Raw genomic sequence first — 134,700 nt, 5'->3', positions numbered from 1 at the left:
GCCCAAGTTTTATATGAAGAGGAGACACCATTGTTGGGTTAACGAGTGGTTTATGTGTCACACTTTTCTGCCTCCCTCAGAACTGCCAGTTCTTTTTAATGTAATGAGATTCTTTAGCATGGCTGGCCTATTTGCAGTACTCGGTATATCTCCCAGCTACAGACCGCCATAGATGTTAAAGTTATAGTTGCTGTACTGGCCACTTTATAAGGTACACCTTTCTATTTCCAGTTTGGACCACCTTTGCCTTCAGAACTGCCATAATTCTTCATGGCACAGATTCATCAAGGTGCTGGAAAGATTCCTCAGGGTTTTTGGTCCATATTGACATGATGACATCACGCAGTCATTGCAGATTTGCCGACTGCACATCCATGATGCAAATCTCCCATTCCACCACATCCCAAAGTTGCTCTATTGGATTGAGATCTGGTGACTGTGGAGGCCATTTGAGTACCATGAACTCATTGTCACGTTCAAGAAACCAGTTTGAGATGAGTGACATGGCACATTATCCTGCTAGAAGAGCCATCAGATGATGGGTACACTGTGGTCATAAAGGGATGGACATGGTCAGCAACAATACTCAGGTGGGCTATGACATTTAAATGATGCTACCATTTAAATGATGGTACTAAGGGGCATCCAGTGTGGTCTCCTGCTGCTGTAGCCCATCTGCTTCAAGGTTTGGAGTTGTGTGTTCAGAGATGCTCTTCTCCATACCTCAGTTGTAATGAGTGTTTTTTTCAGTTACTGTTGCCTTTCTATCAGCTCAGACCAGTCTGGCATTGTCCTCTGATCAACAAGGCATTTTCTCCTGGATATTTTCCCTTTATCAAACCCCATCCATCCATTTTCCAACCCGCTGAATCCAAACACAGGGTCACGGGGGTCTGCTGCAGCCAATCCCAGCCAACACAGGGCACAAGGCAGGAACCAAACCTGGGCCAGGTGCCAACACACCTCAGGACACACACGGGCCAATTTAGAATAACCGGCATGTCTTTGGACTGTGGGAGGAAACCGGAGCGCCGGGAGGAAACTCACGCACACACGGGAGAACATGCAAACTCCACGCAGGGAGGACCCGGGAAGCGAACCTGGGTCTCCTAACTGCGAGGCAGCAGTGCTACCACTGCGCCACCGTGCCGCCCCTTTTTCAAACCATTCCTTGTAAATTCTAGAGATAGTTTTATTCAAAATCCCAGTAGATCAGCAGTTCCTGAAATACTCAGACCTGCCCGTCTGCCACCAACAACCATACCATGCTCAAAGTCACTTCAATCACCTTTCTTCCCCATTCTGATGCTCGGTTTGAACTTCAGCAGGTCGTCCTCACAATGTCTACAGGCAATGTCTACATGCACTGAGTCACTGCCATGTGATTGGCTGATTAGATATTTGCATTAACAAGCAGTTGAACAGGTGTACCTAATAAAGTGGCCAGTGAGGGTATATTGATAATATGAGATGAAATCACAAAAATAGGCGACTGCAATAAAATCGCAAGAGAGAGGAAACTTTTTTTTTCTCATCAGCAGGTCCATATTCATTAAGTGTTCAGGATGCAAAATGTTCATTGTCCAATGTTATTAAACCAAACAGATGCAGGTACAGGGTCAGAGGGTGTTCAAGCCAGTCGCTGCAGGCTTGGATGCCAGACAGAATAAAGAGAAGACACCCAGTCAATCAAACATCCAAGACTTTGAGGTGCAAGAGGAAAATCTGAGTGCCTGCTTTAAAATTCACACAGAAAGAGGGAGAATGTGCAGACTTCACGCCGACAGCAATCAGGTGCAAATTCAAACCCTGTCTCCCGGAGCTGGGTGACCGCATGCTACACGGCTTTGTCAACTTAACATTCTCGGTCCAATTGAGGGACACATGCAGCCACAGCCTATGCTGGCAGCACTGGGCACAAGGCAGGAACCAACCATAGATGGGGCAGCAGTCCATCATATACTTCAAACAAACAGGGATCTAAAGACAATGGCTAAGCATTTACAGATGCATAACATAATTCCTAGAGAGTAGCAATTAACCAAGGAAACTTTCATTAAAACGTTCAGATAATTTGACTAAAGCTGACTTTTGTGGCTTTTTCTTTGGGCTGAAAATCTGATTATACAGTATATTCACTTTAAATTAGAGGTATGTAGCTCAAGACAAAATGGACACTCACTGTAATTTCTTACCATTCATTCACCAAGGCTAATGCAGAGTTATTGGATACTGGACAGGGAAGATGTCAAAGTGACCTACCAAAGTCATACATTTTACATATCTTTTTATTTTGTGCCCACCCTGTTGTATAGTTTCACTCCCTTCATCACCTCAGATTGATTTATTATTGTAACTTATGTGTTTTTCATTCCCTGAATCAAAGTGCAACATCTAATACTTACTGGGTGTTAAGTGTCAGGCAAGTGTAAGCAAGTGACACCTGAAACCAAGCTGAAGTCGTGTGGCACATCACACATCGGGCGTCACAAGTGTCTGGGAGCTGCGGATGGAGAGCCTTTCCTGACAGAAACACCACGACGGTGCTATCCAGAGTGCTGAAACAGAGCTGGCCATATTGAAGTTCACTTGATCCTCTCCTACGTTATACAAGCACACATAGAGTCTCGGGAAGTTTTGAAGCCGGCTGGAGTAAGTGACTAATTTTCCTTCGTATTTTTCTTTTCACTTCCTTAACAAATCGTGTTTGCCTGTAACAGAAAAATGGTGGGGAGTCAGCACTTCTAATGGCGCTGTGTGCTGTGCTGTTGCTGAATACCATGTTCGATGGATAGATTGATTGATTGATTCTCTCACACACACACACACACACACACATACCCTTCTGTCGCTTACTTGTTTAGCGAGTATGTGAATGAGAGTGGAACTCATTGATTTTTAGGCTCCAAAACTCCCAATCAATTCAGACACCTCTTGATGTAAAAATGTGCAAATAATGAGTGGCAGATTATGCAAGCTTTGTGATGTAGACATTAAGGAAAATGAATTAAGGTCCATTTGTTTTAGTTTTTCTATGTTTCACAATGTGAGGCATTATTTGAGGTACACAGGGAGTTTCTGGTTGGATTTTAGCTGTTATTATGAACTCTGAGCCATTCAATTTATTTTAGCTGCTGCCTGTGTCAACAAGACACTTGTTTTAAGAAATTATTTTGTCATTTCCAGTATAAAGGCACAAAATCTTAAATACGCTGGCAATGATGTTCTGAGGTTAGAAAAACGTTAGCAGAAAAAGGAAAAAAAAAGCAAAATGGCACAGAGGTGTCCAGGAATAGCACTTTCTGATGACCAAATCAATCACTGCTGGAATCGGAGTTTCGATTACTTCTCCTCGGCGAGGGTGGGAGTTTCATCAATTTGCTGACAGGGCCTCAGTTCCTGCTTGGGGGGTTGTTAGCTGCAGTGGTCAGTGTGCTGGTCATCAAGGGCAGAAGGCAGGCTTGGATATTGATTTTAACACAAAGGCTATTATTCAGGGAGGAATTGCATTTTATTAGCAAAACTGACACACTTAGCAAGCATTCCAGTTGTTTTAAAGATGCAGCTTTAAAATGCTACAAAATCTGTCACATAAACTTTTATTTCCTATCAGGCCTAATCTCATCATCTTTGATACAACCTGTAGGGAGGGATGAAAGTTTTTAGTTATTTAAAAGGTCTCTTGGTCCTTCCTTTGCTTAGATTCTGAATCTGCTTATTCCATCAGAGTTACGAGGGGGGCAGCAGCAGCTATCGAGCAGGAATCCTCAGTGGAGGGAATGCCAGTTTGTCACAGGGCACTCTCATGCACATACTCTTGCCGAGTCAGTTAATATTTGCCAGTCTGTACATCTTTAAGATTGGAGTGCCCAGAGAAAGCTGCACATAGCTGATGAGGAAGTCTACACCAGCCATGATGCAGGCAGTGTGGCATAGTGGTTAAGGCTTTGGACCTCAAACCCTGAGGTTGTGGGTTCAAATCCCACCACTGACACCAGTGTGTGACCCTAAGCAAGTCAAGTCACTTGACCTGCCTGTGGAAAACCAAAAGAAATGGACCCAGCTGTATTATAAATGTTGTAAATCACCTTGGATAAAAGTCTCAGCCTGTCTGTGAAAAGAAAACACACTTGACGCTCTCTGTGCTATCTTCACATTTAACAACTCCTTACGGAAAAATACTTGGCGTTATAGATCTAAGTGGTAGATCAAGGACTTCTTTACTCAGTTGATATTCACCAATGATCCCATCCCACTATGAAGGATGTCACTACAGACACTGTGGCTGACTAATTGGTTATTTAAGGGAAAAATTAATATATTCGAATAGTTATCAATGCCCACACACTGCTCCAGGGGTTTAAGGGTCTGAAAACTCTACACAGTCCGATCACTTCCTTTGTGGAGTTTGCATGGCCTGCCAGTGTCACATTAGTTTTGTGCAAATCCTCTGATCCCTTGTCACATCCCAACGTTAGGCTAATCGGTGACCATCTCTTACTGATTGTGTGTGCCCTGCAGTATCCTGCCATCCTGTCCAGGGCTGATTCACTTCAAGTTCCAGCTTCTTGTATTCTTGTAATAAAATAGGCTGATGCATAAAATAAAAAGGATTCTTCTTGAACCTAACATTCTGCAGCCAGCCCTGCAAGTGGGTCCTTAAACTTGCAGGGAAAACATGGGGGTTAATGGCAGGATTGGCACTCCAGCCACCATAAAAAAGAACTCACACCATTCCAGTGTGGCGCTGAGGTGTCAGTCGCTGCACTTGAGTCCCAATCCAGGTGGTTCATCACGTGGTGGGTGCAGCAACATACTATCAGCGCATGCTCCTGAATTATTAGGACCAGGGAAAGATGAGCAAAAATTATCAAGGCAATCAAACGGTGTGCCTTTCTTTCACTATTCTGTATTTGGTCCATTTGAATTGTTCATACCATTTTGCAGAGAAACATTGAGACTTTCCCTTTATCGTAGTAGTCAAAAATGATTGCAAATTAGGTTGAGTGGTTGGTTTGTTAAGGCAAAAAAAGCACATTTCTGAATTTTGTTTATGTGTAAATTTATTAGCACATATTTCTGAATGCAAAATAGCGAGAATAAAAAAGACAATTAGATCATTTAGAAATGGGGTCACCAACTCCTGTCCTGGAGGGCCGCAGTGGCTGCAGGTTTTCATTCTAACCCTTTTCTTATTTAGTGACCTGTTTTTGTTGCCAATAAACTTCCTTAGAATTAATTTTAATTAACTTGCTCTCCGAAACAAAAATGAGATACAAAATGAGCCAAAACATGACCAGCAGAGTCCATCATACAATATCTTAAAATATAGAAAGATGATGGTGTCAGGAATGCTGATCTGCTCAGGTCCTCAAAACATTTTAATGGAGCCCTTAGAAAAGAGAAAATCAACACTTCCAGAAATGTCTGCTATTGCACAATGAGAGCAGCAAGAAGCCATGGAACTAAAGAACGGATTTAATTAACAACAAGAATCGGCGTCTAATGAAGCAACTGGCTGGAGTTTGAGGCCCTGACTTAGTTGGTCTTTTGTTGGCTTCACATTTCATTTCTGTTTGGGTGTCATTTAAGGAAAGAAATGAAGAAATTCAGTGGAACAAAATTAAAATAAATTCAAAAGAAGTTAATTAGCAGCAAAAAAACAGGTCACTAATAAAGAAAAGGGTTAGAATGAAAACCTGCAGCCACTGCGGCCTTCCCGGACCAGAGTTGAAGACCCCTTATTTAGAAATAAGACTGAATCATTTACTGTATTTGTGGCACTGCTTGGAGTGAAGATGTGCAGTCACAGTGGAAGCCCTGGACTGAATTTGGGACCCCCACCCAAACCCCCAGATCGTCCAATTCAAGTTAACATACAATTTCAGCACAAGGCCAACACACTCACGCGCGCTGAGGACTGAACACTAATGGAGGAGTGAAGGCCGCTGTGCTGCTCCTCTGCTGCGCTCATTCTCCTGTGTAAAGTTGACTATGTGGCGTGTCGTCCCATTATATAGTCAGCATTTCGGTAAATGAACAAAGTCAATCAAATAATACCGGCGAACAACATCTTTTGACTAACATAGTTTGGCAGGTCAGGCGAGGATCGACTCAGGACACAACATGATCGCCATGTTAGTAGCTATTTAAGTGTGATCGATTTCTGTACGTATTTATCAAAGATTCCCATGAGATAATCAGAGCATCGTATGTACATCATTGGGAACCCGAAAATAATCAATATTTATGATGGAACCGAACAAGAGAGTCGCACGCAATCATTGCCGATACAAACCGCAATAACGGCAACAATGGACTCGGCACGGCTGAGCAATAAAACGAGCGCTCGCTCGGCTCTTAAGGGCGCAACTCAGAAAATGTACTCGAGAAAACATCAGAAAAAAAAACTGCTTTAAATCGCTCTTAACACTGTGAGTAAAGTTCAAAAGGTTTTTGTGTCAGTGTATCAGAAATGCATTCATTTTATAATTATGTCCCATTATTCGTAAAAAGGTTCATGAGTCAGTTATCAGAATATAAACTAATATGCTCAAAAGAGTATAAATATATCCTGTGCGGATGGTTATTTCTAACATAATAATACTGAATTTCAAAATTAATTCTAGACATATCTTCATAATAACAACGTTGTGGCAGACACACTCAGTTTATCAAGAAAACACTTTTTCTTTACGCTTTGCTTAATAGGGTAGTGTAGTACATTCAATTTTATTATTATTATAATTATAGGCTTCACAGTTTTCTTACACCCAATACAAACACAACGAAGAGACAGTTTAAACAGAACAGTATATAAGGTATTAACTATCCATCCATCCTCTAACCCGCTGACTCCGAATAGGGTCACGGGGGTCTGCTGGAGCCAATCCCAGGAACCAATCCTGGGCAGGGTGCCAACCCACCGCAGGACACACACAAACACACCCACACACCAAGCACACACTAGGGCCAATCGCCAATCCACCTAACCTAGGTCTTTGGATTGTGGGAGGAAACCCACGCAGACACGGGGAGAACATGCAAACTCCACGCAGGGAGGACCCGGGAAGCGAACCCGGGTCTCCTAACTGCGAGGCAGCAGCGCTACCACTGCGCCACCGTGCCGCCCCTAGGTATTAACTAAGTTAATAAAACATTAAAATACAACAGTAGTTTGAATAAGCTTTGCCAACTTTTTCTCATGATGTATTATTATTAATTATACCATTCTGGTAAAAGTCAAATACTATTTTCCATCGTTCATTAGCTGCTGCAAATGTAAATCCTTCCATGTCCCTCCTAATCTGCTTAATTAACAAATATTTTTTACGTGTTGAACTATTCCTCTTTCAGTTTTTACACATTCAAGCTTTATACAATCAACACAAACTGCTGTATCCAAATTAAGCACCGGTTAGTGAAGGTAGGCTTGAAACTTCAATAAAAACACTCCCACAAGCTATAAACCAACATTAAACACGACTGTTTGAACCCCAACATGAAAGAAATCTTAATTCACAGTCTACTTTTAGGAGCAGCGCCGCAGAGCCTCCTGGGACGTCAGTGCCCTCCGTCGCTACGCTACTTTACATTTACGAATGCGGTTAACGCCTTTATCCAAAGTGACTTACAACCAGGGCCGGCCCCACCATTATGGCGAATTAGGCATTCGCTTATGGCGCAGATCATAACGCGGGGACCCCGCCGCACGGGTATACCGGACAGTCGGATGGCGCACTAATAAGCTTGGCCTGGGGCTCAGTATCTCAGCACCGGCACTGCTCACAACATTTATGATACAATTGGCTACATTTCTTTCAGTTTCCCAATTGGAGCACAAGTGACTTGCTCAGTGTCTCTGATTTGAACTCACAACCTCAGGGGTTGAGATCCAAAGTCGTAACCACTGCGCCAGACAATATTACTGCTACTGTTATAATAATAACACCCGTCCGTTCGATAAAATGGCAGGGTAACAATCAGGACAAAAACGACCCACTAAATTCAAGGAAGAGCCACGAGGGCCGTCGCCATGCCAGGCTATCACAAGACCCATACTCAGATCATTTTAATGTTTCAGTTTTTCACACTGCATTCGATTTAACCCAATATTAATTTGTATACAGTAATAAAATATGGTGCATTGCGTTAGACAAACCAAAGCGCGGTAACGCGTTTTAAAAGCTATATAAATAAATACATGCAAGCATTATTCAAAGTGAAAAAATGGCACGCAATAAAAAAACGTAAATGCCAACAATAGCCTTAAAACAGTTCGTTTATTTAATAAAAACAAAGCAAGCGATTCCTAACGTTTGTCACGTTGAAAAAGCAAACGCTTAAAAATAACGGTTCTTTAGTGTCACTTTACTGGGTTATGTAGTTCCTTGTACAACCATTTCTTGACAAAGACCCATTTGATTCTGGAAAGAGTTCTCTGCATATGAAGTTGGTTATTTGTGGTTTAGAAGGGTTTCTAATATGTGGGCAAAACAGAAATCTTTAATGTACAGTAGGCTACCTAGTCGGATACAAGAGATAAGAAATCCTAAACTTAGCCTACGTGTTATCGTATGCAGCATTAGTCCTTTTAAAATCGCGAAGCCTCCATATCAGCTATTTGTGTCTGTTAATGGAATGTTACGGATCTTACTAAATAAAAGTCCTTTCTGGAACCTTCATGTGGGTAAATGGCATCACTCTGAAGAACGTGAACGCAATAAGGCAAAAATACTATTTTAGACGTAGGACCTACACCCGCCCAGCCCATCTTACCGCCTTAAAACTGATACATGGGCAAACGTTCAAGTAGATATTATTATATTACTATTATTATTATTATTATTTATTTATACTGTTGCTGTGGAGCCGTAAGGTCGCTTCGCCGGCCCCGCTCCGCGGTCTTTCTCTGTTAATCGCCGACTGAAGGTCGTTCGTCCTCCCCGTGCTGTGTATTGCACCGGCTCGAATGAGTGTGACTGTGCCCACCGATGACCCCACTGTCAGTCCAGTGTCGGCCCCACCGTTGGACGAATGCATTCAAGATGAATCATTCATTTGGTGAATGGATGCACTTTTACTTTTTCGCATTATTTTTCGCATGAAGCTCCTTGCATTGTGAAGTATTTACGCTCGGAGGCAAGTCGTTCCCGTAAATGAGTCAGGATCAGGAATTTAGATCCTTGAGTCGAGTAATTAAATTAAAGTGACCTTCTTCTGTCTTTATCTCACTGTCATGCTACTGGCATTTGGTTTTCCCGTCATTAAAGATTCACGCCCGTAAAGGAAGGATAGTACTGTTTTACTGGATCCATGAATCACCTGGAAGCGGGGGGGTTGGGGTTCTGCTTTGAGCTCCTGGGTCTTCTTTGTGTGCCCACCAGGAGAGTTCATATATCAAAAAGGCTGGGTGGGCTCAATGGCTTTTTGGTATAGCACGTCCTTGGGAAGACATGAAAAGCTCTGTCGCTAAGTCTGTTCGGGGCCAGCATGCAAATACTTAGCATTTCAGAAACCTTAGTAAGCGAAGGTCCACGGCCCATGACCGTCTCCTGGTGCCCCAGACTGACTAGCGCACTATGGATGGCAGAAACTGCAGCCCAATAGCGCCCATAATTTGGAACAAACCTCCCTAAATGAATTCAGTCAGTTGACTCAATCAACTTTAAACGCATTTGCTCAGGAAGGCACGTAACTCCCCTTGAAATTCTGAGCCATTCTCTCGATTTTTCCTCTCTGTCCTGGCGCTCAGGATGATTTGCATTTGTATCACAAATTGTATTACCTGTTCAGACTTTTCTTGCAATATACGTATTTTTTTGGTTTTAATCTTTTTAATTGTCTCTTATGGGCAGCATGGTGGCGCAGTGGGTAGCACTGCGGACTCACAGTTAGGAGACCCGGGTCCTCCCTGCGTGGAGTTTGCATGTTCTCCCCATGTCTGCGTGGGTTTCCTCCCACACTCTAAAGACATGCAGGTTAGGTGGATTGGTGATTCTAAATTGGCCCTGGTGTGTGTGTCCTGCCTTGCACCCTGTGTTGGCTGGGATGGGCTCCAGCAGACCCCTGTGACCTTGTGTTCGGATTCAGCAGGTTGGAAAATGGATGGATGGATGGATGGATTGTCTGTTATTCTAATTGATTCATTGTATTTACCTTTAGTTTGTGTTTTTGCAGATAGTTGTAGTTTCCAATTGAATTGGATTTCTGTGAAGTATTTGATGCATATATAGGTATTATTAATTATTAATTTTTCATGTTTTTGTTTGTGTCATTAAAATAATACAATACATCATGCAAAACAATACATAGTGTATTAAATAGAATAATGAAAAAGTCTGTATTTACTTCCATTCCAAATTAAATACTGAACTGAAGAATACATTGAATTGTTCAATATTTCTAATTTTCCTTGGTTATAGTATGACCCTGCCAAACCAGCCCACTCCTTATGACCCTCTTTTTTTTACTTATTTTGTTATACTGTAGGTGATGTACAGTAATGTCTGTTCTGCACAGTGAGGTTAACTCATATCTAAGCACTTTAACCTGCATCTCTCACAGAGGATTTCTGGAAACAGCCATCATTCTTTGAATGCTTGAGTCTTGTCTGCACGTGTGCTGCATTGTTTAGGAATCCTCGTGTCAAAGGTCAGGTGAAGGTCATTTCCTTTTTATTCAGGGAAGGGAAAGCCAGTTGCGTCCCCATGGAAACCAGGATTAGTCTAAAGCGGCTGTGCCGGAGTGAAGAGCTCTGATGGTTTCCCTCAGCTTGGCTCTCAGGGTTGCTTTAGCAAGACAAGTCATTCTGGACTGCAAATGGAGATTCACGTATTGCGCACGGGTCCTCTGTGGGAGTGAAGCAGAAGCTGCCGGAAGCAAACAACGCCATGTATATGTAGCATTCATTCTGAATGTGCGTGAAATTAGCTAATGCCAGTTTTTGATTTTTACCAGATGTCAAAAAATTAGTCCTAGATGGGAAATGCATCTAACATATTATTTTAACATTGGACTGACACCTCTATGGCAACATTCAAGATCAGGAAATACTGTATTAGTAGAGTAATGTATGTCCAAGCAACATGCAATTCGTCACCACACTCCAGCTGGACTCAAATTACAGAACTTCATTTTATTTAATTGAAACCTGGTGGAAAAAAAATGGAGAACAATTCCATTTAAAATACAATTAGGTCCATAAGTATTTGGACAGTGACACAATTTTGGCTCCGTACACCACCATCGCAATGGATTTGAAACAAAGCAATCAAGATGTGACTGAAGTATAGTCTTTCAGCTTTAATTCAAGGGGTTTAACAAAAACATTGTATGAGCTGTTTAGGAATGACGGACATTTTTATACACAGACCCCCTATTTTCAGGGGCTCAAAAGTATTTGGACTAATGATCATAATCACAAATATATAATGATCATTTTCAATATTTGGTTGAAAATCCTTTACAGTCAATGACTGCCTGAAGTCTGAACCCATAGCCTTCTCCAAGTGCTGGGTTTCCACTCTAGTGATGCTTTGCCAGGCCGTCACTGCAGCTGTCTTCAGTTGCTGCTTGTTTCTTGGACTTTCTGCCATTGGTTTTGTCTTCAGTAAGTGACATGCATGTCCAGGTAGGCTGAGGTCACTTGATTAACTTGGTCATTGAAGAATATTCCACTATTTTACTTTGAGAAGCACTTGGTTTACTTTTGCAGTATGTTTTGGCTCATTGTCCATCTCTCCTGTGAAGTGTCGTCCTATCAATTTTTGTAGCAGTTGTCTGAATGTGAGCAGACAGTACAGCCCTGTACACTTCAGAATTCATCCTGCACCCTGCCAGCACTCATATCTTCAATAAACACCAGTGACTGTCTTCAATTAGCAGCCATGCATGATCGTGCCATAACACTGCCTCCGCCATGTTTCACAGATGATGCTGTATGTATTGGCTCATGAGACATTCCCTTTCTTTTCCATACTCTTCTCTTTCCAACATTCTGGTACATACTGATCTTAGTTTCCTTTTTTCCAAAGTAAATTGTACCAGTCCTGGACAGGCTGTTAAAAAATGCTTTCTAACAAAGTCTCATCTCTCCTTCCTGTGCTTGAGGTGGTTTCCACCTTGTAGTAAACCCTCTGTCTTTACTTTCATGGACTCTTCTCTTGATTGTAGACTTTGGCAATGATAGGCGTACCTCCCAGAGAATGTACTTGGTTTGGCTAAATGTTGTGAATTGGTTCTTCTTCACCAAGGTGTGGTGATATGGGTCCACAGCTCGTTGAGAGAAGGCCATTCATTTTTAATAAATAATCGATGTGCTCGCGGCTTAGCGAGGGGACGTTGGGCCATAGTGGGCCACGGGACGATCCGTAGGGTGTGGGCGTTTCTCACCTAGTGCACAGGTGAGGAACTGCCCACATTCATGATTGTCCCGTGGCTAATGCTGCAGCTGCGGTGGCCCTCGTCATTTTAAAAAGAAGCGCAAGTCGGTTTTAAGGGGAAAAAAGTGGAGAGAGAAAGGAAAGGAGAGGACGGAGGTTACCGGGAGCAGGAGAAGAAGCGGGCGGTGCGTGAGTGTGGTGAGCGCGCGATCGAGCGCTCGTGGACAGCTGCATGGAAGCTGGGTGTTAGGCCGACACCCACGTGTTTGTGTTGATGTCGCTCCCGCTGAGCAAACAGGTAGCGGGAGTGACCATGGAAGGCGACTGGCCGCATGAAGGCCAAGGAAAGGCAGCGGAAGTTGGGAGACTTGGTGCTGGAATCCCCAACGTGGGCGACCTGGCCGTTGGTTGGAAACCAAGTTCTCCGGAACTGGGATGAGTGCCATACCGGAGCCAGGGTTCGGGAGGTCTCCAGTCTCATGCGTGTGTTTCAGGAGGGCAGCTGCAGAGAGCGTCTTGCCTGCTGTTTGGCCCAAACGGGATTAGCAGGTGAGACGCTAACAAATGATGCACCGGATTTGTTTGTCGTTGTTTTAAAGACTGCTTCCACAAGAAGATTTTAACCTCTGGTTTTAAAGGATTGTTTTTTCTATTTATTGGTTTTACTCCTCGTTTTCATTTAATGGATTATTTATTTATTTATTGAAGAACTGCACTATTTATTGGAACACTGTTTTTGATTTGTTGACTGCTTTTAATAAAAGCACTATTGCACTTTTTGCACCACCCCTTGCTCAATTGTTTATTTGCCTTCACTGACTAGCTCACTCGGTAACATTATCGACGGTGTTGGGTTCATGTGCTTCCAACAGCAAAGGGAGTGTGGAGCCAGAACCCTCATCGTCACACAAGGAAAGACTTCTTCAATCATCCAGCACAGTGGTTCTCCTTGGTTGACCAGGACTATTGGTGATGCTGAGTTCACCAGTGTATTCCTTCTTTTTAAGAATGCACCAAATGGTTGATTTGACCACTCCTGGTATTTCTGCTATTTCTCTAAAGGGTTTGTTTTGTTTTCTCAGCCTAATGATGGCCTGTTTTTACTTGCATGGAGAGCTGTTTGGACCTCATATTAAGAATTAACAGTGACAGCTTCCAAATACAAATTCCACACTTGGAATCCACCCCAGACCTTCTATCTGCTTAATAGTTAAATAAATAATCAGGGAACTGCACTCACCTGCCTGTGCAACAGCTGGTTAGTCAAATGTACAAATACTTTTAAGCCCCTGAAAAATGGCTGTCTTTCCTAAACAGCTTGTATAATATTTTTGGTAAACCCCTCAAATTAAACCTGAAAGTCTATATTTCAATCACATAATGATTGCTTCATTTCAAATCCATCGTGGTGGATACAGAGCCAAAATTGTGAAAATTGTGTCACTGTCCAAAAAACCTGCACACAAAAGCACAAAAGTAATCATGAGTTCAAGGCTGTACATCACACCTGTCTAGTGATACGTTTTTCAGTTGACGCACATGCAGCTTACATGACATGCTGAGGGTCAGACAATGGGCTCAGGCATTATTCAGGGCCTATAAAGCCTAAGACCTCTTCCACACTTTATACATTTTAATTCAAAACTGTTGTCTTTAAATGAAACCATCATTCTAGCATTTTCAACTTGTTTACAAAATTATCTCTGTCCGACTATCATGACTGAAAATCCATATGACATAGACATCACCTACACTGGACATGCATGCATTGGTAGAAAAATCCTTGAAGGGATGGTAACGCCACCAGCCACTGGATTTGCAGTAATCTGAAAACTATAGCAAACCCTAGAGTGCAGCGGTTTTCAACCTTTAAGTATTTGCGACCCGAGTTTTCATAACAGTTTTAATCGAGCCCCCCCTAACATTTGTTTGAAATGTAGATGCATATTTTATTATACCTATTTAACTTTAACTCTATATTGATTGTTCTAGTATCAGAATGTAGTTTGAGTTAATTTTTTTTGGTTTCAACAAATATTTTTTTTTTATATTTGTGATTCATGTTTTCTTTTTTTCACATCTTTGCACCCCCCTTTTTGTTACTTCGTGCCCCCCTAGGGGGGCCCACCCCCACAGGCTGAGAACCACTGCTATAGCGTTCAAACTGTAAAAAAAACTCAATTTAGATGCATACAGGTAAGTAACACAACAAACACCATGAAAGCAGCTTCTTTATGTCCACTATGTTGAAAGGATTATGAACAGTGACCAATCAGGGAATGAGACAGTGTAATAAGCAGGATCCAATCAGGGAAGGGCTGTGTAATAAGTACAAACCAATCAGAGGGGGATTTGCGTCTGCGTTTTTAAAAGTCTACATTTTTACTCATCCAAATCACAATGCCAAGCTGGAGTTTTCAGAATTATACAGCTCTGGTGAGTATTTTCAAAAAAAAAAATCTTTGTTTTCAGGGATTCAAAGTACCAGGGTAGTGGGGACAAAGGCAAAACTGGAGTCGAATGTGTGAAATTTTCAATGAAACCATAGTATCAGCCAACACGCTATGATTAAAATAAGTAAGGACATTAAAGCCAACAACTAGCGTAAAGAAGAATATAGTAATCCACAACAGTGTTAATCAATACAAAAAATGTTATTAGTAAACATAATAAAGAACATTGAAATGACAGTTCCTGGCCCCATGTACTTTACGAATATATTTCTAACCACTATTGGCGAAGTAATTTCAGCCTTTCATAAGAACATCACTAATTAAAGTGAAAGGAAGCCATTCCCCCAGTAAAAGCTCGCCCAGTATTGTGCAGGTTACTTCCCAATCAACAAGAACAGAGATTAGGGTGGGAAACCCTGCATTAGCTTGAATGCCAGGGAGGACTATGCAACTGCCAAGCTAATGACATTGACAATAGCGATGGCAAACAAACAACGGCAGGGCCACTAATCACGAATGCCATCTGCAGTTTCCTCCTCATCAGGCTAATCAGTCTGGCATTTTTTTTCCAGCAAGCATTACTGGATGACTGATTTCTTGAAAAATCATGTTGTGACCTTACAGAGCTGAAGACATGACGCAATTCTGATAAGGGAATCGACGTTTTCTAACTTACTTGTTACAAATGGAATTACAGTGGCAAGAAAAAAAGTATAAATTGTGTTTACGTATAAATTGTCTTAAAATATGGTGTGAACCTTATCTAAGTTACAGAAAGGATTAAACATAGCCTGGTTTTAGTAATAACTTACAAATTGTATTGTTTTTGTATGTATTGAATATATCATTCAAACATCCACAGTGTAGGTTGGAGAAAGGTATATGGACCCTGACTTCAGCAAAAGCTGACTGGAGTCAAGAGTTTGCAATCCCAGAATCCACATAATGAAATGAGACTGGAGGTGTGGCTTGGAGATACTTTGGCCTATAAAAAAGGGTCAAAAATTCTAATTTTGCTATTCACAATGAAGCATCTAATGATGAGAAGCATGCCTCGCAAAAAAGAGATCTCAGAAGATCTACAATCAAGAAGTGTTGATTTGGATAAAACTGTAACGGGTTACAAAGTCACTTCAAGGAGCTTAGATATTCATCAGCATGCAGTTAGACAAACGGTGTATAGATGGAGACCATTTACTGCTGTGGCTACTCTCCAAGACTCGAAAGGCACAATATAGAAAGCTCAATAAGGTAAAAACGAACCCTCAAGTAACAGCTAAAGACTTGAAGGAACCACTGGAATAGGTTAACATCTTTGTTCATGAGTCTACCATACATAAAACATTGAACTGACACCAAGAAGGAAGCCAAAGCTTTCCCAAAAAAATAACTTCACGTCTGAAGTTTACCAAAGACCACCTTGACATTCCACAACACTATTGGGAAAATGATTGTGGGTCAAACTAAAGTTTGGGAAGAACATGCAGCAGTATGAATCGCATAAAAAGGGCACCACATACCAACATGAGAACATCAACCCAGTGGTGGAGGGAGCATTATAATTGGGGACTGTTTTGCTGCCTCAGGGTCTGTTCAGCTTGCCATCATTGAGGGGCAAATTAATTCCTAAATTTCTCAAGGTATCCTACAGGATTATGTCAGGGTGGCGGTCCACCAGCTAAGGCACAGTAGAAGCTGAGTGATGTAGCAGGAGAATAACCTTAAACATCAAAGGATATCTACTACACAATGGCCCTTCTTTGAGGGCTGAATACTTTTTCCAAAAAACATAGTTTCTGAAAAGCGATGGTTTCATACAGAAATCAACATAAAACGTTTGTTGCTGCATGCTGAGGCTGCCAGTTTGCCAAGAATATGCAGCAGGCTTGCTGCCAGGCTGTCTTTGCGTGGCTGGGACAAAGTCACAGTGCATTGCAATCTGGTTTCTACCTCTTATCATTGTTAAGTGGCAGTCCTCCCTGGTGAACATTGTCAGTACAACGATTAGCTGGGGACCAATCAGCTGAAGCTGGAACATTACATTCGGTTTCGATCACTTGTATCAAAATCTGAGTCCAACAAGTCATACTCCAGTTCAGAGATATTAGGGAAAACATCGTCCACGGAGTGTTTTGCTTTATGCATTCGCTTTGATCTCTCACCAGAGGTCAGTGCCATTTTTGTTGGTGTTTGCCCCTTACTACTCACACGAGCGCAGGAAATCTCGGTCAAACCAATGAATCTAACTTTCCTTCTAGCAACGAGAGTCCAACTAAAACATAAACGGTTGGTTTTGTCACAGTTTACAGTCGATTACCATTGTCAACTCCTCCTTTTGACAAAAGTCAACACCAGCCTTTTGGAGTGGCCCAGTTAAAGCCCCGGCCATAAATCAATGGAGATGCTGTGGAAGAACCTCAAGAGAGCCATTCATATCCAGAAATCTTAAGAATATGGCTGAGCTGAAGCTAAATGAGGATAAGACTGAAGTGTTGGTGGCTGAGCAGGAAAATTCTTTATTTACAATTGTGCAGAGGCAGGTTTTCTTATGTTCACTCTGTGATTTGTAATTTAGGCGTTACTTTTGACCAGTCCTTGGATTTTCTGATCCACATGTTAGATTGTTAAATAAGTCATTAAAGAAATGTTACCAAACTAAGGATTCTCATGTCTAGAGCTGAGATGGAGATGCTTAATTACGTTTTTATTTCCTCTTGTTTGGACTTTTCTAGTGGACTTTTTATTTATTTTAATAATTCACTGTTGGCCTGTCCTCAATCAGTCCAAAATGTTGCTGCAAAGTTTTTAACAAGAGCAAACAGAACATCTCATATTACTTCTGTTTTAATAACATTTCATTGTCTTCTGATTCATTTTAGAATTCATTTTAAAATTCTTGTTCTTGCATATTGTGCCATTACATGGCCTAGCTCCCAGATATGTGGTGGAACTTCTCCAGCCTTACTCTCCGGGTCGATCTCTTAGGTCTTCTAGTCAATTGAGGTCTACTAACCATCTCCAGGACTCGATTAAAGACTCACGGTGCTCGAGCCTTCAAGGTGGTAGCCCCATGACTCTGGAACTTACTTCTCTGGCCCTGCACTCTTAGATCACAGTCATTCAAAGCTTAATACGTATCTTTTTAAACAGATATTTGGTTTATCATAGGTTTTATTTATTTTAGATATTCTAGATATGTGATGTTTGTCATTTTTGTGAGATTTTTTGATTATTGCCTTTATATATGTGCCTATGTACCTTGTTTATGCCTTTATTTATTGTGTATGTGAAGCACTTTGTGACTTTAGATCTATGATAGGTGCTATTTAAATAAGGCTTATTTACTTACTTACTTACTTACTTACTTACTTACTTACTTACTTATAAAAGTCTGAAATTCCTCCTGAATGTTGAGCTGGTCTCTTCCATAGTTACCAGAAATGCTTGCTAGGGGTTATTTCTGACAAAGGAGGTCCGACCAGTTATTAAATCCAAAGGTTCACTTACCTTTTCCACAGCACATTGTGAATGTTTAACAGGTGTTGTGAGCTGGCCAAGTACGGGTTCAAACAGAACCGGGACCAACAAAGAATGTTTGGAACACCAACTGAGTCGTCCCGTTTAATTCCCTGCTTTACTTTTTCAAACTGAAACAAGGCAACAACTAACATAACCCCATAAGGCAAAACACAAGAGAAAATAAGGGCTCGGGTTTAGCCATCACAACAAAAAAGAGGTCTCTCGTAGAGCTCTGTCTTGTCAGGAGTCGGTCCCAAAAAAGACAGCTCAGTGCAGGCAGTCGAGATTTTTATAACAGAAGGACTGGAAGGGGTGAGCTAATTTCCCTAGTTTCTCTGAGCTGTGAGGAGAAAATGAGATGACACAGTTAGCAACAGCGCCCCCTCTCGCCCTGCGGGTTATTACCTACCTTGAATGAGCCAGCAAGGAGATCCTCAGACATGCATGTGTGACAGTGTGTTCAATGAAAACATGAAAGATTATAATTGTTTGTATGTTATTAGATTAAAGATACTGTGTTTGTCTGTACTTGTGACTTAGAAGAAGATCTGCGTCCGTATTTGTCGAGCATCTCAAACTAGGAAAACAATGCTGACTGGCTCAAAAATCTCACACTGATCTCAAGTTGGTCCTACTCTTAGGAGTAGCAATACAAGCAGTTAATCAGTTTTCCTAATTTAGGAATCCTTCACCAGGGTTTGGGAGAGCTTGTGAGCTGTCCTAATTCACAAGATGGCATTCAGGCAGAACTCTGCATGTACAACCCAGGATTTGAATGTTTCAGACTACATTGAACTCATTAAAAGATATTGATATGACTGAGATGGAAAAATATTCATAATGAATCATATATGCTGCGTGATCATTCCATCTATGTGGAGAAGCCATGCACTGTTTGCCGAAATGAAAATGCTAGTAATGTTACATGCAGCTTTAAAATAGCAATAATCTGGGTTTGTCACAACCATTTCTTGAATTTTTCACCCAACTATGAATGCCCTTACAATGTGTGAGGTAAATGTAAATTAATACATTTCTTCACCATGCCACGTTAGGTTTGCATTCGTGCAAATCGGCGCACACATGAAGATCATTTCCCCAAGTGTGGGTGAGCACAAATATGTGAATTGGAAGTGATATCTTAGTATCAGTACACGGATAGTCATGGATGTTAGCTGTATCATAGTAACCAGTATACTACCCTGAAGATAAGCAAAGCTGGATGGGTGACTGACAGAGAAACAATCTGTGCACCCCTTGAACATTCCAGTTACACTTTACAAGCCAGGGAAGGTTCAAGAAGGGTGGTGCAGACTCCCAGGACATTGGATAAATAGTAGAAAATAAGGGGTGATCATGGAAAGGGGCACGGCGTAACATAGTATGCTGGTAGAGTGATCCATCCATCCATTGTCTAACCCACTGAATCCGAACACAGGGTCACGGGGGTCTGCTGGAGCCAATCCCAGCCAACACAGGGCACAAGGCAGGAACCAATCCTGGGCAGGGTGCCAACCCACCGCAGGCTGGTAGAGTGAATATAACTTATAACTTTATCCAGTTTCAGTATTACTGTAACTTTACAAAACATTTTCCTTGGCCATAACAGCAGGAAGGTAATTCTTCTCAAAGTATGGCTATGGATCAATCATTGTTAAATGAACGTGCCTGTTGTCAGGCTTTATTCTTATTCTGTGTGTGTGTGTCTCTGTCTTACCATGTCAGTTCTCATTGTAGTATTACTTATAATGTTGTTGCGAAGTTTCAACAATTATGTGAAGCTTAGCGCAATATCCTGCCATATTATGTTTTCCTTCTTTTCATTTTGTTATTAGGTAACACTTTAGTTTAGGTACTGCAAAAATACATCTGTTACTCATTTACTCTTATGTACGAAGTTCTTAACAGAAGCTTCTTTGGGTCTTCATAACACTTTCAAAGCATCAGTAAAGTGTTTATTCATCTCTGCAATGTGACCTGCTAACACTTCAGCGTGGTCTGAGCTAGCTTAACTGGGACACATTTCTCTTAATATTACATATTTAAGATAAGACCTATGAATCCTTCATATTAACAAATCATTTTCAATATGCCACACTCCACATGAGATGAATAACTGATCTACTGATGTTTTAAAAGTGTTAAATGAAGACCAAAAGAAGCCTCTGTTAAGGTTTTCTTACATAAGAGTAAGAGATGAAATTTTGCAGGACCTAATGTGTTATTATCATTATTATTATTATTAATAATAGTAACAGAAAAATACAAAGTGTTATCATGATTTTCAAGCAAACTACAAAACGTCACTGTGTGTCCCACTTTGTTGGATCAAGCTGCTGTAAAATTGTAACGTCATTTATCCTAGCTCGGACTACTTGGGAGACCCTTCCTACATACTTGTCATGTGCTGCTCTCATGTAGGACGCATTCTTTACCTAGTCTGACACTTAGTGCAACTCCTAGGAGTAATAAACACGGGCCCAGATCACATTTTATGACCAATTCATGCTGAAAACCGTGTAATTCTAAAGGATTCCCATAGTTTTTCACACCTCTAAAATTGTGAATGTACAGCTGCTCTGATATTCACAGTGTGATGCCACAAAAGTGGGAACAGATTCAGCTTTTTAAATGACATTGAACTTTCATTTCAAAAGCTGGAACAGCACATTATTATTATTATCATTATTGCATACTAAACAATTTAAACTTGACAGTAATGGTGGAGCCAATGCATTTTAACCTATTTACTTCAATGCAGCAGAGCGTCTCTTTTAAAATATTTACTGGGTGGTACACTAGAGGCCAGTCATCAAATCTTAAACAGTCATTTCTAAATTACACCTTTCTCTGTGAACCTGATGCTTCGAGCTTTTTCATTAATAAACACTGTGCTCTCCTTTACCTTCTGTTTACAAAACGTGACTCATTATGCTTTGAGTCAGTTTTGAAAAATAAGAAGGAAATATCCTAGTGCAAAACAATGCAACATGAGCCTTATGAATCATCCGTGCTAGAATATGAGAAGGGCTCACAATTACACCTCTCTGTGTCTCTTTTTATCAAATTCTCAACAGGAGAATGCCATACAGAAGGTATCATTGTATACGATTGAATCTATTAAACATATTGTATCCAACAAGAACAATTGCCTGGTAAAATACCTCAGATGTACGTATGCTAAATAACGTTACCAGTAACATGTTCCACGTATAAAGCATGGTGGTGTGCAAGTTAGCACTTCCACCATACAGCTCCAGATGACTGAGTTTGAATCCTGACCCTGCTGCTATGCCGGTGTGGGTTTGTCACAGCTTTACTTCCATACAACCAAAACTCAGGTTCATTGGTAGTTCTAACATTTTCCAATTTGAGTGAAGGTGTCTTGTGAAAGACTGGCATACTGGCCAGGTTAGTTCCTCTCTTGGCTCTAATATGATAGATGTTTGGAAAAACCTCTCTGTTTTGAAATTTGTCAAGTACCCTTAAAGTTAAAGAGAGCCAAGGAAAAAGCCAGTGTTCATCCATCCATCCATTATCCAACCCGCTATATCCTAACTACAGGGTCACGGGGGTGTTCAGCCCTGGCTAAATGAGGCCACTCGTGTACCCAGACAGGAATGCAGGCAGGCTGAAAGGTGGTGGAAAAAGTCAGGTCTCTTATGAAAATCTTAAAACTCGCTGGAAGTCCTATCAAGAGGCTGTGAGATCAGCAAAATCACATTTTTTATTGTGTTTAATTGCGAATGCTGCCTCGAGACCTAGGGTGCTGTTTAGCACCATGCACTGAAAAAAGTATAACATTGATGTTGTTCATTCAACGTAAATTTTCTCTTTCAAGCAACTTAAGATTAGTCATTTAGTGTTGTAGCTTGAAATATTTGGTTTCAGATCTCCATCAAAGTAAAAAAAAATTGTTTGTACCAAAGTAAGTTATGATGGAGGGTGGAATAAACGTAAAAATCCTATTTCAGTTAACCTAATATTTTAGGTTGTTCGTGTGCTGTGTTTGAGGGGCCGTTTGTATATTCTTCCAGTCGAGCTTTCCAGCGTGCTGGCTTTCCAACTGCCAAAAAAGAAGAACAACTTCAAAAATAGATTAACTTCAGTATAAAACAAGTGAATTGTACCCAATCATTCTAAATGATTTGCCTCAACTTAAAAATTGTGGGATCAATAAGCTAAAAAGGATTATATTGGTTCATATTGAAAATATTAAGTGTGAATCTTTACCAAACTTTTTTCAGTGCCTAAACACTCTCTTAAACCCACCTGTCAGCGGCTTCCCTGAGACCTGTGAGCTTTTTCTTAATTATTTTATAAATAAAATTCAAGCCATTTGTTCCAGCATTACTCTTCCAAGTGTTGATTACTGTGGGAAGACACCAGTCAGTCTAAGGCCAGTGCACAGCCAGTTTATTTCCTTTCAACCTATTTCTTCTTCTCATCTAGCTGATATAATCCTGCATATGAAACCTTCCAATTATCCACTAAATATCTTACCTGCACGCCTATTTAAAGATACTTTTAGAGCATTTAGTCCAATTGTGTTGGCTATTATTAACAACTGTCTAAAATCCGGTATAATGGCAGACAACTTTAAATATGCAATTGTTCAGCCACTTGATCCTACAGCTCTTTCAAACTATAGACCTATTTCTAAGCTCCTATTTCTGTCCGAAATTACGGAGAAAGTAGTTTCTTTGCAGTTAACTTCATATCTGGAGGATAACAATGTATGTGATGTGTTTCAGTCAGGTTTTAAAAAACGTATTATTCATAGTACTGAATCTGCACTGCTGAAGATAACAAATGATATTCTATTAACTTTGGACTCTGGCTCTTCTGCAATCTTGATTGTGCTGGATCTCAGTACGGCATTTGACACAGTAGACCATGGAGTTCTGTTAAAACGGCTTGAGGATTGTGTCCTACCTGAAAGGCAGATCTATGTCTGTTAACAAAGATGGGAATTTCTCTCAGCCAGCTCCTCTCACACAAGGCGTCCCTCAAGGTTCTATTTTCCCTTTATTTGCTCCCCTTGAGGGCCATCTTTAACAAACATGATGTCGTGTATCACTGTTATGCTGATGATACGCAGCTGTTCCTCAAAGTTAGTTCTGACATCACTTCATCTGTAAAAAAAAGTTGTTGAAATGCTTTGAGGATATTAAATATTGGATGGCACAAAATTTCTTGCAATTAAACAAAACTAAAACAGAAGTCATTATTTTTGGTCCTACCACATCTGCAGTTGAAATCGGCATGCAGTTAGGACCTTTGGCAGCAATGATTCACGATGATGTCAGAACCCTAGGTATAATCTTTGAGTCATCACTAAGTTTTGAAAAACAAATCTCCATGGTAGTAAAGTCCAGTTTTTACCAACTGAGGCAAAAAAATCCTTTCTTATCACAGAAGGACTTGGAAACAGTCATTCATGCCTTTATTACATCTCGCCCTGATTACTGTAATTCCTTATATGTGGGTCTGCCAAAATCTGCTCTGTCGCTCCTTCAGCTGGCTCAGAACGCGACAGCTAGATTTTTGATTGGGTCGAGAAAACAGGATCACATCTCCCCCATTTTAGCCTCTCTCCAATGGCTACCGGCGAGGTGTCGCATTGATTTTAAGATCTTGTTATTTGTTTTTTAAAGCCTTGCATGGTCTCGCTCCAAAATATATCTGTGACCCCCTTCACCCCTATGAACCACCAAGAGCACTGAGGTCATCTGGACGACTGCTCCTTGTAGTGCCCAGCTCTCATTTGAAGTCAAGGGGAGACTGAGCTTTTTCAGTTGTTGCTCCTAGGCTTTGGAATGACTTACCTCAGGTCTTCATCCTCGATCGAGGTTTTTAAAAGTCGGCTTAAGATCTGCTTGTTTTCTTCTGTCATTCATTGTGTATGATGGGATTGTGGTGGATGTTACAATTGTTTATTTTATTAATCTGCTTTTGCAAGATTGTTTGTATTGTGTTTATTTTAATGCTTTTTTGTACAGCACTTTGGCACAACCTCTGTTGTTTTAAATGTGATTTTATAAATAAATAAATAATCTAATCAAAAAAAAAATTTAAGTACAAATAGTACAATTTGCCTGCAAATGCTATAATTTAGATTTAAATGCTCCCCCAATAAAGTCAGCTGCATTGATTTATCACTAAAATGAAATTAAAGCTGTTAGGAGAGCAGTACTTACAGTTTAAATTAAACTGAATGCAAACTTTTAAGTTATTATTATTATTAGTAGTAGTAGTAGTAGTAGTAGTATAACATAGCATTCGCAATTCGTCTTAATCCAATACAAAGTAATGGGGAGCTGGAACCCACACTGGGAGACTTGGGCCCAAAACAGGAACCATCCCTTGGCTGTGTCAGGCCATCACAAGGCACACTTATGTATACAAAGCCACCATGTAACATAACATGTGTGTCTTTGGGGAGCCTAGGAGGAAAAACAGAAACAAGCATGACAAGAACATGAAATCTCCATATGGATGAGTCTGGGCATGGAATTTGAATTCAAAACACTGAAACCAACAGAGAGAAACACTGCACCACCATCCATAACATTCTCAAAACCACTTAATCCAATTCAGGGTCACAGGACCTTCAGTCCATCTCCGCAACACTGGGAAACCAACCAGGGAAAGAATGTCAGGCTCTCAAAGGGTCCAAACACCTACCCTCACCAACATTTAGTGTGACCAGCTTATTATGGAAGACATGATTCGATATTCAGGAACATATTTGAGCTCGCCTAGCTAAAAATAAGACATAAACACTGAATTTCAGGAGAAAATGACTTAATATTAATGAAATTACCTTTCCATGCAGCAAGACAATTTTGCTTGCCAAGACATCTTACAATAAGTTAGTTCCAGTCTAGAAAAAAGAAAGCTCTGATAGCAGTTCAAAGGTTTGAAAAAAAGTAGAAAATGTTGTTTTTAGAAAAAAATTACTTGAGATTAGACTTTCTACCATAGAAACACACTGAATATTAGAAAATAATTTTTAATTCAGTTATGTTGCATTCTTAATTTTAGCAAACTGAAAAAGGAAGGCCAAGGAACAAGGGAATAAATCACTAATATAAACAGAAACCTCTTAATACCAGTGGAGAATGATTGTCCTGTTACTTGAAACATGTTAGCTCATCTGGAAATAGGTAGTCCAATATTTAATCTCAGACCATACTGTACATCTTAAAACAGGAAACCTATTTTACAAAAATCACAGGACTGAGGATCTCAAGATGAAGAATAATAATGATTACTGTCACCATTTGTATATCCCTTCCTAGAGCATTGCTACATCAAAGTGAAGCAGATTCCTTGACAGACATCCTGCCTCACATCCCAGACTACCATTTACCGAGGTGTTGATGAAAAGGGTTTTTAGATAAGGCACGAGGATTGGAGAGTGTGTGGTCACCTGTATCATTGCACCTTTGCTGTCCCCTGCTGACACCGGAGATTTCTTTCTAAGGACAGTGTCATTTATCTCATCGGGTGTGTTTTACATTTAACATTATGCAACATCAACCTCACTTGGTCATTTCCTCTGATAAAAGCAAATTAAAACTGTCTACTCACTAGTCATCTTTTTTCATCAAATAGTTTCAAATCATTCTGAAAGCCTACCATTTATTGCCTTAATGAGAAGGTTAACCCAATCCGTAGCTCACTTCATTTTTAAACATGTATGACATTAAATTGAATCTAAAAACTATAACCTACTTGCAAAGTGACACTAAAATGTTATATAAATTATGACAGCAGATCTGAGTTTACTTATTTAATTGTTCCTTTATGCTCTTCACCCCTCCAGAACTACTCAGTGATGACCATTAACCAGCGTGCTGCTGCCTCCATTTAGCCCAAAACCAAGCCCAACTCTCTAACATTTGCGATGAAGTCTCTGCCCCAAGTCTTTCTCACTTACGCTTCAATTTCATTTTCCAGGTTAGGGCCTGTCTTGCAGTGTTGGTGCCTGGCTTTCTTGGGACATGACCATCACACCTCCTCCTCCTCCTCAGGATCTCCTTTTTGCCACTTTACAGTGGCCTTTGTTGTTCTCTGTGTCTCTGCACCATATAATAGTGCAGATTTCATTTTGTGTTGAATAAATGAAACCTGCCAACTTGGCCAAACTCCTTGGAGTTCCAGGTGTTCCTCAGTTGTTTTAATGTGCTGCCCTCACCTTGCACTTGTTCTGCCTTATTTGTCCACCATGCTGCCCTGGTAAGTGAAGGAGTTCACTTTTTCTAGTGGTTTTCCCTCGGTCCAGACAGGCTCTTTTCAGTCAACATTGATATTCAGAAACTTGGTTTTACCCTTGTGGACAGTGAGCTCCACCTTGACTGAGACAGTAGATAGTTCTGAGGCTTTTTGTTACATCTGTTGATTGTTATGAGAGCAAGTCCAGGGGCTTCATGTATACCGCCGTGCGTAGAACACACACTATAACATGATGTAAGCACAAAAGGGGAAATGTTCATACGCACAAAAAAATCCAGATGCATAAATCAGTGCAAACGCCAACTTCCACGTTCTTCCGCTACATAAATCCCAGTCAGCGTGAAAATTAACGCACGTGCACGCGCCTGCAGTCCCGCCCCAACTCCTCCCAGAATTACGCCTCTTTGAATATGCAAATCAATATAAATAGCCCTTAAGCTGTGTAAAAAGACAATGGCAAAAGCACGAGGGAAAATAGAAGAATTTCAGCGAATACCAAGTGGAGGCAAGGAAAAACATACTATTTGTTGGTTTAAACAGTGGTATAAACAACAAAAGGAAGTTGATCGAGTGACAGAGAAACTCGAATGCTCAAGTTCACAAAGTCTCACAGTGCCCGAAATAAAAAGAAGTTGTCAGATATCAAAGTCGCCGTGAAAAGGCAAGTCGTAGACCACCATCTGAGTGTCATATGAAAGCTTATTAGGGTGCAGAGAGAGAAAAAGGCACACAGTGGGGAAAAAATCTCAAAATTTCCAATTTAATAACGTAGTTTATTTTGTCATTAAAGTAGAACATCATAAACTTCATCTTAAAATTGTTTAATTTACTAGTTTTGCAAATCCCATCGTAAGTAAAGTAGCACGTTAAATGCTTTGTTTTGTATTTGATCTTCTATGTGCTCTCTGTGTGTGAATCACTACGTGCTTCTGGGTTTTCTCTTCCTCAGACAGGACACAGAATCCATTACATTCATAATATTACAGCTTTCTGAATAATTAAAATACTGAGATGTATACGTGATGTCATTTTCATGATGATAGGAGTTAAAGCATGTTATTAAACATGGGAATACGGTGGTGCAGTGATTGTTCATGTTTCATACAAGATGCTTGCTGTGCCATGCACGACCTTCGATGAAATACTTTATTACAGAAGTACTGTCCCTTTCAAACGTACTAACCCACAATTCCTGTGCTTACCTTTCTTTCTTCAAATACCCAATTGCCACACAATTAGCTCTGTAATAGATGTTAAGCCATCAGTAAGCTTAGAACTCCAGTTCTTCAAAACTTTTAAGGAACACTGAAATATCTTCATAGTACATGTTTAATTATTCTATCCATCTATCCTTTCAGTGTCACACCAGCAACAACAAGAATACAGCACGAGACAGGAACAATCCATGAACAGAGCACTAGCTCCTCGCTAGCGCTGCAGCACAGTGTCCTCACATGTTAAATTATTAATAATATAGATTATTTAAATGAAGTTAAAGTTTTATCTTCATTAGCCATTAATATAGTAAACATATTGTTCTACATTTCATCTTAAAAATGATATCATCATCATATGTAAATACGCGCTTTATAAAGTGGCTCAGGTTGTGCAATATTATAACTGTAGTGCAAGTTTACAGTGAGTAATCGAACTTATAAGTACAAACAGTTCTACGAGGAGCTCTTGATGGACTGATTGAGTGCGTTTGTAGTTCTTGGGATGAAACTGTTTCTGAACCGCGAGGTCCGTACAGGAAAGGCTTTGAAGCGATTGCCATGTGAGAACAGTTCAATAGGCAGCATGGCTGAGGCAGCGTGTGCTTGATGCTGTATACTGATAATTCTCTTTCCAATCAGCTGCTGAGCTGTGATTCCCCACTCAGATACAGTGATATAAATACTCCGAGTGGTGCAGTGAGAGTGATATGGAAAAAGATGATCCTGTGTGGCAACCCCTAACAGGAGCAGCTGAAAGAAGAAGAAGATGCAGTGAGAGTAACAACACTAAAGCAGCTATGGTATTTATAATACTTTGGTTATTCCGTGGACCATTATATTGTTACAGGTTATTTACAATCAGATGCCTTAAACTAATAAACAATATGCAGTTAGTTTTAGTATATATGATAAAGCCGCGTCAGGGATGTGGATCTAAAAAAGAAAGGGTAACCACACAGGAACAGTAGCACTGGTTTGACGCTGGGTGCCAGTGTTGGAGCTACCGTGAAAATGTGCCTGGCTTTACGCCAAGTTTAGGTTTTATACATTGCGATTTGAGTGTGGAAACATTTGTACGCAACATTTTTGTGTGTATGCACCGTTTATACATGAGGCCCCAGGTCATCAAGCTGACTCCAAAGCATCCACTGGATACCATTACTTCTTTTTTAGAGAATCACCATCTCTATGATCCAATCAGAGGCAAACAAAAAAGCATTGATAGAAGGCAACTCTGTCTGACTCCAGTCATAACCTTGAAACTCTGTCAGGCGTCCACCATGTATGACTCAGTGTGTCACTCCATTCTGATCAAGACGATGATTTTCTACAGGATCCCATAATGAAGAAGCAGCTTCTACAATGTCTGTCAGTCTAGACTGTCAAAGAAGTCTTCTCATAGTCCACGACACATACATATAGTGATGAGTTCCACTTGACTGTTTGAAAATGACCTGCAAAGTGTCAGTTTGGTCTGGACATGACTGTTCTCTCCTGAACCCTGCCTGCTCATCCCTCGGCTTTTGGACGACTGGTCCTTTGAGCTTCTCTAGAATAATCCTGTTGAAGATCTTTCCAGGAATGCACATGAGTGTAACGCCCATATAATTTGTACATAAACTGAGATTTAATCTACCTACTGCATTTCTTATTTCATTACACTGAGTAGCTTTAGCTTATCCCAGCACCACTGAGTCCAATGTAATGCCAGTAGTGGGATGACAGACAACTACATAACACATACCAAGCCAGTGAACCTAATATGTATGTTTGTGGGTTGTGAGAGGGAACTGAACATTCTGAGAGAAGTCATGTGAGTATGGGAACAGCACGTGAACTACATATAAACAGTGAGAAGTCTAAAATGTAGGCACACTCCATTGGAAGTGTGAAGGAGTATCTGAGGAGGAATCTGTGTACCATCAAGCCATCCTTTTTACATCTTTCTGTTTGTTCAAACTGCTGAAAGCTGCAAAAGTACATGATGCATTTACGTCAGATCTTGATTAACTATCCAGATAGAACAATATATTTTAATGAAGATTGACTGATTAAATGATTTTTCATTTCATAATCAGATTGTACCACGAGCATAGCGTCACGTTTTCCTAATACAGTTCGTGATTCAAGGATAGGGTTTTGGAAATGTATAAGTCCAAATGTCCCTTGGTGATTTCCTTACATATTTATTTATTTACAATTGTCTATTATTGTGTATTTTTTAAACAACTGATCTGGTCATTGTGATTAATTAGACGTCAATACTGAGCCTTTAATTAAAGATGATACTTATTAAGGTGTATTGACAATCAGTATTGAACCGTGATACCATTGTCACTGTCTTACAGTGAGCCTTTTACTGCAGCCATTTTCCATATTACGTTTTTTAAGTAGTTCTCATGAGGATGGCAAGCTGCACTCAGCAGTAGGGGCTCAAGTCAGGAACCCTGTAGCCAGTACTCTGGAAGGCACATTCGTTAATAGAGTCATTAATCAAAGTCAGGTCCATAGATTCAAGTCACCCTGTTTATATTAACAGTGTCCGAGAACTCCATTACACAATTCATAATGGGGACGAAGCAGCAGCAATTACTTAATAAGCCAGTTAAAAGTAATAATCTGAACCATCACCATGCTACAGAAAGTCATAGCAGCTGTTTGAAGATGTGCAGGTGAGAGTGAACAGGTGCATCGAGGGACTTAGAGGTAGGCGTACGATAAAGGACTGTGGCTTCAATCTTGAGAGCAGCCCAACGCCTTGGGATTCTCCCAGAAGAACTGGAAGAAGTGGCGGGGGGAGAGGGAAGTCTGGGCCTCTCTGCTTAAGCTGCTGCCCCCGCGACCCGACCTTGGATAAGCAGAAGAGGATGGATGGATGGATAGATTGGGCTTCTTTCTATCATTTGCTTGAACACTCCAGTTGCGACTTCTCTTATCGCGCTAAGAATCAAGTTTGCTAATCTGAGACAAAAGGCTGCAGGCCGAGGGGAGGGGGAAGCATGACATCAGGAATGGGGAGCCAGGCAGGGCCCTCCTCATTGTCCTTTTTTAACTTATACTCAGGCAGAGCCATGGGGCACAGCTAGTTATTATATATATATAATAGTAGAAACCATATGTTTGTATGGTTATTTTTATATTTTTAAGCCCTTATAAACTCTCCCACACTGTTAACATTATTAGAGCCCTCTAGACATGAAATAACACCCTTTAGTCAAAAGTTTAAACTGTGCTCCATGACAAGACAGAGATGACAGTTCTTTCTCACAATTAAAAGAATGCAAACATATCTTCTCTTCAAAGGAGCGCCATCAGGAGTAGAGAATGTCAGAGAGAGAGCGAGATAAAAGCAAACAATCAAAAAATCAATACGTGCTTTTAAGTATGCCGAAGCACCCCGATAAAGCGGCATTTTGTAGAGGAGCGTCCGTATCCTCTAGGCAAACAGCCTCTGTGCAAACAGCCCCTCTGCTCACACCCCCTCCGTCAGGCGCAGAGAATGTCAGAGAGGGTGAGAGAGAGAGAAAAGCAAACAATCAAGCACCGTGTGGGAAGCACATTGTATATCATTGAGGAGTTTTAGTTAATATGTAATACATGCTCTGATTGGGTAGCTTCTAAGCCATCTGCCAATAGCGTCCCTTGTATGAAATCAACTGGGCAAACAAACCAAGGAAGCATGTACCATAAATTAAAAGACCCAGTGTCCGCAGAAATCCACGAACCAGCGAAAAATCTGTGATATATATTTAGATATGCTTACATTTAAAATCCGCGATGGAGTGAAGCTGCGAAAGTTGAAGCGCGATATAGCGAGGGTTTACTGTATATAGGTGCTGACATGTTGTAGGCAAGCATCAAGGATTTGAACTTAATACAGTGATCCCTCGCTATATTGTCTTGTCATAGATCATAGTTTAAACTTTTAACTAAAGGGTGTTATTTCATGTCTAAAGGGTTCTAATAATGTTAACAGTGTGGGAGAGTTTATAAGGGCTTAAAATATATAAAAATAACCATACAAACATATGGTTTCTACTTCGTGGATTTTCATCTATCACGGGGGGTTCTGGAACGCAACCCTCGCGATCAAGGAGGGATTACTGTACATACCATTACAGGGAGCCAATATAGTGATCTGAAAAGTGGAGTGACATGGGCTTGCCTCAGACGTGTCGCTGCATTTTGAATCATCTGCAAAGACTTGTTGACATTTGCTGGTTCTTCTGTCAGGAGAGAGTTTCAGTTGTCCAGATGTGACAAGACCAAAGCCTAGACATGGAGTTGTGCTGCATATGGTTTGATCTTGTGGATGTAGAGAGTGAATCTGTAAGACCAAGAGACAATTGCAACATGGTCAGTGAAGGACAGCTGGTCATCAATCACCACCCCAAGGTTGCCTACACACTCGACAGGTTTTAGCAATAATGAGCTAGCTGAGCTGAAATGGGGTGCTGAATAGATGGACAAGCTGTGACAACAGGAAGGTCTGTCATTGCCAGGTCATGCTGAAGATGCTGTTCCTTCATCCAGGTTGAAGTATCAATGAGACCTGCATTGATTCTAGCTGATGGTGTGTGGTCTGCTGGATGGAACAACAGGTAGAGCTATATTTTATTAGCATAGCATTGATAAGAGAAACCATGAGTCAGGATGGTAGGGTCTAGTGAGGAGGTATATAGAGAGAAGAGGAGAGGGCCCAGCACTGGCCCTCGGGGCACCCTCGGTGCTTGCCTAGTGCACCCTTGACATCTCTCCATGCTGGCACACATGGTAGGTTCTGATTAAGATTTAAGACTCAGAACACCTGAGGTGAGTCCCAATGATGCCGAGGTCATACAGGGTGGCAAGAAGGATCTAGTGGTTGACCTTGTCAAAGGCAGAGGAGAGATCAAGCTGTTAAGTAACAAATCACATACTTGGTACAAATTAAGGAGTAGTGCAGTTAATACCAACATTTGGAAGCCATTGTTTACACAAAGAGTCATGGGAATCTGAAAATATTACCAAGTTATGATACCCAAGGTGAAATCATCACAACTTTGAAAAGCTATCTGATTCAGATATTGGGGCAATTTAACTGTTAGCTAAGTGAACAAACTTAATGGACTAAATGGTTGCCTCTCATCTGTGAAACTCCTTATGCAAATATCAGGAAAACCTTTCTGCTTTCTAACTCCAGTCTTTATTACCAGTTAATGGAACATAATGTAATAGTCTTTGCTTCAGTATTGCACATGAAAATCCTTCATTATTATTTCTTATAATAATGTTTGTCTGTTTGTTTGCATATCATGTAAAAATGGCTAAAACAATTTTCTTGAAATTGTGCACATCCATTGCCAATGATCTGACTTTAAATAGAGGCTACATGGTGCATTGGTAAAAAGGGTTGTAATGGAGGAGGGCAACGCAAAAACCAGCACCAACATGGTGTGGAGCCGACCCGGACACAGACAGGCGGACATGTTGTTTTTCACCACCACACGTATTTATTATAAACAATATTTACAATAATGGTCACTCAGACCCAGTCCAAAATCAGTGCACAAACCCCAAACATAGTCCTGGCCAAAAATGCCTTCTTCTCGGGCCGCCTCCACTCTCCTTTCTTGCCTTATCCTTCTTCCACCCGACTCTAGCCTCGAATGAAGGGAGACGGCCCCTTTTAGACATGACCCAGATGAGCTCCAGGTGCTTCCGAGACTCCCCCGTTGGCCACGCCCCAGTGTGGCAGAAGTGCTGGCTGTTCTCCCAGCAGCTCTCCGGGTATCCTCCTTAATCTTCCCCCCAGCACTTCCTGGTGTGGCGGAAGTGCTGAGGTAACAGGTCCCCAAGGCATTGGGGCGCCTCCTTGCAATGACCACGGGCCCCTACAGGGTGGGGCTTCCATGCCCTCAACCCGTGGCCCCCAGAGCAACCAGGAAGGCGGCCCCCATGTTATCCAGGGTGGGCGCAGACCCACATCCAGTCCCTCACGGCGTCCCGGCCGGGTCATGGCCCCTGGCATCCCTGACAATGGGAACTACAATTCCCATCAGACTGCAGGAATGTGCTAGGCCTGATGGGAGGACACATTTATCAGCATGCAAAAAGTTTTGTACCGGCCAAAGCCAGATCTCATTCTAAACCATGCAGGAGGCATTTTCTTCTCAACTGATGTGAAAAACAATTTCACTGCATTGCTGGATTTCAGATTTTGTTTAAGACTATGCCATTTTGTTTAGCCATATTGAATTTCCAAAAGTCACCATTTCTTTTTATCTGGACCCTTTTCTGTGAAATATGAAGACCTAAAAGGGGTGTATGATGTTGCTAAACCCTGAAGAGGCAAACTTCCCTTCTTTCAACCCCCTCACAAACCTTTAAAACTCCAAGATACACTTTTTAGTCAGTTTAATGTTTGAGAAGTCACATGCAAAACAGATTTTACCATCAAAAAGAAACTCAGCAGTTTCACTCACCAAAAATATGAATTATCTTGTGATGTTAGACTGTACAGTACATAACCAATCAAGTGAGAGTCAGACCACTGAACAAAGAAAGTGGTGGTCTCCTCTGTGTTGGTCAATGCATGCAGATATGAATTTCATTGCATTCTGCACACATGACAATAACTCTGAAACAAACTGGTGGTGCAAAGTTTTTTTTTATCTGCACTTAAGAGCTACATGTGGGCAAAATGAATGTTAGTTATAAATGCAAGATGGGAGACACTGCCCTGCAGGAAACAACCTCTGAAAAGAATTTAGGGCTTTATGTTGACATAATGTTCTTGTCATCGAAGCAATGTGCAGAAGGCAAATAAAATGTTAGGTTATGTCATAAAAAACTATTGAATATAAATCAAGGGATATTATGCGTAGATTATATTATCCACTAGTGAGACCACATCTGGGGCCTCATGTATAACGCCATGCGTAGAATTCGCACTATAACATGACGTAAGCACAAAAGCCGAAATGTGCTTACACACAGAAAAATCCAGATGCAGGAATCTGTGCGTCTCCAACTTCCACGTTCTTCCGCTACATAAATCCCGATCAGCGTGAAAACTAACGCTCGTGCACGCGCTTTATGTAACGCCCCAACTCCTCCCAGAATTCCGCCTCTTTGAATATGCAAATGAATATAAATCGCCCTTAAGCTCAGCCTTCTGTGAAAAGACAATGGGAAAAATACGGGGGAAAATATAAGAATTTCAGCGAATACCAAGAGAAGGCAAGGAAAAACAAACTATTTGTTCAAATAAACCGTGGTATAATCAACAAAAGGAAGTTGATTGAGTGACAGTGTTTCGGAGAAACTCGAAAGTTCAAGTTCACAAAGTTGCACAGTGCCCGAAATAAAAAAGAAGTTGTCAGATATTAAATTCGCCGTGAAAAGGCGAGTTGTAGCCCACCGTCTGAGTGTCATATGAAAGCTTATTAGGGTACAGAGAAAAAAAGGCACACAGTGGGGAAAAAGCACAAAATGTAAACTTCAATCTCGAAATTTTTACTTTAATCACGTAGTTTATTTTGTCATTAAAGTAGAACATCATAAACTTCATCTTAAAATCATTTAATTAACCAGTTTCTTGAATCACATCGTAATTAAAGTAGCATGTTAAATGCTTTGTTTTGTATTTGATCTTCTATGTGCGCTATGTGTGTGAATCACTACTTGCTTCTTAAACCGGCTCTCTTCCTCCGACTGGACACAGAATCCATTACATTCGTGATATTACAGCTCTCTGAATAACTAAAATATTGAGATGTGATATCATTTTCATGATGATAAGAGTTAAAGCACATTATTAAACATGGGTTTCATGGCGCAGTGATTGTGTTCGACCATCGATGAAATTATTTATTGCAGCAGTACTCGGGGTGGCTCTAGGCTTGTGGCGGCCCTGAGCAGAGAAAGAATCCGTGGCTCCTTTGCCCGTCAATATCAATATGGTATCTTATGCACGGTGGATGGCCACGTCCGTTGCGGACACTGCGTAGCCGCCTCGTGCTCATGACACAAGTGTTTAACTTTTGTCGTAATTTGCCGCTGCATTGTTAGCTGTGTCGTTATTTTCTCTTTCTGTTTTATATTCAATATATATTGGCGTGGCCGCCCCTGCAGTCCTTGCTTTTCTTTCTCCAAGTAACCGATCGCCACACAATCAGCTCTGTAATAGACGTTAAGCCATCTGTAAGCTTAGAGCGCCGATTCTTCAAAACGTTTAAGGAACATTGAGATATCTTCGTAGTACATGTTTAATTATTCTATCCTTCATGCCAGTGAAGTTAAAGTTTTATCTGTATAATATAATAAACATATTTTGCTGCATTTCATCTTAAAAATGATATCGTTATCATATGTAAATACGCACCTTATAAAGTGGCTCAGGTTGTGTAATATTATAACTGTAGTGCAAGTTTACATTGAGGTAATTCTACTTATAAGTACAAACAGTTCTACAAGGAGCAATTGATTGAGTGCATTTATAGTTCTTGGGATGAAACTGTTTCTGAACCACGAAGTCTGTACAGAAAAAGGCTTTGAAACGTTTTGCAGTGGCTGAGGTAGTATACACTTGATGCTGTATACCGATAATTCTCTTTCCGATCAGCTGCTGCTGTGATTCACACTCAGATACAGTGATATAAATACTCCGAATGGTGCAGTGATTGTAATATGGAAAAAGATGATCCGCTGTGGCAACTCCTAACGGGAGCTGCTAAAAGAAGAAGAAGAAGAAGAAGGTGCAATGAGAGTAACAACGCTAAAGCAGTTATGGTATTTGGAATACTATGGCTATTCCCTGGACCATTATATTGTTACAAGTTAATTACAATCGGATACATTACACTAATCAACAATATGCGGTTAGTTTCAGAGTATTTATAAAGCCGCGTCAGGAAAATAAAGAGTAACCACACAGGAACAGTAGCACTGATTTGACACTGGGTGCCGCCAGTCTGCAAAACTGAGCGGAGAACTTGCATACGACAAGATATGAGGTACCGTGGAAAAGTGCATGGCTTTACGCCAAGTGTAGGTTTTATACATCGCGATCTGAATGTGGAAAAGTTCTTACTCAACATTTCTGTGCGTATACACCGTTCATACATGAGGCCCCTGGTGTTTTGTATTCAGTTCTGGTCACCACAGTACAAGAAAGACATAGCAGCACCTGAAGCTGTACAAAGCAGAACAACCAAGTGCATCCCAGGACTTAAGGACATGTCATACTGTGACAGGCTCGAGGAATTTAACCTGTTTCGTCACGAGCAGAGAAGACTGTCTTCACCATCCTCAAAGGCATCGATAAAGAAGATCCAGCAGAATTCTATCAGTTTAACAGTGAATCACATACTCAAAGACATCAGTGGAAATTAAGGGGAAGGGCTTTAGGATAGAAGGCAGAAGCACGTCTTTACTCAAAGAGTTATGGGAACCAGGAGCAAACTACCGAAACCTTGACACCCTTTTAAGAAGTATCTGAATGAGACATTTGGACAACTTAGCTATTAGCTAAACAAACAAGCCTTCTCGTTTGTTAGATTTCATATCTTCTTATGTTGTGTTCAAGCCCAGGTGGGGTGTCTTCCATTGCACATTCAGACACACACAAGTTTAAAGAAGAGGCACATACATGGTAAAAATTGACGGCATTTCATTGAATTTTCACAATAAAATACTGTAATGAAAAACCTATTGTGTAATCACAGTGGGCTAAGCCATCTTCTGTCATGAGCAAATTACTATGAAATTGTAATTGGGCTGGTCCATGGTGCATTATGGGACATTTGCAGTTTTTTACAGTTTCATAAAGTTTCACTTATTTCTGGTAAAATGACAGTTAAAAGTCAGATCCTGGGGCACTGAGGGAAACTTGTCTGATATTGTGTAGAAAGTTAGAAAGTTTTCATTTGCATAGAGAACCAGAGATGGAGGGAATAAGTGACCAAGTATGTATAGTGTGGTTGACAGGAGGAGAAATTTAGGGACCTTCAAAACTCAATATGATGTACATTTTGGGGAAATTAGCTGAATACATTGTACAAACATCTGACAAAAATGCATTACATAAACTGAACATTTTAACAGTGAAATAACTGTAATACAATAAACGGTTCAAATAGTATTTAAATTGATACATTCAAGTAATCTTACACTTAAGCAGTGTTTTAGTTGTAAATATTAGTTAATTGTTCCAGTGTGTAAAACTACGTGAATAATATTCCTGTAAAGTCTCATCGGCACAGAAGTCTTAATTTAAATAGATTTGGATAAAGTTAACATATTTGCATAAGGAACGCCCCCTTTGCCACAGCGCCGCAGGTTGCCCTGATGGCTCTCTCACCTTTGCACTGTGAGAGACAGTAATTTAAAACGGCAAGCAAACTAACTTTTATTTTGTGCGCTGAAGGGTTTTCGGTGGTTATGGAAACTGATTATAGTGTGTTTTTCTTTTTTCAACAAAATGGTGCACTTGTACCACGTAACAAAAGCAACCTTTATACAGCAAATCTGTTAAACATTGATTGCAGTCATAAATATACAATAAATGACTATCTGAAAAAACAGTATCTGTTAAGACAGTTTGGTAGATCCTGGGTCGTATTCGACGGCTAGATAATATAATTAGTAGCAGAACCTCAAGACAATCGTTAGATTACAGTCAAGTTTATTTTATTTGATTTTATTTTTTGTGTAGCGGGAGCATGAACTAACTTATTAGGCTGAATAACATTTTCATCGAGACTGTTTTAGAAAATGTATAGCCAATTACTGGCTACTGAGTTGTAGTACTATTACAGTCGAAACTTCAGGAAGTTAATGTAAATTGTATATTATTAAAAAATGTAATTTAATGTAATGTTGTGGCCCAGTTTACTGCGAGGTCGCTATATTGTTTTTAACGGTAACATCCAGTAATATGATGCAGTAAAAATACTGTACTGTGAAAGTAATGCAACTACAGTAGTAGAAGTAATTTACTGTAAAGTTATTTTTTACAGTGAACATTTATTTATGCATGTTTCTATCTAGAATATAGAAAAACGGAGCATGGGAAAGACGCAATATAAATAAAATGTATTAATATTATTATTATTTAAAAACTACATGTTAAAAATTGTATCAATGTTAGTAATAAAATTGCATTTTAGCCTCAATTATATAAATAAAGAAATACATAACGTAAGGCACAGGAAAACTGGACTAACCGGTAAAAAGCCGGAACTCATAGACAGTGCCGAGGTCATGATTCGAGTTTTGGAACTATGAAATTTCAAAAGTCCGCTTGGTTATTTATTATTGTATTTGTTTAAATTGCTATTATATACTTTTTGAATGACTGATCGGCTCGTTGTGAGTAGTTAAAGCTTTTATTTAAAGGTGACTCGTATTAAACTGTACTGACCATTAGCCTTAAGCCTTAAAATCAATCCATCCATTTTCAAGCAGGGGTCGTGTGGACTAGGGGCAGCTTGCGGAAGTAGTGGCTGAAGTCAGGAGCCCTCCTGGGCACCTAAAGCCAGTAGATCGCTGTTGGACTTCACGACGCAAGCTCTCAAGCGAGTGTGGGCTTGAGTCCGTGTGTCCGTATCACCCGTTATGTCTCAAATGTTTTTGTTTTTTTTTTAAATGGCAAACACATGAGACGAAATGGTCACGTCACATGACAAGAACGGGCCAACTGTATAAGGAACATAGTTTAATGATGGCAGGTAAGGCGTCGTTGTTTTTTTTTTTTTTTTTTTGTTTTTTTCTTCTTAAAAATCTGTAGCAGACCGCATAGACAGAAAATCGGGATTAGAAGATTGTCGAATCGTTCGTCCATTCTCAAATTTCATTTACCGCAGAGACAAAAGCAGGCGATCAAGGCTTCTACAAAGTGAGAAAGACCAGGGGAGCAATGAGAGGAGTGCGAGTCGAGCAGTAGGCGTCGAGCACGCCTTGTTTTGGACAATGGTGTAAATTGAGCCTGCAGTCGCGCTCTCGTCAAACCGCAAGCTCGAAGCTCAGGGCTCAGTGGCTCGCTGGAAGCAGCTGGGAGACAGAAGTGGCACCAGAAAAGACCCTTTCCCCAGGGAAACTCAGGTGGCAGTTTCTCCACCTCCGGGCCTGCGGTGGTTACGGCTGAAATCACGGTTCTAAAAGCCCTGCTATACCCGAATCTCGGTGCGGGATTGGACTTTGTTATACAATTTGGCATTTTAATCACTTTTTTCTATCTTTAACCCTTCTGTGTTACCAAGGTCATCGTTCACAAGGTGAGGTATAAAGAAATTAAACTACAAACATTTATCTCTGGTCCAATCCCAAAAAGCCCACCTCTCTTTGATGTGGACCCTTACTTGTCACAGTTCTCTGAACAATGTCCCCTCTGTCACAGTCATAGCAGATGCTGTAAATTACCAAGGGGTGTTTGGCCAACACCTTATTAAAAAGACAGAGACACCTGCTGCAAATCTGAAACCAAATGGGGAGGGGTTGGGGGACTTTGTGGGTGGAAGTGGAGGGGGTTATAGGCTAGTTGAAGTGCTAAGCAAATATATTTGACTTGTCTTTATTAGTAACGCAAAACAAATCGATTTAAGGTGCGAATTATGAGATCTCACTCTCACACAGAGGACAGGGGTGATAGTTAATGTAAATGTTGTCACTTTGAAAGTCAACGGAAAAAAAAAAGTTTATTTTGAATCATTGCGAATTAAATAGTCAATTTCCAATATTGTAAAAACCAAGAAATTTTCACAAATTGTTGTTTTAGGGAAGTGCCCTCGTGTGTCGCACCAATGTTTATACAAGGGGCACGTACTCGTAGTAAGCAAATCCGTAATAATGAAGATGTTGTGGTCTCTGTGCTTATTCATCTTCTTCTCCTCCCCCTCTTTTGAATTCGTAAACTGAGCAGTATGAAATTAAAAAAAATGGATGGGTTAATTCAATTAAATGTGTTTATCGTTCATCGAGATCGTGATGCGATATGCTGACTTGTGCGACACTCTTAAAAACAACGGTTCTTTAATGACACTTTACTGGGTTCAGTAGTTCCACCACTGTCTGTCAAAGAGCCCTTTCATTCTGGTGATGGTTCTTTGTATTTGAAATTGGTCCTTTGGGCTTTGCAAAGGCTCCTAATATTTGGGCAAAACGTAAATCTTTAATGTGTGCATAGGTGATCAGGAGATTACAGCTAAAGAAAGCTCGAACTTAACCCGGTGTTCTGTATGCAGTAAGAATCTTTTTAAAATCAGGACCCCATTCTGTTATCATCTCTTTATAGCTATTTATACAGCCTGCTACAGATCTAAATAAGTAAAGGTTCTTCGTGTGGATAGTTCTTTTGGAAAGCAACAATAGTTCACTATTGCAGTGCTCTAAAGAACCGCTTTGGCACCGTTATTTTAAGAGTGTACATCCGGGAAACAGGAACAAGAAATTAGCTATACCTTATAGTTACCACTCCCTTAACAAAAATAAATAAATAAATCTAAGCCCCGTTCACTGTCTGTCTTTGTGGATCTTCTTCTGTAGTAGGTTATTTGTACACAATACTTTGGGATTGTTTATACCTTGCGCTCGATGTGGCCGACATTGTACTCTGAATTCAATTAAGAAGGTTAGAAAATGGATGGTCGGGTGAAACACAATCGAGACTTCGTTCTCCTGTGATCAATAGGATGTGCAGCAGTGATCGCCACTGATTTTCTCTTAACAGTAAAAGTTCTTTGACACGAAAAAAAGAAAGATATGACAAGAATGGAATTATTCGAAAATGACACTTTACTACGTTGCTTGTGTGATTGTATGGATTAAGAGCCCTTTAACATCAATAAAAAAAATAAAAGTGTATTTGTTTCTGGAACCTTCACGTGGATGGTTCTTTTTGGAATCCCGGTGGCATTGCTCTGAAGAACCACTCTGGTGCCTTTATTTTTATAAGTGCATTTGTATTTACAGTCCTATAAACTTTAAACTTGCTTGCACTGTCTCATTCAACCTCAGTTGCTTAGTAAAGCGCTAGATCAGGGGGTCCCCAATTCCATTCCTGGAACCAGTGGCTGCAGGTTTTCATTCTAACCTTTTTCTTAATTAGTGACCTGTTTTTGCTGCTAATTGACTTCCTTTGAATTAATTTTAATTGACTTGCCCTTGAAGACTCAGACCCCTTAACAGTTTCTTTTTCCTTAACAATAATGAGATACAAAATGAACCAAAACATGACCAGCAAACTGTGTCCATCATACAATATCTGTAAAGAAAGAAAGATGAAGGTCTCACGAATGCTCATCTGCTAAGGTTCCCAAAACATTTTAATAGTGCTCTTAGAAAAGAGGAAATCAACAATTTCTGAAATGTATTCCATTGTACAGTGAGAGAAACAACAAGCCATGGAATTAAAGAACAGGTTTAATTAACAAGAAGAATCAGTGCCTAATTAAGCAATTGGTTGGAGATAAATTATTTGGAGTTTCAGGCCCTGACTTAGTTGGTCTTTTGTTGGGTCACTCACTTCATATTTAATTTCTGTTTGAGTGCATGCCGTTTAAGAAAAGAAGCAATTAAGATGAAAGATGAAGAAATTCAGGGGAACAAATGTAAAAAAAACAAAAAAAAAAAAGAAAATTAAGAAAGGAAAAGGTCACTTAGAGTTGGGGGTTCCTGCTGTAAAAGAAACTGATTAAAAAATATAATTGTTTATACAACACATTATTTCTTAAAATTTGGATTACCCCTTCTTAAATAAGATGAACACAAGGCCCGTAATTTAAGAAAATACCTCGAAAAACTCTCTTATACGCAGCGTATGAGATCCTGGCGAATGGCCCACTGTGTACACAAATAAGTAGAATATGCCGAAAACATTTGAAAGCTATTTGGACAATTTAGGGACAATCGTATGCGTCCTTATATGCAGACAATAGCCGAACAGATCACAATTTCTCCCATATGGGCATCTGAAAAGGACAGAGTGAAAGATGGGATTCCATAAGGTGCGCACCTGCCATGTCCCTTCCGCACGCGATTGATTTGATGTTGAACTCCACCCCAGTACACCACAGCATAACCCCCCGATCACTGTTCCCTAAATGAAGTTTATAACTGCTGTTCTGTTTGCAGGTCTGGAGTCTGAGGATGATGACAGCAATAGAAATCCGCTGCTCCTTGGCATTTCCAGGTAAGTACCATAGCACCAAGGTTCAGATACAGCTCTGTTATATTATTATTACTATTATGGAAGATGATTTTATTTTTGTTACTATTAAGATCTCCGTTTTCTCAAATGTACCCGCGGTCACAGGAGAGCACCACACCTACAGGTGCGCGACTTGGGGACTTCATGACTTCAAGTCACTGCTTGGACCACCATTTTACTTTCGAGGGGAGAAAAATGGGGGGAATTAAAATCATTCTTATTCCTCATTGGAAAATGCCAAACGTTTCTTGACGATATTAAATGTTATAGATAATCCGAGATTTAATGATTTTTGTAGCAACTGAAAATTATTAAGGACCCGTCTGCACACTCGCGTCAAACACAACCTGCAAGCTGCTGCGCTATTGAAATACGTTTTAATATGATGAGGTAACTCGAGCCGCATGCGCTGTTTTCTAAACTCTTCGGAATAACCGTCAATGGTGTTATCGATAAAGGGAATCACTTAGGGCTATTGGGAAAAAGGTTAGAAGGAATCATATAGCTAAGCAGTTAACCTTTTATTGGCGTCGGCGCAAATTTGCTTGAGCTGAGAAAGGCAATCGATATGTGCTCGTTTGATTATTTTGTTCTGTTTGATCTTTTAACTTGAAAGGGTTTTTAGTGCGGTATGTGCACTCTGGACAGTTTTGAGTTACGTCCGAAAGCTTTTCTATATATAAAATAAATAATAAAAAAAAGTTTTAAAAATTGTAATTATTATTATTATTATATTTGTATTATTAGGCCTTATTGTTCGATGGTCAGGACCATGCTACTGCAAAGTTGCAGTTCCGAGGAACGCGAGCTTTACCACCTGGACGGCATTTTCTTTACCTGGCAGTTCTTCCAGATATTTTTTGGAGACCTATTATCATTATTATTATTATTGCGGTGGGCTGGCGCCCCGCCCGGGGTTTGTTTCCTGCCTAGCGCCCTGTGTTGGCTGGGATTGGCTCCAGCAGACCCCCGTGACCCTGTAGTTAGGATATAGCGGGTTGGATGGATTACTATTATTATTATAACAATAATAATGTTACAAGTTATTATTTGCATTTATTGTATGCATTTATAAACAACAACGCTAATAGTATTTTCTCTGTATACTTAAAAATAAATGAGAATTTCAAAAAAACTAAAATAATTCCAGGGACTTCGGTTACCGACAGTATTAGAAGAATGTGATTGATTGAGTCTGTTACCACTCGGGGAAGGAATTGCGCTTTGATTTTTGGTGTGCTAAGTGTGTCCCATTACTCCTTTGCCAATACTAATCGCGCAGTGCTGTGCTTATTGAATTTAATTCATACCGGAGTGCAAATTGAAAGCCATTTTCGTAGAATATGCAAGTGCACGCTGACCCTCGGTTAGAATCTGCGGCACTGATCCGAGTAAGAGCCGTTGGCCACTGATCACACTTCAGTTCTTTTTTTTAACAGAAGAAGTCGCGTGCGAAAGATTTAAAGCCCGGCAACTTCGGGTGGTAAAAATCATTTCGTCTGAGGAAAAGTCTGACATAACAGTCTTCTCTGAATATCTACAATCAGACTTCCCTCACTCAGCCTGGAAATTGTCACATACATAAGTAAGTGAAATTAATATAATCCTTTAGGGAAATTGCTCGCATTTCACGAGCATTAAGGTAAATAATAATTCTGCACAAGGGCTCCCCACACTGTTGACTATATGATGGCCATCAAGGAGACATGGATTTTTAGGAATCGATTTCTTTGAGCGACCACCTCTAAAAAACGATTCTCGTGACCTGTAGGACAGTTTGAAAATAATATTTCAACACATTTTATATGATTGATTAATACAAAACAAAAAATAAAGTTCAACATTCTATTTTCCCGTAAGTTCTCTCTTTGTTATTATACCGTTACGTCCACTTCGAAAACAACGCTGGCTTGGAGGGTGGATGAGGAGCGGTTAGCAAGGGCGTGGAATCTGTCTGTGTATTTTTAAATGAGTTTTTACTTTATGCACCACTAAAGGCACGTTTCCACAAGAGTACGTATTTGTTGACTGAACACATTTAATATGTGTCGTTTTTATAGTTCATACTGTTTTATTGAATTTTTATGATTAGGTATGATACCTTGTTATTAAGTCATTTTTTTATTATTAAATACTGTATTGTGAGTAATTGTATGTGGAATGTAACATACAGAAAATACATAATTTCCTTCCTATAATAATATTTTCACTTTATTGTTAAACGCTACCTCAATATGTACAGTATAACGGTAAAACTTCTTTGCTGCTGGTTTAGAAGAAGCTTCGATCAAATGCCGTACATGACAGTCAGCACCATGGATAGAGAAAGCAGCCGCAGATTCTTTAAATGCCGCCACGGCTCGTCACTTTCACTTTTATGTAAATTATTTTATTCATTAAAAATAAAAACACATTCGTTTCTGTTAAGTGACAAAATATTTAAAAATATGAGATTATATATTTAAATGTTGTAAAATTGGATACATTTTACTTTAGCGATTGTCAATTTTATCTCTAAAATGTTTAGTATTTTAAGCATTTATCGTGACTGTTGTAATGCAAAAAAAAATAACAAAGCTAATATATAAGATATTTTCACTTAAAATAATATGGAGGTTTTTTCAGGAATCGGGAAATATTTAAAATAAATATATACACTGTAATCAAATTATTGGATTGTCAGATTCGTTTGTTTTCAATTAAACATTAAAAGTTATTTTAAAAACTGCATTTACAGTGTGTATTAATTGCCTGAATCCTTAATTCTGAACGCTTAACTACTGCATATCCCGCAAGGGAAGGTCTCGGGCATTGAGTGTGGCGCTGCCCCGACACGTGTACGCAATCGAAACACCCACCGTGACGAATTTGGGGCCAAGTTTAATCAACACGAAAACATTTACAAGATGAATTGTTCCAAAGAACTGTATGCGTTACACTTAAAAGCGCTGATATTTTTGAGCTCATTCTTATTTGCTTGATATTTGTATTTGTAACTATAGTTATTTCGTAATTTCTACCTATTAATAATTATAGATACAATTTCCAGATGAAATGGGATTATGAAAATAGATATTTATTCTCCTCCTAAAAAATATCTTAGATTTTCTTTCATGTCAGATATAACTGGAGAGTATGAAAAGGGTGAAATCATAACTGAAGATCGGGTTTACTTCTGCATAAGCGCAGAAATAATAATAGCCGTAATAGTAGATGATAAGTATGAACATATACAAGTACATGTCTTTAACATACTGACATGGGAAGAACGCAACACATAGGAGCGTAGAGAACCATGGGACCAAAAATGTGTGCACGGCGTTCTAAGGTCGTACGAGCTCCGCTCCGACTTGGTGCCCGGCTTTCTCCCGGGGGTATATCGATTGTAGAATTGCGGCCTAGGAATAGGATGTTAACAGGCGCTCTCAAGGGGGAGGTTTGTTATTTAAATAATAATGTATGTGTATGATCGTAACATTTGCAGTAATCTATTTTTCCTAAAGGACATGTCTATCTTGGTCACGTATATGTGTTAGTAAGGGCTGTGTCAGCGTGCATCTGTTATAGTAATAGAATGACTTTTTTTTTTCTTTTGTGAAAAATAAAATATAAAGAGTTATAAACACGTCTTTTTGTGTAGACAGACTTCATTTTGCATGCTTTTATTTACCTGTAAACGTTATCAATGTAAAATGAAACTGAAGTTTTGCCTTTCAGTAGGCTATGTTTTTAACTACAAAATGAACGACACTAATTGAAGTGTTATCTAACCCTGCAAATCAATCATTTTTCAAAAAAAACTATTCGAGTAATAAACATTACAAGCTTACATTGAAGTAATTGTGTAAATGATCGTAATCAGACAGCATAACGGAAGACACATACAGTCTAAACATTCTTTATCACTCTTGCAAATACCGGATCCTAAATGGAACTTTACACGGACGAGGGGTTCCTTGTTGAACCTTTGCTTGACAGAAAACGATTTTAATCTTGAAAGAGACCATATGTAAGAAATCGGTGCGTTGAGCTTTGAAAAGGCTCGTCATATGTGACATAACAGAAATCTTTAATGTCTAACTGGGGACTCGAACAAATCAAGAAAACCTCAACTTAAAATGCGGCGTTGAATGAATGCAGCAGCAGCAGTCAGGACCCCAGCGGTATTTCACGACTTCTTTTGTCAGCAAGATGATTTGTGTTTGTATCACAGACTGCTATTTGTTGTGGATTTTCGTGTAGTATTACTATTACTTTTTAAGTTTATTGCTTCTTATTCTAATTCAAAGCTTCCAGTTTTCTGTAGTTATTATTAGTTAATGTTTTCTGTGGATATTGTTTCCAATGTTGTATATTCCCTGCTGTTAATTTTGAATTTCTCTGTAGTGTTTTGACCTTGGGAAAGGCGCTATATAAATAAAAGGTGTAATTGTATGTATGTATGTATGTATGTATGTATGTATGTATGTATGTATTATTATTATTATTATTATTATCTGTTCGTAATCATTTTGGAGACTGTTACGGATGTAAATAAATAAAAATTCTTTCTGGAACATTAAGGGTGAGTTTTTTAGTCAACCAAAAATGGTTCGTCTGTGGCATCGCTGTGAAACACTACTTTGGCACCTTTACTTTTAATACAATGAGCAAACGTTTTATAATGTATATTAGCATATATTGTATAATGTATATTAGCGATACGACACAGTTTAATAAAATTTTCGTCTTTTCAGATTTCGGCTTAAAATAATTTAATTAAAACTATTCCAAGCAGTAAAGAGAATAAGTCCGTCAATTACACATTTAAAAATATAGAATATTAATATAAAGCTGAAGGCAAATATTTTAGCAAATTCGATTTCAATACAATTAAAAGAAATAAGAAATACTAAATGTAATAGTACAATGAAGGATGTAAGCGGCACTTCTAATCATTTGCTGAATGTTTTTAAAAATCACAAGCAAACATCCAGTGGATGTCACTTGGATAAGAAATCTCACAAAGTATACCCTCATCTTTTCTCTTTTAACAACAGCGTCTTCTGCTTCGTTTATTATTATTATTATTATTATTATTATTATTAGGAGAGTGTGGTTTTGGAGAGCAGTCTAGATTATTAATTATTATTATTATTATTATTATTATTATTGTTGTTGTTGTTGTTGTTGCAGCGCAATATCTAAAATACTATCAACCAATGCTTGTATTTCCCTCAACGTGCAGTTTTACCCTCAGCTCTTTTGACAAGGCTGCTATGTCTCCTCCATCAATTCAATGGTCCGTGCTTATGTAACGCACCGGTAAACTGGACCCGAAGGACGGCCGCGGCAGCTCAGTTTGCTGTGGACTTCGCACTTCTGGAACCTCGTTATGGTACCCAGTGCCATAAGCACATTGCGGCCCGTTTCGGTCTGCCAAGGCCGTGCCGCGATTCAGTGCAAGGACAGCACTGTCGCTATTCGACCTCGCCGTTCATTTCACAGAATGTCACATATGATGGCTCTCGGTTTGCGTTGTCACGCTACGTACTGTGCAGTTTTCATCAATGAGGAGGTTGCCATGGCTTTTATTGATATAAGCCTGTCTGCTGTCTCCGTTCACGCTCATTCCTTTTGGCTGCAGCAGGACCGCAGTCACTTAAACGTTGTGATTAACGAGGAGATGGACTTGAAAATGACAGGGAAATATAAAGAGGAAAATAAAATAAATCTCTGCTTTTTATGCTTGTATTCACGAGGAAAAAAATCTCTGCTTTCGGGAGATTAGATAGAAATGTGGCGGAACGAGGTCTAGTTACTTGGAATTTGTGGTGTGACCTGGTGGGATGCTGATTCAATCCCCCCTCGCTGTAAGGATCTGGCTGTGCTCCGTGTGGAAATGTCCACCTAACAGCACAGCGTGTGTAGGTACGATTTGCACATTGTCAACTAAAGAAATTAGTATTCAAATTAGAGCAATGTGTAAACAAATCGATAAAGATAAACAGGGTTAAACGGCAAAATAATACACATACCGTTTTTTGAAGAGATCTGCATAATGAAAACGACGCAGAAGAGATGACCTCGGCTTGCACAATTAGTTATAACTAAACCAGCGCCCGTGGATGTTCGCAAATGACCGCCACTGTGCCTGTAACTGTTATGTAAAAACGAAATAAGACCAACAATACTGTTAATGATGAAACTTTTAAAATAACCAATTGAGAAAAGTTATTATTATTATAATTGTTATAATAATATTATTATTTAGAATATTCGTATACTATGTCTATTTCCGTAATTATTATCTAACAGTATACCGAGTGAAAGCTATAGAATTTACAAAATTTCAGTATTCGTCTATTACATGTGCTTTATTTTTTCGGTGTAATCCTCTTTTAAATACAGTATGTTCTGTTTTTCTAAGGGTTTGGCCAAATTCACAAATTACACCCTACTATTTTTTGTGTATTGGAAAAGACGTTTCCCTGCACACGTATCGCCCTCCTCTTGACCAGGCTGGTCCTGTCCAGTTTAAACTGACCATTGCAGTAGGGTCGCGCTGATACGATCTCTTGTCGGACCCCTCCCCCCCACCAATCCGTAGCCAACCCTCTGAATTTGGGCATTTGCATCTCACAGCGCGCCTTTCACAGTCCCGGGAGAACGCGCGGCATCCGCTCGTCAGGATACGGAGATTTGCGCCAATTTAAAGGGGCGAACGGACCACCCTCTCCGGGGGCCTAGTGAGACCACTTCCGAGGTGCTGCTCTGAAGCCAAACGGCCTAATGTGTAAAACGGAGCCAAAATCGTTACGTCAAAATGCTACTTAAGAGTTTATCACTGACACGTTACTCTGCCATCCGGAGACAGAGAATGAATTCTGAGAACACCAACAGGCACTGATCGGCGTCCATCGACATTTTAATTATTATATTAACTTCTGTACCATACAGTGGGAACTAAATGGATGCCAACAGTATCATTGACTATCGGGATTATAGTACATTCGAAAAAGTTCAAATAATAGTACAGGGTGACTAAAAACAAAATGGTTTTCATTTGGTCTTTCCTCGTGATTAAAAAAAAAAATCAAAAGTATTTTTTTATTATTTGCACATACACACACAATTTGTATATAACTAGAATTTTTAGATCAATTAGATCAACGCATCAAATCCAATAGATAATTGGATTAATGTGTTGATCTCATTTCCCAAATATTTAGCTGCTTTGTTTATTGATTTATATTAAAACTAGTCCCTATTGTTAGTTGATTTAAAACATGTTATTTACGTGAAACAAAGAATTCCCAATGCCTTCGCATTCATTCATTCTAAATAGGCAGAATCGTTGTTAATTCGATTAAACGAAATCGGTTATCGCCGCCAATTTTCATTTTTAAAAATTAAGCCGTATACTGTCCGCATGTTGCACTCATCAGAATTTGCCAGCTCACATACGAGTAGCGTCACACCGATTTCTTTGTTCTTGTTACCTTTCGATAAATTAAGCGGGTTACGAAGGAAATTGATCCTGATTGTATAGAGAGAAGCTCCTCCTCCCCTTTTCGACATTAAGGTGAGGAATGTGGACGGGTACCGCTTTAATTGTTTAAATGGCCACTTCAAGACGAAGTGACCAAATGACCATCTTATATCCAAACTGGCAAAGGGAGTGAGGGGGGTGTGCTGGTCATTTAATATTGTCCCAAGCAGAGGGGGAGGGGTGCTTCGCTCAGCCATTGCCTTTCTGCTAGGTGGTCCTTGCCTGTGATTGGTCTCTTCCAGATTTTGGCTCCCTCACTGAGGAATGTGTAATTTATCAGTGAAGAGGTTGTAATTGAGAATCACGTGGATTTGACCCACTAGGTGGGGGTAGGATGTTGGAGCAGGGGGGTGGGGGTGGATTTAGTGTATGCATGTAAAAATATCGAAAGGAATTGGGGAGAAAAAAAATACACACACACACAACCTCAAACTTACGTTTCTTTACCTTGGACAAAGAAAGTGTATATACATTTCTGGATAATAGGAGAAGACTCTTCCAGAGCCGTGGACTTACCCAGCATGGCAGAAGGTAGCCTGATTTGTGTTTATGTGTTGGTTTGATCTTTGCGGTTTATTCTTAGGGTAAGAAGGGGGCTGGGTTTCCCCCATTGTGTTTCAAATTTTGGGATTCTTTCTAAAAAATCCAACCTTTCACCCCCGGCCCTCCCACCTCTAACCTCCAACCTCCATTGTTGGGGGGTGAAGATGTTGCTAAAGCTTTTGTTTCTTTCTTGGAGCTTTTGATTTCTAAAGCTCTTGCAGCACGTTAGCACCATCTCGGACCTTTACGGGCTGGGGGGAAAGGGAGCTAATACTTGGCTGGAAGGCTGTGAGCAGGATGGGCTCGGTTTCGAACCAGCAATTTACAGGTTAAGCATTTTTTTTTTTTTTAATGGCCGTTCGTGTATGCAAAACAAAAGTGGGTTTGCGATGCATGCCGTGGTATTACCTAAGGTTACTTTGGGTGTGTATTTAATGTTTAGGTAAGCACAAAGCGAAAGGGCGGCGCCTTTTAACCTTTAGGTTTTAACCGAATGAAAAATGTATAAATATTTATCAGCATAACATCTTACTATTTTTTAAATGTACTCTCGCTTTTAAAGATCTTGTCATAATTCTCCGATTTAAAGCCACTCATTTTAAAAGGCGCTCGAGACCTGATGGACGCACTCAATGTTACGTTGTTGCTGTGCTTTAGTAGCGCCAGGCGATCGAGATTTAATATCTATACTGGCAGTCACTCTTAATCGTATACATTAAATTATGGTTTGAAAATAATCGCAATTTGAGGACATCAGTACCGTGTCCGTGCGCTTTCGTTTACTGTACAATATTAACGTTCGATGCGCAGATGCCATATAAAACGGATTGATGCTCACCGAGCGAAGTGGAATCAACGCCGTTGTGGCTGTTGGTAAATGAATCGAAAACAATTTTGCATTTTATTTGATGTATGGAAAGAGATCGCTTGAAAAGAAAGCCTACGGGTATGTGCGAGATAATGCTTTTTTTTTTTACTTTAATGAAGGCATTCATGTTGGTTTTACGTAGATTATTAAGTAAACCAATTAAAATATAACGGCGGTAAGAAGTATTCGGTGGTTCCTGCATGCACTCTTATTTCATTTTAATGACATTTATTTTTGCGAAAGCATTAGTTCCACACGTTAAGCATTCGGTGTATGCAGTCGCAGTTATTAAACAAACGTGGTCAACGGTCTATGTAAAGCAAGATGTTATGGAGGCGGCCCGTTACAATGCCGGTAACTTTGTCATAACGCGGGCACGTGAGCTGGTGGTCGGTGTTCTGCTTCTTTAGAATCCGCATGAATTTTTTTTTTTTCTCTTTCTGTTGTAATTTTAAGGGGGTTGTGCCATAACTGAAGAAGAGGAATCGCCTAGTGCCGAGGAAGATTCTCGGGTATTCGTCGGCTCTGGCATCTGCAAATGGTTTAACGTCCGGATGGGATTTGGTTTTCTGTCCATGACCAGCAGAGAAGGGTCCACGTTAGAGACACCGGTAGATGTTTTTGTACACCAGGTAAGACGATCTCTACATCCTTCATCGGATATGCTCACCAAGCGCAAAGGCCTGCACAGATGATGGCCTGTAATCGGAATGCAATTTACAAAAGAAAGGCGAAGGTTTTCGTAATGGTACTTCACGAAATCAAAATTCAAAAATGTGGGGCTTGCTTTCAGGCCAAAGAATGCAACTTCCGTACCTACGCGTAGTTTTATGCATTGAAAACAAAACGCACATTTATATACTGCACGCAGTCAATGGAACGTGTTTAGGGGAGCTTTCGTCCTCCGTACGGTTGACTGTTATATTAAAATCAGCCCTGTCATATCTGTTCCATCATTCAGAAATGTACTTGGCAGTGGATCAACCGACCCTGTTGCACATGTACACCGCCGCGCATCTGTCTGGGGAAGATTTATTTAAAAATACATAAATGGTGTAATCTGTAGAATGTGGGAAAGAAGCAGCCTGTCGACTACACACTCTTAACAATGGCTCTAAAATGGCACTTTACTGGGCTGTGTGATTTCCCCTTGGCTGATAAAGAACCATCTCATTCCGGGAAGGCATCTTTTTATATGAAATAGTTTGTTGGGATATGAAAAGATTCTCAATATATGGTTTCAAAACTGAACTCTTTAATGTGCACTCTTAAAAAGTGAAGATGCCAGAGCTGTTCTTCACATAAAATGCCACATGGGAACCATTTATGGCTCCCAAATGACCCGTCCACGTGAAGGTTCCGGAAAGCTCCTTTTATTTATGCAGATTCATAACAGCCAACATATATTAAATAACCATGAAGGGATGGTGATATATCTGTGAAATATAGATGGGTCCTGATTTTAAGAGGACTCTGGCTGCATATGATAACACAGGCCAAATTCAGGTTTTCTTAATCTGTGGGTGTCCTGCTAGGTACTCCCTTATTCATTAAAGGGTTCAGGTTTTGTTTTTTCTTCTACATATTGGGAAGTTTTTCAAAGCATAAAGAACCAACTTCATATGCAAAGAACTCCTCCCATAATGAAATGGTGCTTTGTCAAGCAATGGTTCTTTAAGGAACCCCATAAGCCAGTAAAGAACCTTAAAGAACCAGCAATTCTGAGTGTAGAGCAGGCTGCCTAGTGGGATGCTAACTGAGCAAACATAGTCTGGGTTATTATATGCGGCAAGAATCCTTTCAAATCATAAACCCACTGGTATTTCACAAATCTGTTATCTGACCACTGCTATGTTTTTGGATCAAAATAAAGGTTCTTCACGTTTATGGGGGATCCGAAACTGGATCTTGTATGACACAATCTGAAGGTTATGGCCATTTAATATACAATATTGTGGCATGCGTGTTTCAAATACGTGGCTTAGAACATGACAACATCAGAATGCCTCAATAAAAAAGAAGCTCCACTGACCTAATCACATCTACAATCTGCATACTTGATGAAAAATTCAGACATTTTGTTCCATATGGAAGATGTGCAGTTTATTATAGGCTGTATTTAATTTTGTAGAAATGTTGGTCCCATTTTGTTTATGGTCATGACTGCTGAAGGATAAGCTATTGCCACTCATTGCCAAAAAAAAACCTGCTTCCTTGCCTTTAGAGGGTCCTTGACTGCCCCTCTTATATGCTAATATTTGAATATTACACAAGCTGTCAAAGTTTTTTTGTTTCATTTTCTCTTTTTCTCCACTATTTCAGCAGTACATAAACGTAGTTCACATTAAAAAGACCTTTATTTGTGCATGGGAAAAGGCACTGTATAAATAAAATGTATTATTATTTTCAAAGATCCATTAAGTGCACAGCAACACGGTGAGAAATAGCATTTTAAAACTCATTAATGTGGAGGCAAATAATTCTTCATTGCATTAGACACATTTCTCGAGGTTGCCTGTTTTAGCCATAGTTTAGTTGTGAAAGGACTTCCATTCCTTTAAGCCTCCAATATAACAGAATAATCGTAAGTCTACCGGTAGGTAGGTTTCCAGCATTACCCCCGCAAGTATGTTCAAGGCCTGAAAGTTAAAGGCAGTTGTCTGATTTAATTGCGTTTTAAATGCCCGGTTTTATTGGCTGGAGTTATAGGGGTGCCCTTGAGTGCACATTTTATAACTGCAATAAACATCAGAATAAACAGTGGGGCATTTCCTTTTAACTTTGTAGCCATTTTGTGGGCTACTGATAAGCGTGTCGGGAGGTTTTTCCTGGGGGCTGTTTGGAGACTTAAGATGGAAATAACTTTATATTCTTGCATGTCCTCTTCAACTTAAGACTGTGTGGCTGGTGGTGAAGTGTTTGACTGTAAACTGGTGCTCATGGCTCCATCATCATCTGTGAGTGACCAGGAGTTAGTTAGTTAGATAGATAGATATTTTAAGTATCTATCTATCTATCTATCTCTCTATCTCTCTCTCTCTCTCTCTCTCTCTCTCTCTCTCTCTCTCTCTCTCTCTCTCTCTCTCTCTCTCTCTCTCTCTCTCTCTCTCCTAAAATTACACTTTACTGAGTAATGGGTCCTCGTTGACCCATTGCTTGACAAACACCCATTTGATTCCGTAAAGTGTAAGTTGGATATGAAATTGGTTCTTTTGGCTTGGAAAAAGTTCCTAATTCATGGGCAAAACATAAATCTTGAATATATAGAAGTCTACCGAGCAGCATACAGCTGATCCCAAAAAGCTAAACTTAGCCTGCTCCTAACTTGTTATGAATCTAAATAAATACAAATTCTTCCTGGAACCTTCTTGTAGATGGTTCTTTTCGAAACCAAAAATGGTTCCTCTGTGGCATCATTCTGAAGAACCACTTTGGCTTGGCACCTTTATTTTTAAGAATATGTCTCTCTATCTGTGCCTTTCATGTGTTTGTCTTTCTGTTGGTTTGTGTATCAACACTCATTTTTATATAGTGCCTTAGATATCTGTTTATCTATGATCTAGTTCTCTATCTGTCTGCCTATCTATTGAGAGAGAGAGAGATCTACAGTAAATTGTTGTACTAAATTTGTACAAGTCAATTTTATTTTCCCAAGATGGAAATTTGGTTTGTCAGCATAACATAACAGTAAAAATGCATCAAGAAAGAATGAAGCCATTGCACATCTACTTATTACAAGTACTTTGTAAATAAAATGTAGAAGTGAGCATGATACTTGTGGTGAAACATTAGATCAAATACATTAGACATTTAGATTTGACTGGTAATTTGTTGAAAATGCTACCGGCTCATCCTTGTGATTTAAGCCTGTGGTGTTTATTAAAGCTGAACTTCTTTAGAAGATTATTAGAAGTTGGAATGAAGGATTATTTGAACCACATGCTTTTTATTTTTGAATGTGTGACCTGATGGCACCAACTGTAATTAAGAATGTATTGGGTGAGTCGTGACTGACAGAATACACTCTGCTTTCCGTAATACTTGCTTGTTAGTTGTTGTGACCTTGTTGTTATACTGCTCTATTTCACAGTTTGATTCATTCTGTTTTCGTTGCTGACATTAAGATTTCCAAAAGTAGGCCAGTAGAACATAATTAAAGACCAACTCAAAGAGAGTCATAATGGTAGGATTTGCATTAAGAAGACTTGGCTTCCGTACACAGTGGAGGTGCTGCTGTCCCCTCTTTGCAGATGGCTTCTGTGCTTTCCTTTTAGAAGTCAGTTTTGAGCCCCTGATTGTCCGCAGATATTCATAACTGTTAACAGCCTCCACTGTTAGGTTTCTTCTGGGTGAATGGTGTATCTTCTGAAATCAATTATAAATTCTTTAGTTTTTGTTATGTTTAGGCGTAGAAAAGACTCCTTACACCAGTTAATGAAATCATCCACCACTGGACCTTGGCCAGTTTCATTTTCATTCAGTAGGCTAACAAGCACAGAGTCATCAGAAAATTTTAACATGAACCTGTTTTCAAATTTATGGAGAAAACCATTTGTGTAGAGGATGTGCAAAAGAAGCGAAAGAACACCACCCTGCACTCCAGGAATGATCAGTATAAAAATATGAAATCAGAAACAGTTTGCATCTATTGGGATTTGCTTGGCAGTAAACCAGTTTATTTTACTTATCTTATCTTACTTTTGTGTTTCCTTTGTCCATGGGTGGTGGTCACATCCATGTGCGAAATCTCCTCTACCATAATTAATCCAATTCAGGACTGTGGGAGGCCAGCAGCGTTGGGTACAAGGCAGGGAATGGCTGTTGACCGAGTGCCAGTCCACCACAGGCCTCACTTGCCAACACTTGAGTGAATTGGGGGATTGCCAACTGACTCAGTGTCTTTGGGATTGGGGTTTAATGCCAAAGTACACCAGAGAGAATTCACTCTAGACACTGGGGGGACATGCAGACTTCACACTGGCAATAGTCAGATGTGAGATTGGAATCCAGAATGCCAGGAGAAATCTCTCCAACATCTAAGAACCTGCATTAATTAGGAGTGCTGGCATTTGGTGGCCTTCTGTAAAACGTGTGGCGCCCTTGATTTGCTATTAAATGTGCTTTATGAATGAAAACCCTGACATTGTAAGACCTATTACTTTATTAAAAGAAATTCAAGTTCCACAACACCTAACTCACTTGTTGGCAACCAATTAGGATGACAACTCTGTGCAAAGCGTTTTACAGTTCAGGTTCTTTTATGGAGATTCGCTTATCTAATGTCCCTGTACTTTAAAAGTGTGAAGCGCCTTTTTAATAAATGCCTCGGCAGCTTTGTGTTTTTGAGAAAGTTGGTCAGCCAATATCATTTTATAATGCCTCATGGCTGTTTAGGGTACAGAGGACTGGATAATGGATGGATGGTTGGATGTTCGTTCTCTGCCCCTGCCTAATCCAGGGGCACTGCGAGCTCCAGGCTTCCATTAGTTAGACCGGCAGCAAAGCAGGAAGCAACTCTGGATGGGCTGCTGTTGGTCTGCAGAGTCGTTTACGCAAACCTCTAATGTGCTGCCATGTGTGTCCATGGCATGTGGGAGGAAAATGGGAGGACCTTGAGAGAAAAAACAGGCAGACGCCATGGAAATGTGCAAATACATACGGGACAGTGAGCACACTTGGGATCTGAACCGAAAATGCTGGATCCATGAGGCGGCAGCACTACCACTGCACAACCTTGCAGTGCTAGAATTATGTACTCTGTGTGTATGTATTTTTTTTTTTTTTATATATATAATATTCATTCACACTTGTACACATGACAGTACCTTTCAATTTATCCTTTTGGAGGATTTTTAGAAATAAGCCACATGAATGATGTTTTGAATTATCCATCGGTTTCCTATAATATTCCTATTTCAGGCATCAATGCGTTTTTTTTTTTTCTTTAATTGATTCATTTATTTTTTTATTTTCTTTTATTAATAATGTGATTAGCACAGCTCTGGTCTAACCAAACCTTAAATGTTTAGCTCAGCATAATTTCAGTCTTATTTTTCAACATTGCCTGAATGTCGTATAGGACACTAACTGAAGTAGAGTCTCCTGCCCGGTGTGTTTAGTCTTGTCATTTCTCATAAAGCTTCTTGATTTGGCTTAAAGTCCAAGCAGTATTGTTAACTTTTATCAGATCCAAGTGTTTGAAAATACGTATTGTTGCACCAGTAGCTCCATTATTGCTAAGACGAAGATGGCTTTATGACATGAGCTGCCACATAAATGTAGTTTTATCTGTTGGAAATTCAGTCATTTCAGTACTTCTATTTTTTTTTTGTTACCTCTTATGTACTCTTAAAATCCTTTTTATCTTGAAGATGCACATTTTAGTTATTTTCATAAACGTTGTCAGAAAATCTACGCCTTAAGTCCCCTTAAAAAGGAAAAACCTGAACACCGCAAGTACTCATTAGGGGGTGAAAGAAACCGCTATTCTAAAGCTAATTGTTGCATGCTTACTGGGGGATTAAATTCCTCTCTTTGAATCCTTTTACAATGAATTTCCTTTAAAGAATGAATCTACTGGACCCCGCACCAAAAAGTGTTTGAAGTGGGAGATCTGTGAAAGGACACCCTTTTTTTTTTTTTTTTAAATAAAAGAATCCATTTGCTTCTTTATAATCTTGTTCTGGATTCGTAAAATTTGTGCCTCTCAAATGAAGATGCAGAATAAGATTCACTTCGGCCGCCTTGGTTTCTTTATCTTTTTTTTAATGCAGCTTATAGTAAACCCTGACAGGAGCGCAAATGTTACTTTGCTCACTTCATGACTGATGTGATGAAAGTGACGGTTGGTACTGAATGGCAAGTTACAAAGCCTTTGCATTGTGAATGGATCGATTAAATGGACTGCTGTAAAATAACTTAACAAAAAACTGGAATTGTTTGCTTAAAAAATGTCATTCTGTAAAATCGTAATTAATTAGCAGAAGTTGTTGACTTCCGTTTGTTTAATCAGTTCTACCTCGTTCTTTGTGTGATGTTACAAATCTGCCCATATACTGTATGTGTGCCAGCTCTGTGTTTAGTAATTGGTATAATCTGTACTAGCATTTTAACTGAGAATTGTCTATTGAGGTTTGTGGCTGCAATCGGTGAAGAGCACTATATAAAAAATATGTTGTATTATCTGAGTAGTTTGCACACTGGGGTGCGAAGTAGAAAGGACTGCTACAGGGGACATCAGTCCATGGCAGCTGCCGGTTTAAGGCCATGTCAGAATAATTGGCTTCTCCAGCAGTTTTTCAACTGCAATCTTCATTAACAAAATCTTAGCAAGTCTGAGGCAATCGGCAGTTCATTGCTGTGAAGCTGAAGGCCTAATGTAACCCTTCATACAGCACAGGCTCTGCCAGGCAGTACACTTTTGGCGGCCACAAAAACAATTTAATTTCTTGAATTGTCCGCAATCACACAAGGAATGCCTGAATGGGCTTTAACAGGCCCTGTTTTGTGACCGCCCCAGCCTTGACTCTCTAAGAAGATAAGAAATGGCAGAAAGGAGTAAGCACGACTCCCTATCCTATAAAATTACATGGTCTGGTGACGAGATCAGTGACTGTGGTCAGCAAATCTGACATACTCCATGAGTAGAAGTCGCCAGTCAGCCAGACTTCCTAGGAATGTAGGAGGGCAGCAGAGTTGGGCTTGCAAACCACAAGGAGAACAGAAGTATGTGCAAACTCCATGCACCCTGACTGGTCAGGTATTGAATCTGGACCTCTTGAGCTGGGACATGACAGCATTAAGCACTGTGCCACCATGCTGTCTTTTTACCTGCAGCTAATGTTTCATTTATTAGCTTGATGCCAGTATGTAGTCTTTATTGAAGCTGAAAATTTCAATGTTTTTGTTTAATTCTTTTTCTAAATCTTTAATTGTCGAGGTGTTTTGCGAATGCCATAGGCGCAGGATTTACCAACCGTAGACGCATCCAGCCAACAAAAGAGGGCATTATATTTGTGAACGGGAGGGGAGAAGTTGTAACCGCAGTTATACACCCAACGCTTGAGACTGGCAGCTGTTGATCAAGCCAGGAGAGCAGCTTAGACTCCCAATTGCCATCACAGTAGCCACCCTCAGTTCAGACATTGTCATGATGTCTACAACAACAAGGCAAGTGGTCATACTGGGTCTAAACGTTCCCTGTTAGGACTGAATGTAGGAGGCAAATGAAAGTATGAGGATTTGGTCTGTGAATGCAGAAAAAAATGCTAAATGTAGTGGACTGCAGATACTTCATTGGCCAGTCCTTATACTGGACCCTCAAGAACCTTGGTATTGCCATCAAGAGCATCCTGAAGGCTATAGAAGAAGCTTTCAGATGGCTTTGGGTCAGGTGGGGTGATCCATGGTCCACAAAGCTTCTTGGACACAAGCCATGGATTGATCACTCTTGGCTGGGCTGTTTAAGTGAAGGGTGTATGATGGTTAAAGACCCGAAACGCTCAATGACCCTAGGTTCCATCACTGAGGATGTGTCCAAGGTGTATAAAATCATGCATGTTATACCCTTAGGAATATATTGCAAAAGCGTAACCTGAGGTTTTTATGCGTTTTATTTTGCTGGCTTTTTGATTCGGTAATGTGATTGGCTCTTAATCACATGTGTGGGTCTGAACCCCATGCTGTGTGGATGAAACCTTTTTACCTTTTATTGAGATGTTTCCATTTAACTGACATTGACATCCCATTCAGGGCTGACTTCTGCTTTGCAGTCTGTACTGATGGTATTGCCTCAGGTTTTCCACCACGTTACAATGACAATGCTTACGAGTGGAGATTATCCAAAACGGCTTCTATGTCACAGACCCATGGTGCAATGGTTTCTTCATGTCTCTAAAGCAGGTGCTTGTTCTCCGTCGCACACAGTCAAATGTGGGAGTTCAATTAGTAGTTTTACAGTCTAGCACCTTAGCCGCGCCACCAACTATTACTATCGTGTTCCTCTAGATCCACTTAATGCATGAATACTTTTGGTATTTCTAGTGTTTTAGTTAACACATCAGCACTTATAGGAATAGTCTGCCCAAAAGTGTTTTTAATAATACACTAGCAGACCTCGTGCTCTTCGCTGCAGTCTCTGTAGTTGGAATAATTATTACGTATCTACATGCGACTTATAGAGCTTCTTTATATACAACATTTTGGTGTGTCCTCCTGTAGCCAAAATTATATAAATTTTCTCTATGACTAATTCGTGAACATGCTACATAAAAAATAGAAACAGGAAAAACGGCAACACCGCTGGGAATGCCGGCACACCGCGTCTACTAACACCAAGAAACACTAAAGGAAAAAATACTATTTAGTAAGTACTGCGTCTAGTAAACAGTAAATCAGTAAAGGAGAGAAGACTAAACACAAAGGAAAAAGAACGGCAAGACCACGTCTGCTGCGGAGCTCAGCTCGGAGCGCAATGAAGTGAACGAAATGACGTGAATGGGAGGGGAGATGATGACGTGACTCCCCCACCCACCTTAACTCTCCATCCCTCCACAAACACAGTCTCTCGGATCCCAACTCTCCTTTATATGTATAGATAACTAACACCATGCAGTTTGTAGTGATGGAAATGAAAACATTTCTGAAACAATAGAAGTCAATAGCGACCAACAACTGGACAACAGCAAACCATATCAAAATATCCATTGGGGGGAAAAGAATCTCACACTTCTCGTGTTGTATAATTCACGTGTCAAGTCATATGCTCACAACATCACAAACCCATGTATTTTTCACTAAAATATTGTTAAACTAACTACTTTTGGATTACGTTCTTGTGTTCTAAAAAGGGTACACGCTTAACCGCGATTGAGCCTTTGAATTGTAGACCCGGTTGTCATTACATTTTGTATTTATATCCATAACTGGAGCACCTTGGGATTATTTAGTGGGTGGCTGTGGAGCTGCAGGAGGTAGTGATGTTCTGCTTGTTTAAGCATCTCGGATATGCAGAGGTCTGAGGCCTTCTCTTCTCCCGGTAACATTCTCACTAGCTTTTCTTTAACTTTTAATGTTTATTTGTACCCGTCTCCCAGTGATCTTTGTGTTTTGCGGTGATGTCGACAGTGTGATGGTACCCAAAAAAAAGAATCTCTTACTGGGCCTGATTTGTGAACATTGAATGGTGAATTGGGGGTGGTTGACAGGTGTTTAATTCAAATGTAACTGAGCATGTTCCAGAAAACACTCTTATAAACTTAAGCAGATGTGATTTTTATTTAACGATATTTTTGTAAAAAACAATTGAAGTAATGAATTGATCGCCACGAAGCACCGACACATGAACGACAAGCGGCTCCCTCCAGAAGTTTCAAGGGTACAGCAGTGCAGTCCTCCTAAACTGCAGTGTGGGTGTCGGAGTGAGCGGAGGTTCAAAAGTGATATGCGGCACCCTGGAAGAAACAAAAAGGTTGCTGAGATTCTTGTATCGGTTTGTGCTACTCTGTACCAGCACTTAAAATATGACCGGCAACCCAAAGCAGAGCCTCTGTTGCAATGACCTGTATACTTTGTGACCAACATATTGCCAAATGGCTGGTCACATATGGAGCTGTAAGTCGGCACATAACTGTATACCCAGAATACCCACATTAAGGTTTGGGGCAATGGGCTGATCCGGATGTGTTTCTGAACATTGTTGGTATGCTTTTCCAGCAGGACATAGAGGGATCTGTATATCTTGCATTATACAGCAGCTGAAATGGACAGGCTGCGACGGATAAGAAGTAGCACCACCTCTGCTTAGCTGTTTGAATTTGATCATTTAATATTCTTTAACATTGGAGGTGGCACAGTGGTTAGCACTGGTCAGAAATCAGTCTGCTCACTATCAGCATGTAGTTTTGCAAACTGTGCCTGTTTGGGCTTCCCTCTGCTATCTTAAGAAGGTGTGCGTCCCATTAAATGGTGAGCCTACACTGAAACCGTGTGAAGGGGTATGGGGTGTGCTTGAGTGTGTCTTGCAGTCGTCCAATGCCTTGTCTAGGATTGCGTTTTGCCTTGTGGCCCCCTAAGACAATTCGATTAAGGAGAATGGATGCTGTCAGTACTTTAACTGGTAATGTGTTCTGCAACTTGTGTAAAAGTTCTAGAAACTGCCCTATGGTGTTAAAGGTGTATTGCCCTATAATGTGCAGAGTGTTTTGGAAAGTATGCTCCTCTTGAACTCCAACATGAATTGGATGCCAGAACTATTTGGGAGTTTCACCCATCCGCTGCATTCCATGTTTAATCGAGTACTGCTGCACGCATGTACTGTAACTTGTAGGATATTGAGACATGTTCCTTATTATATTGCGTACAAATGGTGAAGTGGGAGCCGTCAAGACTTGGATTTAGATAACTGTTTATTCAAAACTAATAGACTTGAAACCTATGCCTTAGCTCTCTTATTCAAAAATGTATTTTTTTTTATTTTTTTAAATCCACGCTTTGATGGTTCTAATTTAGAAGTATGAACCCAACCCCAATGACTTGAAAGTGTAGAGCATTCATCTGATCAGTCTCATCCTAAAGAGAGCTTAACCATTTCAATTTCTCTCCTCTTTGCCCAGCTGCAATGACTTCACTTTGTACCTTCTCCTTATTTCTGAGTTTTTCCCATCACCCATCTCCAAAGATGTAGCCCTTATGCTAGTTGGTGATTCCCAAATAGGTGTGTGTGTGTGTGTATGCCCGTCCTGTGATAGGCACCCCGTCCAGGCCTTGTGCCTGATGCTGCCAGGACAGGGTCTGAATTAAGCAGACTTCTGAATGTTATTTCAAGGCACTGCTTGTGCTTATGTTGAAATGAGGCCTTTCGGTTAGGAACCCAGTTCCAGTCCTTGCATATCCAGTACTTTATTTCCTTTTTCTTGCTTTTCAATGCATTTTCCTGAGAGGAATGGAATGTAGTGTTTCCTTCCTGGAGAAAGGCAGACCAAAAGACTGGTATTCAAGAACCGTCTTGTAGATGTGAACGATGATTACGTTTAAGAGCGAATGTGCCACTGAGGGAGTAGCCGTGCTGATGACTACTAGTTTTAATGTGTGTTTTTTTTTTTTTTTTTTTTTCAATCTTAATTTTCATTAATAGCCTACTTGTTCAATTAAATAAATGACTGTACACTTTTGTGCTTCTGACACACTTACCTAAAACACTAGAAGACATGACAGATTCAGCTATGTTACGAGTTCACAGATATCTAAATGCTTTATTCCTATGCACTTTTAGGCACTCTTTTATAGTTCTGATTTAATGTGAGTAAAAGACTCTTTATTTTAGGTGTTGGATTGAGCCCCGTGTTTGTTTCACCCAACTGGTCTTCTTGGGCAATTTGCTTGCGTTCATAAATTGGATTAGTGTGGTTGAAGTATGGAAAGCCAAACCTGCAGTGGATCGATTCCTGCCTTGCAAGCAGTATAGGCTTTGGAGTTGGAGTCGGTTTGAGTATGTGTTATTATTATGTAAACCCCTTATCCATCATCTCCCCACACCCCCTCCATTACCATATTTATACAGATGTTTGAATAAAACTAGGGGCTTGTGTTCAGATCACAAGTGTGTAGTACAGATTTTTCTATTATAGATCTACAGGCTGGTGAGCTGACTTGTATGGGGTCACCCAGGAGGGTGGGATTGGAATAATCAGCCTTTTCATTACTGTCCAGTCTGTTCAACATTAGGAATGGACACTAAGATTCTTTGTACTGTGTCTATTTTTCTGAGCCCTACTAAGACCGAGCTTATGATTACAGGGCACTGGTGACCTTGTCCATCTTTGGTTACATCACTACACTTAGATAGATACTTTATTAATCCCAAGGGGAAATTCACATAATCCAGCAGCAGTATACTGATACAAAGAAACAATATTATATTAAATAGTAATAAAAATGAAAAGAGTTAAAATAAAATTAATGTTCGCATTTACTCCCCCGGGTGGAATTGAAGAGTCGCATAGTGTGGGGGAGGAACGATCTCCTCAGGCTGTCAGTGGATCAGGACAGTGACAAAAGTCTGTCACTGAAGCTACTCCTCTGCCTGGAGATGACACTGTTCAGTGGATGCAGTGGATTCTTCATGATTGACAGGAGTTTGCTTAGTGCCCGTCGCTCTGCCACAGATGTTAAACTGTCCAACTTTACTCCTACAATAGAGCCTGCCTTCTTAACAAGTTTGTCCAGGCGTGAGGTGTCTTTCATCTTTATGCTGCCACCCCAGCACACCACCACATAGAAGAGGGCACTCGCCACAACCGTCTGGTAGAACATCTGCAGCATCTTACTGCAGATGTTGAAGGATGCCAACCTTCTCAGAAAGTATAGTCTGCTCTGACCTTTCTTACATAGAGCACATCCGTGGATGGTTTAGAGTGGGCAATCAATGAAATTTGCCCTGGGAAAAGTGTGGGGGTGTAAACTGGGGCAAAAAAACAAACAAGGAGACGTGGAATATTCAAACTCCACATTTTGTGTATATCTAACACCCCTCACTCTGAATTGGATTGACGAGTTAAAAGTGGATGGCAATCCTAAAAACCGAGAAGCATGCATTTGGGCATTCCTAGGCCATGTCGAAGCAGGTTGGAGTCCAATCATGGAACTCAACAATCTGAAATAGTCTTCCACTCTAAAAGTGAATGTCGACTCTGTGCTGCTTGGGACTCTACATCAGTGACTGCATTTATGTTCAGTGTGTTGGCTGGTAGAACTTGACCCAGACATGGAGTGGCCTCCATACATCCTAATGTCACTCTTTATGCTAACCCAGTCATGAAGGACGGCTTGGAGCAAACTCAACTGACGAGATTAGGAAGTTAAATGCAGAGTTGTGTGTTCACCATGTTTTTCCTAATAAATGAATTCAAAATAAGTTAATCAGCAGAAAAAAAACAGGTCACTAATTAAGAAAAGGATTAGAATGAAAACCTGCAGCCACTTTGCTCGTCCAGGACCAGAGTTGGGGACCCTTGTTTTAAAGCACTTTGCCCTTAGTCGTTTAGTTGCCCAATCACAATGGCCGATCCATCCCCCAATGAAATACACATACAACATTTAGCTCGATTCACCAAGGGGGATCTCCTCCACTCCCATATATTTAATATAAACATTCTTGAGACTCCAAGGGGGAGTATTGATTTATGGAGTGTGGCGTAGCAGGGAGGCGCATGTTTGTGAGTTGGAGCAGGGAAGCTGGAGGTTTGTGGGAAATGAGAGGCTATCCGTTATTTGCTTCAGTACTAAGTTGGCTCTAGTATGGAAGTCCGAACACTGGTATTGACACCAAAGTAAATATGTTAGTACTGAATCAACACTACACTGCCACAATAAGATTTATTGGTTTTCCAAAAATTGCCAACAATGTAGCAAGATATCATGTATTGGTTAGTACCATAGGGCTCTGGGTTTGAATCCATGTTTGTGTGGAGTTTATATATTTCCTCCATGCCCATTTGGGTCTTTTCCCGGATACTTTGGGAGTAGGTTTCCTCCCACATGCTCAAAGGATGTCTGTCTCAGATTTATTGGTGGGTCTATGCATGAGTAGGTCATGGCATCTCATTCGAGGCTGATTTCTGCCTTGCATGCAGTAGTGTCAGGACAGGCTCCAGGCCTCTGTTACAGAGAGTCACAATGTTATAAATGTGAAATGAAAATGGTCAGAAAACCATTCATCTAAACATTTGAGCTTTCCATGATTTACCATGGTTCCTAGCTCCTTCCTGAATGTTGCCTTTTCATTAATGTGATGTAGTCTTTAGGCCCCTGAAGCCCCTTGTCAGTAAGTACTGAAGCACAAGCCACTGCCTTCTGAATGCTTTGGGTGATTTCATGAAAGTAAAGTTTTATAAGGTGCAATAAATGGTTTTTTCTCTTTTGAGTGATTTTTAAATCTTGACTGCTTTCTTTTTCTTCTCTGGATTGATGAAACAAGATCCAAGTGCTGCAGCTCTAGGTAGAGGTGTGAACCGTTTACATGGCTGAAATTCTTTGGTTTCCTTTTCTTCTGACGCCCAAATGAGGCAATTGGAGATTGTCCTAAATTCCTTTTACTGTGGTAATTCTGGTTTGGCCGGCAGTCCACAACTACCGCTCAGTGGGGAAGCCAATTGAAAAGTTTTTGTTTCTTAGTCTTTTGTTATTTAAAACCGGTAAATAAAAGCAGGATATCACTATTGTGGACTGAGGGGTGGGTGTTTGATATGCAGAAATGCTGGGAGGAATTTAAATGGACAATACAAGGGGGTAGTTGGAAGATCCATGCAGTTTTTCATGAATTCCTTCTACAAGTTGGGGAAGCTTGGAGGTTCTCATGTTAGCATGTCCGTTTGGAACCCACGGAAGCACTGCTTGAAAATGGTAAATGGGGAGTCTAGGGGGCTTTAAAAGAAGGCACGTAGCATTGTGAATTTGGAATTAAGAAGATTGGTAAAGTCAGACCAATGCGGGTCTACAAACTTGGTTTAGTCTGAGAGGGAAATGTGTGAATGTCATCTTCATCACTTTGGAAGTCTTAAATGAAATTTGTGTTCGATTCACACAGAACATCTAACACTACCCCCAAGCATACATTGTATGATAGGATTTTTTTACAGAAATGTACAGTAGTGTCTTTTTTTTCTCAGGTTTTCTAACGTCTAAAGCAGGGGTCTCCAACTCCAGTTGTGGAGAGCTACTGTGGCTACAGGTTTTCATTCTAACTCTTTTCTTAATTAGTGACCGGTTTTTGCTGCTAATTAAGTCTTTGCCTTAATTTTCATTGATGCACATCTTAAGACTCAGGCCCCCTAATTATTTATTTTTTCCTTAATTAGCAACCAAACAATATTAAGACATAATGTACCAACACATAAACAACAACCTGTGTCCATCACACCATAACTGAAAATAAAGAAAGGTGAAGGCCTCAGTAATGTTGATCTGCTCAGGTCCACAAAACATTTTGACAGCGCTCTTAAAAAAGAAAATCAACAGTTTTGTAAATGTCTGCCATGGCAGAATGAGCACCATGGAATTAAATAACGGGTTTAATTAACAAGAATTGGCTTCAAATTAAGAAACTGAATGAAGTGAAGTTGGTTGGAGTTTGAGGCCCCAACTTAGTTCCTCATCTGTTGGCTCACTTCACATCAGATTAATGTTTAGGTGCCGTTTAAGGAAAAAAAGAGTCAAGTCAGTGGTCAGAGTCTCAAGAAAAGTCAATTAAAATAATAGGAAATAGTTAATTAGCAGTAAAAACTGGTCACTAATTAAGAAAAGAGTTAGAATGAAAACTTGCAGCCACAGTAGTTCTCCAAGACTGGAGTTGGAGACCCCTGATCTAAAGGAAATGGAAGATGTTGAATTAGGGGAGCTCTGGTAGAGGATGCGTGGAGCATCTTGTCTTGTATATTAGGGTCCATATACAATAGCAATGTACTGTAAGCCTAATTTTTTTTTGTTAGGTTTATTATTGTAAATTGTTTGCTTTACTCACAGCTTTTGGAGATGCAGGTTAAATCCACACTATTACATTTACACTTAAAAACTATTTGTAAACAAAAACATTCTCTGTCCACACCAACATTTTCACATCGAGTACGGAAATTCTTCCATACTAAAACGATCAAAACGCATGATGTAATCGTCCATCTACGCTTGGCATTCACACAACATACTGTAGATATATTAAACTGGACCGACATTTTGTTTTTTAAGGCCTGATTTGCACTCTATGACTATTTATTTATTTTTCTGAGGTGGCCTCATTTTCAGCTTCATCAGCTGTTTCACACGTAGTATGCACAGTTGGGCTGACACACGATATTAAGAAGTTCTGTCATGAATTCAGTTGGCTGCCTTGTTGTATGAGCAGTCCCATGAGCTGATTTTCTGATGTCGCCATCAAATTTCCATAAGTTCAATGTGCAGCAACCGCATTGAGTGTGTAGCATGCGTGCATAGCCTGAGCATCCACATCATGGCATGTTAAGTCAATGAGACCAAAGTGCTTAAGTGGTTTGAGTATTTACACGATGTAGAGGGAGTAGTCGCTTGACCACGATTTCTAAGGATCGCACTAAACACAATTTAGATGCATACAGGTAAGTGACACAACAAGCAGCATTTTAAAAAAAACATAAAAAAACCTTCTATGCCTGCTGTGATGGAATATGTTCTTCTGTGAATGGTGACTGACCTGGGAATGAGAAGCTGTAATGAGTGGGATCCAATCTAGAAAGAGCCATGAACCAACCAGAGTATGATGGAGTCCGCGTGTTGATAGAAATCTTTGTTTTCACCTGTCCGCACAGAAATGCTATCCTGGAGTTCTCAAACATCTCCAGCTCTGGACAGTGTTTTCAGAAGTATTAATTTTTTGTTGTCCACACTACCCCGGAGTTTTCAAACGAGAGGCGAAAATGGAGACAAATGTCTGTGTTTTTAAACAAAAATGTGCTATTGTGGATGAGGTCCCAGTTGTCTAATTGTTATGGTTGGTTTCAGCTCCCAGAGCTTTGAAAGTTACAAAATTAAGATTATTCATCTTCTGTGTATTTTCTATTCTCGTATTCTTGCTCTTTGTTATTTTGCTTTTATTTCCCATTGGAGGCCCATAGTGTTCATTATAAAATGCCAGGACTAGCTTTGTATAGTTGGTTGGGTTTTTTTTTTTTGAACAATTTATAGAAAATGCTTAACTTTATAACAGTTTTACATAGAAAAAAGAAATTGCTTTGACTTGAAAAATACTAAATTTCAGCTTTAACTGAACAATCTGATTCTTTGTTAGGCTGATTCTCCTCCTGTGGGTAAAGATCTGGGCTTTAAACCACGAGGTTTCTGGTTCAGCATCCACCTCCGACTCCTAGTAAAGCTCCAGTTCATAAGAAATGAAAATGTACAATATGTATATACACACCTAAAGTATCTGGTGGTAGCATTTGCTATAGAAAAGATGTGTGAAAAGTAGCTGTTGGTGGTCTTGCAAATATCAGGCCAGATTTGCACTGCTGGTTGCTGAGGTTTCATTTAGACCACATCTGACAAGTAGCACTTCTGAGAAGGGAATGACTGCCACTTATTAGTCGTCTTGGTTAATCTTTCTTCATAAACCTCTGTAAATCTGTGTGTTCTTTTTTTCATTAGCCACACTTCGTTGGGCTGACCAAACAGCGTGTGCGTTCCGTGTCTGGGTGGCAGTAACAGGTGCCCAGTAAGTGTGCCTTATATGGTGCCAAAGATCAAACCTCCAAAACCCACACCACCCGCCAAATGCTAACTTGCAAGGTGTGCCCTTGCGTCTTTTTTAGAATTGTACTTATTGGTGTTAATGGAGGGGTTTGTCTCCGAAGAGGTGACAAGAATTTCTGAATGCTTGATCAGTGAGCTCGTTTTGTAAATGCTGTCCTCTGCTGGATGGTACTGATCCGTATGTTTCTTCTGGAGGTTATTCTAAACAATCGGCAGTGGCACTTGGAAGCATGTCCTTTGCAGCTGTTTAGGAATTTTTACTTGTCTGTGAGGCAGAAACATTTGACCCCCTTCCCTCTGCTTACTTTTGTAGAGATGGACACATTCCTTGTCTTGTATCACTTAAAGGATACTTTGCTCAGCTTCAGCCCACACCTCTAAAGAAAGTGGGCCTCGAGTGGAGTTGATAAGATCATTTGAAGATTCCTGTGGCTCTGCCATTCGAACCATCCCTCATGTTTTGTTTACTTTCAAGCCCCATTTGCCTTCCTTCATTTTACTGTGATGTTTTTAAATGAAACAACTGTTCACATGCTCTTTGACAATAATGTACTGCCTCATACATTGAAAACAGTTAAACTTCGATTTGCTAAAATGCTTACCAGACTGTTCATCTGTAACCTCTGAGGGAAGCAGGGGGGGTCTGGAGCTAATCAAGAGAGGCTCACTTCCAGCTCTGGAGTCAAATCCTGTCAGATCTGATAAGATTTGGGTGTTGGGGAAGTGTTGCCCCCTACCACTCCTCCATTCACCCTTGGTTCCTGTTATAAAGCGATTAAAACATTTCAGTTGTCCATTGTGTGTCTGCCTGTGACATTTACCCTGAGGGATCTCCGTACATTAGGGACAAGATAATAGTGACAGCATTATCTCACAGGAGACGATTTTGGTGGCCATTGCCTCCTGCTGGCAAGCCTTTTTGCCGGGAAATGAATCCAGAGATTTGGCTTTTAAAGTGTTTAGTCATTTAGCAATGATTTGTGTGCGTCATTAATTTTGACTTGCTCTCTCAAAGCCCTCTGCACAGACACAAATGCTTTATGCATTTGTTCGCAGCTATTTCATTTACTGTATAGAGAGCGCTCTCTTTAATTCTTTACATTTTGAAAGATGTGGTCTAAAATGTAAGGAGCTAAACAAAATACACAAGTTGTTGAGTTACTTTAACCTTCTTGAATGAAGCTGCAGGCTGTGTGTGTATGTGTGTGGTAGTGAAAGCATCAGATTTAAAACCTAAAGATTAGATTATTTATCCATCTATTTTCCAATCCGCTGAATCCGAACACAGGGTACGGGGGTCTGCTGGAGCCAATCCCAGCCAACACAGGGCACAAGGCAGGAATCCCGGGCAGGGTGCCAACCCACCGCAGTAGATTATTTATAAAAGCACATTTAAAACAGTACAGGTAACGCCAAAGTGCTGTACAAAGAAGCATTAAAATAAACACAATGCGAACAATCATGCAGAAGCAGATTAATAAAAACAATCAATTATTAAAAAGGCTGTTGGCTCCATCCCTGCCTTGGACTCCATTAACCTGACTAAGATTCAGTTTAAAAATCCAATGTGTAAGCAATTGTGTTTTAATTTGTGCATTTTTGAAATCTATTGCTAAAAGGATTACTACAGTAAAAGGGCTATTATATATGTGTATATATATGTATTCTATTATCTATATCTATATCTGTATATGTATGTATGTAGGTTACCTCCTTGTTCTTTAATCAGCCTGCTTGTTCATTTTGCTTGTGAGCTTTTATTAAGGCTCCATTAGATGCTGCTCTTGTGGCTGCACGTTTTTTTTGTTCCAATCCGTTCCACAATCTGTGACTCATTTTATATGTAATCTCAATTAATTAATTGGCTGCTCTTCGTTTCTCTTGTTCTACATTCGGGGAAAAGCACAGCAGGGTTATTTTTGTATTGTAAGAATTTATAAATGCATTGAAATCACTTCAGCTTTTTGTCCGGCGACCCACTCGTTCTGGTAAGCCCTCGCGTATGATAGACTGTTTGTTTGCTTCTTGACATCTACTAAGGTTTTTTGTGTTTTTTTTATATATAGAACTTCTCCCCCCTATTTCTGGTCCTCCTATTTTTTAGGCCATATGTTGTGCAGATCTAGTAATCTGTCTTAAGTGGAAATGACCAGAAGGACTTGAAGTTGTGCAGGCCACATCAGCTGACTCCAGAGGGGTATGAGGGGGACACATGGTGCGTTTTCATGTTCTTGGACTATTCAGAGCTGTGAGTTGTGAAGTTTCACCTTCTCACTTCAGTGCATTCAGTGTTTCCAGTCTTACTATTTGGGAAAAAATGCATGATCGCTGTTGATTTGTTACTTGGTCTGGAAGGGAAACATAATCCTCAAAATAAATCTATTGAATATGTATCACTTTGCTCCAAATACATTGTCTTTTTTTAACCTTCTGGAGTGGCAAATTTCCAACAAAAGCATGTGAGGTATCATTTAGGCCAGTGATTACAAATATTTTTTTAATCTTTTATGATGTCGCTAGGCCTCTATGGCCGTCTAACAGTAGATGGAAAATGACCAATTTCTATTACAAACGAGAATATTTATACTTTAAACATTTAAATTTGAAGCACACATTTTAACATTTCAAATATTTGTTGTAAGTATTCTTGTTTTATTATGTACTTCTACCTCATGTGGTAAATCAAACCCATTATCCAACCCACTAAATCCTAAGCACAGGGTCACTTGGGGGGTCTGCTGGAGCCAATCCCAGCCAGCATCGGGCGCAAGGCAGGAAACAAACCCTGGGCAGGGCACCAGCCCACCGCAGGGCACACGCACACCCCTCATTACAGTTCTTATGACCACCCTTAATTTGGCCAGTATATGCAAATTCAGACTTTTTGTATTTATGAGAATTTAGAATTTTTCTTTTTTTGTTACAGCTCCGAATGCAGTTTTCCCATTAATGTGCCTTTGTCCATGTAGTTTGCTCCCTTCATTGTATCCTAATGATGATTTCTGACAACCATTACTTAAGAATCAGACCTACTAAGGCACATGTTAGTACATAACCAAAAGAAAAACAGAATGAACATGATGATGAGTTTTAGACCAAGGTTAATTAATAAACACTAAATGATCCCCATGTAACATGCATAAACGCTTCAAACATGCTAATAATGTACAAAAGTTTTGCATTTTTGTTTTTTACATTGACCCCCAAAGCAGAAACTGGCAAGTGGCACCTTGTTTAAATAGAGTAGAAGTCCAGCTGAAAACAGCAGATGGTTGAAACAAAAACTTGCAGGCACATGGGGTCCACAGGACTGATTTGGGGAACTTCTGCAGTACTATGGTGTGTGAATATGCTGTATAAATCACAAGGTTTACTGGGGGGCTGGCTGAATAAGTGAACTCCATTGCAATGTTATGGCAAGTAAGAGTCTGTCCCAGAAACGGCCGAAGCCTGGACATCTTTAGGCGCTCTCACTGGCTCAGTTTGGAGTCCTCTGTTGGTCTAATGTAGATATTTTTGGAGCATGGGAGGAAACTAACCTGTCTGGAGGTGCAACACTAATACAAAGGATTAGAGCAAACTCCATACCCAATGGCTGAGGCAAAATGAAACCCTGGAGCTGGACATAAGACATTTTAATGGGCCTTCAAAAGCTTCCTCCACGTCTTTGTTTCTGATCGGCAAACTGCACAGGATCAAGATGTTCTGAAAACAGGCGTCCAAGCTCTTTCAGGATCAGCCCACTTGTCACTGCTGTAGTAACGGTGTAAATAGGCCACAGCATTTTGGCAGTTGTCATTGGATCTCTCGCGCCTTTGTCACGGGTTGATCGTCCCTTGGCCACATGGCTCTGTCTGAATGGAGAAATCTAATGTGTACCAAGACGAAGATCCACCATCTCGCTGCCGGATTACTGGATTACCACTTGTAACACCCCACAGCAAAGCCCATTCAGGCAGATGTTTCACACTTCCTGTGTTTTTTAATTTGGTTTTTTTGGCAATATTTTTAAATCCTACTGAGAGGCCTTTTGACATGATGATCAATGCAGCGCAGTGTCTGATTTAAGCTACGAATCCTGCCTGAACTTCCTAAGGGAATACAGTAATTAAACCAATCAGAACAATATACTTTAATGAAATGAATTTGTTAATAGCATTCTCGGCAACAACTACACATATATATAAACGGCAATATACGCAAGCTATACATTTGTACATTCTCATAACCAGATCAATTGGGGGTTCTGTGCCAGTCTCCACATCACTGGATACAAGGTGGGATAGAGATATTGGGGGGTACCAGAGTACCGAGAAGAAACCCCACTGAGAGAACACATGAGCTCCAAACAGCATGACTGGCCACAGGGTTCAAGCCCAGAACATTCCCATAGGTGGCAGAACCTGGCACTGTGCCATTATGCCACCTCATATATACAGTATGTGTACATCTATGTGTGGTGTATGTGTTGATATACTGTAGATCAGTCTTTAGCAGGTTATGAAAAAGGCGATAAATATTTTTTTTTCTTTTAGATTTCTCGATATATTTTCTGAATGGGGAAGCCACTTGGTAATGAGGCACAGATTCTTCAAAGCTAATTTAAGCTAGAGCAGTTTAAAGAAAGTTGGCCATTGAGAGGGCACTGTGTATCGCAGAAGGGTGGTATGGTGGCACAGTGCTAAGTCCCTGTGCTTTCCATTTGAAGTGGGAAGTTGGAATTTCCAAGTTCCTAGTTAGAATTTTCAACTGCAGTGCCCCCTTAAGTCAGATTTCCAACTTGGATTTTCTGGACTGTCGAGTTTGTCTGCATTCAGCGCATGACGTCAATCCAAAATGGCAACATCACAACCCCACAAACTTTAGTGCAAGCTGCGGTGTTAAACCTTTTATTAGCACATCTGTGCATCTGCGTTTCATTAAATCAGTTGTACACACCTTCAAGATCTGTGGTTATCCTGCTTCGGTGTTGGTATATATAGAATACCTCGCAATGTGTTGTTATCAAGTTCTGTTTGTTCCAATTGAGTTAGAAAGTGCAGCAAGAGGTTTCCTGGACGTGTCCATATTGGTTTTTCAGGTATTTTACTGGAACTCGGTCAGCTCGAGTGTGATGTCGTGTCCAGCTCGGACTCCTGAAGTAAATGGAATACCGCATCACATTCTGATTCCTAGGTACAGGTCCTAGCCCAGTTACTCTCTTCTGGGTGGTCTGCATTTTGTCTTGGTATACATGTGGTTCAGTCCCACATCCCAGCAACATGCAGGTTAGACTGACTGGTGACCCCATATTGGCTATGCCCTCTGTACTGAACTGGTGTCTTGTTTGTAGTTGTGGCTTGTGTTTAGGACCTCAACGTATTGTAAAAGAAAATGTAAATTAGGGGTCCCCAAATCTGGTCATGGAGGGCTGCAGTGGCTGCAGGTTTTCATTCTAACCTTTAATTAGTGACCTGTTTTTCCTGCTAATTGTTTTGAATTAAGTTTAATTGACTTATTTTTTTTAAGATTTGCTCCCCTGAATTTCTTCATCATCCCTCTGATTTGCTTCTTTTCTTAAATGGCGTGCACTCAAACAGAAATGAAATGTGACATGAGTGACCCAACAGAAGACCAACTAAGTCAGGGCCTCAAAACTAAAACCAGTTGCTTCATTAGGCGCCGAGTCCTTTTAATTAAACTTGTTCTTTAATTCTGTGGCTTGTTGCTGCTCTCATTATGCAATAGCCCACATTTCTGAAATGTTCTCTTTTCTAAGAACGCTGTTAAAATGTTTTGTGGGACCTGAGCAGATCAACAAGATGGAGACTTTCACCTTCGTTTCTTTTCAGATATTGTATGATGGAAACAGTTTGCTGGTCGGGTTTTGGCTAATTTTGTATCTCATTATTGTTAAGGAAAAAGAAACAATTGAAGGGTCTGAATCTTCAAGAGCAAGTCAATTAAAATTAATTCAAAGCAAGTTTAATTAGCAGCAAGCAAACGCAGGTCCCCAATTAAGAAAAAGGGTTAGAATGAAATCCTGCAGCCACTGTGGCCCTTGGACCGGAGTTGGGGGCCCCCTGATATAAATGATGTGTGTAACTTGCTCGCCTATTTAGTCACTACATGCTTGAATCTTGGGAGGGTTGGATGCAAACCTTTTTGCCTTCCATGGGGACTTTACTGGTCATTCTTCCAAATCACACAAGTAGAGGCCATGGCTTAGGACAACACAGTGTCTCTACTGTAGATTCCTATAATTTTGGTGCACTATCAGGTGCTTACAGTACGTGTTTTACTTTAAATGTTACTCCGAAGGTAAAAGCCTTTAGTCTAATGCAGCGTTCATGCACTCTTCAAGTATTTGGAGCTCCAAGTTGTGATGTTTCACCTTCTCACTTCAGTGCATTCATGGGAATTTCTGGTCAGACTATTTGAAGAATTGTGAGGTTGCTGTTAATTTATTACCTGGTATATGTTAAAATAAATAAATAAATAAAAGGCTAGCAATTAAAGATGAACTTATACTTTTCACGACATTAAAGAGCAAGCTAACTGTATTAAATGTGTATCACTTGGCCATAAAAATGGCATTTCTGACTGACCAGGTTAAAAATGAAAGGTTTGCATTATGTAACAACTGGGAGAATTTTGGGTGGGTTTGTTTTCTCTGAATTATCCAACTTGTAGCTCTAAGTTTGAATAAGTAAGTGAACTTTATTGTCATTCATACCATACAACAGTACAACAACGAATGCCTTCAAATGGAGTTTACCGTCTGTCTGGTTAGCATGCAAGGGCAGTAATTGGCCTCCATATTTGGTGGAGAATTTTTAGGAATGTGATGCAGTTTCTAAATTTGGGGATGTTAAAGGGATGTCCCTCAAGGCTCAGTTTTAACATACATAAATGATCTTAATACAAATGTCACTGACACGCCGGATAAATGTGTAGGTGAAATGGTGGATACCCTTGGATCATTTTGGACGTAATTCAGACTAAGGCAGATATGGAGTAGATGAAGTGTAATGGAAACTAAATGGAAGGCTCAATACATAGAACACTAAATAAATATTAGAAATTCTACAATTTAGGGGTCTAAAACTTCAAAGACCATCCTTATAAGAAAGAGTTGGAAGTGCTCTGGGCCTTAGCACTCTCCACAACCAGACAATGTGCTTGAGAAATTGAAAGGTTGGGTTGCACAGCACAATGTGTCGGGTACAAATTTGGGGAATTAAATGTACTTATGAGGCCTCCGCTACCATAGTGTGTGTGTGATTTACTCACACCAGACATAACAGCGCTAAGGATGAGCTGCAAGGAAAGACTGTTTACGCAAACAGGGACTTGCTTCAAATTATGAAGGGAATTCTTAGGTGGGTGTCATCAGTGGCATAGCTAGGGGTGGGTGGAGGGGGCGGTCCACGCCGGGTGGCATTATAGGCCAAAAGGCTCAGTACAATTTGTGTGTAAGCAGCAGGGTTTGGATAAATATCACTCATGAATGAAAAAAGTAAAACACTCTGATTTTTATCCACGAATGCTTCAAAAATAATTTTCAGACTGTCCTTCTGTGACAGAATCAGGTACAGGAATCGAAAGTTATGAGGCAATAACAAATAAACAAACATTACACTGATAAACAACTAATTTACAATTTATAATTTTGTTTCGTTATCAATCTGAATACGTTTTTGCTTTGTGCAGAAAACATCCCCACCTATCACTTGTACACTACACTGGTTCTAGTTTTCGCAACGTAATTATATTAAACTAATAATCGGAACACGGCTTACCAGTGCGTCTATACTATATTCTTGTCTAGTTGCTGCTTATAAATAATCATATGTGGAAAATGATTACTGTTTTTCTATATATGAATAAATTTATTCAAAATTTATCTTAATTTTTCTCTATACATCATTTTAGTTTTTTATTTTAATTAGGTTAACATATTCAGATATGTTGGAGGGTGGCAAATTGAAGCACTGCCTCGCCCTGAGCGGCACAAACCGTAGCTACGTCACTGGGTGTCATTTAAGGTTCCTTTATTTAGTCATGTTTACACAAGAAAACATGAAATTTGCCTTCTCAGTTGCATCTAATAACAGACAGAATGAAATAAAACAGACAAATAGAAACAAGGAAGGTTAAGGTAAGGCAGTTAGATAATATTTACACCAAAAAAAAAAAGGTTACAGGATATATGTCAAAACCTTAATCATTATCTCTGAGATTTCTTATTGAAAAGTCGTATGGCACTTGGAAGAAAGGAGTTTGTGGAGCGATTTGTGTGGGTTTTCAAAGCGACTATCCTTCCTGATTTACTGAACTTCAGTTCTACATGTAATGGATGACTGTCATCAGTTGAGATGATTTCCAGTTTCTTTAACAGTGCCCTCTGACACACACACTAGTCAAATCATCTACATCAGCCCCAATAACTTTAGCTGCATACTTCGTAATCTGCTGGAGCTTTTTTGAGTTTTGGTTTGTCAGACTATTAAACCAGGCAATGGAACTGAAAGTGATCACAGACTGGATCAAACTGTGATAAAAGGACAACATGAAGTCCTTGTCTACTTTAAATAGTTTGAGTTTATGGAGGAGAAATAAGCGCTTGTTGCGTTTAGAGAACAATTTTTTTTGTGTTTGTATTCCAGTTAAGATTGTTATCTAGGTAAGTTCCTTAGTATTTATATTCAGTCACTATTTCTACCTACATTTGCAACTTTAAAATTAGGACTTGAACTAGAATATGGGGGCACAGGTAGAAACTGGGATAAGAAGTTTCAAATCAAGAAACTCTGCAAATGTGAAATGTTGTGGTGTCAATAGTAGGACATTGGGTACCCTAAATTAATTATTTTTTCACAAGACGCAAGTGGATAAGGACTCCATATGCTGGATTCAAATCCTCTACCCAGTCATTGGCCATGTTGTTTGGATGTTTTCCCATGTTCTCAAATTTCAGCATATTAAATGATCAGTTGAGTATTTTTAAAGTCAAAATCATGGCCACAAGAAATTGCATTCAGAAGTGAAGTTTAATTTGGAAGTTTTTAAAAAGACAATCTTGCTGTTTTGTTCTATAATGGAGATGAGGGGTACCACCAGAGGTAAAGAAAAACTTAAAACTTACCAAATTATTTGAGTGTGCATTGAAATAACTTTTTGGTTTTGTTTTTTGAAACCCCTGCATTTGATATAGCGTCATTTTGACTTTTCTTGATGTCTGGTTATGCATGACGTCAAACTTCTTTCTGGCCATCCAGACCTGAAAAAGATTTTTTTAAGCCTATTTTTGGACCATACATTGTGCAGGAACTCACACCCTTACTAGTAAAAATGATCAGAAATGATCTAGTGCAATAAAAACTCTCACTCTGAATGTAAAAAAGACCAACGAAATGATATTTGATTTTAAGAGACGGAAATCTGTATGTTCACCTATTGTAGTTCTGGGAGAGGAGGTAGAAATAGTGACTGAATATAAATACTTAGGAACTTACCTAGATAACCATCTTAACTGGAATACAAATACAAAAAAAGTATTCTCTAAATGCAACCAGCACTTATTTCTCCTCCATAAACTCAAACTATTTAAAGTAGACAAGGACTTCATGTTGTCCTTTTATCACAGTTTAATCCAGTCTGTGATCACTTTCAGTTCCATTGCCTGGTTTAATAGTCTGACAAACCAAAACTCAAAAAAGTTTCAGCAGATTACGAAGTATGCAGCTAAAGTTATTGGGGCTGATGTAGATGATTTGACTAGTGTGTGTGTCAGAGGGCACTGTTAAAGAAACTGGAAATCATCTCAACTGATGACAGTCATCCATTACATGTAGAACTGAAGTTCAGTAAATCAGGAAGGATAGTCGCTTTGAAAACCCACACAAATCGCTCCACAAACTCCTTTCTTCCAAGTGCCATACGACTTTTCAATAAGAAATATCGGAGATAATGATTGACATATATCCTGTAACTTTTTTTTGGTGTAAATATGTATTATCTAACTGCCTTACCTTAACCTTTCTTGCTTTTATTTGTCTGTTATTAGATGAAACTGAGAAGGCAAATTTCATGTTTTCTTGTGTAAACGTGATTAAATAAAGAAACCTTAAGGACTTGAAGTTGTGCATCCCACGTTAACCAATCTCAGGAGTTCATCCACTAATGGGATACAAGGGGTCAAAAAAAACGTGGATCAGTAATCTAGGCGTGCAGAGTGTAGTTTTATGCAATTTCAAGGTTGCTAGACATGGATATGATCGTAGTTTTGATATTTATTTGATTTTATTATTGGTGGTGTTAGCCTTCCAAAGAGCCACTTTCATAAGATTAAGAAGCACAAATTCCAAATATAAGTATGTGTAATATTGTTGTAGACTATTTCAAGATCAGTGATTACAAGCTAGATGTTAGTTTTGAATTTTGATCCTTGGGGATCAAGCAACTCTGGATTCTGTCAGTAATAAAATAATTTGTTTCTAGTTTCCTTTCGTCATCGCAAGGATGCCTCAAACATGGAAGGCATGTTTTCATAAATCAAAACCTTTGTCTCTGCAAATTGGACGTGTTCGGTAGGTTTTAAGGCTTTTTCTGTTGCTTATGGTCCCTTGTACCCTTAAACCCCATTGTAAACTGCTAGAACAGAAAAGGTATCTTTAAAAAGCTTTTTCTTTTTTTTTTTAAACAAATTTTAACACAAATAATGCAAATATAATAATATATACGGTATCCAAAATTGTGAGGAAATTACTTTGACTTAAAAAAAAAAAAAAACACCAAACTAATGCTTTGAGTTAACCGGTGGTTATGAGTTGGCCCGGTGAGTATTTGTGTATGCATTGTGGAGATTACAGTGGACTGGCATCACCCTATCTTGTGCCAAGGACTGCCAGGATGGGCTTTGGTCCCCTAAATTAGATTAAGTAATTAAACAAGATTTTTTGGTTTTAATAAAAACCCATGACTTCTGTGATCTGGGTGACGATGAGAGTCCTTGTTAGCCTTCATCACTTTGTTTAGCCCAAGTTATGGTCTTTTTATGTTCTTTTGTAAGTTTGCAGTGATACAGCTTGCCATAGCTGTAGTGCTTACATGAAGGGGGCAAAGTTGTGGAAGCAATAAACCACTGGTTTGTAACATGAAAGGAACTTTAAAAGGAAAAAAGAAAAATAAACAGCAGGTCCAATTTATTTGCACAATTTCAAGCAGTAAGCAACCCTAAAAGCCCCTCCTGTTGTGTTTTACGGCTCGGAATTCCTATACCATGTGGTCTGATTTGACTTTCCTGTCTTGTATTTAAAGCTGCCATCAGTCACAGATTATTGTGTGAGAAAGAATTCCGTTTGCTTCCCGGGCTCCACTGTGGCAAGGTTTGATTGTCTTTTCTTATCTCCTCTGAGCATAAAAAAAAAAAAAGTGTGAGGCGGGGAGAAAAAAAAATCCTACTTTGTCTCTTTCACTTAAGGAATTTAAGCAGAGCCGCATTGTTGTTCTGCTCACTTAATCGAGGGCCATTGGTGTGAAGGACCACCCAAAGCCTAAAAATGTCATGTCTTAGTCCACTCGGCTTCTCAGACCATTTGTATGTAAGTGAGGTAATAAGGACAGCTTTTTGTTTATTTAAAGAAATATGGGTGTTAAAAGTTAAATATCACATTGTCTTAAAGACCCTAAAAAGAATATTGGGCTTTAGTTGAAATATGACCTGCCCGCATTTGTGTTGTAATGAGCTGCAGAGGTACCCTCCGCCATTGTGGGCCTTTCTTCATCCATCTGCTGTTTTGGTCGGGGCTACCTGGACACATGGCCTGGACTTGCACCATTAGACAGTAAGTCCAGCCATTATCTGTATTTGAAATTAATGAACTTGTACCTCCTACTCCTGCTATCCTTGCTATACTCTGCCATTAAAATTATGGGCTTTTGCCAGCAGGGCTGTGGAGTCGGTAGATAAGTGCTTCGACTCCGACTCCTTAGTTTCCGGTACTTCTGACTCCAACTCCTCTGTATTTAATATGCTAATTTATTTTCCATGTTGATTGAAGGAAGGCAACATACACGTCATTTAACCACAGAACTACTGGCTAGGAAGCTGACTCTCAACCATATTGGCCAGTTTAAACAAAGGACAAGAACCCCTGAATGCACATCAGGCCATAGCACACCCCTCCACATACATCATTACACTTGTTTACACTCAAATGAACTTGTTAAACACATTATATCTGAAATAAAATGAAAACACTTTTTGTAATGTACCATAATCCAGATTACAATATGTCAAGTTGTATAATAGTTCAGCTGAACGTCACACTAGTAGTAACACAACTATGCACTTGGCTTATTCTTACATCAGAGAAGTACTTAATTATGATTATTGTTTGTGAAATGGAAAATTTGAACTTGCTGTATATCTTTTTTTCATTACAATTTAAATTTACTAGGAGTCGGTACATTTTTGTAGACTCTGACTCCAGGTACCCAAAATTGTCTCCGACTCCAACTCCACAGCCCTGGTTGCCAGGCTGCTTTACGTTAAATCAGTCATTCAAGAAGGTTATGTCTGCACTACTACGTGTTCACTTGGAAAGCAGTCTCTGTCCACACTAGTGTTTTCACAAGCCAGTAGCCGCTCTACCTGCACTTCAGAACAGGTCATCCGCCTGAAGCTGAACATGTACGGGCTCAGCCAATAGTTGGAAGGGAGACCATCCAGGAAAAGCTTGGGTTGCTGCTGGAGGAGGTGGTGTTGGTGCAGCAAACAGGGGACGCTTACCCTGTGGTCTGTCTGTGGATCCCAATGCCCCAGTGCAGCAATGAGGACGTGGTGCTGTAAAAATAGCGCCGTCCTTTGGATGAGACTTTAAACCGAGGCCCTGACCCTCTGTGTTGTGAATGGGCATCCTTCGTAAAGAGCAGGGTGTATCCTTATGTTCACGCTGAATTGCCTAGTCATTCTATCCCACTTATCATCCTCTGTCTATAATTGACTCTGTCTCACCCCTTCACCACCTAATAATTTAGTGGTAAGCGTGTTGATGCAAAAATGGCTGCCGTTGCACTGGTGGTGGTTGAAGTGGCTCTCCACTTTCTATGAAAAGCACTATACAATTGTAGAGAATTATTATTATTGCATAAATGAGTACCCTTATTCGCACTAAAATAACCAAATCACATACTGTATGATGGAGACATTTGCCTGCATTGGCACAAAAATCCTTGGCCATGGGCTTTATTGCAAAACTGTATTGGCCAGTAAGTCATTTGCCTTTTACTGTACACAAGTATGGAGCATTCAAACCATACAAAACTCAATTTACTTAGAAGCATACAGACAAGCAACATAAGTGCCATGGAAACTCTGCCTTCCGAGTTGCAATATGGTGTTCTTCCGTGAAGAGAAACCAATCGGGGATAAGAGATGTTGTAGTTTGCAAAATCCACTCGGCAAAGGGCCGTATAATAAACATAGACAAATCGGAGTCTACTTTCTTTTGAAGTTTACATTTTTTGCCCATCCACATTACAAGGCTGGGGCTGTGTTTTCAGGAGTACGTGGCTGTGAAGAGAATTTCCAACTGTCTGCATTTTTGTGAGTTGAAAACACCAGGCTAGTAAGGACGAAAGATGAAAACTGAGACTAACATGTCCGAGAATGTGAACACAGCCAAGGACGAGCTTCTGTTACTGGTTTTCTATTCCAGTCTGTTGATCAGAGGTGATCAGGAACTTGAATGAAGAAGGCGGTCACTCGTCATTCCATCTCCATATCAGTTCTGTAGGGTAAAGTTTTTTGTTTTACAGACTCAAAAGTCGCCAGTATGCATACTGCCATACATTTCAATAATTGAGGTCAGACCCCCTTATGCATTACCGTGTGACCTTCTAAATATTCTGTCAATCTCCAATTTATATACTAGAACTCTGCTACCACACTTAAGACAAACTCAGAAGTGTAGTATTCATCTACTTAAACATTTAAATGAAGTTGCGTGACTCGTCCTCTATGACAGTCCGATCATCTCAGAGTAAAGCCACTGGTGGTTTGGTCTTGTAGTTGGGCTGGCCACTGGACACTTCCAGCAAGAATACCTGGGAATTCCTGGAAAAAGTTGCAGAGGACTGGCTGGCCTGCACTGTTCAGCCCAGCGTGTTGTTTCCATAACGTTCACCAGTAAATGAATGACACATCTTCAGTATATTCCAGTAAAATCATGAGTTGTGTACTAAATTCTTAAAGTGATTTTAAAGTACTCTGTGACCTGCCTCGATCATTTTGCTCCGATCTTTGATGGGTCTTATATCCTCCGTACAGACTCTGTGCTTTTGTTACTTTTTGATGGTCATACAATCTCATGCCATGCTCTATGTGAATATACTGTAGCATCTCCATCACAACTGTAAAATGATGGCTTACAACTTTTTCATTTTTTTCTAAATATTCTGTATAAATGTAGTATATAAATTATGTGAGTCACAACCGAATGCCATGGGGTATTATATACAGTGTATACTCTTGTAGAGGTAATACAACTCACTGATGGCTGGAAATTTAGAATCTCTCCAAGTATGGGGGAATATGTATGTCTAGAAAATGTGTAGAACACAACTTTCATGTAAACTTAACAGGCCAGCAGTCCTGACCCTTTAGCTCCAGCATTCTTCACAAATGTGTTCGTAAAATGTTCATCGTCCAAGCATTGTGGCTTTATATCATTCGTTTAGGAGTTCACATTCCTCCAAGAAGGTAAGGTGTTTTGCTGAATGGACATCCTCACACTGCCGGGTGAGTAGCACCACAAAATTAAGAATACTGCTCAGTAATCATGATGACACTAGCACTACTTAAGGCAGGCAAGTATAAAGGTAAGAGCAAAAATCATGTTTTGAATTTACTAGTGGTCTTGAGCATTACATTTCTATGTACAATATACATGTTTCCCACGATGACTGGGAAAACCACACACACACAGTTTTTCCAACACAGTGTTTTAGTAATGTGTTTATTGACTTGGCATTCAAGGCGTAAAATGAATGTCCCCCTCTTTGGCAAATTGTGTGCCATTACTGTGGTGGAAAACGACACTCTGCTGATTATTCAAAATTGTGTTTTAAAGTTAATGTGAATTCCATCAGTTGATTCATGATTAAGTATTAGTCAATCTTTGTGTATGTGTCTATATAATATGAATAAATATAAAAGTGTGTGTGTTGTGATGGAAGACTGAGGCTACTACCCGGTTGAGACGCCTTTATGATGGAAGGACCAGGGAAAAGAGAGAGAGAGCTTGCATGGAAGATTATCACCCACGGAACAGTAGAGGGCTGCCCCCCTGGCTTGGTACAGCGCCACAAGCTTAGAAGCTGTGTCCTGTTGGGGTCCATGGTTACCATCAGTAGGTGCATGTAGTACCGCTGAACCCATTATTGCAGGACTTCCACCACACCTGGTAGTGTGAATAGAAAGAGATTACGGGACACCTGGATTACTTTTGATGCTCTATGAAAGGAGCCACCTCACTCCACTCGTAGAGGAGGAGGATGAAGTTTACCAGTGGAGGAGTGCAGGCAGAAGGAGCAACACAGACAGACAGACAGAGACAGAGAGAGAGAGATAGACAAGAAGAAGAAGAAAAAGTGCTGTGCTTATTGTACTGTGCTTGGTTCTGGTGGCAAATGAAGGGAAAGCATTTCCCACTGAAATGAAGCATTGTGGGTTGTTGGCCTTGTGCCTCTGTCTGTTGTATTGGGTGTTTGGGGAGCTGGTGCGCCCCCTGGTGCCCACAATGCATATCTGTGTATACGCATAACACACACTTACTTATATATACATAAATATAAAATGCGTTTATTATGTGTATCCCTTAGTCCACTCTCTAACTTCTTAATCTTTATTTACTTTTAAGTTTGTTCTTGTTGGCTTTAAATTCAAATATATATTTGTAGAATGTATAAAAATTCCCAACATTTCCCACTGTCCAACATTGCCTAGTAGCAAAGGCACTTGAATGTAGTCTTGAAGGGCACCAGCTAAATCCCCACTGCTGACTCCCTATTTGATTTCTCCTAACCCTGTCACTTATGCTTTTAAGTGTTCAAAATGCTGAAATAAAGAATCGGTCATGTACAATGGAGTCTTGATATACAGTATTGCATTTTCTTAACTTCTGTATGTTGAAAATAAATAATGTTGTTTACCTTTAAGCTGATTCACCTTAAGGACTCCTTGTAGTAAATGTTTGAATGGATTTTGCAGATTATCTGGGTGGTATGCAGTACAGCACGTGAAGGAAAAAAAAAAAAAAACTAACTTGGTGTGATTTGAAGTAATGTGTATTTTGAATTTGTATTTATGTTACAGAACCTTTAAATGTTCACAGAGGTGTTTTGGTTTGTTAAAAGTGCGCCTGGAACATGCTTGTTCTGTCATTCTGTTTATTCATTGCTAGATTGATTCCTATCCTTCATGTTTTCCTTTAAATAATAATAATATAATAATAATAATAAGTTACATTTATTGAGCGCCTTTCACAAACCCATGGTCACTTTACATACAGAGTTAAAAATAAATAAATAAATAAAATTACACAGATGACAAAAGTGTGTAGTAGAGGAAAGCTTTCAGTTGAGATTTAAAAGTGCAGAAACAGGAGCAATCTTGGAGAGACTGAGGAAGAGAGTTCCAGAGTTGAGGTGCCATAGCACTGAAGGACTTGCCTCCCAAGTTGGAGAGTCTGGTGTGTGGGACAGTAAGGATATTACTGCTCAAGGACCTAAGAGAGCGACAAGGAGTGTAAAGAGCTAGTAGCTGAGTAAGGTAGGTAGAGGGGGGCATGGTTATCTAGGGCTTTAAAGGTGAGAAGCAGAATCTTGAATTTAATCCTTGATGGAACCAGTAACCAGTGAAGCTGGGAGAGAACAGGGGAGATGTGAGCATAACGCTTTATGTGGGTGAGGACTCTAGCTGTGGAGTTCTGAATATACTGTAGCTTCTGTATAGATTTGCAGGGAGGCCAATGAAGAGGGAATTACAGTAATCAATATGAGATATTATGAAACAATGAATCAGAGTTTGAGCATCAGACAAGGACCGAAATGGACAGAGGCGGGCAATGTTACAGAGATGATAGAATGAAATTTTGGAAAGAGACCTAATGTGTAACTCAAAGTTAAGTGATGAATCAAACAAAACACCAAGACTTCTGACAACAGGAGCAGGTTTGACAAGTGTACCATCAGAAATAGAGAAATTGGATGCCTTAGAAAGTTAGAATTTTGGACCTACCAGTAACACTTCAATTTTTTTGGCATTAAGGTTAAGAAAGTTATTTTCCATCCATAGCTTAAGATCAGTGATGCATTCCGTGAGTGCGCTGGGAGGTGAATCTGTAGGGGAGTCTATACCAAGATATAACTTTATATTGTCTGCATAACAAGTCATGGAAGTTAAGGTCATGTCTGTGAATAATCTGACCCAAAGGAAGGATATAAAGTAGAAAAAGTAATGGCCCAAGGACTGAACCCTGAGGGACACCATGTGACACAGGTGAGGTGGAGGATATATATTGGCCAAGTGTGACAAACTGTTGCCTATCAGAAAAATATGATGTGAGCCATTGAAGGGCTAAGCCGAAGATGCCTACAGCAGTGAGACGTGACAGGAGGATTTCATGGTTAACAGTGTCAAATGCTGCACTTAAGTCAAGAAGCAGACAAATATTAAGGGAACAGCAATCTGTAGACCGGAGAAGATCATTGACTACATGGAGAACAGCTGTCTCAGTACTGTGCTGTTTACGAAAAGCAAACTGAAAAGGCTCATAGAGTGTATTATCTAGAAGAAAAGCATGGAGTTGTGTAGCAACCACGCGTTCCATCACCTTAGCCAAAAAAGGGAGATTAGAGAGAGGCCTGAAACTGGAAAGGAAGGATGGATCCAGGTCAGGTTTTTTAAGGATTAGGGTAACTGCAGCAGTTTTGAGGGTAGTAGGGACAGAACCTGAAATGAAACATGTATTTACCAATGAGGCAACAGGAATACTAATTATGGATGAGCATGTTTTAAGCAGAGAAATGGGATCAAGCAGACCGGTGGAGGAATTAGACTTATTAAAAAGTTCAGAGATGGCAAGAGAGTCAACAGGCAAGAACAAGCGAGTCTTGATGATGGAGATGGCAGATCAGAATGACTGAGTGACTGTGGTGTGGAGGGGAAACTGTTATAGATTTGATCAATTTTGGTATTAAAGAAATGTAAGAAAGCCTGACACTGTTCAGCTGTATTGGGGCACGTTGGAGGAGTTTATTAAACAGTTCTAAAAAAGAGTTCTAGGCCCAGTCTTAGTATCATTTATGACAGAGGAATAATAGTTGGAGCAAGCAGTGTTAAGGGCATCCCTATATTTAAGTATGTGCTCAGTGTAAAGCTGTGAATGAACTATGAGGCCCATCCTCTTTAATAAAACCCCTGTGTGCGTCCAGGTGTCCGTGTGTGTCTTCTGGTGAAGTGTGCATGCGGGGGGGCCGCGACGCACATCGCACAGTGCCCCGCCCATGCGCACGGCACCTTGATTGCACACACACTCAAAGCTGGGCACACAGTGAATGGCCTTGCCGCGGCAGTGCATGATAAGCAAATAAAAGACATCATTGCTGGGGAGAGTGCTGATTAGGTAGTCGCGGCCGCGCACATAAAATCCGTTGCTGGGGAGACGCCACACATACAATAATCAGCTACACGCCAGCACAGATTAAAATACTTGCTGGGGAACTGCACAGTACTTGCTGGGGAGACGACACAGTCACGATTATCCACTGCACGCTACACATTACATCAGATGCTGGGGACACTCTGCTGATTGCCCACTGTTGTGACAGAAAATTAAAGTCCTATTACGGACATCAAAGCCAGTATTACTGTCAGAGAAAATTACAGGCATTTTACAGAAATTCAAACCAGTATTATTGCGAGAGAAATTTAAAGGCACACAATACACTGACGCATATTACAGCCACATACGAGCCAGTATTACTGTAAGAGAAAATATTACGGACATATCTACTAACAACATGTCACCCAAAAAAAAAAAGGACACGTCAAGTAGGACAAAAGACACAGACAATCAAATCCTACATAAGTAACATCTTCTGGAAGAACGGTCAGCTCAACAAGTAAACCTCAACAAAAGAAAGGCTAAAAGACAAAAATAAATACGAACAAATAGATCGATTTGAAGAAAAAGAAAATGAGCGTCAGAAAAACGCTAAAAGAGAGAGACTCCGAAGAGCAGACCTTACAAAAAGTTGGCATTTACTTGCCAGAACCAGTATTCAGCCATGGTCAGTTATATGTTGCATTATCAAGAGTTAGAAGTTTTCCAGATGTTGTTGCCAAGGTTGTAGATGGTCCTGAACAAGGCAAACTCAGACAGAATATTTACAAGAATGTTGTCTATAATGAAATTTTATAGAAAAAATTCATGAGGTAAAAAAATAGAAAATCTTTCCTAAATATCTTCTTCAGATATTGTGTATTACAGATTGTTACAAAGGTTTACACTAAGGCAATATTAATTATACTTACTGTATTGTCATACGTTTTCTATTTTATTATTATTTTACTTTAGGCTTTTTGCAAAAATATTTTTGACAAAAAAAAAATTAAGACATGAAACAGAATGAGGTCAAGGTCTCTTGCCATTTAATATAGACTGTCCTACTAATGTTTATGCACTACTGTCCTAGCGCCCGTTATTGTAACGGGGTTAATGTCTAGGTTTCTTATAAAGCCGTTCAAGACGCCGGCTAGTGGCTTTTATAGGTCTGAGCTCATCAGTGTACCAGGGACAAGAGCGGGAGGCTGAAATATGCCTAGTCCTTAAGAGAGCAAAGTTATCTAACAGTTAGGAAACACAGCTGTTATAAAGGGAAACCATGTTTTCAGGAGAGGAAAGACTATGCAATTCGGAAAGAAACTAAGACAGAAGGGAAGCGGCAAACAAATCGGAATTAACAGACCTAATGTTGCAATTGGAAACAGACTTTTTCTTAACAGATGTAGTGGTAATAATGCTAAACTTACATTCAATAATCTTATGATCAGAAATCCCAGAGAGGGAACCCGAGACAGAGACATTATTCAAGCCATTTGAACAAAGCAAGTCAAGAATATGACCCTGAGTATGAGTGGGGAAATCCACATGCTGTGTCAAGTCAAAGCAATCCAAAGTTGAGATAAATTCAGCTGTAAGAGAGCAGTTGATATCAACATAAATATTAAAATTGCAGCAGGGCAAAGAGATGAGATTACAGTGAGAAGTTCATTAAATTCAGACAGAAAGTTCACAGATTTGGGAGGGTGATAAACTAACAGCAGTAGTACAGGAGGGGAGGAAACCATTTTAACAGCAATATATTCAACAGATGTGAGGAGAGTCCCTTCATTGTCAAGGTAGATCTTTTCACCTCCTGAGTCCACATCTCTAATGTCTAGTGAGTCGGTCACATGAAAGCAGATGATGAACGCCTAAACGGGAGGTTGCCAGCATTAGAAGGAGTGTATTTAGTGAAATGTCTAACGACATTTCAAGCTAAGGTGAAGTCCATTTCCTTTCCTGGTGTTTTCTGCCAGGCCTTTCTCCTCGGAGTCAGAAGGAGGCCTGCTGCTGGCTTGAGTGAGTGACGTGTCTCAATTGATTCAGAGAGTCCTTCAGCCCTGAGATGAGCCCAATAGATTGGTTTGTGCTTTACATGTTTTACGATGGATTTGGCTCCTGTTCACAACACCACAAAATTATAACTGAGGCAGTAAAAAAAAAAAAAAGTCATCCAATCTAGCCCCTTATTTAGAGACTTTATAATCTAAAAAAGGACTAAAACCTTGATTAAAAGATTCTAAACTCTTCAGAAGTTAAAATTTATTGTAAAATCTATCAGAACTGGCCCTTGTGTGAAAACACATTGTAATGATTCAGATCTTGATTGTCAAGTTTCTCATTATTGCTTAATGTCCGTCCCTGACTGACCGCATACTGTATATTTAGACAGGATCACCCCAGCCTAGCCTCTGTGCTCTTGTATTAGCAGTTTCCTAAACAGTTTTGATTGGTTAGTTGGGAGGCAGCAAATCATATGCAGAATCTGAAGGCATGTGGCAACTACAAGAGACCTGGGCAGACAGAGGACAGTGGGCAGCGGCTGGCCCAGCATGGCATTTATCATTTTGCTTATATTAGAGAGTGGGTTTGAAATCGTTCCAAGTGAATATTAAACCTACCCAGCTAATAAATCTCATGTACCTCTTCTTTTCTTTTGTGATTCCCTGCAGGTTCTGCACAGTTTCCTCATCTCAAATATTCTCCTATCATGTCTGTTTGTGTTAATTAGGAGCAGGTGGATGGCTGTGGAGACCATAGCACCAGTCTGTATTCTTCTGCTTGGCAGATCAGTGTCCATATTTATCAAGAATGTCAGAATTACCCCTTCCGAATTGCAATAAAAGTCTGACTAGAATAAGAATAAGGACATGAGAACTATCTATGAAGCATCTTACACCTACTCCTAATGAGGAACGGGAGTCTGTGTTTCAGAATGATGGACATCAGGGTTTTTATGACACTCAAAGCTGCTAACTGGCAGCCATGAAGGCATTTTGTAGTTTCATTGGAAATCATAATAACGTTTCGCAGTTTTCTAAAACTAATGCTATGGCTTCACCACAAAAGTTGATAATATTAAGTAGTAGGAGGAGAAGAAGAGGAAGACATAATAAGGTAGGATATTGCATACATAATTGTTGCTACTTCACAACATCAAGAATAATACTGTAATGTGCATCGAAATGGAAAGACCACGGCACAGGCCACATGAAAGTAAAGCTCAGTAATGAGAGGTTTATTTAACAATGGATGATCCACAGCTGTACTTTCAGAAGAATTGCTTTCCTGCTGTTATGGACACTGGAAGTGCCTCGTAAAGTCACATTTACTGAATCAAGCCACAGCTATACTTGATCTGTTTCTGATGTCGTGTTCACTCTTCCAGTGTTCCCAAATCATTTTCCACAGGGTAACATGCGAGGGACTATGGTTCAGTTTGCATTTGTGACTCTGAAGCTGTGATGTCACTCGGGATTAACATATGTGTGCTCATCCACACTTGGGGCAGTGGTCTTGAAGTGCAAGCTGATTTGCATGAATGCAGCTTGCTTTAATATTACCTCAGGTTGAGTCGTGGGGAAATGTATAAATTTGCGGATTACCTTGGGTGTTTGGTACCAAATTCAAGAAATGGTTAGTTGAGACATAACCACATTGTTGCTATTACAAAGCTGCATTTTACACAACTTTGCCAACACTGTCATTTCGGCTGACAGCACATGGTTTTTCCGTGATCAAGATTTGTTATGAGTATTATTAGTCCATCTCTGTAAAATTGATATTCCTTTTATGAGTTCATTGTTGTTCAGCCTTTACTGGGATGTACATGCCAGTCCCCTGCCTGAACACCATCTTCTGGCAGCTCCTAGAGCAGGGGTTGCCAACTCCTGTCCTGGAGGACCACCATGGCTTCAGGTTTTTCATTCTAACCCTTTACTTAATGAGTGACCAGTTTTCTTCTTTTGAACTCATTTTAATTGACTTGCTCTTGAGGACTCGGACCCCTTGTTTCTTTATCCCTAACAATAATTAGATACACAATAAGCTTAAACAACTGGTGTCCATCATACAATTTCTGAAAATAAAGAAAGATGAAGGTCTCAGGAATGTTGATCTGCTCAGGTCCCCAAAACATTTGACCAGAGCTCTTAGAAAAGAGAAAAATCAACAATTTCAGAAATGTATGCTAATGCACCACGAGAGCAGCAACAAGCCATAGAATTAAAGAACAAGTTTAGTTAACAACAAGAATTGGTGCCTCATTAAGTAGCTAGTTGGTGTGAAATTGTTTGGAGTTTGAGGCCCTGACTTAGTTGGTTTTCTGTTGGCTCCCTCACTTCACATTTAATTGTTTGGGTGCCATTTAAGGAAAGAAATGAAGCAATTCTGGGGAACAAACCTTAAAAAAGCAATTCAACTAAAAAGTTAATTAGCAGCACAAATGGTGCACTCATTAGAAAAAGGGTTAGAATGAAAACCTGCAGCCACGGTGGTCCTTCAGGACCGGAATTGGCGACCCCTGTCCTAGAGAGTCGGAACAGTTTCCTAAATTGCGGTGAAGTTAGGAGTAGTTTCCGAAGTTAGAAAAACTGATTAAACGCCCTGCCCTAAGAGTAGGTCCAAATCTGTTGAGCGAATTAGGTGTTTTTTGTTTTTTTTTTTTTTCTGTGAGATGTTTGATAAATATGGGCACAGATCTTGATTATTTATTTAACTTTTATTTTTGGACGATTGCTCCAAACTGTGCCAAACCAGGTAAATTCAATTCAGAGTTATGGTAGACCAGGCCTATCCTGGCAGTGCAGGGTATGAGCAAACCCATTGTAGGGCACACTCCTGCCCAGAGCCTTGTATGAGCAAGCATGGCTAACTGAAAGTTCTAATTAATCCTAACACCAATGCAAGGAACAAGTCATCAGGATTGTATTCCAACTCCCACAAATGTCTGTCACAACGTTGATGACAACCAGGCTTGTATAGGTAGGCCTGCTTTCTCGTATCAAGTTTGCCTCCTTTTGCTTTTTATAGTGCCTTACTCGACACTATCAGTATGATTTGCTCTTGAGTTTACTGGCCTTGTGAGGTTTGTCCAACATATGCATTCAAATGATGTGAGTGTGTTGAAATTTCTATGGCCAGCTTAATAAAAATAACAAAACAAAGTGCAAACTGAATGAAAAATAAGGATTCCAGCTGTTGTTTCCTGGTGCTTTTAATTTGCACACCTTTTTTTTTTTTTCTTCTCTTCTCTAAGTGTATGCAGATGAAGCAAAGTCGAGTATAGCCTTAAGTTTTTACTTTTCCTTTTGTGCTTAAGAATCTAAATAAAGAAGTGACCAGTTGACCTGTGAACCCTGCTTTCTAAATGACTCTGGGTGATTGATAATTTCAGGATGGTTCCCTGGGAATGGCCACCACAACAGTAGCTTCCTTTGTCATTTCAGGTGGGGGGAGGGGGTGGGATACGGTTATATGATCCGGGTTACTGTGTAACAGCTTTGTGAATGGATAGTAGTTGTAGGGGTTCATTCAAAAAAAAGGAAGGAGGAGGAGTGGGGGCCCTGAGGAGGTGGGATTTCTGGGAAGTACTTGGACTGGGAGGAGCCGGTAAATGATCCACACATGCTGCTTGGTCTTCAAAGACTACAGTTTGAGTCGCATGTTTTGAGAAGGTGTCCTGTTATGTTAGCCAAGGCATTGTTCCAGTGGCAGGGAGATATGGAAAAAATGGCTTCATGATATAGGCTTCTAGTGGAATCCTATTCCTATCCAGAGTCTTGTTTCTTAATTATTTTCATGTTATTTATTTGCCTGAGGCAACTTACAACACTTTGAGATAAAATTGATTACATTTCTTTTCTTTTCCAATTGGAGCACAGGCGGGTGAAGTGACTTGCTCAGGGCCACACAGCATCAGTGGCAGGATTTGAACTCACAACCTCAGGGTATGAAGTCCAAAGCCTTAAGCAATGTGCCACACTTTCACATTTCGTCATTAAAGTTGGCAAACCATACGCAATGGTCATGTGGTGTTTTCTATACAAACTGTAAGGCTTGGGGCATAAAGAAGCGACCTTTTAAGAATGCATAGAGAATTTAAGAATCCTACATGAAAGCAGAAGAATATCTAAAGAGACATTTTGTACAAAATAACTATTGCTGATGGAACTTTTTCTGCTTTATGTAATTTTTGCATTTAAAAAAAATTATATGCAAGTTCCTTCCACCTTCCCAACCTGAACCTGCTTGTCCTGTGCACAATCGCAGGGAATGGGAACCAACGAGGGTAGCAATTATGAGAACAGAAGCAAAGAGGCAAGACATTACATCCATTTTTACTGTAGCACACATGTAGGACTAATGCAGATAAGAAAATCAAAAGTCTAACGGTACACTGTGGCAACACTGAGTTCCTCAGGGGTCTTGCTGTAATATAAAATGTTTATCACAGTGGAAATAGGAGTTGTTTGTGATTCTCAAAACTTGAACATTAATCTACAACCCAGTGTTTCCATTTGAAACTTTAAGTGAAAATGGCCTATCTCACCCCTCCAGGATATGGCCCAGTGCAGACTAATGATTGCTGTGCATGTGGCAGTAAACCTGTATTGTGACAATGTTGCTAAGATATATTTTGTCCTTTTAATACTAACTAAAATATAAAAATAATCTATTTACTTAGAGATTCTGTAAAAAGCCAAATTTACCCCTGGTGACAAAATAAAGTTGTCTATCAATCTATCTATTGATCTATAGATCAACTTGTAAAGGAGTAACATTATGGTTTTGTCCACTTATAAATTTGTTCTAGGGTCCTATAATCAATGATAGTCACTAAAACGGGGTGACTTAAAATAATGCTGATAAATTTTGTTGAAAAGCTATCATCCATAGTAAGAACCGTTTGTATCATGTTTGAGAAATTAGGAGGCTGAAGCAGGGTGCAGGAGGGTGGATTTCATTTTTAAACTAAGCACAACACTTAAGACCTCCTTTCTTTGAGCACATGGTGGGGCTGAAGAGGTGACATGCTATAATGTGGCTCATGTGTGTAAATGAAAAATTTTAAACCGACAAATCTGTACTAAAGACGGCTATCGAAGAATTGGTTTTTATTTTGTTTTATATAAAAATTCTCAACAAAATGCGACTAGCATTTGATCTGAAGCGAGCTCTGCTAAAATTTCTGAAGGGCAGCATTACCTTCTGTCATGGTGGTGCAGTGCCACAGCTCATAGGCCACCGTTTCTTGCCTTTTGTGCCTTTGGGTGTTTTGTATGCTCTCTTTGTGCTCCCAAAGGTGCTCAATATCCCCCCCCAGTCCCAATTCAAACATTAAGTTGATTAGAAATTCTGACCCACCCACCATGTGTGCTCCGGGCGACTGGCACCCCACACAGAGTTGTTTCCTGTGGCCGTTACTTCTAGTTTGAACGCCACCTTTCCATTGCACCATGTTGGAAGAGAGAGAAGGCTGACGATGGCATGGATTCTTTAGAATGCTGTTTTGTAATTCAAGTCCAAGGGAATCAATCCAATTATGTATTTTTAAAATTGGTGCTCATTCACTGCCTGCAGTGATCCTTTGTTGGTATTTTGTTTCGCTTTCAATACACGTCTCGGTTATCTGTCTTTTTATTCTACATTTTCTTTTGATTTAATTTCTTGAAATGTAATTTTTTTCGGAAAATCTTATCTAATCTTATCTGCAAATTGTATTTTTTTTTTTTTTTAAAAAAAGCAGTAAATAACCACTGCACTGTTAATCCAAAACTTTGTTGACACTTTCCCATCACAAAACCATCTCCATTACTAGTTGGCCTCCATTTTGCAGCTTATAATAGCCTTTCACTCTTCTGGGAAGGTGTTCCACAAGATTGTAGAGTGTGTCAGTAGGAATTTGTGGCCATTCAGCCAAACAGCATTTGTGAAGTCAAGTACGAGACAATCTGGTTTGCAGTTGGTGTCCCAACTCATCAGAAAGGTGTTCAAAAGTGTTGAGGTCTGTGCTTTGTGCTGGTCACTCGAGGTCCTCTATGTCTTTATGGACTTGGATTTGTGCACAGAGATACAGTCTTGGTGGAACAGAAAGGCCTTCACCAAGCTGGAAGCACACAATTGTCCAAAATGTCTTTATATGCTATGGTATATAGGCCAAACTCTGACAAAACCGCCCCACGCCTTTACAGCAGACATTATGCAGTCCAGAAGGTAGTGTTCTCCTGGCACCCAATTCAGAATTATCCATCAGACTGCCAGATAGTGAAGAGTGACTCGTCACACCAGAGAGTATCCAATGGCGGTGTGCTTCACGCCACTTTGACCGAGGCTGGTGTGTAGAAGCTTGACCATGAAAACCTATTTAATGAAGGTCCTGACGTGTAGTCCTTGTACTGTTGTTGCTTCCAGAGGCAGTTTGGAACTCCGCTGTGAGTGATGCAACTGAGGTGATGTGATTATTAGGTGCTGTGTACTTTAGCACTATGTGGCCTCACTCTGCGAGTCTGTGTGGTCAACCATGTCATGACTGAACTGGACTCTGTCACTTTATAATGGGACTTAGAGTTGACCAGGGCAGATCTAGTAAAACAGGGATTTCACATACTGACTTGTGGCAAAGGTGGTGTCCTATGGAAGTGCCATGTTTAAAGTCACTGACCTCTTCAGTATGACCCACTCTACTGCCCGTGCTTGTCAGTGGAGTTTGCATGTTTTTGTGCTTGACTGTATGCACCTGTTGACAATGGGTGGGCTGAAACAGCTGAGTTAAATCATTGAAAGGGGCATCCACATACATTTGGTTGTTTAATATGCAGTATATGGAACTGCGAGACAGACATTAATACTGTGCTGGTTTCTGTGTTGAGCGGAGTGAGAAGTAGAGCAGCCTTTTTGATCGTTTCCTTGCACCATCTACTTTTGAACACCTGCAATTCCAACCCAACCCAACCCAAAATACACAAATACAAGTTGTTCCTGCCAGCAACATTAATATTATGCACAATCACTTTCCATCTTTTTCTCAGTGTCATAAATGTTATCAATTAAAGAAAACAAACCGCCTGTTTTTATTAAATTTGTGATTGTGTGTTTTTAAAGTAGAATAGTGTTGTCCCTATTTCTCCACCATTCCAACGTTCTGGATTCAAATCTCATCCTGGGTACTAGCATAACAGAATTCGTTTTCTCAGTGCTTGTGTGGGTTTTCTTTTGGTACTCTGACTACATTTTACTTTCCAAAAATGTCTACATCAAATTGTCACTTTTAGATAAGTACGGGAATATGACATGTCTAATGAAGGTCCTGTCTTAGGCTCTCACCCGGTCATCCCTTCATATTGGAGTAAGCGGGTCAGAAAGTGGATGAGTGATTTGCCATTCAGCACTGTGAATCTTGGGTGGTCCTCATGAGGTTCCCACTGACCAACATTTGGAGTGTGCCATGAGTCTGGCATAATTACATGTTTTAAACTTTATAATTTTACCACATGTGAACTATACGTTTTACCACTGGTGTGCACAGTTATATTTTTTGATAACTATTTTTTTTTATGCTGTACTAGATTTCTTTGCCTATGCAGTGTAGGTAAATGTAGGGAAGTACAGAGATGGGGTCAAAATGTTGAGTACTCTGCAGATTTTCATGTCTAAGACATCTGTGAATGGGATTTGATCACTTGTGAAGTGATATCCGTCAGTGTCCGGATGTATGTTTGAGGACTCGGAGTCAGACAATTGAAGTGAAGCCTATTGCTTTTTAGATTTGCTTCACAGAGATGCAGACATATTATTTATTTAGCAGATGCACAGCAAGTTATAATAAATGCAAGAATTTAAGGTGCAAACATCAAAGCAACAGAGAACAAGATATAAAAAATGTATACCATAGGCATATAAATAGAGTGGAAAGAGTTTTGACAAGATCAAATTTATTAAAGCTTTATTTAGGGAGATGCGAGCTGCGCTCATCAGATTTTAGTATTACTGTGCTATATGGTAGAGTTGAGGCGCCAGGTCTGGGGCAGCTCTTGCAATGTGTTTATGTGCTTCAAGAATTTTCAGATTTTTCCCAAATGGTGTCTCAGTTTCTCACTTTGTTGCATTGACATGAATTCCTAGTTGGCATTTTACGACATATGCAAGGCCACTGGAGATTTGCTAAAATAAAAACCAAATCAAATGCATTAGGCATATATAATGCCACACATTTCGACCATAAGAATGCGGTTTCTGGCTTTGTTTTTTGGAAGATGTGTATCACAACTTGTGTACTTTGGGTCGTATTGTTACCCTGTGAGCTACAACCTCTAAAGAACATTCACTTGAAATTTCTCACTGGGGATGCTCCTATTTCTGCTGTGTCCCGTCGTACTTGAACGCAGCTCTTCGCTCCGAGCAGGTGTCGCTAATGGGGCCTGCACGAATTGGTAAAATGAGCAGAATGGCAATACACCCTCACTCAGTCACCAGAGACTTGACAAAGCATTTGGTCGTATGACAGTTTCACATTGCTAAATGTTGATGTTCAGCATGCTGCACACACAATGAATTTCTCTGTGCCGTACGTGTGAAAAATATATTTGGGATATTTAAAAAAAAAACCAAAAAACTAAACTGAATGAAAAGAGAGAACTCATCGTAGAGGTGGCTCAGACAATATATCAGTAATTGTTAATGGGAGATGTTAGGGAAGCCATTAACTGCTGGCTATGTGTCCGAGGATAATACATAGTTAGGTTGTTGCCATGCATGTAATAAATCTAACTTTAATGGTCTGTGTTAAGGTGAATCCGTTTGTGTGTGTGTGTGCGCTAGTGTTTTTCCTTGATCATAATTTTAATTTGGTCCTTAATGTGCAATTGTAGCAAATCTATGACTGTTTGTTTCATGGTTATGGTGTTCCCAATTTGATTCTGAAAAGAAGATTTAATGGACAAGAATACTATGTCTTTGATTACAAATATTTCACACTCTTTATTTTGCACATTTTTGCTGTTGACGTGTTGAGTGTTGGATGGCTGCCCAAGTAAGAATTTCACTGCGCTCTATGTATGCAGACTTTGTAAGGCTTGTAATCTCACTTTATTAGATTTTTACAGATTTGAGATTTCCTTTGAGCACCACCCTTAAACACAGCCCACATCTCATATCAAGAGCTAAAACGAGATCAAGAAGCGCAAAGTTTTATACGTAACAACTAAGCAAATGACACACAGACTGACAGGCTTCATAATGTCAACACTTTTTCTGAACAACTTGCTAACCCCATACTGTCACAAATGGGGACAAATGGTGAAAAGCTCCTGGTGGGCAGATAAGCAGGTAATATTTTTCACTGCACTGTGTATATATGATGAATATAAGAATATTCAATGTCAATAGTAACAATACCAATGTTAATAATACGAATAACATCACTATTAATAATAATGATGTTACTATTTTTATAATTTTTTTTTAGCTTATCTATTTGAATTCTTGTTTTTTGAACAGTCCTGGTTTAGCGGTGTGGACTCAGAGTTTAGCTTTACTGCTTGATATCCGCTTGATCAGTCAGGGCCATCTTAATGTATGAGCACAACAGGCACTGGCCAAGGGTCTATGATGTTTCTGATGCTTATGTACGTTTGTTTTGCTATCAAAACGGGGGTCCCAGTGCATTACTTTGCCCAGGGGCCTGTGATGCTTGTAAGATGGCCCTGGATCAAATCTTTTTGTGGGCTTGTGTATTCTTCCAGTGTGCAAGTGACTTTATTCCAGCAGCTCCAAGATGAGACTTGAATTTTTTGTTGCCTGTGACGGTCTGGTGTTCATAGGACTCTGGCAGTCTTTGAAAACTTAAAAAGGAAGAACAGATGGACTCGCAGTCCCAGGGAGTTGGAGTCTATCGTGGCAGCACTGGGCACAAGAGACCCGTAATATAAGAGTAGGTTTTCAAATTCAACAGTTTAACACAATGTCTAAATAAAGAGCGTTGCTACCCGTTTGAATGGGAGTAAATCTTAGGCACCGGAGTTGAGAAGTAGACTTTAGTAAAAACAAAATTCTCTAAATTGAAATCCTGCTTATCTTGTGTCTGACAATATTGCTACATTGATGTCACGTATCTTTCATTACTTTTCCCCTGATATTTTGCCTTGTCGTGTCAGCTTTCTTAACCGAACGCGTTGTACTGAACCACATCTCCACAATGTTAGGAAGAACTTGGAACAAATTCACACATTCAACCAAAGTCTTCACCAGCTGACTAGTTATCCTAATATGCAACACAATGAAGTTCTACCCGGAGCTGAATCCTGTTTCAGCTCAACATGACCTACAAATGGACAATGTGGGTTTTGAATTGGATGGATGAATAATGCTTGGAAGACCCTGAAGAAAATCAACGCACATCCCATTAGAATGTGCAAAATCCTTTAACTTAATTGTACAATACAATACAATTTATTTTATATATATCCCTAAATCACACAAGAAGTGTATATAATATTCTGTCTTCAGTTTTTTGTGTTTTTTGTTTTTGTGTTTGATTAACTGTTCTGTGTATGTCGATTATGTAACTTATCATTGGAGAGTCCCCAAAACCAGAGTCAAATTCCTTGTATGCATGCATACTTGGCCAATAAATCTAATTCTGATAACTGACATTTTTGGATTATGCAACATAAGGAAACTGATTTATTTATTTATTTATTTTACCTTTTTCATATTGTTGTACAGATTGATCACAAATGGCTTCTATTATATCACACATTTTTTTTTCCCCTCTCTGTTCTGCATAAAAACAGGGTTACAAGTTTTTCTTTGCTACCACTACAAAGTATTTTTGGTATTGGATACACTGTATTAATCCCTAAAGGGAAAGTACATAGGGTAAGTAAAATCTGAAAAAAATTATTATTTTATGGTGGAGTATTCCTTAAATGGACACATTTATTTCCATCATGACTGTTCTTTCTGGGACTCTATGAATAACCTAGAACATGGGAAAGGCACTATATACATTTTTATTATTTTTATATTATTATACTTGTGCTTTATAATGGACCGGCATGTAATTCGTTGCATTTGGCACACGTGTTCCTGGGACAGGCTGTGGTGACCTGCCACTCAGTGTTGGTTACGTGTGGGCGGAGGTCACTATAAGCCAGTGGTCCAGTGCAGTGGTTGAGGCTGGAAAGACTCTGCTTGTCCTCCAGCTGCAGAACTAGTGGGCATGTTCATATGGAAGTGTCAGCCAAATAAATGGAATAAAGAAAAGGTCTTCACATTTACCTTTCACTTCCAATTGTAATAGTTTGTTTTTACCTTCCATTTTTTGACGCTACTGTAGCCAATTTAAAATGCATTCTGGTGAAAGGATTTTAGAGCTGAAATCTCCCATCTTCTTAGTAATTGAGTGAATTGGAGCAATGCAGTGAATGTATATGACAGACAACACTACAGCCTCAGGTTTATGGTTTATTAAGTGGGCATATTCATGGCAATGTGTTGCAATGATGTTTGATCACTTACACATGTACTGTGTGGCTGCTCAACTAAAATGTCCCCCTATTAGAGAAGTGTTTTTATTCCAATATTGTGAAAGAGAATTCAAACATTCTGCAAAAGCACGTCTTAAGTAACTGTCCGGTATGTAGGATGTAATGTTAGGAACCTGCTGGCTGAATATTTGCCCTTCTAAAAGCTCTTTTTCCTGTACACGTCTCCAAGTTTATAGTTTTCCAGATTTGTAATGAGTGTTTCATTTGCCATATTTTGCCCTTTTTTTTTGCCAACACCATGATGAGAATTTAATACTCTTGTTCATCTGGACACCAAGAAAATGAAATCCTGCCCATTCTAAACTATGACTGCAGTCATAATTTATTCATCATCTCATTACCATTATTTAAATATTGAAGCAATCGATGCCGCATGTTTAAGTGCTCCCTTGGTGCTACGGTGTTGGTTTCTTGATCTGCTTAGCACTTCAAATTCAAAATGCTGAAATAAACCTGCTGATCCAGGATTTGCCATCAATATTCAGCTGTAAAGTTCAGCGACTGCTGAAACTAACGCTTTTTACAGCTAATGCCATATAACCTCATGAACTAATCCTATACATTTTTAGAAGGCTGTTTCTTACTGAACATGCTATTTTTCTGCGTGTGTGTGTGTGTGTATAGACATAGATAGATAGTAATCTGTAATATTTTTATGTTTACAGAACCTCTCTGTCGGTCAGTGTGTGTTTATATGCACACACATAACCGGGATGAGGAGAGAAACCTGATCAAGGCAGAAACCTGCTTTTTTAACTTTGCATTTACATGTGCAAGTAATTTTCTGGAATTTGGCAAAACGTTCCAACTTAAACTGTGCAAAAAAGAATTGAACATCCTCATCGGCCAACGTGAATCCAAAAACGAGCATGAAGCCTGCGATCATTTTCTAGTCTTTTCATTTAAATGCATATAATCCTTCACGTCCTGTGAAGTAAATAACATTTGTCCCTTTTTAACATCTGAGTACTCGATGATTTGTAGTCTTAACACTGGCCGCTGCCTCATTTGGTCGCATTGCTTCAACAAACCTTTAGCAAATAGCTGGGTTAAAACTAAACTCTCACTTTATTTATAGCTTTCTGCTACTGGACTGCATTCTCCAGACTCTTTGTGCTGGGCTGTGTGATTGAGCTCTGCACAGGAGTGGCACACCGGTACGTGTTCTTCTTGTGTTACACCCAGTGCTGCTTCTGTGATAACAACAACGCTGGTATTTTTTACTTCAATAAAATAAATATTACATTAGGTTACTTAAAGTAATCGGACTAAGTAATGCGCGCTACATTTAAAGTGTTACCCCAGTACTGCTCCTGAGATTGTGCTGCTTAGTTTAGCATTGTGTGTTCACCTCATCAGCATAGATTTAGCGATTTATGAAATATTGAGACCAATTATTTCAGCCAGGAGACGGAATAATTTGATCATCCAACTGCAGGACTGTCTTAATGTATGTGCACTGATCGGGGGCCGATGAAGTTTCTGATGCCTATATATGTTTCTGTTTTGCTATCAAAATAGGGGCCCTAGCGCACTACTTTGCTCGGGGGCTTATGATGCTGGTAAGATGGCCCTGCTGACCCAAGCAGTTGCCTCAGGAAATTCATCTTGTGGACACTTCCATGTGTGGCTCCTGAAAACATGTGCAAAGCTAACACATGTAAACTGAGAGCAATGGACACACAAAGACTACAAAATCTTTTATAGTAGCTGGGTTAAGGGTTTACATGGTGAAATAACTGGGTTACTTGCAGAGAAATCTTCTTCTGGTAACCTGGTTTTTCAGACACCAATAATTCTGTTTCTCTCACCAGAATAAGGGTTTACATGGTATTTTAGAAACCAGGTTTCTGTGGATAACTGGTTTATTATTTTGCATGTAAACACAAGGCTTAACATTACAACGATGAGTACTTAAATATGCTTAAGCACCGCCGGTCAACATTAAAACCTATATAAAAGCACCTTGCTACTTCAGTCATTTTATCAGAGGTTAGGAAGTGAAATTGGGAAAGAAACATCTTAGCAGCACATGCCTTTCAGCGTCGACATTTTATCAGAAAGTGGAGCAGTTATCTGAACTATTGTATATTAGAAAAATCTGTTTTGTATGGAATAAATCTGAATATTCATTTTATTTCTAGAAAAAGTGCATTTCCACTTATTGGCCCAGCAAGGTATTCATCAATTACTAGTATATCAAAGTCCATATACTACACCAAATTAAATACAACAAACATTGGATAAAATAAAAAATAACAGTTGCATGCATTCATGGAAAAATAGTTTTTATTGTTTTAGTTTAGCTTTTTTCAGTCTCTGTCCTTGATTATAATCTCTCAAATCAGCCACAATTTGAAACTGATCATGACACAAGCAAATTGTCATAAGGAAGAATCCCCAAATTTTGATATTTAGTCCCACGGGGGTGAAACCTATCCTTTTCAAGGTGTCTCAAGGACCTGGAGAAAAACAAAGCTGGAGACTTAAGTGCCAAACAAACCTGCTACAACTATACAACTGCTGATCATCTTGGTTTAAGGTCACAGGAGGGCAGGGCCTATCCTGGCAGCATTAGCCAAGTGTAGTTTGGGGTTGGAGAGTGTGGTTAGCCTCTGCAGGAATTTTAACAAGTGGCACAATGAGAAAATTATTATAAGGAGACCCCATAGCCTCTTGTATACTGTTGGTTAAGGTAGATCATTCCAGAATGTTGCCTCATAGCTAAAAGCTCTGCATCCTAATGTTATTTAATCTGTGAACAAGCAGAAGGTCCGCTCACCAGCGTGGTAGCTGCACTGCCTCATCTGCTAGGCCCTATTGTCAAGTCCCATGGCTTTTCTTGTCAGTGCTATGCTGATAATACACAGCCATACCTACAGAGGAGCACACACTATTAGCTAGAATCTCTGCATGTCTCATTCGTATTTCAGCCTGGATGAAGGAGCATCGTCTCCTGCTCAACCTTGCGGAAACGTACGTTCTTGTTATTCGAGCTTGTTCGTATATTCAGCACCCCCTCTCTGTTCATATTGGTTTATCATCACATACACCTGAAAAGTTGGTATGCAATGTTTAGGTGGTGATCAATGACTAGCTGCCCTTCAAGGACCATGTTGCTATGGACTCTTATTCTTACAGATTCACTCAATACGGTACTCCGACAGAATTTGTAGCACAACTCCTGGTCCAGTCTTTGGTTGTGTCATGTCTGGACTACTGGAACACTCTGCTGACAAAAGTACAAGTAGGTATTACCAAGCTGTTGCAGATCATTCAAAATACAGAAGCACATTTGGAATTCAATAAGCCAACAAGGGCACGTGTCACTCCTCTTCAGTTCACTCCATTGGCTTCCTGTAGCAGCACATATTAAGATCAATTCCTTGATGCTTGCCTACATAATAGTTTAATGGATCAGCACCTATGTACATGGAGACACAGGTGAGGTCCTAGGCTCCTTCTCAACCACTCAAGTCTGCTGATGAACAGCTTCTAGTGATGCCACCTCCTCGTGGTATCAAATCTTAGACCTGTGTGTGTGTGTGTTTAGCTCTTAGGAGTTCTAACTCACTTGAATTTTGTTCTGGGCTGTTTACTTGTGATGGTCAATTCCAAAGAAATCCTCCAGGCGGATTTTTACTTGATTTATGTTGACCTCTTTTGTAAATCACTTTTATTAAAAGTATATGCTAAACAAATAAATGTAAATATAGTTTCACACACCACCTTTGAAAAAAGCCAACAGACCCATGAAAGGGATGAGAGAGAGGTCTTCAGTTCAAAAGCTTCTCATCAACTGAACATGTCACCTGCTATTTATTTTGTTTGACAAAATTTTGTCAAAAATACCCAATTGCATCTGACATATGAATCATGCAACACTAGTAATTTGAGATTTTTTTTCTTTTTTTTCATAGAGTTTTTGATTTTGTTTGCTGCTGTTCAGGTTGGGTCACCATTGAAGCTCATTGTATCAGGGAATATGATTTACTCTATGAAAACATGAGATTAAAAGGTTTGAACAGATTTAAAATAAAGTACTATCGGGTGGAGCATTCCTTTAAACTTTGGTGGCTGTGCATTTCTGTATTAGGCACATAACAGTAACATGGATATGATTTTCACAATAAAGTATTTAGTAACAGTGGTGCTACTTGTATGAAAGTCTAAGTGGGCAAAATGCAAACCTGGCATTCAAGTTGATTAGAAAATTTGTGCCTTGCTTCAATAGAGCTTTACAGATCCGGCTTTGTTTGAAAAGGCTGCACTTTGATAGCAGAAGCTGTTCTACCAAACCTGAACCTGGTATCTCATTAAAGTGATGTTTGAATATAGCAGTGGCAGACAATGAATAATTAAAATGTATGCATTTGCGAGACACAAAGTGGCTAAAGAGGAGGCGGTGGGCCAATGCGGTTTTCATGTGCAGTGGGAACTTTATTGAGTTGTCATTTATGATGTCACACCCATCATTTCTCTTCATGTGCATTGTGGAAGAAACACAAAGTTGCAGTTCATTTGCTGCTTGATCTACAAAGAAAGCAATTAAAGGTAGTTTTTTTTTGTGAACATAAAAAACAAATGTGCTAAGCAGGTATCTTATCACTTTGAATCCAATGATAGATAGATAGATAGATAGATAGATACTTTATTAATCCCAAGGGGAAATTCACATAATCCAGCAGCAGTATACTGATACAAAAAAACAATATTGAATTAAATAGTAATAAAAATGCACGTAAAAGCAGACAATAACTTTAATTAATGTTAGCATTTACTCCCCCGGGTGGAATTGAAGAGTTGCATAGTGTGGGGGAGGAATGATCTCCTCAGTCTGTCAGTGGAGCAGGACTGTGACAGCAGTCTGTCACTGAAGCTACTCCTCTGCCTGGAGATGACAATGTTTAGTGGATGCAGTGGATTTTTCATGATTGACAGGAGTTTGCTTAGTGTCCGTCGCTCTGCCACAGATGTTAAACTGTCCAACTTTACTCCTACAATAGAGCCTGCCTTCTTAACAAGTTTGTCCAGGCGTGAGGTGTCTTTCATCTTTATGCTGCCTCCCCAGCACACCACCGCGTAGAAGAGGGCACTCGCCACAACCGTCTGGGAGAACATCTGCAGCATCTTATTGCAGATTTTGAAGGACGCCAACCTTCTAAGAAAGTATAGTCGGCTCCGACCTTTCTTACATAGATCATCATTATTGGCAGTCTAGTCCAATTTGTCATCCAGCTGCACTCCCAGATATTTATAGGTCTGCACCCTCTGCACACAGTCACCTCTGATGATCACAGGGTCCATGAGGGGCCTGGGCCTCCTAAAATCCACCACCAGCTCCTTGGTCTTGCTGGTGTTCAGGTGTAAGTGGTTTGAGTCGCACCATTTAACAAAGTCTTTGATTAACTTTCTGTACTCCTCCTCCTGCCCACTCCTGATGCAGCCCACAATAGCAGTGTCATCTGCGAACTTTTGCACGTGGCAGGACTCCGAGTCCTATTGGAAGTCTGATGTATGTTGGCTGAACAGGACCGGAGAAAGTACAGTCCCCTGCGGCGCCCCTGTGTGTGAACCCTAAATACGTTTTTGCCAAGTTGATTATATTTGTTTTTGTTTTAAATATTAAAATCAAGTCAGAGGCTAGCACTGTGTCACACATCTGTAAATTCTGGTAACCGTTACATCCAAATTGTCCTCCTGGGACCAACTATTTAAAAGGGTGTTCATGTGATGAATTTCCCATGGGGAAGCTCATATTTCCCATACCACTTAAACAAAGCATTACTCTACGAAGTAGCTTTTTAATGTCCGTTCTCCCACTGCTGCTATGATTTTTGTATATTTGCCCAATACCTTTGTCCAAGGCAACTTATAAAGTAAGGATGTGTTGCATCTGTTTATGGGTATTTTTGTACAACTGGAGCACAGAGGAGGTAGGAATTCTACCAGCAGCCTTTGTGGTACAAGTCCAGTGCCTTAGCCACAACAACACACTGCCTGCCTGTTAGTGACATTTTGGGACACCTTAATAGGGAGCATTTCAGAGGAGAGACAAAAAATAACATCTAAGTAATACATCCAACGCCATAGGGACACTGTCATATATCCAGAGTCCAGTGAAAATCTTACTTGCATGTGCTAAATCAACATACAACATGTCGCCACAGTTAGCGAGCAGAACTGCCTTGCCTCAAATTCTCAAACACACCTTATATATTTCATACAGAAAATACTGTTTTCAAAGCTGCACCCTTCAAGAGAAACTCTACCACAGGGGATGAACCATCACACCAAATAAGTAGGGTTGGAAAAATGCATTTGTTCTCAATCATAAGTGTCCCCAACAAAAAAAAAAAGTCATTTATGAAACAACTCTTGGTATTAAACCGACAAAATAGACGCATTATCCATCCATTTTCTAACCCGCTGAATCCGAACACAGGGTCACGGGGGTCTGCTGGAGCCAATCCCAGCCAACACAGGGCACAAGGCAGGAACCAATCCTGGGCAGGGTGCCAACCCACCGCAGATAGACGCATTAGTAGCTAGCATATGCATCACTTTTTGCTCTTGAGGACGGCAACAAATTGTTCACCTGTACATGATTAGGTTCAGATTAAAAAAATCCACATGGCTAGCTTTTGCTGGCACTGCTGCACCAAGAGGTGTGTGAGTATAAGAAAGGAGCAAGCAGTGGTGGGATCATGACACTTGTCACAGCTGTAGCCCTCCTCCCTTGCTGTGTAGCCACACTGCTTGCTGATGATAACAGTGTGCAGCCGTTGTGTATAGGCAGCAACAAAAAAAAAAAAGAAATATGAATTCCAATGTGACCGTTCTCATTCAAGTCAACTTGTATATTTATCTGAACTACGGCATCATATGAATGTGACTCAAATCTGATTTAATAAGATCGAATTTCAGTTTCCACACAGCCATCAAAACATCAAATTTGTATCAGGCTAATGCAAAAATTTTATTTGACTCACTTCAGCCTGGTAATGCGAAACCAGCCTTAAGTCTTCGATCGCATATGTCAGACACAATCTGAGATGGAGAGACCACTCGAGTGTTTGGAATGTTTGGCTAACTGATGTCTTCTGTGATCCCGGCCATTGCTTGGTTCTCTCTATCCCAACATGGAATAAATGCTGTACCTTTTTCTCTGCAGAGCAAACTACATATGGAAGGTTTCCGCAGCCTGAAGGAAGGAGAGACGGTCGAGTTTACTTTTAAGAAGTCAACCAAAGGGTTAGAGTCTCTACGAGTGACTGGGCCTGGTGGAGCGTTCTGCGTGGGAAGTGAACGAAGACCCAAAGGAAAGGGTATCCAGAAACGACGTTCCAAGGGAGACAGGCAAGTAGGCCAGAAGAGCTATGTTGTTCTTGCATACTTCAAGAAGCATCAATGCCAATTGCTTTTTCATGCAAGTCATCAATTTAGTGGAAGTCTTCTATCATAATGCATTCCTGCTAGAATTGGTGAAACCTCTTCCAGTCTTTTGTTTGTGTTATACACTTATATTATTTCCTAGCTTTCTCCAGTGCTTTGCATTCCATTCAAAGAACAAATGTTTAGTGGTAGCCAAATAACTGACTAGTAAAGTATGTCATTATATTTACCTTTCGACAAGGTGGAATGGTTTTGACTTTTTCCATTTATTTATTTGTTTGGGGTACCCTTTTGTATGTCTCTAGCATTTTCTGTGAGAGCTGCTACACAACACCGCAGGAGTCATATAAATAAAATGGTTCATTCTAGGTCCCTGGTGACATTCCTTTGTGAAAATGTTAAAATACAAGTTTATGTGAAAACTTTGCAATGTATTAATTAAATTGAATTTTTTACTTGAGCATAACTCTTTTGACATTCTCCTAGGTAACTGGCACACTTAGTCTGATGTCCACATACAGTATGTGTTTTCCATCACGGGCAAATATTGTTAGCAGTAGTAGTCTGAACAAATTTCATCGGTGACACTTGTATGGCCATACTTGAACTTGTTAATCCATTTATAGACATTTCACTGTGGCAAAATTTGGTTTACATAGTGTGCTGAATCTGTGATCTTATCTTTCAGCCCATGAAAAATGTATAGCTTTCACAGTGCTCGCCTTAGTGTGAATGGAAAAGGGAGCAGTCCATATAAGAGGCCATAAATTAACCAGTCCAGTTTGGATCAATGTTGCAGTAACTTGGACAAACAAACAAAGCTCTTACAGCAACAGTTTAAAAGAGTTGAACATTACTACAGATAATTTTTGGCTTATCTTCGTTTATTCTTAATGTGGGTTTGATAATGGATGTAATTTCATGAAATCTGTGTTACTTTCCACTTCTTTGAGAAAGTATTTGTTAGAAGTAGACAGCATTGTGGTGCACAGGCTTTCTCCATCTGTTATGGAGATAACCTATATTAACCTTCTTGGTGTTCTCCTCAAGCATCTCTCGGGCTCTTAAGTTTATGTAAAAATGGTTAAGCTTCAGTGTCTCTCAGGTTAAACTGTACAGTGTTAAGTCTGAATACGAATCGGGACAGTGTTCTGCTGCAATCTAGTAAATAAAATAACATCATGCTGAAAAGAGGTATGAATATTTCTGTGTGTTTTGCAATGCTATGGTAATAAATATGAGCGGGGTGGAACCTTCAAAACTGATAATAGCATTTAAAATAAATAGAATGGTAAAACCAGTTTTAGAACAAACTGAAATCAAGCGATAGTGGTGACAATGTAATCTGGCATTGACACCGATTGTGAAACTGATGCATGCGGCACTGTAGGACTAAACTGCAATGTGATGCCTGGTGAATTCGGTCACGTGAAGCTTCCGAGTGGCAAAAAGTTAAATTGATTGGAGGTGAAAGGACATGAAAGATTTTATCCCACTTTACAATGCAGCACCTGTCAATGTTCGTGTCAGGAGGAATGTGGAAGTCACTACGCCTTGCACTGTGGTAGCCTTTAATAACAGAAGGGACACTTCCATCATGTGGATCAGATAACGATATTCCGCGCTCTCATGCATAAGTAACAGAAAAAGAATAGAAGAAACATGCGAAAAGAAGCCTGCTCCTACGTTCCTGATTGCAACACTGGACTGTGTGTTGGTAACTGTTTCAAAACTTAAAGGACGTGTACGAAATCTGCATCAGTACATTGATGAACACTAAGCACAACTTTCCAACTGTATTTATGTGGACTTTTTGGTATTGAAACGATTCTGTTACACAACTATTATTTTTTTTTTTTTGTTAAATAAGTTAATTTTTGGCTGTTTTTTTCAGGAGTAAACAATGCTAAGGAAGCTGCTATGGATTTTTTTCTGGGTATTTTGGTTAGATTGATTAGTAATTATTTTTATGTTGTTTTTGTGTTTCCCCAACCAGTATAGGTTTGTGTGATTGTTATATGTAATGGATAGATATTTGCTCCACTGTTAGTTTCTACCATTTGCTGGAACAAATAAATGATTGCCAGTGGTGTTGTAGTGGAGTAACCGGGTTTAAAGCATGGCGGAGTGGGTATGTGTTTTCATATATAACCACTACATATGTAATTAATACATCTTAATTTTTCTTGCATGCCATTTGCTCACACTGGGTGAGTCAAGTACCATCTCGGAGCTGACTCTGGGTGGTACCTTCTGGTGCATAGTTGTTGAGATAGCATTGGAGCCCTGCCTAGTGTTTATTTATCTTGCAGCTGGAGAGATGTGCAAAATCAATACAACAATATAGCTGTTTAACTAGGCTACATTAAAAAAGAAATAAATACCGATTTAAGGAGCTTGATTATGTAAGCAAAAAAGACTCATCAAACAGGTCTTCTAGGTTTTGCTTTTAAATTTCCAAAAAAAAGAAAAAACAGTTTTGGTTTTTTTTTCCAGGGGCTCGGCCATTTAATTAATGACAGATGTAGGTGCCTGAGAAAGGTCAAGGGTCAACACTGCCATGGCAACCAGCAAGTAGAGGGTGTGAGGACAGAGGTTAGAGGTCAATAGCTGAAAGATCAGGAACGCACAAAGAGATGCTCCTAACTGCACACACGCTAGAGGATGAAAAAAAGGGAAATGATCAATTGCAAAAAAAAAAAAAAATGGAGGGGGTGTTCTATTGTGTGGAAGAAAGAATGAAAGAGAACAAACACATGAAAGGACGCCAAAGGAGGACTGCAGTGAGGGCTTAGCATGAAGACAGATTGGAATTCAAAGCCAGTGTGGGTCTCAATTGGTGCTGTTGAATGTGTGAATTATCAGTTTTGAATTTCTTGATTTTAATTGCATATTTGTGTAGTACTAAATTATAATACAAAAATTTCTGAAAACTAGCTAAGCTGTACTGTTCTTAAGAGATGCAATGGTTTGCTTCATGAGGCATAATCATATAATAAATAAGAATAGTTGTATACTATAAGGTTTGCTTTAGTTTAAATGTTTAAATTCTAAATATTCTCAATTATAATAGAAATTTGTCATTTTGCACCCTCTGATGGAAGTCCGTAGACACCTAGGTCCCTAGTAAAGGGTCAAAAATGAAAACTACCCTAATCCCTAACCTCTAAATAGTCTAATATGATGTTTGAATATGTTTGAAGTTAATCATTTTTAACCTTCTGGGAGAGGCTCTTAGAAGGCTAGGACCATTGTCAAATAATCAAAAATGAAAATATCATATTCACGATCATCAGCCTCGAAATATCATATCGACACTCCACGTGCCTATTTTACCAATTCCTATTTTTTCCAAAGTTTTGTGATAAGGAGTACTTTGACCCCTTGTTTACTATTTGGGGGATAGACCCCTGAAATCGGTTGATGTGGAATGCACACATCTTTCTGTTCATTTTTGCTTAAGACGCCAGTTGGTTTACTCTTTATCATAAGGGTGTAATTCACTGCATAAATTATAGTTCAAAAATGAAAATTAGTATTTTTCAGGTCTAGGTGGCCAAAAATAGGAAGGAACACCAAAAAGCTCAACGTCTTGCATAACCACACTCGAAGACACGTTGAACAGTATATCATATGTGGGGGTCTTGTACTGGTGAGTCAGGAGGTGCCAAAAAAAAATAGAAGTGATTTCAAAGCGTTCATAAGTCATTTTTATGAACACAATAGAAAATCTCCAAGTAAAGGGTGTGTCTGTATAAGTTATATGACAACTGGACACTTGCACTTTTATTGTGGTCCCGGCCAGAGTGTCTATGGACAAACATTCTGTCCACTGCCTTTAGTTCAAAATTTCTCACTTACTTTACATGTATCTATTAAATTCAAATATGCTCAATAGTTGTCCCACCATGCTTCAGTTCTAATTATACTGTGCTGTGTGTGTGTGTTCCTTATTCTGATATCCGTGTCCCTTTTTGACTAATGCCCCTTGTTACAAAAAGGAGTTCTAAGCTGAGATGTCATTTTGTTGTGTCCTTGATGCACTGTCAAAGCTGCTATTTAAAATAGTTTGACTTTTAAATTAGCAAATGAGATTTTAATGCATTGGTGGTGATATTCTTCATCAATGAGAAACAGCAGGTGTGTGTTTTTAAACTGCTGGTCATATGCTGAGTAGGGTCCCCAGATGGTATGCTACTTTATGAATGCACCCCACAACCCCATACTTGGTAACCACTTATCTGAGGCCTAGTCTGTTAGGAAACCAGCAAATGTTATGATTGATTAACAGCATTCATCAAAACGTTGAGTGTAGTAGAAACAGTATATGAATCCACATTGAAATAAAAACTGTTAGAGCTGTGTTTGTTTGGTTTTGACCAAGTTAGCGGTTATATCTCTGCTATAACTCTGGTTTCGAATTTGTGTTTTAGGCCTAGAACTGACTGTTAGTTTTTCTTCAGTTTTTGACCTTCACTCGTAACTCTGACAATGACACTTCTCTCCCTTTTTTTTTTATTTTAATATTTCCTAATCATTTCATTTCACTTTTTTTTTTTTAAACCCCCAAGATCAGTGTGTAGGTCTAGCGGTAGGTGATAAGTCAACCTCCTGGGGTCTCATAAATGGTGCGTACGCATGAAAATGTTGTGTAAGCCTCTTTCCATTTTCAAATCCCGATGTATAAAACCTAAACTTGGCGTAAAGCCACGCACATTTCCACGGTAGCTCATACCCTGCTGTACGCAAGTTCTGCACTCGGTTTTGCAGACTGGCGGCACCCAGTGTCAAAGCAGTGCTACTGTACCTCTGTGGTTACCCTTTCTTTTTTAGATCCACATCTCTGATGCAGCTTTATAAATACACTGAAATTAACCATATATTGTTTATTAGTTTAATGTATCTGATTGTCATTAACCTGTAACAATATAATTGTATTAGTATTCCAAATACCATAACTGCTTTAGCGTTGTTACTCTCATTGCACCACCTTCTTCTTTCAGCTGTTCCCGTTAGGGGTTGCCACAGCGGATCATTTTTTTCCATATTACTGTCACTGCACTACTCGGAGCAGCTGATCGGAAAGAGAATTATCGGTATACAGCATCAAGCAAAAGCTGCCTCAGCCATGCTGTCTATTGAACTGCTCTCACATTGCAAACGCTTCAAAGCCTTTCCTGTATGGACCTCACGGTTCAGAAACAGTTTCATCCCAAGAACTACAAACGCACTCATTCAGTCCATCAAGTGCTCCTTGTAGAACGCTTTGTATTTATTAGTACAATTAACTCACTGTAAACTTACACTACAGTTATAATATTGCACAACCTGCGCCACTTTATAAAGTGCGTATTTACATATGATGACGATATAATTTTTAAGATGCAGCAAAATATGTTTATTATATTAATTATACAGATAAAACTAACTTCATTTAAATAATGTATATTGTTAATAATTAATTAAACATGTGAGGACACAGTGTTGCTGCGCTAGCAAGGATCTGGTGCTCAGTTCACGGATTGTTCCTGCCTTACGCTGTATGCTTGCTAGGAATGGCATGACACTGGAAGGACAGAATAATTAAACATATTCTATGAAGATATTTCAATGTTCCTTAAAAGTTTTGAAGAATCAGCATTCTAAGCTTACAGATGGCTTAACGTCTATTAGAGCTGATTGCGTATTTGGAGAAAGAAAAGTAAAGACAGGCATTGGGGTTTGAAAGAGACAGTACAGCTGCAATAAATTATTTCATCGAAGGTCGCGCACAATCACTGCTCCACCGTGTTCCCATGTTTAATAACACTCTTTAACTCCTATCATCATGTAAATGATATCACGTATACATCTCATTATTTTAATTATTCAGAGAGGTGTAATAATATGAATGTACAGTATTGGATTCTGTGTCCTGTTGGAGGAAGAGAAAGCCCGGAAGCACGTAGTGATTCACACACAGAGAGCACATAGAAGATCAAATACAAAACAAAGCATTTAATGTGCTACTTTAGTTACGATGGGATTTGATAAACTAGTAAATTTAACGATTTTAAGATGAAGTTTATGATATTCTACTTTAATGACAAAATAAACTACGTGATAAAGTGGAAATTTCGAGATTAAAGTTGACATTTTGTGCTTTTTTTCCTATTGTGTGCCTTTTTTTTCCCTCTGAACCCTAACAAGATTTCATATGAAGCTAAGACGGTGGACTACAACTCGCCTTTTCACAGCGACTTTGATATCTGACAACTACTTTTTTTTATTTCGGGCACTGTGCGACTTTGTGAACTTGAGCCTTCGAGTTTCTCCGACATTCTGTCACTCGATCAACTTCTATTTTTGTTTATACCACTGTTTAAACCAACAAATAGTACGTTTTTGCCTCCACTCAGTATTCGCTGAACTTCTTCTATTCCCCAGCGCTCCCCTGCTTTTGCCATTGCCTATTCACAGAATGCTGAGCTTAAGGGCTATTTATATTATATTTATTTATATTTATTTATATTGCATATTCAAAGAGGCGTAATTCTGGGAGAAGATGGGGCGGGGCAGCAGGCACATGCACGTGCGTTTCGTTTCACGCTGATCGGAATTTCTGTAGCGGAAGAACATGGAAGTGGCCGAACGCACAAATTTATGCATCTGGATTTTTTTGTGCGTAACCACATTTCCGCTTTTATGCTTACTCCATGTTATTATGTGAATTCTACACACTCCATTATGCATGAGGCCCCTGGAGAGTGTTCTTGGTTTCGCTACAAGTTGTAAAAGGGGCTCCTCTTCACTAAGGACAGAATTCTACAATTATCCTCCATAACTATTCAGACCTTCTTATGTTGCTGAGCTCACCAGTGCATTTAAGAATGTCACAAATGGTTTATTTGACCATTCCATGTATTTCTGCTATCTCTCTAAAGGGTTTGTTTTGTTTTCTCAGCCTAATGATGACCTGTTTTTACTTGCATGGACAGCTGTGTGGAACTCATATTGACAGTTCGCAGTGACAGCTTCCATTAGCAAATTCCACACTTGAAATTCCAGACCTTTTACCTGCTTAATAGTTAATGAAATAATGAGGGGGGACCATGCATAACAATGTCTGTCATTCCTAAATGGCTCATAAAATATTTTTGGTAAACCCCTTAAATTAGAGCTGATTTGTTGCAAGACCCTTTGGTAAGACAAATGACACAAGGTTTCTGGATTTGAGGAGCAGTGTTTCAATGTCTAAGGCCTGGATACTACTAATCAACCAAGATACAAATAATGCTGACAAAGCACACATTCCCCCAGATACAATGGGGCCTGCAGGATTGTCGGAGTTCTCAAGATATAAATGGCTCAAGTCCTGAAAGACTGAGCACAGAGAGGGTAAAGTAATGCAGCCAGGTCTAGGCCCTGGCCACACTACTACAGGTATATGTTCATTTAAAAACACAGACTACTTAGCCAACCCACAAACATAACTTTTGAAAATGCTCTTCAGAGTTGTATACTTCTGAAAATGTCGGCTTGGGGTTTCAGTGTGGACAGGTGAAAACTCTTGAAAATGCAAACCCTAATCGCAGTCTGATTTGGTTCTTGCTTATTATCAGGCGCTTCCATGATGGGGTTCTGCTCATTATGATGTCTCATCACCTGATTTGTCATCACTCACAGAATAAAACCATATTCCAACATAGCAAGCCTAGAAGAGTTGCTGTCTGTGGCACTTATTGTGTTGCTTACCTGTATGCACCTAAATTTTGCTTTCTACAGTTAGAATGCTACATACTGTATGCACACAAAATGCCAATTTACAGTTTGTTAGAATTTTGTGATGAATCTTAAGGCCAGTAGGATTACCACCCCTTCAAGGATTTCTCCACCATTGCACACATGCCCAGTGTAGCTGAACATCTGTCATCTGCATCTTCAGTTGTTGTAATGTGAACGGAGATACTTTTTGGAAACAATGTGAAAATGCTAATATGGACGGAGTGGAGTAGTGTGGACATAGCCACAGAAGATATAAATGATCATTTATCATTTGGTCTTTATTTTCATGCAGATGGAGTGTAAAGTAAAGTTGTGTGTGGTAGGTTTCCACCATTCCACCATCCCCTTCCTTTAGTCAGCATTGCATAATGACACTTTACTGTAGTTTTCTTTAAAACGGGTTGGGACTGCATAATATAAAATGCTTTAAAATTTAGATTTTGTTTGCACACGTCCATCCATCCATTTTCCAACCTGCTGAATCCAAACACAGGGTCATGGGGGTTCTGCTGGAGCCAATCCCAGCCAACACAGGGCACAAGGCAGGAACCAATCCTGGGCAGGCTGCCAACCCACTGCAGTTGTTTGCACACAATATTTTCAAAAGTAGTTGGAGTGAAAATACTCAATAGTCAATTTAGTAGTTAAGAGTGTAAATACAAATTGAAATTTTATATGGAGCTGGAATATGTTAACCTTTCTGGATACAAGATGTCAGAGATGTGTGCATTTTATTATTAATTATAAGTAAAGTTTGTTTTCAAAAGATGCACAGTTGCATGGTCAGGAGTGCCAGTGTAACCTTCACAAAGTGTTGGAAGCAGTGCTACTTTATTCAGACGTGGCTGATTTGTGTGAATTGCGAGTTCAAGAAATGATTGCAAGTTCAAGTCCTTCAAGGGGCAGCTTGCAGCTTTTATGGGCTGAGAAATGTACAGTGCTGTGAATTATACTTTACTGTACAGAACTGAATATCTGTCACTGTATGCCATTACTGTATGGCTGTGTTATGTGACACCTGCAGTATGCATACAGTTATTCATATATACATATAGTTAATATATGATTTAAAATAACGTGCAGTGGATATTTCTCTTTATTGTCATTTCTCCTTACCTGTCATTCTGTTTCTGTGTGTATAAATATTTAGTGTGTGTGTGTGTTGTGGCAGTAGGGGGCGCTAGCGCTCCCTTGAACCCTCAGAGATGACTCCAGACACCGGGTAAAAGTCCAAGGCTTTTTATTCTTTTTCACTGTGCACAAAGCACCTTCCACACTACTCATAAACTATTAAATTATAAACTCCAACACAATAAACACTCCTCCTCGCCCAGACACTTGCTCCTCTACCTCCCAGCTCAGCTCAGTGTCTGGACTGAGGCATCGTCCTTTTATAGCCCCTGACCCGGAGGTGTTCTTGTCCCAGCAGTCCACAGTTCCTTATTCCTTCCAGGTCAGGGCAATCAATCCACCACTTCAACCTGGGAGCACGACATTTCTTCCCGTGACGTACTCCCGGGTCATACGGCATCACAGAGCCCATATAACCCCCCACACACAGTGACTCCTGGTGGTCCCCAAGGTATCCAGCAGGGCTGTGTATAAACACTACAAAGTCCATAAGGCCCTGCTGGACCTCGGGCACGATCCTGCTGTCGGGAGAGCTCCTCCTGGCGGCCTGGGGGTGGGGACCGGCATGGGAAGCCGGCAGTCCTCCACCGTGTATGTGTATATATTTTTTATTTTTTATAATTATATATATATATATATATATATATATATATATATATATATATATATATATATATATACACACACTGGCCAATTACCCACGCCATGCGGAGAATTAGTGTGTTAAAGAAGTAATGAAAAAGAAAAGGAAACATTTTTTATAATCAACGTAACATGATTGACAATGTAATTGTTTTGTCATTGTCATGAGTGTTGCTGGCATATATATATATATATATATATATATATATATATATATATATATATATATATATATATATATAGAGAGAGAGATATCTATATGTATATATCCTTTGGGGTGCGAGCAGCTGTTGCTGGGGGTGCCAGAATCCATTGAGGAAGAAAAATTAAAAACATTATTTGTACAAAATCTTAATTTCTCTATCCATTCCTAAATAATTAAATGGGCAGGCTATTTTCATATCAGTGCAATACGCTGCTTGTTAAAACGGATGACTCCTAATCTTATGTGCACTTAGTGCCTCGTGGGTATTATGAACTATCGTATTTGTTCTATTGTTCTATTTAAATTTTAAATATAAGTAATTTTTAATTGTTCGACAGAAATATGTTTAGTAGGAATGAAAGTTAAATATAATCATCATTGCATAAATGTTTCTTCACCATAGAAATTTAAAGACTAAATCCAACTGCCTGATGGGCTCATCTGGCAGTACACACTCACTGCACCCACTCTCGCGAATCGAACCTCAGACGTCGGCGCTAAAGGCGAAGCTAGGGTGTGTGGTTCTTTATATATATAATTATTATTCTTGAGAATGCAACGTATAGTTTTGTCCAGGAGGAAAGCAATGTTGCCTCAAATCAATGGCAACCTTTTGTAGGGTGTGTCCCTGAGACTTATTAATTGTCATCGCGAAGCAGAGCCTTACTGGAAATTTGAGGCATTTCAATTGAAATGGGAGATCAGGGGGTATAACGGTGATGCTAGGAATATATTCAGAGTGTGGCGCTCTGCTGTTTTTTTGTGTAGTTGCCTTCACACAGCCTCTTCGCTGCTTTATAAACGAACGCCATATAAAGCCATCACCTTGTCAATTGTGTAATGCGTTTTTTGAACAAGTTTGATGCATGGAAGTGATCACTCGTACTGCGTTCAGTAAGTTCACGTGAGCTGCTCTCTTGTGTGATGTTGCGATGTCCACACTGGAAATTGGAGGCATCTGAATTGAAATGGGAGATCAGAGGGTATAAAGGGGACGCGAGCAATACATTGAGTGTGGAGAAACTCTAGAGACAGGGTGTGTATTAACTTGTGGATTTTTCTGTGAGTATTTGGTGGCAGTGTGACGAAGTTGCTTCGGAAGACGCTGTTAGCCGTGGAGCTCAGCTCAGAGCGAAATGAGGTGAATGGGAGGGGAGTTGATGACGTGACTCCCCCACCCGCCTTAATTGTCAATCCCCCTCAAACACTGTCTCTCGGAATTTGTATAAGCACAGCCCTTCACCTGCAATTTTAACTTAGTTACAAAGTGATCAAAAATCCTGCGTCCTCTGATTAAACTTGTATCCCGCATTACCGTGGGCATGACAAACACCAGCGGCAGCCTGTCTATGAACTTAATTTAAACTTTAAACACCGAAGTAGCAGCACTCATGAATATGGTTGTAAATGTCAGTCACTTGCTTCTTATTGTTTCGCTGCCTTCTCAATTATATAATGCATGGGAGCTCTTCCTGGTTTTCTACGTACTGCGTTGACAGTCAGTTCACGTGATTACGTGGGAGGCGTGATGATGTCACACAAAACTCCGCCTCCCACAGCCATCCAGCTCAACTCCATTACAGTAAATGGAGAAAAATAGCTTCCAGTTATGACCATTACGCGTAGAATTTTGAAAGTAAGCTGTAAGGAATGAGCTTGCCAAATTTCAGCCTTCTACCCACACGGGAAATTGAAGAATTACTGATGAGTCAGTCAGTGAGGGCTTTGCCTTTTATTAGTATGTGTGTGTATATGTATATGTATATGTATATACAGTGGTGTGAAAAACTATTTGCCCCTTCCTGATTTCTTATTCTTTTGCATGTTTGTCACATAAAATGTTTCTGATCATCAAACACATTTAACCATTAGTCAAATATAACACAAGTAAACACAAAATGCAGTTTTTAAATGATGGTTTTATTATTTAGGGAGAAAAAAATCCAAACCTACATGGCCCTGTGTGAAAAAGTAATTGCCCCCTGAACCTAATAACTGGTTGGGCCACCCTTAGCAGCAATAACTGCAATCAAGCGTTTGCGATAACTTGCAATGAGTCTTTTACAGCGCTCTGGAGGAATTTTGGCCCATTCATCTTTGCAGAATTGTTGTAATTTTGCTTTATTTGAGGGTTTTCTAGCATGAACCGCCTTTTTAAGGTCATGCCATAGCATCTCAATTGGATTCAGGTCAGGACTTTGACTAGGCCACTCCAAAGTCTTCATTTTGTTTTTCTTCAGCCATTCAGAGGTGGATTTGCTGGTGTGTTTTGGGTCATTGTCCTGTTGCGGCACCCAAGATCGCTTCAGCTCGAGTTGACGAACAGATGGCCGGAAATTCTCCTTCAGGATTTTTTGGTAGACAGTAGAATTCATGGTTCCATCTATCACAGCAAGCCTTCCAGGTCCTGAAGCAGCAAAAACCCCAGACCATCACACTACCACCACCATATTTTACTGTTGGTATGATGTTCTTCTTCTGAAATGCTGTGTTCCTTTTACGCCAGATGTAACGGGACATTTGCCTTCCAAAAAGTTCAACTTTTGTCTCATCAGTCCACAAGGTATTTTCCCAAAAGTCTTGGCAATCATTGAGATGTTTCTTAGCAAAATTGAGATGATCCCTAATGTTCTTTTTGCTTAACAGTGGTTTGCGTCTTGGAAATCTGCCATGCAGGCCGTTTTTGCCCAGTCTCTTTCTTATGGTGGAGTCGTGAACACTGACCTTAATTCAGGCAAGTGAGGCCTGCAGTTCTTTAGACGTTGTCCTGGGGTCTTTTGTGACCTCTCGGATGAGTCGTCTCTGCACTCTTGGGGTAATTTTGGTCGTTCGGCCACTCCTGGGAAGGTTCACCACTGTTCCATGTTTTTGCCATTTGTGGATAATGGCTCTCACTGTGGTTCGCTGGAGTCTCAAAGCTTTAGAAATGGCTTTATAACCTTTACCAGACTGATAGATCTCAATTACTTCTGTTCTCATTTGTTCCTGAATTTCTTTGGATCTTGGCATGATGTCTAGCTGTTGAGGTGCTGTTGGTCTACTTCTCTGTGTCAGGCAGCTCCTATTTAAGTGATTTCTTGATTGAAACAGGTGTGGCAGTAATCAGGCCTGGGGGTGGCTACGGAAATTGAACTCAGGTGTGATACACCACAGTTAGGTGATTTCTTAACAAGGGGGCAATTACTTTTTCACACAGGGTCATGTAGGTTTGGATTTTTTTTCTCCCTAAATAATAAAAAACATCATTTAAAAACTGCATTTTGTGTTTACTTGTGTTATATTTGACTAATGGTTAAATGTGTTTGATGATCAGAAATATTTTGTGTGACAAACATGCAAAAGAATAAGAAATCAGGAAGGGGACAAATAGTTTTTCACACCACTGTGTATATATATATATATATATATATATATATATATATATATATATATATATATATATATATATATATATATATATACAGCAACACTCACAACAGTGACAAAACATTTACATTGACAATCATGTTACGTTATTTTTAAAATGTTTCCTTTTCTTTTTCATGGCTTCTTTAACACACTACTTCTCCGCTGCAAAGAGCAGGTATTTTGCTAGTAAGTAATAAAATTGCAACTTGCATTTATAATGCTATTTGTGGTATAGCCCTACAGAATCGTATTAGGTCCAGTGAAGAAAAAAAATACAGACACAGGGAAGAAAAAAAAAAATATGTCCAGAATAAAGCTGACACATTGACTGTATTCTGAATATTTCCACTTTAATCTCAACGGTTATGAGAAAATCTAGTAAATTTAAATATTCGTTTTAAGATGAAGTTTAGTTTACAATGTTCTACTTTAATGACAAATTACGAGAATAAAGTCAACATGTCGACTTTAATCTCAACATAAATCCAAAGTATCTCCTGACAATAGACATGACTGCTTTTTCCAGCAAAAGTTCTTCTGTGTCATCATGTTCAACATTATCGTCTGCTACAGCTTCAGTTTCGGAATGTTCTCTGTCCATTTCAACTGCGCAATACCTCCACTACCGCATGTACTCCATTGCATGCCTGTTTAGCGGTGTAGCAGTGAAGAAGATCTTCCGTGCAACACCTCCACTAACACATGTACTCCATTGTATGTGTTTAGGGGTGTAGCAGTGAAAAAGGCCCCCCTTAAACTGTTTCCTGCTGCACCACGTTCCGAACATTGTTTAGGCTATTTAAACCGGTGTTGCGGTATAAGAAAAATCTATATTATAACTAAAATAAAAAATGTTTTTTGGTATGAACTGATATACCGCCTAGCACTACCAAGTATTAAATATAAGAATAAAACCTGCAGTTTTTAATGAAGATGATTTTTTGTGGACCTCAGGACCATGAGATTGATCCATCAGTAAAAACCATTTGTCCTTGGATTGTCTGTAAACAGTCAAGTATTTCTTGTCACTCGGTTAATCAGTGACATGTAGCTTTCTTCTTATGAATACATTTTTATATAATATATATAATTTATATATATATTTATTTATATATATATATATATATTTATTATTTATTTATATTTATTTATTTATTTATATATATATATATATATATATATATATATATATATATATATATATATATATATATATATATATATATATATATATCTCGAGATTAATAAGGGATACAGGCTGGACTTTAACCATAATGCTAAAAAAAGTTGGACATGTTACAACTGTTTGACATTCTAAGAACGGCTTTTTGACTATTAAAGGCAAAATATAACTGATTTTCTCCATTTCTCCCCCCTCCAGTGTTGTCATATTGATCCATTAATAAACGCAATTTTTAGTTTCATTTATCTGGAAATTGCCACAATTTTAGCACATAACAGACATTTAGCTTTTCAGTATCTATCATATAGTGCCTTTCATATCTATCTATCTAGCTACACAGTAGAACTTGCATTATCTGAGGAAATGTGGACTGAACCTACTGTGGATAACTGAAAACTTGAAGAAAACCGATGGCCCTGGCCAGTTCAGGTTAAAAATTATGCATATAAGATTTTGCCAGTGTATATGGTACAATATTCCTTTTTTACCTCTTTTCATACCTTAGTGAATTTAATGTTATTTTAAAAGAAATGAAAATAGAGATTACCACTTATTTTTGTGGTACATCATTTGTTATACATCTAATATGTACAAGTGTTAGGAATTAGTATTAGTAAAAATTTGTATTTTGTAGTTACATTTTAATATAAAGTCCATCCATCCATCTTCCGCTTATCCGAGATTGGGTCGCGGAGGCAGCAGCTTGAGCAGAGAAGCCCAGACTTCCCTCTCCCCAGCCACTTCTTCTAGCTCTTCTGGAGGAATCCCAAGGCGTTCCCAGGCCAGCTGGGAGACATAGTCCCTCCAGCGTATTCTGGGTCTTCCCCGGGGCCTTCTCCCGGTTGGACGTGCCAGAACACCTCACCATGGAGGCGTCCAGGAGGCATCCTGATCAGATGCCCGAGCCACCTCATCTGACTCCTCTCGATGCGAAGGAGCAGCGGCTCTACTCTGAGCCCCTCCCGGATGACTGAGCTTCTCACTCTATCTTTAAGGGAAAGCCCAGACACCCTGCGGAGGAAACTCATTTTAGCCGCTTGTATTCGCAATCTCGTTTTTTCGGTCACTACCCATAGCTCATGACCATAGGTGAGGGTAGGAACGTAGACCGACTGGTAAATCGAGAGATTTGCCTTACGGCTCAGCTCCTTTTTCACCACGACAGACCGATGCAGAGCCCACATCACTGCTGACGCCGTACCGATCCGCCTGTCGATCTCGTGCTTCATTCTTCCCTCACTCGTGAACAAGACCCTGAGATACTTGAACTCCTCCACTTGGGGTAGGATCTCGCTCTCAACTCTGAGAGGACACTCCACCCTTTTTCGGCTGAGGACCATGGTTTCGGATTTGAAGGTGCTGATTCCCATCCCAGCCACTTCACACTCAGCTGCGAACCAATCCAAAGAGAGCTGAAGATCACGGTCTGATGAAGCAAACAGGACAACATCATCTGCAAAAAGCAGTGACCCAATCCTGAGTCCACCAAACTGGACCCGCTCAACACCCTGGCTGCGCCTAGAAATTCTGTCCATAAAAGTTATGAACAGAATTGGTGACAAATGGTAGCCCTGGCGGAGTCCAACTCTCACTGGAAACGGGTTCGACTTACTGCCGGCAATGCGGACCAAGCTCTGACACCGGTTGTACAGGGACCGAACGGCTCTTAGGGGGTCTGGTACCCCATACTCCTGGAGCACCCCCCACAGGATTCCCCAAGGGACACAGTCTAACGCCTTTTCCAAGTCCACAAAACTCATGTAACAACAACAACAACAACATTTATTTATATACTGTAGCACATTTTCATACAAGAAAAAATGTAGCTCAAAGTGCTTTACAAAATGAAGAATAGAAAAATAGAAGACAAAACAAAAATAAGTCAACATTAATTAACATAGAATAAGTAAGGTCCGATGGCCAGGGTGGACAGATAAAACAAAAAAAAAACTCCAGACGGCTGGAGAAAAAAATAAAATCTGTAGGGTTCCAGACCATGAGACCACCCAGTCCCCTCTGGGCATTCTACCTAACATAAATGAAACAGTCCTCTTTGTATTTAGGGTTCTCATGGAAGGACTTGATGATGATGGTCACGTAGACTTCTGGCTGTCAGTCCATCAATGTTGGAGCATCATGATGCTTTGAGTAGGTGGAGGTGGCACAGGCTGCCACCACAAAGAAACCAGAAAAACAAACAGAAGAGAGAGTTGGGGTCAGTACGGATTTTGGAGCCACTGTGAATAGTTATTATGATGAATTGAACATACAGAGTATCAGGATTAAGTTAAAGTGAAGTTAGGAGAAAGCCATGTTAAAGTAATGTGTTTTCAGCAGTTTTTTTAAAGTGCTTCACTGTATTAGCCTGGCGAATTCCTATTGGCAGGCTATTCCAGATTTTAGGTGCATAACAGCAGAAGGCCACCTCACCACTTCTTTTAAGTTTAGCTTTTGGAATTATAAGGAGACACTCATTTGAAGATCTAAGGTTACGATTTGGAATATAACGTGTCAGGCATTCCGATATATAAGATGGAGCGAGATTATTTAAGGCTTTATAAACCATAAGCAGAATTTTAAAGTCAATCCTGAATGACACAGGTAACCAGTGTAGTGACATCAAAACTGGAGAAATGTGTTCGGATTTTCTTTTCCTAGTTAGGATTCTAGCAGCTGCATTCTGCACTCGTTGCAAACGATTTATGTCTTTTTTGGGTAGTCCTGAGAGGAGTGCGTTACAGTAATCTAGTCAACTGAAAACAAAAGCGTGAATTAATTTCTCAGCATCTTTCAATGATATAAGAGGTCTAACTTTTGCTATGTTTCTTAAGTGAAAAATGCTGTCCTAGTGGTCTGATGAATATGCGATTTAAAATTCAGATTACAGTCAACAGTTACCCCTAAGTTTTTTACTTCCGTCTTAACTTTTAATCCTAATGCATCAAGTTTATTTCTGATAACCTCATTGAATCCATTATTGCCAATTACTAAAATTTCAGTTTTCTCTTTATTTAGTTTGAGAAAATTACTATTCATCCATTCAGAAATACCAGTAAGACATTGTGTTAGTGAATCGAGAGAGTCGGTGTCATCAGGTGCTATTGATAAGTACAGCTGTGTGTCATCAGCATAGCTGTGGTAACTCACGTTGTAACCTGAGATAATCTGACCTAACGGAAGCATGTAGATTGAGAAGAGCAGCGGACCCAGGATAGAGCCTTGTGGAACACCATATAGATATCATGTGTCTTTGAGATTTGATTACCACAACTCACAAAGAATTTTCTCCTGCCAGGTAGGATTCAAACCAATTTAAGACACTGCCAGAGAGGCCCACCCATTGACTAAGGCGATTTCTAAGAATATTGTGATCAATGGTGTCAAATGCAGCACTCAGATCTAAGAGGATGAGAACAGATAAATGGCCTCTGTCTGCATTTACCCGCAAGTCATTTACTACTTTAACGAGTGCAGTTTCTGTGCTGTGATTTGTTCTGAAACCTGACTGAAATTTATCAAGAATAGCATGTTTATTTAGGTGGTCATTTAACTGCATAATGACTGCCTTCTCTATAATTTTACTTAAGAAAGGCAGGTTAGAGATGAGACTAAAATTTTCAAAAGCAGAGGGTCAAGATTATTTTCTGAGTAGGGGTTTAACTACAGCAGTCTTAAGACAGTCTGGTAAGACTCCTGTATCTAATGACGAATTTACTATGTCAAGAATATTGTCAATTAGCACGCCTGATACTACTTTGAAAAACCTTGTTGGTATTGGGTCAAGGACGCAGGTGGAGGGTTTCAGTTGAAAGATTATATTATGTAATTCAGGTAAATCTATCCTGGTGAAATAATGGAGTACTGGGGCTTTGGCTATCTCTAATATCATTAATTTTTTGATTGAAAAATACAGCAATGTTCTCACAGGTTTCACTGGAAGTATTCTGGGGGCATTCCTTTGTGTTACCTGGGTTTAACCGATGATCAATTGTAGAAAATAAGACTCTGGGATTACAGTACTAGCATTGTTATTTATAATCTTAGAGAAATAGTAGCGCCTTTCAAGACAGACTGTGTTATTGTATTCTGTTATTTTAACCTTCAATATCTCATAGTGGATGGTTAATTTAGTTTCACTCCATTTATGCTCAGCTCTATGGCATGTTCTCTTTAAATCAGACACTCTTTGGGTCTTCCATGGTATAACAATGCTAGAAGATTTTTTCACTGTCTTTTCAGGTGTAACTATGTCAACAGCAGCTCTCATTTTAGTATTCAATCTTTCCACCTTACTATTTACATTATCCTTGCTATTATAGTTGGCACTATAAATGGACTGATTGCTTAGAATGTTTGTAAGTTTTAAAGCTGCTGCTGAGTCAAAGAAGCGTTTTTTAACAATATGCTTCTCATGAATGTTTTCTATCATTATTTCTACATTAAATAGTAGAAAGAAATGACCTGCTTTATATCAACTTTTAGTCCTTTAGTAATCACTAAGTCTAACGTATGACCTGCTTTATGTATAGACTGATTAACGAGCTGTCTCAAATCAAGAGTCCAGGAGTTTCATGAATTCTTTTACTTTTTGGTCACACTGATTGTCGATATGAAAGTTAAAGTCGCTGACTATTAAGAGTGTGTCATAGACTGGTTGGGCAAACTCCCATTCACATTTAATATGAAGTAAAAAATTAAATGCTAAAAGATAACAGGTTAAAAGTTTAGTATTTATGTGCTCAATACAGTATTCATGGAAAAGCTTTTGTGAATTATGAGAAAAGCAGTACATTACACTTACAGGTTTACTGTGGATAATGCGGGACCGCAGATATTTAGATTTCTATTGTATATCTTTATCTGTATAATCTGTACGCTTGATATAGCTAAACATAGACCAATTAATAAATATATTTTATGTGTATGCATTGATAGTGTATGTACAGTGCATATGTTTGTATCTATGTAGGTAGGGGTGTGTGTGTATTGTATGTATGTATGTATGTATTATACGTGTGTATAGATTAAACTTTATTGCTCCCCAAAGAGAAACTGAAATTTTACAGGAAGTTCAAAAAAAAATCTGCCCCCCCTACAACACACATAAGAGCTTCTGGCCTGGATTACAGAGAGTGGCTGCTGTCAATAACAAGGTTGTAAGTGTCTGTATGATAAGGCCAGGTTTATATTAAAAGGCAGCAACATCTAAATTCTGTAGAGCAGGCCCAACTTGTAGTTTCCACAAATGGAACCTGCTGGCTGATATTTTGTTTCCTTGTTTGAACTCCCCAGTATTCAGAATGATTCATCATTAAAATCAGAATTAGGATGATTTAGAAAATTGAATGGTATGGCTATTGGTACAGAGTGAATCATTTCTGTTGCTGAGTCAGCCAGGACAATGTAACTTACTTACCAGTGTAGTAACGTGGACAGATTCAGGCCACATTTCAGTGTCTGTTTCACAGATTTAGCTTTATCATGTTCTCAGTTTCGGGCAGCGCTGCTGCCTCGCAGTTGTGTTAGGGTTTGCATCCCAGGTTCTCCCTGCGTGGAGTTTGCATGTTCTCCCCGTGTCTGCGTGGCTTTCCTCCGGGTGCTCTGGTTTCCTCCCACAGTCCAAAGACATGCAGGTTAGGTGCATTGGCGATTCTAACTTGTCCCTAGTGTGTGTGTGTGTGTGTGCGCGTGCGCCCTGCGGTGGACTGTTGTCCCGCCTGGGGTTTGTTTCCTGCCTTGCACCCTATGTTGGCTGGGATTGGCTCCAGCAGACCCCCGTGACCCTGTAGTTAAGAAATAGCGGGTTGGATAATGGATGGATGGATGTTCTCAGTTTTTCACCATTGCTTATTCACATAATTCTCCAGTACCCTTCTTGTTCGAAAAATCAGTCTGAAGTAATGTGTCAATGATTAAAATTTTAAATCTGAAGATAATACTGACAGAATAAGTTCATTAATTGAAGGATACGGAAATGTTATTTAAAAAACAATCTTAAAAATAAAAGCAGGTAGTTCTCCAAGCCTATATATTATACCAAAGAGGAGATGATCTTTTGAGGGCACAGCACTGATGAAATTCAACAACCATAGCGTTTCTTTGGATTAGGGCTCAATGAAATTGGTTTTTTAAACTCACACAATGACTGAAAAGTTAAATATCTAAAGTGAGTTTGACCAAGGCAGGGTGATGATGTCATTAAATATCATTTCTCCTACAGCTTATATAGTGTTAGCTTCTTATTTTTGCAGTCGCAATATAAAGAATGGTAAAAGCCCATTGTGATGTGAGGGAACACGCCAGAAAATATAGTTGATTTTTTGTTAGCTGACCTATGCTGCCATCTAGAGGCTGAACATCTTAAACACTGACACATGCAACGGCTTTTGTTCTTTCATATTGTCTGTGCTTTTAAATGTTTCACATTTATGTGATTTGTAAATGTCCATTCATTTTGTAGCCCAGCTTAATTCAGTCACAGTGCTGCAGGGAGCCAGAAACTGTGGTGAAATAACGTTGTAATCAATTACTTAATCAATGTCATCATTTTACCTTTTTCTAAAGGAAGTAATGAAACTACCTTTTTATGTTTAGGTGTAATCAGACAATTTAATAATACTGTTGGTGGTGACACAAAGCAAATGATTAATATCATGGCTTATCGAGCGTAAGATATCTGTCCAACGAAGTCTTTCTGAAGACTCTGCTTGTTTTTTTCTGAGATTTCTCCACAAAAAAACTCCTCAGCAGTACTGTATGCATGGCAGGAATAGACTGTAGATGAGGTGCTGTTAAATTACATGGAGAAGAAAAGCCTTAATTGCAGAATGTCATTTCTCTGTAAAGCAGTTGAGAGAGGAGGTTTGAATTAGTAGACAGGATATCATCTTACTCAGAAACCAACATACTGTTTTGAGATGTGCTTGGCATGTAGGTTATAACTTACATCTTAAAGTGGGGTTGGTGGTTCATCGAAAATAAACCTGCTAGATCATTTTTATAAGTGATAACACAGAGATTACTGTACTTTATATAAACTGTGTTTTTTATTAACAATATAAATATAGCATTGTTACTTAAGTGCAGTGTTTTAATTTCCCTTTCTCTTACAGGTGTTACAACTGTGGTGGACTGGACCATCATGCAAAGGAGTGTAAACTTCCACCCCAACCAAAAAAGTGTCACTTCTGCCAGAGTATTTCTCACATGGTAGCCAGCTGCCCAGTCAAAGCACAACAATCATCGCCCAGTTCTCAGGGAAAGCTCACCTCCATTAAGGGCGAGGAGGGCAATCAAGGCACTGCACCCCTGCCACCAGAGAGTTCTCAGTGAAACGAAGAAATGTGTTCTGGAGAAGGAGGCTGCTCAAAATTACTGAATAAAAATGAGAAATGCAGGCCAGCATCAGAGACAACCTAACCCACCCCCAAAGGTTACCTGTTAATCATGAGATGCCTTTGTAACTCTCAGGTTTTTTTTTTTTTTTTTTTTTAAAAAAGAGTATTTTAAAAAAGATGCAATAGTTTGAAAGCTTTCCCATTTTATTTTCTAAGTGAATACCAATAACATGAATATGGATTGATTTTTCAAATGTAAATTAAGTGTAGGTCATATCGAGAATGATCTTGGAACAGAAGGATACAGAAAACTGACAATGTGACCCTTTTGTTCCTTATGTTTCTATTATGAGCAACAAAGAAAACCAAAATAGCATTAACCACTTAAGACTAATCGGTATTACTTCAGCTCTATAGTGCCGATTTCTACCAACAGTTAAAAATGATCTTTGACAGTGGAAATGTTCATCTTTGTAGTGTAGTATTATCAGTCAAGACAGACATATGATCAAGGGTGGATGGTTATTTTTTAAGAGTTGTAGCATTTAGGTACCAATACTAATAACAGGCATGTTACAAACAGGGCATTTGTTTGTTTAAGATCTATAATTGGGCATTTTTTATCTGTCCAAGAGAATGTACTCAGTCATCTGGGCTAAAGCATAGTAGGTAGGATCTCCATACATACCATTTTTACGTTACATTTTTTTTTAAACAAATTTTGACTTTAGAAAATATGAAGCATGTTTGACTACGGGTGCTTGAAGATTTCATTTAAGGCAATACCTTTGTTGACTAATTTATGTTCCTAATTCTCTGCTCATTTACAAAGCATTATTTCGATAGAGTGGCCTGTGCTAATTATGTTTACACTATTAATACTAATTCAGAAGGTTGAGTGAGAGTTAGGACAGATATCCTCCAAACCTATAAACAGAAGTTGTACACTACTTCTTTGTATGGTTTTTAAAGAAACAAAAAGTGCTTAGCTTGTAGCTGGCCATATAAAATGGATATACCAGTATCCATAGTTAAAGCCAGCATAGAAAAATCCACATTGTGAAGGTTCATAATGATCAATTATGTGATCAACTCTGACTCTACTCTCCACAAAATTATAAGCCCCATTAAAAGCTCCTACCCTGCAGAATCATTGTGAGGATGAAAATCCGACCATAATGCTGCATCATGTAGATGTATCTTTTGGGGTGGAGGAGCTGGAAAGGTAAGATCATTCATTCTGATATCCCAAATCTGTAAAGACGAGGATTGTGTTTTAAAAGAATCAGAATGAGATGGACATTAAGAAAGGTAATTGGAGCTGCTCTGAGCTTGCAGTTTCCTTCACAGCACCAAATCTCTAACTCTTTATCAAGTTGGACAGTCAACCTTTGCTGGAGTGTTGCCTCGGTCATCTTGATTTGCCCAAAAAGATGAATGAAGAACAATTTGTGTTGTTTCTTCCACTTTGCTATATTTTAATACTGCTGTTGTTTAATCTTAGATATCCCCCTTATTTTATCGGTATGGAAGATTTCATTTTACCATCTTTTTATAGTGGTCTTGTTTTAACAACATCATTACTCAATCGATGGACCTTGTTGGTAAGACAGGGAATATTTCATAATAGCTTTGAGGGTGTTAAATTATATAACATTACATTGGGGTGTCTGCGTGAGCTCCTCACTGACACATCCTTCTTACCAGAATTAGGGTACCAAAAAGTGAAGTCCAGATTTTAAACAGTATTTCCATGATCTCTGCCTAACCTCAAAAACTGAGGAAGGTATGTGTCTGCTTTTATGTGAGTATTAATGTGATGCTACTTGGCGCTCATTTGTGTGTGTAAGATTTACTTTTAATATAAATCTGTTCTGTATTTTTGTATATTTAAAAAGCGAGAGAGGAAAAATAATCCATAACGTGTCTCAGGAAATCAAAACCCAAAACTCAGGGATACTTCCAATCAGGTGAATTTTATAGTGCATTTTGAAATCACATTTTAACCTGCCCATATGCTACACTGTGTGACTGACAATGTGTGTTTATGTCCCAAAACGAATTTTGAATTTGGAACCATTTTCAACATGGTAAACTGTACATGGTTGTCGGAACAGGACCAAATTGGAACTTGAACCCTAAATTTCGTATAATGATTGAAGACTAAAGAATTGGAAGTAAAGCACGATAAGAAGTCAGTGGCTGGTCAGTTAAATAAAAAGTGTGGTGCCAAGATGCTCTGTAATGGCAAAGAGCCGTAGTCTCGTCAATTTACAAAATATCATCTGTGTGAAGCTGTTAGCAGACTGTATTATCTTGAGCCACCCTTTCCAAGGCTCGAATCAGTATCCCGAACATGCACGTATGGTGCTTTTTAAATGGTGTATCCTCCCAGAAAATGTTTCCCATATGGCAGAGGTGCATTCTGTTTTTTTTTTTTTGCAAAGTGCCAAAGTCTCTGATTCTTTTTGAGCGAGTTCTTGGTTGTTGGTCTGCCTTGAAGTATTACAGTCCCTATAAACCTATGCATAAATTGGCATAAACCACCTACAATATTCATCTTGGTGCCATGTGTGTATTACGTGTTTATATGTTGCCCTTGTCAAGCTAATTTTGTGGCTTGCTTGAAAAAGGAACATCTAAACACTTCAAACAATGAAATAACAACATGGCATAAAAATAGTTGCTCATACAAGATGGGGAGGATATAACATGAGGAGCTTTCCCTACATGTTCACAAATTATGAAGCAATCCTTCTTTAATTTTCTTGTAATAATGTGATGATTGGCAACAAAAATCTCAACTCTGATACCTTCCAGATTTCTTGTCTGCTTTACATCCAGGGGCCCGGCAGCAAAATGGTTAGAAGATATTGTCCAGTGTGGCTGAATTTTTTTGGAATATCTGCAGGTTTTTACTGTTTGTGTGCTTATGTATTTATGTATGTAATATGTGTACACAAACAGTTATATTAATATATAATTGTGAGTATTGTTGCACTCTTGTATATTGCTCTTGTACAGATACTACTGTTTTTTTGTATATTTCCTGTACGTATTCTATAGTTTGGGGTACACCTTTGGTAGTGTAGTTGCCAACAGCAGGGCATGGAAGGTCAATGTGCATTTCTTAATGATCATGTCCTGTTGAAGGACAACACTGTACAATCTGGAGAGACTCATTTATAGGACAGTGCCAGTAGCGTCTGCTTCAGAGATC

The 134,700-nt window shown here is 39.5% G+C and overlaps 1 protein-coding gene across 2 annotated transcripts; it reads left to right on the top strand.

The window, feature by feature from the left end:
* Nucleotides 1-50,823: 50,823 nt before the first annotated feature.
* LOC120517810 (protein lin-28 homolog A-like) lies at nucleotides 50,824-131,567 on the top strand. Of its 2 annotated transcripts, none has more exons than XM_039740300.1 (4): nucleotides 50,824-51,062; nucleotides 52,399-52,574; nucleotides 109,590-109,774; nucleotides 131,256-131,567. In XM_039740300.1, exons 1-4 carry the CDS (start codon nucleotides 51,053-51,055, stop codon nucleotides 131,473-131,475), a joined length of 591 nt encoding a protein of 196 aa, XP_039596234.1. In that variant the 5' UTR covers nucleotides 50,824-51,052; the 3' UTR covers nucleotides 131,476-131,567. The 2 variants fall into 2 exon arrangements, with proteins under 2 accessions (XP_039596234.1, XP_039596233.1); XM_039740299.1 differs by lacking the exon at nucleotides 50,824-51,062 and adding an exon at nucleotides 51,300-51,402.
* The last annotated feature ends 3,133 nt before the right edge of the window (nucleotides 131,568-134,700 follow it).

Source organism: Polypterus senegalus, chromosome 17, assembly GCF_016835505.1.
Source record: "Polypterus senegalus isolate Bchr_013 chromosome 17, ASM1683550v1, whole genome shotgun sequence".
Taxonomy (NCBI): Eukaryota; Metazoa; Chordata; class Cladistia; order Polypteriformes; family Polypteridae; genus Polypterus; species Polypterus senegalus.
The sequence above is the reverse complement of the archived record's forward strand: the minus strand, read 5'-3'. Positions and strand labels throughout refer to the sequence as shown.

Bases quoted from the DNA above. Each gene is read 5' to 3' on its own strand.
- LOC120517810 (XM_039740299.1), top strand. From the start codon at position 51,372: ATGGGCTCGGTTTCGAACCAGCAATTTACAG. The intron at 52,575-109,589 runs GTAAGACGATCT...TTTTCTCTGCAG, and splicing joins TAGATGTTTTTGTACACCAG to AGCAAACTACATATGGAAGG. The intron at 109,775-131,255 runs GCAAGTAGGCCA...TTTCTCTTACAG, and splicing joins CGACGTTCCAAGGGAGACAG to GTGTTACAACTGTGGTGGAC.